Raw genomic sequence first — 119921 nt, forward strand, 5'->3', positions numbered from 1 at the left:
GAAAGAAGACAATAGTGAAGCTCTAATGAAGTATAAAAGAAGTAAGGCAATAACACAAAGAATTATTAAAAAAATCAAAGAGTTGGAGGAAGTACTGTGGGTGGATAAACAAAGATACCAAGACATCATAAATATATGGCCAAATTAGAAGAATGAAGGGAATCCAGACCAAGAACCACATCCCAGGTCTTATTGGGACTGACAACAGAGATAGAAATTCTGATAATGAAAAAGCAGAAGTTTTAGTATAAACTTTCAAGCGGTGAGAGATGAAAACCAAATTGAAGTTTCTATCAAATTAAAAGACAATTCATTGAAGAGAATCATGATCTATTATGTAGTTGGGATAAACACGAAGATACTATAGTGAATGAATGCTTTTGTATGTGAGAACTTGAGAAAGCTATTGATATCAGCAAGAATACATCACCAGGCAAAGATAATATATGTAACATAATGTTTAAATATCTGACTGAAGGTAGTTTGAAGGAATTGTATAACACTATGTGGGGGGAAAGGAGTGATACCGATAGTGTGAAAACATGCAGTAGTAATTACAACACAAAAACCAGACAAACTATCCACAAAAGTGGATACCTGTAGATCAATTGCCCTTACATCCTGTCTGGGTAAAATTATGGACAGAAGGGTGAATGGAAGATTGGTTGCCTCTTTGGAAAACAATGGCATTATAGATAAGGTGCAAAGTGGTTTTAGGAGAGGAAGATGTACCATTGATCACACTGCTAAATTAGAAACTGAAATACAAAAAATTATGAGGTGCAAGAGTTTCATGATAGCGGTCTTTCTAGATACTGAAAACACACATGACATGTTATGAATGGAAGGTTGATTCAAAGTAGGTGCACTGGGATAATGGGAAGAATGTAGGCATAGGTTAGAGACTGTTTAAGTAAAAGGACCATGCCAGGTCAGAGTTGGGAAAGTTATGTTGAATATATACAATACTAAAAATGGTATACCACAGGGAAGTGTTATCAGCCCAACCTTATTTAATATTATGATAAATGATCTCCCAAAACAAATAAGTGCTGGGATAGGCGTCACTCTGTTCACAGATGATTATGCTCTGTGGGTTAGGAGCAGGATTACAGAGGTGACAGAAAAGAGAATCAACCATTACGAGACACCTCTTATTAAGGAGTTCATGGGGTTTCAAGTTCTCCATTCCTAAAACCAAAGGATTGAGCTTTACAAAAAGGAAAGTTACAAAGGAATGTAAACTGTATCTGAGACTGTATGGAAAACAAATAGATATAGTCAAAAAGTTCAAATTCTTCACGGTAATATTTGATACTAAATGACTTTGGAAAGGTCATATAGACTATGTTAAAGATAAATGCACAGGAAGGATTAATCTGCTTAACAGTCTTGCTGGGTCTAATTGGGTGGCGGATAAGAAACAACTGCTAATGGTATACAGAGCCTTAATCAGATGACTTATTGACTATGGTTGCCAAGCTTTTGGGTCAGCATCAAAATCAGAACTTAAAAAATTAGATTTAATACAAGGCCAGGAACTACGAATTGCGTGTGGTGCATTTATTTAAACAGCTATATGCGCTACAGGTAGCTTATAGTGAAATGCCAGTTACACTACGAATGAAACTACTGGACCTAACTTTCTGGGCCAAAGTTAATAGGAACTGCAGTTATGAAAGTACCAAACAAATTTATGGACTGAGTGCACAGTGGAAGAAGCAATTGATCACCTTTTATGGGTATGGAAAGGATTTGATAAAGAAAGAGAAAAGCTTTTTGAGGAATTCAAACATCTTAAGGTAAAAAAAATATATATTAAGTGATTTAGTAAAAACATTGGGGGGAAATGAAGCCTTGTTACAGGGCTGAGTGAGAGGATATAAGGCTAAAGACTATTCAGTCAAGTCTGCTTCACCATAAAAAAGAGAAAAAGAAAATATGGGGGCTGTAGGGAGAGATGTAGGGATTTTGCAAGTCACTCTCTGGGATCAGAGGGAGCCTTAGCCTTACAAGAAGTGTGAACTTAGAGGCTGTAGGAGAATCCTGTTTACAGGCTTGGGGGTAGGATGAAGTCCAGGGAGGTAGGAGAAAAGGTTCAAGCCCTCAAACACCTATCTTAAGGCCCCCTAGATTGGAACCCAATGTAGATAATGGCCCTGGGTTTGCCTACTAGGGACTAGTGAAGTGGTGTTAACCCCTTGAGGAGGGGATGGGTGACTAGAAGCTCTGAGGAAAGGGCATATGAACCACTGGGCCTGGCATCAAGGCTGGTGGAGTGGACAGAGGGATTGGACATTTGTTATGTGTTAGACTCTGTAACCCCAAAAGGGGTGTAACTAAACTGTGACTAGGCCAAAAGGCTGAGTTATAGAAAGAGAAACCACTGGAGCGACTGTTGGCAGGGACTACCAGAATGGGAAAGAGCTGCTATGCCATGCCCAGCCCTGAGGGGCCGTGCCAGTGGTAAGGAAACTCTTTAAAAGTGTCTCATTTACATTTCATACAAGAAGGTACAATATAATTAAATTTACATTAAGCATCTGATTTTCAGAGGTGCTGAGCATGTGCAGTTCCAAATGGAGTCAATGGGAGTTGCAATAGCTCAAATGTCTGAAAATCAAGCCCTAAACAACTTTACTATATGCATTATGGGCTATGCCATAATGTAAACTGCTCCAAGAAGTGGGGGGGAAGGGATAGCTCAGTGGTTTGAGCATTGGCCTGCTAAACCCAGGGTTGTGAGTTCACTCCTTGAGGGGGCCACTTGGGGATCTGGGGCAAAATCAGCACTTGGTCCTACTAGTGAAGGCAGGGGGCTGGACTCAATGACCTTTCAGGTTCCCTTCCAGTTCTAGGAGATGGGATATCTCCATTAATTATATTAAGGGTAGCTGCAATAAAATAAGTGGATTAGATTTATAGGTATCTCACAGGAAGGAGTGCAGGGTAGGAGAGGAGAGGTGAAGGGGCAATGTGACCAATGCTGAGCATGATGTAACCAGGAGTTCCTATATTCTAGCAGCTCCCATTAGTCTTCAAAAAACAAGATGCCTCAAAATATAAAATTACACAATAAAAAGTTATTTTCCCAGCAGCCCAGAGAGATTTTCAGCAGAATCTAGGGAGTTGCATATGTGGGGAAGCTGTAGCAGATGTCTGGAGAATGGGTCTTGCTGCATCTTCCTTTTCCTGCTGCTCACAGTGTTACCACTGACAGGAGCTGCTGTATCAAGGTGACAGATGAAGTGACGTGGGACATATGGGGTGGCACCCACGGTAACCACATTTGGCACACTTCTGATCCCAGTAGTACCCAAATCTCCTTTTCCCTCTGGCTCTTTGATGGCTTCAGTGTAGCCCTCTTCCCTGTTACTTTCAGGGCAGCAACAAAGAAAAAGAGGAGGCAGCTGAAAAGTCAGGCATAAGAGCCTAAGTCTCCATCACTGTGATCAATGGGAATTTTGTCTGACTTCAGTGAAGACAGGATTTCACCCAAAGTGTCTCATGTTGGGTACACAAATGAGTGCACACTTCTGAAAACTCGGCTGCATGCAAAAGACAAAGGACAAAAAGAAGATGCATGGACAAGCTGTTCTACATTTGTGATTTTCCCCCCCACACCCTTTGCTGCATCTTCCAAACAAAAAGGAAAATCACTTCCAAAACAGCTAATTTAACTGTCATTCTGGATACCAACTTGAAAGAGTTGAAGGTAAAACTGAACTTCTTATAGAATATGTTTAAGGGCAATGAGGAGCTCAAATAGAAGATCTGCTAGCTTAAAGATTATGCAAAAACAAACAAGTGATGCACAATATGACAGAAGTTCAATTTAAAGTTATGACATAAAAGCTTGCAGACTGAGAACAGAGGCAAACTAAAAACTAGCTGGGATCCTAGGCCTGCCTGAGGGCACAGAAGGCAAACACCCTGTTCTAATCCTCTGAAGGATAGCCCTAACAGCACTTTCACTTAGAAATTCAATATGATGAAAAGATTCAGTACCTACTCATGAGATTGGTAATCACTCCAAGAACCCCAGGTTATCAACATTTTCTATAATTTACTTTTTTGTGATCTCCAATAAGTTTCCACAAAGCAAAGAGAAACAGAAGCTGTAAGTGCTAAGCACTGTGGGTAATTTCTTAGGGCTAGATTCTGTCACCCTTACCCATGTCAAGGAGTAACGTATTCCTTTGGCAGCCAGTGTGATTATGTGAGAAGCAAGACATGCTTCAGTTTGAGGAACAGTGGTAGAACCTGGCCCCAAGTCAGTAATGACTTGGGATAAACAACTTCAGACATATCTCTGATATCTGCACTTTAGTTCATAGCAAGTTATGGACAAAGAGGAAGATCATGGCCCAACTTGTTCAGCTGTGCAGGGGAGTAAGCGGGCATAAAGTGTGCCCTTGTTCCCTTGCATGGGCCACTTTTATTGTGATCTGCTGATGCAGAGCTGCTATGCTCTCCTGCAATGTATATGGGTGGGAGAGGGCAGAAAACGGGTCTGCCCCTCCAGTGTTCCAATCAGCATTGCTGGGCTGGGGGAGTGTGGAGGGGTGTACTGCCTCTTTAAGGAATAATCTGCAGTTTATGGCCAAGATGGCCTAGGTAAAAACAAGAGCACCCTAGTTCACCTGGAGTCTGGGCTACATAAAAATGAAGCTGAGCAAGAATGAGGGAGCCAGAAGTCATGCTGGTACTTACAAGCCACAGGTAAGTAGCTTGACATTGGTCCTAGAGGGTGTTTTTTATGACTAAAAGTTTGGTTGTTCTTTATAAGAGTCTTGTGAACTGGGTTAACTAGCTCCCTTTCCTGATCTGACAGCTCAGGGAAAGAGAGAAAACTACCCTGCCTCCTTAGAACAATAGGAGAACTAGGAACTCTGCTAGCTGAGGTTGGTTTGGAGGCCTTCTTAAAGGGGACACTTTGTTCAGGTTTACCCGCCCCCCTTCATGGATCCTGTACAGGGATGAATGCTGCACCAGGTACACAGCTAAGGGAATATGCCCCAAACCCTGGAGTAGGAGAAACTGAGAGGTAGAGTCTGACCCTCTGATTTGCATTCTGCTTCCTGGGCTGCTCCTGGGACAATGCAACAACATGCTGCCTCTTGGTTAGGGCTCCTGGAAATCTATGATTTAGTCCTGAAGACCAAATTCATCCCTGGTGTAAGTCAATACAAGTCCATAGACTTTTTAATCATACTGAGATTATTTATACCTTGCTTTAATAAAATCTTCTCAGAGGTATTTACCCATCTTTATAAAGAAATTTGCTTCATTGAATAGCAATGTTCTGCTCTATTAATTTTGTCTTGGAAGTGTGGCTTTTAAAAGTTTTTTTTGGTCTTAAAGCAATATAACAATATAACAAACTATGGACAAGCATTGCGAAACCAGACATGTTCTTCCATAGCAATCTCATGTAACTCCCATTTAACATCTGTCTTCCATTAGATGATACATTCTTCTCTAATGCCAGTTCTTCAGTTTTGTTGTTAATCGTATAAACTAATAGTTCTCGTAAAGCAATTTCTGCTATAAAAGATGAGTGTTAATATAAGAGCTTTTTCACCATCTAATGTTCAGTTTCTGCACAGCCAGGAAGAATTTCATTCCATTTTGTATAAAAACGTGTAGTCTGATACAGTGATTCAGACAGTAACTTACGATTCTATAGTAATTCTAACAGTACTATCCTAATTTTCACAAGGTTGCAGAAGTCCAATAACTCAGATTTTTAACTTGTTGCAATTCTATCTTAGACTAACCAGTAGACTATATTGTAATGTTAATATATTTGAATATTGTCTGATCAACTCATTTAATTCATGCTTCCATACTTCTGAGAGACTGAAATGCACAAATAGGATAATGACAGGCCAAATAACAGCATAAAATTCTGCTACCAGATGATGATGCAGGCTGATTTTATTGTAAGGATTATTAAAAAAATTCAAGTGTAGAGTAGGAATGTAAATAACCTGTAATTACGTGAAAACTTGGTAGCTCCTGTGACAGACTCAGACCAGTGGGGTACCGGAGTCTGGTCCTATTGGGATTCAGGATGTGGGCGGGCAAAGCCGGCCGACTGCTAAAGGATCCCCCCCCCCGCAGCCTAAGGGGGGGTCCACAGGGCCTGGAGACCAAAAAATTACAGGGGACAACTAATAAAAGAACAGGGACAGGAGTGAGGTCAAAGGGTCAAAAGAAGGGGACCAGACGGGGACACTGAGCAGAGAACCCCAGACAATGCCCACTGCTCCTCGAAGGAGTCAAGGGAGCCAGTGGACACCGCCCAGAGGAACTCTGCCCGGATACGTGAATGAACGGAGGACCGGAAATAGGCCCCACAGTCACAGGAGACTCCATCGGCCAACCTCCTCTCCCTGGTTTTATAGATGGCTACAGAAGTCTGGTCGAAGGCAAACACACCGGCCACTGGCTGAACAGTTTTCTGTTCCCTGAGTGACCAGAGCAGGGGCTGCACTAGAGTAATCAGGAACCTGCTAGAACCAGTTAAGGCAGGCAGACTAATTTGGACACCTGGAGCCAATTAAGAAGAAGCTGCTAGAATCAATTACGGCAGGCTAATCAGGGCACCTGGGTTTTAAAAAGAGCTCACTTCAGTTTGTGGTGTGAGTGTGAGGAGCTGGGAGCAAGAGATGTAAGGAGCTGAGGGCTGCTGGAGGACTGAGGAGCACAAGCATTATCAGACACCAGGAGGAAGGTCCTGTGGTGAGAATAAGGAAGGTGTGTGGAGGAGGCCAGGGGGAAGTAGCCCAGGGAGTTGCAGCTGTCATGCAGCTGTTACAGGAGGCACTATAGACAGCTGCAGTCCACAGGGCCCTGGGCTGGAACCTGGAGTAGAGGGCGGGCCTGGGTTTCCCCAAACCTCCCAATTGACTTGGACTGTGGGTTCTTCCAGAGGGGAAGGTCTCTGGGCTGTTCCCCAACCCACATGGTGAATCTCTGAGGCAAGAAAATCCGCCAATAAGCGCAGGACCCACCAAGATGGAGGAGGAACTTTGTCACACTCCCCAAGGTAGACCCATCTTGAAAGGATGCAGATATACCTAGCATGCTCTCCTGATACAAATCTATAGAAGAAACAACACTAACCATTTATCATTCCTCCAGCTAAAGGGCCTTGCTTATTGGCTTTTGTTTTAAATTCTAGCACTGATCCAGATGGTAGTGTCATGATAAATTGTTACACTGTTCCACAATTTGTGCCCTGACCGAATTATAACTGCTAAACTTCAATAATGGGTTAGTCAGTTTTCTCATTTGTGTTTCTAGGAAGAATTGCAAACTTCATTTTTAGCACTTCTAAATGTATTTTCAGTGTATAAGTGATTCAGTAGATCCAAGATAACAAGTCAAGTGTGCAAGACACTTGCATTACAATCACTTGGACTGATTGCTTGGAAAATGATCTGCCCCATATCATAGTATTATCAGAACACCTCACAAACATTAATGAATTCTGACTTGGAAGCGCTAAGGTATCTTGTCTTACGAACTTCTAATCTTCCTTATTTTACTAATAGACTTGTCAGAAACTTGGAATCTCTCTTCTTTTGTCCTAAATCAGAATGAAGAATTGAATATACGGACCAATACCAGAGGGGAGTGAAACACACACATCTTACCAGTGGATTTCACTGACATTTACTACCACCAAATGAATTGTGAGACTCAGGAATCTTGGGTTCACCTCCAGGCTTTTGAAAAATGTGCTCTAGTGAGCACAGACTCCTCTGTTCTTTTTCCCCCCTCTCATGCCCCAAGCTTGACCCCCTTCTGCCCAGTCTCCTCGAACTGGTCCCTATCACCATCCCATCTCTCGCCCTTAGTCTCCCCTGCCCTAGTCTTCCATTATGGGGACCTCCATACTATCTGTCTCTGTCTTCCCTCCCCACCACACTGGGTAACACTTAGTTTTAGTTTTTTTTTTTTTTTTTTTTTTATCTGCCTAATAAAATACTTTACCTTATCCATAACTCAAGAAATGACCATTTTTTTTTACCTGCCTCTTCAGGGAGCTTTACAATCAATATAAACCATTATGATAAAGGGAATTCCTGTCAAGTACTCTTGCCAAATTCAAATGATTGGAGAATTATTCCATTACAGAAGGCTGCTGCATTTGGTCCCAAGTATAGCAATCTATCTGCTTAATGGTTGGTGAGTCTTCTTTCATCTGAACAGTAAACAGTATGAGGAGTATAGGAGAGTATGTTTAAACTTTTAGCTGCTCAAGAATTATTACCTGCAGAGTGACACAATAAAATGTACTGACAGCTAATCCAACAAATATCTAAATAATGGTAAGAAGTTTTATGCATACTTGAGTGTAACCAGCTATTTTAATTGATCACTTTATGGAAAGATTTAAAAGTTAAAAATTAGTACACTGTGCTAGAGATGACATGGAAAGTTGCTCCTCTCACAAAGGAATGAAAGTATCAGTAATTAGAAGTACTTACCCACAGTAGGATAGTTTGATAAATCAACAATTTCAATATTAAGCTGGAAGTTTTAGCAGGTGTGGAAAAAGGATGTGTGTGCAATTCACCTTAATGGAACTACGATTAATCTATTTCATTACTAAATGCAAAGGTAAAGATCTAATCTCATTGCTAGACTATAGATAGAAGCAGCCACAGTTATGTATCCTTGACTGGTGGGATTAATTAGGGTCAGTCCTTGGACCAATCCTATTCAATTTATTCATAAATGATCTGGAGAAAGGGGTAAACAGTGAGGTGGCAAAGTTTGCAGATGATACTAAACTGCTAAAGATAGTTAAGACCAAAGCAGACTGTGAAGAACTTCAAAAAGATCTCACAAAACTAAGTGATTGGGCAACAAAATGGCAAATGAGATTTAATGTAAAGTAATGCACATTGGAAAAAATAACCCCAACTATACATACAATATGATGGGGACTAATTTAGCTACAACACGTCAGGAAAAAGATCTTGGCGTCATTGTGGATAGTTATCTGAAGATGTCCACGCAGTGTGCAGAGGCGGTCAGAAAAGCAAACAGGATGTTAGGAATCATTAAAAAGGGGATAGAGAATAAGACGGAGAATATATTATTGCCCTTATATAAATCGATGGTACGCATACAGATGTGGTCTCCTCATCTCAAAAAAGATATACTGGCACTAGAAGATTTTCAGAAAAGGGCAACTAAAATGATTAGGGGGTTGGAACGGGTCCTATATGAGGAAAGATTAAAGAGGCTAGGACTCTTCAGCTTGGAAAAGAGGAGACTAAAGGAGCATATGATTGAGGTATATAAAATCATGAGTGATGTGGATAAGGAAAAGTTATTTACTTATTCCCATAATACAAGAACTAGGGGCCACCAAATGAAAATAATAGGCAGCAGGTTTAAAACAAATAAAAGGAAGTTCTTCTTCACGCAGCACAGAGTCAACTTGTGGAACTCCTTACCTGAGGAGGTTGTGAAGGCTAGGACTATAACAGTATTTAAAAGAGAACTGGATAAATTCATGGAGGTTAAGTCCATTAATGGCTATTAGCCAGGATGGGTAAGGAATGGTGTCCCTAGCCTCTGTTTGTCAGAGGATGGAGATGGATGGCAGGAGAGAGATCACTTGATCATTGCCTGTTAGCTTCACTCCCTCTGGGGCACCTGGCATTGTCCACTGTCGGTAGACAGGATACTGGGCTAGATGGACCTTTGGTCTGACCCGGTACGGCCGTTCTTATGTTCAGTGAGTCAGCTTTGGGAAGGGGACTCCATACATTTAATGTGTGTGTTCATCATTCACCTCAACTGTGAATGTCAGCGTTTCTCAAGTCAGATCCCAGAGTCTCAAGTATGGCACCCAGAAAATAAGGAACATACAATTAGTAACCATCTGTGAAAATATGGTTGAAGTGACTTGCCTACATCACATAGGAATTTGCAGGGCCGTAGCAACAAAGAACGTGGCCCCCTCCGAACGGTGGCCCCCTCCGAACATATGTCCGGGCGGGGCCACTTACAATGCAGAAACTGGAATGCGGTATTTATTTTGCCACTTTTAGGGGCCCCCTTCCTTGCGGGGCCCACTCTGGTCGGAGGGTACGGAGGGCGCTTGCTACGCCTCTGGGAATTTGTGGCAAAGGCAGGGATAGAATCAGTTCTCCAGGGCAGCACTCAACTGCCTTACCATAAGACTATCCTTTCTCTTCCTCCAATCCCCTGCCTCGCTTGCTACATAATTTCCAATTTCTGCAAAAAATGAAGTAAGGGTCCTACAAACAAGTCTCTTTCGCTACATGCTTCGGATTCATCCCCAGAAAAAGAAAATGAAAGATTTGTTTATTTTATTTATTTTTAATTTTTTTTAACAAAAGTAGAGAATGAGTACAGGAGTCTCAGTTTTGAAAATTACAATACCACTCTTCTATCACTTTTTTTTTTTTAACAAAAATAATTTCTGGAAGTGTTTGGCTTTGAATTTTACAGAACTTTCCATTTGAAAGCTGCTCACCTTTTCCACTGTGGTTAGATTGCTCTTCTTGCATTGGTCTGTAGTAACATTTGTATAAAAATACTAGGCAGAAGCTTGAACATATATCTCTAATTGTTCCTTTTTCCATTAAATTGGAAACATTACATTTGTCCAGATGGGACCATTTTACATTTTTTTACTTTGCTTTGTTTTTAATCAGGAGAATGTTTCCACTCTTTTTAAGTTTCATTCAGCTTTTCTGTCATTTTACAATCCCAACCTCATTACCAGAATTTTTACTTTCCCATTCAAAATTAAATTCCCATTGAAATTAAAGAAATCAAAAAGAAAATACAAAAGTAAAGTCACATGCTAAGCTCTCATTGAGTCTACTCTACAAGCAACTGAGAACAAATTAGCTGCTGAACTCTGCACATAGCAAGAGTACTTAGAAATTTAAAGATGTACTACCACAAACAAAACTAATCCCATTGTTCATAACTGTACACATCGCACTGTATAGTTATTATATTTTTTCCTAATACAAGATATTTCCCCAGATACATCCTGTTCTTCCCAACCTTCCCCTCTTCCAACTTTTTCCATTTTTGACAACATTCTAATAGCCACCATAACCAAGCACACAACCTCTGGTGTGTGTGTGTGTGTGTGTGTGTGTGTACACCCCTCTCTTGCCATCTCAGCCACATGCAGAAAGTGACTAATCCTTTTCCATAACAGTGTTGCCAGCTCGCTCAATTTAATGAGTAATGCAATTTTAGTCCCTACTGGAGCAGTTCTTTCTCTCTCCCCTCCAGACCCAAGAGGTGTTGATAGGTGGGGAAGGGATGGAGAAGAGGGAGCAGCCAACAACATTTTCACAAGAGGATGGAGGATGCAGAAAAAAACCCAGCACCTTGCAACACCAGGCCTTGTAAGGAGAATGGGTGAAGAACCCACAGAGCTGCCCTCCCCCACCCAGCTGTGGTCAAGAAGAGAAAAGGACCGGGCTGCAGCTGCCCCCTCAGGACTGAGAGAGAGAGATTCAGTATCCATGGAGCTGCAAGAGGAGCAGAGGTGCACTGAGAGATAAGACATAGAAGAGCTAGGAGGATGGGTTGATGGACTTACAGAATACTGGGAACATCAGCGTTATCCAGGGCCTGAAGAACATGGCAGAGTCCTGGTTTAAAGCATTACATTTTGGCTTAGTATTGTCCATGGGTTGCCTCTACATCTCCCGGTCTATTTTTCCAATACTCTCTTTGGTCATGGAAATGCTTTCCTTAGAAATTGCCATGCTGTCCTTGGCCACTGCTACAATCTCCTGGGAGAGCTCCCTGACTTCTTCCCTCTCTGCCCACAAATACTGCCTCCGACCTCTTTGCCATTTCGTTTTTTCTTTGGGACACCATCATAAGATTTGAACATTTCATCCTGAGTTTTCTGTTTTTTTTGCCTTCTCATGTTGTCCAGCCGCTTGGCCATTGATACAGGCCCTATTCTTGAGGGTCTGGCTGTTGTAGGTACCCTGACTGTGGGAGTATGAAAAAACACAGTTGGTTGTTCATATTTCAGACTTGGAAATGCTTCTAGCTCACATCCACCTAAAATGGCAGCAGCCATGGGGTACCCATAACAGAAGCTAGCATGCCCATATAGCACGATGCAAATAAATTGTAAAGATCAGTTCTCACATGCTGAAGCTCTCTCCAGATGATTTGCCTCCTGGTATGGATGTTTGGCTGGGACTCGGGCTCTGTTGCTGCAGGGGAGGAATCAGGTTGGCTTTCTATATGGCTGGCATCAGGATCCTGAGTCCCCAAAAGATCCTGGCTGTCAGGGGATAGCTCCTCACTGGCCTCCTCATTCTCATCCTCTGAGTCTTGCTGGGCATCCTCAGAGGCTAGGGGTATTGAGCGAAGAGAGCAGGCAGCAGGTATCACAACCTTTCTGGTTTCCATGGTTGTACAGTTGTGGAAAATCCTGTCCAGTTCTTCAAAAAAGGGACAGGTTCCATGTCCCCTGTTGGATTTTTTTTTCTTGCCATCTGGTTTTAATGTAGATCCCCCTGAGCTACTGGCTCAATACTTGGCACTTGCTGGCATCCCAGTCATGACCCCTCATGGACATCTGCTTTGCAATGTCCAAAATCAGATCTTTATTTCAGTGACTGGCCACAAGCGCTTCCTGCACCAATGCTTCACCCCAGATGGTGACGAGATCTAGGGCCTCAGCATGGCTCTAAGCAGCTGCCTGAGGCGTGACGTGGGGCCTCTGTAGCAGCTTCCTAGCATTGCTGATATACTGGAATCCAGGAGCAAATTATTTAAAACTGGCACAAGGCCAGATTTTGCCTGAGAGGAGACATCCTGGCAACTTAACAACAGAGCAGTGGAAGTCACACAGGTAAACAAACAGGTCAGTAATAGTGGCCTGCAAAGCAGTATTGGATAGTTGTTGGAGGACTGCCAAAGTGACATGAACAGTAGACCAAGCTAATTTGTTTCACAGCAAACATAGTGCACTTGGCAAGAGTACTCCAGAGTTCATGATAAATGCAGGATTAGTGCGCTCAGATGGACTTTTGTGTGTATGCAAGCATTTTCAAACCAGATTAACTCAATTTAATCTGATTTAAACCCCTAGGGTAAATAAGCCCTTAGTTAAGTAACTTATTCTGAATGTAACTTTTTGCAGTTCACTTTCCACAACTTTATAGCAGCATCTTCAATATTTTCTTTTATTTTTATTTTTATTTTTAAAGAGTTAAAAACAATATTATATTTAGCATGGTTTCAGAGTAGCAGCCGTGTTAGTCTGTATTCGCAAAAAGAAGAACAGGAGGACTTGTGGCACCTTAGAGACTAACAAATTTATTAGAGCATAAGCTTTCGTGGACTACAGCCCACTTCATATGCATCCGAAGAAGTGGGCTGTAGTCCACGAAAGCTTATGCTCTAATAAATTTGTTAGTCTCTAAGGTGCCACAAGTCCTCCTGTTCTTCTTATATTTAGCATGGTGTTTTATGAGAAAGAAGCAGATTTACAGTACAGGATGTCTGTTTACATAAGTTAGCTATGCAAATTCTATTCTTTTGTGTCTTTTTTTTTTTTTTTAAAGATTCCTTATATAGAAAATTCCCTAAAGTAAATACAAAAAGCTGTAATGTTGGAAGAAGTCACTTTAACATGGGCTTTTATTTATATTAAGACAGTAGTACATCAATTTACAGTGCAGCTAAAAAAGGTAAATTAAACATCCATGCCCAGTAAGAACCATCTTTGAGAGATGAAGGAATAAACAAGCTACAAAACTTTAACCAACATGAGTACCTCTGTATTAGTGCAAGTGCGTTATATAATAATGGCTTATGTGATCTATAACATTGGTCAGAATTTGTTTCTAAGCTTAGGTAGAAATGGATGTTCAGGTAGCCACAACCATTCAGATCTGATAGGAATTGGGTGCCTAACACTTTATTTGTGTGTTTGAAAATATCCCATTCTTATTCTTTTAGCTAGTAATAAAACAATGCCTATTCTTAATGTATTTTCAGTGCATGTCCTACCATGAGGTGTAATATACACAATTTTGGACAATTCCAGTTTTTGCAACAATGTTTGAATTTTCCTGCCAGTATTCAGATAACTTGGAACACAACCGTGACATGTGAAGAACACATTTTATATTTACATGATAACTTTGACATTTAAATCTGCAATTTGATTGGTAAGTAGCTATTTTCTAGAAGACTATTTGTGTAAGAGGAGATTCATCTGTGTTTAATTTTTAAAAAAATGTAGTCCAGACTGCATTCCAATTCTTCTTCACAATTTATTTCCAAACCTGATACATCATTTAAAAAAAAAAAATCTTTTAAACTCTACTTGTAATGGGCTTTGTAAAATGGCTTCAAATACTGGGGAGTTCTAACTCCCACTAATCTTAATAATCAATAAATAATCCTATCTTATTTTTTCATATCGGTCCCTACCACCAGCTCCTCAAATATTGTCTATGGCAAAGTACTGTGCAACTGTAAATAATTAAAGTAACAGGTAACTGGCAGTTTCCATTCTACTGTGCACTGTTCAAAAGATTTAAGCATTTCATCTAGTATAAATAAACATTCATCTACTATTGTTCTTCTCTTACTTTATTTCTCTCTCTCTCTTCCCCCCCCCCCCCATCCCCCAGAAATTTGGACAAAGCTATGAGGCAACCACTGGATGTAACTGGGTATCCAGCCTAAGAATTCCATATATTTTTTTTTCTTTTTAACATTCTTAAGTTTTGTATCCAGACACTAACTGAATGTTGAAACATGTAGAGTATCTAAATGTATGTAACCATTTGGAGGGGTTGTATGGGATATCTATGTGGTGTATCCATCCAATAGCATATTTTTTTAACAAATAAAAAGCAGGGGTTAATATCCTGGGAGTGAACTAAGGAAGGAGATGGGTCAACTGTGCCATAAAATAATTATATAAATCTGCCTGCATAACATCACCACTGCCTTTAGAAAGCATTCATATTTTTTGGGGAGGTAGGGGTGGGACAGCAGCCGGGGTCATAGGTACGGTCAAAACTAAACAAGTTTGAGCAGCACTGTAATTCTACAATGGTGAAAATTACCAGTGAAAATTAGTCAATTTCTCCCCCCCCCCCGCCATATTGTTGTATTTGGTTACTACAAGTCTGTAGCTGAGATAATAGATCTGATGTGTTTTTGTCCTTCATTATATTAATACCTAAGACACAGATTCTAGCTTACATGAGTTCTCGAGTCCCCTTGCCCTCAGTTTCTGTGGGCACGGAAAGGAACCTCAGCAAGGCTGAGGCTGTGAAAGTGATCCACACCTTTTTTATAGCAGTCAAATTTTCTCCCAATGAATAGTGAACAGTCTTCTCAGCAGAGCTAAGCAAATAACTGATTGTTTAGTTCACTGGCAATTCTGAAAAAATAAAAGTTTTATTTCAATTTTTTTCAAAAATGAATGTTTGAAATTTCTGTGAATTGAAAAGACAAACTGATTTTTAACCAAAAACCAAACGTTTCATTCAAACTGAAACCAAGCATTTCAATTTTGGGCATTCTGTAACAAATTCTGTAATTAAAAATTAATATATTTCATTTTTAAAATGTCATAATGCTTTGATTTAAAAAAAATTATTAGGATTTTTTAACCAAAGTTGATGTGAATTTGTGAAATATTTGTGTTTCTGAATCTGCATTTTTTTTTGCCCCCTCCCCCCAAAAAAGTTGGTGAACTTTTTTTTTTTTTTTTTTTTTTTTTGCCCAGCTCCAATTTTCAGATTTGTGTAATGTGGAACAGCCAGCAAAAACGATTCAGTAATAATTGGGGATGAATTAATCTGGTGGTTATACTTTCACTGTTCTTGGGCAGCTACTTTTTTTAACAGAAAATTTACATCTGTATTTGGAAGGGCTATTAGTCTGTACTATGAGCAATTTACTGAGGTCTTTATTTAAATATTTTTGAGTTTACAGAATACAGATCTGTGCTATGCTTTATAATTGGGGGAAATATTCCTGTTATAATAACACTTAAACATCTCATTAAGGTGTTAGGTGTTTTTATAAGTTAATGGAATGATGAAGCCATTTAGTGCCAGTGAATTTTTACACAAATAATCTTTTTGACATTTTATGAGGGGGGAAAAAAAAGACCCGATATGAAACAACTAACAAAACATGACATTAAAACTGCAATGGGAGTAATATATACCTTGATAGCATTCATCACCATGTGTGTTTTTTTTGTTTGTTTGTTTTTTTTCTTTTACAGGTTTCCACACTCCATTTAGGGCTTATGTCCCGCCCTCCATCCCTGTTTGTGTCGAGGTTTAGCACCGTTGGCCATTTTGGAAATTTTTTTTTTTTTTTTTAAATGTTTGAATGGGGAGTATGTTGCATGCTTGTGCTTTGATGCATTTGGTTGTTTAGAGAAAAAGGTAGAAAGAATAGAGTGAGAGAGCTTAAAGATTAAAAAAATGCTTTGGTAAGGTTTAGAGGAAAAAAGGAAAGGTTGTTTAGTTACGTTTAGTAAGGAGAGGTGATTTTTAAAGGACTGGTTTGGCATGTTGTTAAAGAATAGAAAGACAACAAAGAAAAATGGAGATTTGATTTAAAAGAAGTAGTTTGAAAGAATAGAGGCAAGTTATTAAAGAAAAGAGAGATTTTGGTTAGGTTTATAAGGAGAGGTGTTTCTAAAGGACTAGTTTGGCATGTTATTAAAGAATAAAAAATTGAGAAACTTAAAAGGTGTATTAAATATAAGGGTAGGTTAAGAGCATTTAAAAACCTTAAATAAAAGAGAAAAATATGTTAAAAAAGAACACATACGGCAAAAAAAATAATTTTATAAAGCAGAGACTGTTTAGTAAGCACATGGTAAAATGTATAAAGGGAGGTTATAGAAAAGAGCATTTAAAAAGAGTTAAGTAAAAGAGAAACATATAAAGATAGGTTAAAAGTGAGAAAAGGGAAAAGAAAGCACATGGTTAAGTCAGAGAGAGCTTGTCCTACCAACTGTTCCTGGGGAAAGTGGCAGTTTCCAAGGTTCACAGCCCCTCAGGCTTGTTATCTCCACCTTTGGATCGGACCATTCAGATGCTTTTCTACAGCTGCATCATAGAATATTTTCCTGACCAATCCTATAGTCCCAAGATTTTTAAACAAGAGCCATCTCCCTCCCCCCTCTCTCACCATCCTTTAAGTGCCTTATTCTTATCTGAAAAAACAGACCTCAAGCGTCTTTCCCACCATTTAGCCCTTTTACATAGGTGCTTTAATAAAGGTTAAAACCATAAGTTTTTTTTTTTTTTTTTTTATGCCTGTGTAGACATACCCTGTGAATCCACAAGGTGCAAGGCAAGACAGGCCAATACATATTATTTTACATACTCAAGTCTTAATGTAGCATTTGGATGTGCTAGTTAGGCACAACATTTGAAAATGGGTGTCAATTTTTTCTATATTTGTTAATACAGTTTTCTTATCTAAATCTGTACTAAGATGCAGTTTGTAGGAAAAGTTTTATACATAACTAAGTCATACGTAATTGCTGGAGCAGTCTATTAACTTCCTTCCCTGATGAGAAAGGGAAGAAGAGTAGCTGAATAGGCTGCACACAGGGAGGGAGAGAGACTGGCTGAGGGATAGATAAAAGGGAATTTCTATGTGGATTTCTGAGAGTGAGAATGAGTGCATCAGGGTTGCAGAGATGGAAGGGACAATAGCTGAGTGAGATATAGCAGGCAGGGTGGGAGAGTGAGTGCCTGTATGTATGTGTAAGCAGAGTCAGGATGAGCTCTACCCTGACATCTGGTGGTGAATTATGGCGAGGGTGGAAAAGAACTTCAGGGGCTGATCTTGTTTGCATAGGCACACCCACCTGCCTAGCCTGGGACGACGACAACAACTGAAAGTGGTTACTTTGGCTGGTGTGGGATCCCCAGTTTCTCTGTTATTGGGGCAGGAAGAATAAAGTGTTACCCTGATTCTGTGAATCAAGGCCAGTGGAACTGTTGTATGACAGAGGGACTCACCAGTAACTAAGTAGCACTCGCTAGACGAGGGGAATGGGTTACAAAACCCAGTGAATTGAGAGAGGTTGGGGACAGGTATGTGTACCTGATGGTATGGGCCCCTTTTGAGGGCCTGGAACACCAATTGCACTATCCCCTCTCTCCACTGTTGACTAGCAGAGCTAAGTTTGCTTCTATTAGGAGTCTAAACTAGAAGTTGCTGAACTGAATTCACTTTGGGCCAATAGTGCACCAGCACTGGGCTCCCCTACTACAAGCTGAAATCACTAAGAGCTAAAATTGCTGAGCTGAGATCACTGAGTGCTGTGTTAACCAGTGGGGGAGCCTGAAGAAATATTGCTAAGTAGCTAGCAGAGCCGAGCAGTTTGTGGGGCGGTTGAACAGCGAGCAGAGCGGAGCTGAGCCATTTGCTGGGGCAGCTGGAGTGGTTCATGGGACGGCTGGTGGAGTGGAGTGGCTGGCAGAGCTGAGCAGTTTGTGGGATGGTTGGAGAAGCGGAGCGGCGCGGCTGGTAGAGCAGAGCCATTCGTGGTAAAGGCTACAGCAGAACTCCATGGAGAGGTGGGGCAGTCGGCCTCGGACCATGTAAGATGCCCCTTAACATCCCGTGTGCTCCCCCATATTTCTGCCCAGGCTTGGGGGGGTAAAACTCTGTAGATAAACTTTTGAACTCTGGGGCAGCACTGACCAGGGACAGAGACTTTGGGGTGATTGGACTTAAGACCCTGAGGGGAAAAGGACACTGCCAAACTTACTTTATACATATACACTCAAAGCCTGCACAACCCTATACTTTTTTTTTAATTAAAAAGGGAAACTGGTAGAGCACCTGTGGTTTTGCAAGACAGTGGGCTGCACCCTCCATCTGAGAAGGTGAGGCTCTGGACTGCAGGCTGCGGACAACTCAGGTTCTGGTTGCATTGTGTAAAAGTTATGTAATGTTGAAATAAAAACAAGTATTAAGACATGGAGAGCTTGTATTTAATGAGAAGAGCAGCACACCACAGGGTGGATTGCAGGCAGTGAGAGTAACTGGGATGTAGAGAGGGAGAAAAGAGCAGGAAGGCTGGGAGGAAGGGAGACTGACTGGGAGGAGTGTTGCAGAGAGTGAGACAGGGTGGCTGAATGGACTTGTAGGCAGTGTGGATGGGTTGCTGTTCAGAGAGTGACAGATCATGGCTGTAGTTACACAGTGGGAGAGAAACTGTCTGGTTAAGCATCCGAAGAAGTGGGCTGTAGTCCACGAAAGCTTATGCTCTAATAAATTTGTTAGTCTCTAAGGTGCCACAAGTACTCCTGTTCTTCTTTTTGTCTGGTTAAGATGTTACAGGGGCGGCAGGATGAAGGGATGCTCCTACCCCTCCTCCCTGATTTTGCCCCTCAGCCCCTCTCCTGCCACTACCCACTGATGCTTGACTCTTCCCCCCAGCCCCACCAGTAAATTTCTACCCCCTGCTCAGACCCTGACCACCCCCCTCCAATTTGCCCCCTGTGCCCCCTTTTTAAACCTTTTACAGAGCAGGCAGCAGAGTCTGATTCCGAGTGAGGGCAATGGCATCGGCAGATGTTACTGAGCTTACTCAGTTTGGGTGAGCATGTTCAGTACAACTTAGATAGGAAATTCTGCCAGGGAGCTGTTTGTGTCCTCCCCTTGATGGTCTCCCAAAGAGCAAGGATGAGGTAGCAAGCCAGTGGGCCACCCCCACCAGAAGCCAAGGGAGGGAGGGAAAGGCAACCACTCTGCTTCCCTGAGGAGTCTGAGAATAAATGAGTTTGGTTGAGAGGTGTGCCTCAGAACTGACGAAGGTTGGAGCAATCAGGGGTTAGTGGGAGCCTCTGGGTTGAGAGGAGGCAGGTTACTGTAGTGAGGTGTTTGAAGGAGATGGAGGGGGAGCTGCCATGTTTAAAGGGACTTGGGTGAGGTACAGGGGAGCCACTGGATTTGTTGGGGGTTAGTACTGCCAACCCCAAGTGTTCAAAAATCAGGTGACTGACATCAAGATAATAACATTATTAAATAATACACTTTGGGGGCTCTTTTTATTTACCTTCTGGTTTTCTAAACTTCAGGGTGCACTTGGGTCACATTTTCAAGCTTCTCTCCACAACCAGGAGGACCAGAAACTTGATTGTCACACATTCCATTTCCGTTGGCTCTAAGATCTGTTGTTTTAAGGGCGGGGGGGGGGGGATATTATGTTGTGAGATACACTATAAATCACAAACGGTACTGTGTTGTTGGGAAAGGTATCTGGGGGATCACTGGTTTGGGAGTTAAGATATGTGGAGCTGGGTTCTAGGGTTGTGGGCTTGGGAGAGGAAGGGGACATTGGGCTGAAGCAGATAGAGGGGGGCAGCACTATGACCACATGTCCCAGGAAAGAGCTAAAGCCAGAAGGTTCCTGGTAAAGTGGGACATATGGTAACACTAGTCACGTTTGTCTCAGAGCTGTAGGCAGCCTATCCCCATTGCTCACCCCGTCTGCTCTGCCGGGGTCCAGACTCCCACTTCTACTCACCGGCTCCAGCAATGGCTTTGGCCAGGGCCAAGTAGCGTGCCCGGCTAGCCAGCTAGCTCCTGAGCCGGGGGCGGAAGAGGGCGGCTCCCTTTCCTTTGTTATATACAAAGGCCGTCCCCCAGCGCTGCTCTCAGTGGAGCGGAGGGATGGAGTGAGGCAGCAGAGGCTTTAGCTTTGCCTTATGCAAGGAGCGCAGCAGGAATCGCAGCACCGAGATTCCCCACCCGTCTTCTCCGCAAGTGCCTGTCTGACCTTAGCCCCAGACAAGAGGTCGTGCTAGTCGGTGAGTCCCGGGGGTGTAGGGGAGAAGCTTGTTCCAATCCAGTGGGTCTTGGGGGGGCGCACTTACCTTGCTCTGCCTAGTGAACGCAGGGGACCCTCCCTAGTCCCGCTCCGCTCCCTGGGAGTCCACGGGCCGTGGGCTCACTGCTCGCTGGGTGCCGTAGGCGCGGCGTGGCGCGTTCCCCTCCCTTTGCTGGGAGGACAGGGGGCTCTTGCCACCTCTGCTCGCCGAGGCTCGGAAATGCAACGCGGGAAACTTGCCTGGCTCTGCCTGGAGACTGACAGGGGGTGTTGGCTCACTCCGCTCGGTGGGACCCCGGGGGCAGCAGGAGCTCTTGGCTCGCGCTGGTCAGTGGGGCCTGCTGTGGGGCTGCCCATCTTCCACCTGTTGCCTTGTTCTGAGCTTCTTTGAGGTGCTCGTGCGCGTCTCTTCCCGCCCCGGGTTCCCCCAGCTTGCTCTTTGGGGGACAGCTGCCGGAGTTCCCGGGTTTCCTTTCGGACTCTGACCCGTCTCTCCACACTCAGGGACCCCATTAAGGCACCCTAGTACTGCTGGGTGGGTGAGGCGCTTGCAACAATTGCTGTTGCTTGTTGTCCGCAGGTTGTTTGCTCCGCTTGTTCCGATGTTACCCTTTTGGGTAACGGGCGCCGCAGCTGGGATTGTCTCCCTGCATCTCATCCAGAAACTCCTCTTCCCCTACTTCTGGCACGACCTGAAATACCTGCTTAAAGTGATAAAGTATGGGCTGACCGTGGAGATCTACAGGCTGCGAGGGAAGATTTTCACGGTGCTGGACAGGTTTGTGAAACAAGCTGAAAGGCAGCCCAACAAGCCATTCATCCTCTATGAAGGGGCCGTTCACACTTATCAGGACGTGGATAGGAGGAGTAACAGGGTAGCTCAGGTCTTCCTGCAACAAGGAGCTCTGGAAAAGGGGGATACGGTGGCCCTGCTGATGAGCAATGAACCTGACTTCATCCATGTGTGGTTTGGAGTGGCCAAGCTGGGCTGTGTGGTGGCTTTCCTCAACTTCAACATCCGATCCAGGTCTCTTCTGCATTGTATCAGCAGCTGTGAGTCCAAGATACTTATTGTGGGAGCAGGTACAGTATATACTTACTTATGCTTTTAACCTCATACACTGCATTTCTCCCCACGTCCTTTCTTTGGAGACCTAGTTTAGACAGATGATGTATTAAAGTAGCACCAAGAGGCCCCCAAATCATGAGCAGGTCCCTTTTGTGTGGTAGGTTTATGAGGATATTGTTCCTAACCCAAGCAGCTTACAGTCTAAAAAAAGTTTTGTGTAATTTGTGTGGCATAGAGGAGATGAGACCCCTGCAGACATACAACAGACAACTAGCATTTAGGAGAGGGATGTAATAATCAGGGGTAGCTCACTTTGTGTTAGGCCTTGGCTACACTTACCCGCTAGTTCGACGGCTGGAAATCGAACTTCTGGGTTCGACTTATCGCGTCTAGTCTGGACGCGATAAGTCGAACCCGGAAGTGCTCGCCGTCGACTGCGGTACTCCAGCTCGGCGAGAGGAGTACCGCGGAGTCGACGGGGGAGCCTGCCTGCCGAGTGTGGACCCCAAGGTAAGTTCGAACTAATTCGAACTAAGGTACTTCGAACTTCAGCTACGTTATTCACGTAGCTGAAGTTGCGTACCTTAGTTCGAATTAGGGGGGTAGTGTAGACCAAGCCTTAGTTTCCAAATTATGGGTGGATTTTTGTTGTGTTCAGAGGAGATAGAACTCCTTTTTTGACCTGTGTGTATTGTACAATGTAATTAGTGTTTATGAGAGAGATCCTCAGACCAAAACCACATATCCAAAATCAGCTTGATAGGTAAAGAGCTTCAGCATCCAAATCCAGGTGCTAATTTTGCAAATGGCTCTTCATCTTTATAAAAAAACTAAGCAAAATCTCAGACTGGAACACTCCTGATCTTTGGGGTTGGAGTGTGTGTGTTTCAAAATTTACACTCTAAATATGCAGCTTTGTCCCATCTCTAAAATTATTACATCTACCTGCACTCTGTGCCTTGTTTCTGGTTTTCTACGTATTGCTGTACCTTTATTAGGCTGAGAGAGGGATTTTGCACCCTTTTCACCTGATTGGTGGAATTCCTTCTACATACTGTCTACGGTGGTGATTTTCTATTTTTAAAAGTAATCTTAAAACTTCCCCCTGATTATTTTTAGTTTCATTGGATGTTTTGTACTACAGTTTGTATTACTGTTCGTACAAGTGTCTGAAAAATATGAGTGGAGAAGAGTGTTATTTACGCAAGCTACTGAAATTAGAACCAGAGCTGCAATGCAAATTCAGCAGGATCACAAAACACATAATGACTACAGTGGGTGGGAGATGGTTTTCCTATCCCATTCAAAAAATTTCCTCTTCCTCATCGTGATGAAACTAAATCTTTTCAAAGTTTTAAGAGTGAGACCCCAGAATAGCCAAAAGCTTAGTGATTAAGACGCTCACCTGTGATGAGGGAGACCCTGCAAATGAGGCCAAGTAGGAGCTTGATCTCCCACATCCCAAGTGAGGGCCGTAACCACTTCTTGACTATTCTAAGGTGAGGGCTTTTTCAATCTCTCCTGTTGGGGCTGTTCCACTTTGTATAAATAACTAAGCGAGCCAGACTGGGGGGAGGAGAGACTGACTGCATAGCCTGGTGGAAGAAAATGGGTCAGTTTCAATCAGTTAGTAGTTTCTGGCAAAAAAAAAAAGTTTGGTTGAAAAATTCCCGACCATCTCTAATAATGACCTATTGAGTTTACATTTTTTCTCTTTCACTACCTGTCTTATTCAAAATGTATATAATATCTCAATGTAATAGTTTAAAACAGTTAATCCTGATGGATTGAGGCTCTTTAGTGTTAGAGTGGAAGGAGGAGATTCATGTCTGTGAAACTTCTGCTCACTTACAACCAGATCCTACCACCTTTACTAGTCAGTTAGTCCCTATCGTTTCAATATGGGTAAGATACTACTTAAGATGAGTAAGGGCAGTGAAATCTAATCTTTAAAAGAGCCAAATCATGCAGTCTTACCTAGGCTATGAGCATTTTTGACAAATTGTAACTGCAAATTGTATCCCTTACTGCAGGAAGTTGTATAGAAGCAGTAAGTGTTAACAGCATAGGCATAGTACCAGAGTCACCCCAACTAGCACAGGAAAGTGCTCATTAAACTTTCTGGCACCTGTAATGGCAGCTGAACAGTATTTCCAGCTCTGGCATTGCTTGGGGCTTTCCACTGAGAGAGGGTTGCTTTGTCAGTGGCCCCTGACAACACAGGCTGCTTAGGGGGATATGCAGAATTATATCCCCTAGCTGTTCTGATTATGGCCCCTCTTTGGCCAGTGTTTCCCACTTTTTTCCCCCAGCTTCACTGACTGCCTAGGAGCCTCCTGGCAGAGAGGAAATTGCCGTTGCTTTCTGCCACGGCTGTGTGCCCTTGTGAAAGTCCTGTCGCTATGGCTCCTGAACCCTGGTTTATACTGGCAGAAGTCAAGATAAACTAGGAATGAATTTAGATCATATTCTGTGAATGTCCTGGAGGAGGGGAGTGAGTGAGATATTTTCAGGTGCTTGTGAATTCAGAACAGCTACTGTGACATACAAGCATCAGGATCCTTAATCAGGTTTTGAAAGGGAAATTGTTTTCTTGATAAAATAGATATTTGATAATAATTGACATTTAACTTGATTATTTAAACTAAATTATAAAAATAAGTATTATGAGACATCCAGAGCAGCACAGAGTTAGACATGCAGGGTGGACTCTTATGGACTGTTCCAAGATGGGATTTGGCTCCCCATTTTGCTTGCTTGCTTGCTTCTCCCTTTCCTGGAAACTCACTGGGTCCCCTACCTGGGTCAGTGCTTCCTTCAGATACATCCCAGCGTTTGATCAGTAATAGACATTAAGTATTTGTAGTTCCTAAACACATTCTAGAATCTTTTGCACGGTCTTCAATGGCATTTCAAGGGAGCAATGGCAGGCAACATAGATTCTTAGCTACATCTGATGACACCTGCAAGCTTTTGCCATAGGTTCTAGAACAATTTTTATAGTGGGGGTGCTGAAAGCCATTGAACCAAACTGTAAACCCCGTATATAATGGAAATAACTTCAAACCAGGATGTGCTGCCGTATCTCCAGCACCTCTGGCTTTTGCTGAACACAATTCAGCAGGAACAGAGAGAGCCTTTTTGACAGGGAACTAAGTATATGGAGGGAATGAATCTAAAAATGGGGAGTTTGGGACTGGCCTTTTATTGTTAAAAGGACCATTGGTGGCTACCTGGGTTGTCACAGCTTATTTAGTATATACATCAGTGCCCTTCAAATATTTTGTCAGCAATATTTCATAAAACTTTTTGAATGAACCGAGTAAGATTTTGTTCAGTACAAGTTGATCTCATAATCTGATTTCTATCAGTTATTTCTGTGGGTTCATATCTGCCTGCCAATAAATACTTGCATTATTTCTTTGTTTGGAAAAATAGAGAGAACCTTTTGTATGACTAGCAATGCAGGAGGCAGTTTAAAGCCAAAAGGTATTTTGTCTATTATTCTAAGGTCACAATTAACAATTATTTATGTATTAAGGTTGGTCACATCATGTCACAAACCTGCTCAATTGTTCATAGGGAAGCAGGAGAGGGGAAAAATAGAAAAAAGAGCGTGGGGAGAGCTCCACCTCCATTAACACATGAATTTTCCCAGGAAAGCTAAGTAGTTAATACATTCTGAATAGACAAACATTATGTAAATAACATACAGGACTGCTATTTACTCTATTATAGTTAAAGATTAGCGCTAATAATAACTCACTGCAAAACAAACCCTAAAGTTTAATAGTACGTTACTAAGAAAAAAATAAACAAATAGAGAAAGCTTAAGTTCACAACCTATGGTTTGCTTTACCATCTGCTTATGTACATGTACCAGGCACCACCCAGAAATGCTGTATTGTGTTTCTTCCAAGAGAGCTGTTTATTCTGGAAACATGGGTAATACAAGTGTAAAATGAGCAACAGGCTCTTTAAAAACATCTGGTGGAGAAATTCAGTGTGCATTAAACAATACATCAACATTGGACATAGTCTTGGACCTTTTTACATTTGTATAAGTGCTCTTTGGAAATACAATGGAGAGTTTATCTTCAGCTCACATTGTTCATACATTATCCAGAATTAATCTAAGGTTTCTGGCTCTTTTAATATTAGGAAAATATTTAGCTATTTCCAATTGCCTTTTTTTCCTTCAGGAAATTGCTTATGTTTTTTTGCTGTGCTCTCCTATCTAACCTGGAATCTCTTTCAAGATAACAAATGATTACAAACTGTTCAGATACTGTTCCAAGTTTTTAATACCAGACTGCAACTGAAAAGTCTCTCTTGTAGAACCAACTCACGGTATTAATATTCAATACTAGGTGAATAAACAAACCTGTACACAGAAACGTTAGCTTAATTGAGTAATTTTTAAAAGTGGAAGCAGTAAATCAAGGATATTTTCAGTCTGGGGCATGATCTTAATTAATTGGAATAACATAAGGAAGATGTGTTTTAGTCTAGGAAGTGGGAACTGCTGCCTTTCTGTCATTCCTGAATCCTAAATGATAGTTTAAATTGGACTGTAACTGTGATATTTTTCCCCTTAGAAAGGATTGCCTAATTAGAGGATAGGGTAATCTTATGACCACAGCCCCCTTCTTTCTTGACTTGTCTGCAGTTTAAATATAATTGATATTTTTCAAATACATTAAGAACTCAGTGTACATTTATTTCTAAGACTACTGCACTGAAAAATAAAAGATCAGAATTATACCTGAAATTATGAGCGACCATAAAATCAGTGACTAATTTCTTAGTGTTCTTTATGCTCAGTAGTCCTAAACATGGGAAAAATAGTTTTCTGTAAATAAGCCAATGCTTTTTTGGCACCAATTACATAAAATTGCAAACATTTCTAGGGATGTGAAACACAAGAGACAATAAATCATGATAGCTGCTCATTTTTTACTTGTAGTCTGTGTATGTTTGGAGAATGGTGACATCTGTTACTGTTTTCTGCCATGCCATTTGCAAGGGGATAATTTTGGGTTAAGCAGACCACTAGAAACACCGCAGTTGTGTCACTAGTGTAGACACTTCCTTCAGCGATGGAAGGGGTTCTTCTGTTGCTGTAGTAAATCCACCTTTCCAAGAGGCAGTAGCTAGGTCAATGGAAGATTCTTCCATAGAGCTCACTATGTCTACACCAGAGCTTAGGTCTACCTAAGTACATTGCACAGGGCGTGACATATTTCAGTCTTGAGCAATATAGTTAAGCCAGCCTAGCTTTGCAATGTAGACCAGGCCAAGTATCCATAACTAAACTGCAGTGCATGAAAGCAGATTATCTTGCCAGATGAAATCTGGAGAGAAACATTAACTGCACTTCTCCTCTGAGACGTGACTGTAAACTACCCAAGATTAGGTATGGCCAAGAGATGGTAGTCATTGCTAGTGAGTTTTTTATGGAGTGCTGGCTGAAATTTAAAGCATGGGAGTGACAGCAATTGTATGTACCATTGCTTGTCCTTTTCTACATGAAGTCCACCCCACCCCTGGGGCATCAGCACCTGGTTATATTCCTTTACTTTCACAGAGGTGAATCCGTCTCCTTGTATTTTGCTAACACAACTCTAAAACATTGAAAAACTTGCTTTAAGTTTAGCTTTCTGTAAATACATTATAAAATAGGTAACACAATGTTGTTATTGTTTTTAAGATATGCTTGGGACATTAGAGGAAATTCTTCCTAGCCTCCAAAAAGATATTGGTATTTGGGTAATGACAAAAGACTGCACTCTGCCACGTGTTAATACCCTTTTAGACAAACTGGAAGCTGCATCTGAAGACTGTGTACCAGTTAATCTCCGCTCTGCAAACAACCTGAAGTCTTCCGTACTCTACATTTTTACCTCAGGAACAACAGGTACAGCTCTCTTGTGTTTCCATCATTTCCTGAAACTGTATATGAAACCATCAGTTAATGTGTCTGTATCAGACACTCTAAAAGTCTCACCTCAGTCTATAGGAGAAGGTATCAGGAGCTCAAGAAAGGCATTGGTCATTTCCAAGGCTGTTGGCATAGAGGATCCCTCTGACTCCGCATCCTGCAAAGGTAGCACCTTTTCCCCTGCCCAGCTGAATTTCTTAAATCCTGGGGCAGGGCATTATGCCCTTTTATTAAATAACTACTATTATTGGTGCCTGCTAGTCAATACTGCAAACATAATACTAATATTTTGTGATTCTATAACACAGCCATAGAACTAATGTGTACATCTAGAACTTTACAACATCTTTTCAAAACAAGTTACTATGCACTTATTATGAAGTGGGTCTTCATTAAGTTGCTTTGAATGCAGGTCACCAAAGAGAGAGAAAATAGGATTAAGTTACTAGCCTTTTAGTTTAGAAACAGATGGCTGGGTTCATTATCATTGCTCCAGTGGCTAAGAAGTTAAGACTTTTAAAAAAATTCTGATCACTGACATAAAAAGCAGCATGGTGGTGTTAGGATAAACAGATTGGTGTTTCTTAATCAACTGAAAACTAACTTGTGGTTTCAGTCATGAGATGTTTTAAAAATAACTTGCATCTTACAACTTGTTTCCCCTGCCCAAGCATAATTATTTTATTGATTTTATTTGCCTCCATGGAACCATATATTAGTTTATTTTAGAACTAAATTCTATTTATTTTTAAAGTAATTAAAAAAACAGAACTGTTGCAAACATTATTCAGAGATCAGTTATGTTTCAAATAGTGGTGAAAAAATATAGCAGAGCTTGCTACTGTGTATAGACATTTTGTTCTGAATACTCTTAGCTAAATCATGCTATAGACGTCACTAGGTAGTCTATAACATTGTAGAAACTATGTCATTTAAGGCCTCCATATGAAGCTGAAGTGGAAAGATGCAATGCACAGAATTAATCTAATATATTTTAGTTACTTACGGCGGTAAGAAAATTTAAGTGATTGTATGTAGACCATGCATACTGAAACTTTATCTCTTTTAAGTATAATGTGATTACAAAAAGAGCAGTTATTTAGCATGGAAAAAAGTTTAGAGGGAATTGAATCATTATGTTTAAAATCATGTCTCATGCAATCTGATTCCTCTAGGGCAAACAAATCCATCCATCCTTTTCATGCTTTCCGATAATACAAGAACACATGATTGCTGATATAATTAATAGTCTAGATTTACTGGCTAAGTTAAAAGGAAATAAAATGTTGTGCAGCTTTTAGTCATCTTATGGAATCCAGAGCCAGGGGAAATCAAAAGCAAAAACCGTGGATGGATTTTTCAAAGTGCTAGATTATTTTGATCAATAAAATAATTTTGTGATTATGCATGCTAAAATAAGAGTGAAGGCTGATTCCTAAAGGAAGGAATCTTTCCCTTACATAAAGCACTGCACAACTAGCTATTGGTAGGTACAATATGGTGGGACCTGAGTGCACAGGTTTGTCTTCCTCTGGAATGTCAAGTAGAGGCCACGGACAGAGCCAGACAGGAGGAAATACTCAATGAACCATTGATCTGATCAGTATGGAAAGTCTTTTGTCCTGCAGTGTATAATTTATTTGTCATCCTTGGAAATGATATGCACTTGTGAGTGGCTCTCACCCCAAATACAGCTTTATAAACTTGTTTAGCTTACTTAATATAAACTCCTAATTGGTTTTTAATTTTGTATATTTAAGATTATCAATTTTGCAGTCCTTGCTTGTCTTTTTTGAGTTTAAACAGTGACTGCTGATGGTGCTCCAGTGTGAGAACAGCATTTATCCAGGAGCACAAGAAAGAGAAACAAATTCTTCTGAAAAGGAGTTTTAGAAGACAAATATCTTGCTGCGTCCCACATCTTCTAAGGAGCCAGCATTTGGGATTGGGGGTGGGAAGCAGAGGCAGGGAAGCCCTTGAATCTTACTGGAGAGAGATGCCATGAAATCAATGTCATGTGATGTAGTAAAGAATCACAGAAAGAGCTGATTTCTTCTAACACCGAACAAGGATTAGAAATAAGGAAAATACTGTTTTTAAAGCTTCTGCCTCACTGTAGTGCTTGTGCCTAGAGCCTTCCCCAATCTCCCTCCTACCAGGATCCCTGGTTCAGTTTTAAAGAAACTGTACACATCCACACATGAATTGCTGTGTGTGGAAAAAACAAAATGAAATAGAGCAAAGGCATGACAGCTGTGATTTCATAAATTTCCACTACAACTTCAACAACCATCCATCCATGAAACTCTCTCTAGAGTACTACCATACCAGAAGGAAATTCCTGGACACCATGATCAGCTTCAGCAGTGAAACCCTATAGACAGCTATACATAGGAAACACATGGATCATCACACTTATCTTCACACATCTAGTAACCATCCCCAAACACACCAAGAAATCTGTTTTCTACCAGGCACTCACATATCCTAGAATGTGCTCTGAGGCCAGAATCCAGGTACAAACCTTAACACACTTAAAATCCCCTTCACCACACAAGGAAACTCCACCAGAAATGTAGATCACATCATGGAATGGGCCACCCAAATACCCTGACAGAACCTGCTTTAATACAGGAGGGGAAACAAATTTCCCACTGTATAACCCTAGTTGTCACCTAATATCCCACGCTGAAACCCATACAGGGTATCATTAAACGTGCACCCCATACTTGATGGGAACCATATCCTGAAATAAATATTTCCCAAACTTCTTCTTTTGGCCTTCAAACAGCCCCCTAGCCTCGCCAAGCTCATCATCAGACGCATGCTCCCCATACACCAGGACATACCAACTCAAAGCAGTACCATCTCCCACTATAACACCAGATGCAAAACCTGCAGATATGTCTTCACTGTTATGATGATAAATACCCCCCACAACACACCTTTCAAGATCCATGGGTCCTACACATGCCTATCACACCAATGTGGTGTACCTCATCCAGTGCACTAACTGCCTTAATAACTATGTGGGTGAACCCAGACAATCTACACTCTTGAAAGAACTCTCACAGAAAAATAAGATAAAAACATGGGTGAACACTTTTCACAAAATGATCACTGCATATCTGACCTCTCAGTCCTCGTTCTCTAAGGAAAGGGAACTTAATTTCATAACTCTGCTAGACACCAAAAATCATGGACTTAGTAAAGACACTGGATCTGTTCTACCCTTGTATTTAGCTGTGACACTCTGGGCATGTCTACGCTTAAAACGCTGCATCGATGCAGCTGTGCCACTGTAGTGCTTTAATGAAGATGCTCTTAGTCAATGAAAGAGAGCTCTCCTCTTCAGCTTCGTTAATCCACTTCCCCGAGAGGCAGTAGCTATGTTGACGGGAGAAGTTCTCCCGCCGACCTAGTGCTGTCTACGCAGGGGGTTAGATTGGTGTAACTACATCGCTCAGGGGTGTGGATTTTTCACACCGCTGAGCAATGTAGTTATACCGATATAGGTCTGTAGATAGACAAGAACTCTGGTTACCTTTCCCAGACCTGAAGCAGAGCTCTGCGTAAACCCGAAAACTTGTCTCTTTCACCAACAGAAGTTGGTCCAATAAAAGATATTACCTCACCTACCTTGTCTATTTTGACTATACATCAGGCCTGGAGCTCCTTCATATTTTTTCACATTCTGGACCATCTGTTGTTGAATCAGATGACCCAGTATGCAGTGAGTTTATGCACCTATGATCTGCTGCATATTTCTTACTTCTATAGGACCAACAGATATAGTGCCACATTAAACTTGCAAACAAGTTCTTAGATGTCTGTGTAGTTAAGTGGCTAGCTGAAAAATTGGCCCTAGAATATAGAAAGGTATTAGTATTATTGAAGTTCTTAACAGACTGGATACTCATGTACTCAGCAAAAGTGAATTTTGACCTCTCTGTAATGTATAGTCTTATGTCTTTTTTTCATTTTAGGTCTACCAAAAGCTGCAGTTATCAGTCATCTGCAGATTCTAAAAGGAGCTGCTGGATTATGGGCATTTGGTGCTACTGCAGATGACACTGTTTATATAACTCTCCCTCTTTACCACAGTGCAGCTTCTCTCCTTGGCATTGGTGGATGTATTGAATTGGGTAGGCTCACTTTATTTTATAGCATTGTTGATTTGAAGAGGGGATTAATTTAGAACTGCATTAAAACACAGTGCAGAATCATTGCTATCAGTGGGGTTAATTAAACTTGTCTTCTTATATCTGCCTTTCTAAGCCAAAAAAGAAATGATTCTGGAAATAATTTTAACCGGTTTTGTGATTTAGTTGATTAGTGGGTTGTTTGTTTGTTTTTGTTTCGTTAAGAAACTGTAGAAAGGTCCATATCCGTTTTTCTTTTAGAAAATTGGGTAAAATTCTGTTCATCCACTTTGTTTGTTTGTTTTTGACATTAGGGTAACAGGCCCTTAAATGAAATTGGGCTCAGTGCCCCTGTTGCAGTCCAGGTGTACCTGAGTTTAGTGTAATGAGGAAGGTGGGGCGGCCCCTGGGAGTTATAAATGAGAGTTCAGAGGTTTGAGAAGGGAATTCAGAACTCAGAACGCTGAGAGGAAGCTTAGAAGGAGAGTTCAGAGCCCAGAATTTAAAAGGGGAGAGCGTCTAGAGTCCTGAGAATAAAGAGCTCACAGAGGAAGAACAGAGCTGGGCTGTGAGCTTCAGGGAGGAGATGCCCCTGAAGGATGAAACAGTGTGAGTTCCTGGTTTAAGCAGTGAACCCAGAAGATCAGGCTGGTGAAAGTTTAAGGCAGGAAGGCAGTTGGAGTCACCTACATACTTCTCCAGGCTAGAGAGCCATAACCAGAGAGGGCTGAAGGCTGTGAGCAATAAAGGGAGATGCTGAGCTGGACAGCTGAAGCCAGAGGGCCAGAGAGGGCTGAAGGCTGGGGAATGAGGGAGAGACAATCCTGCTGATATCTCTAGGCAAGAGCTGGCACCCTATCTGGGAAGAAAATAGGGTAGCTAAACGTCCAGGTTGAGGTGAGGTGCGGTGAGAGATGCCAGAGCTGTACCTGGGAGCTGGGCTGAAGCATGATGAGGGATGTCAGAGCTACACTTAGTGTTGGACTGTTGGATCTAATCTACTGTTTGGACTGTACTGAGGGATTCTGGTTTATGGTAGTGGGACTTTTGGTCATAAATTAACATCCTCCCCCACCCCCCCCAGGCTATTTATACATTGCGAAAACTGTATTGAGTTTGAGGAATCAAGAGGGGAAAGTAAGGCAGTGGGCCACTTGCAGGGCTTCCTTGGATCCAAGAGGAGGAGGCCACACATTTACAGGGTAACAACCCCCAAAACAGGCTGTTCTTTTTAAAGTCTTAAACTTGCTATAGGCTTAGAGTTAAGGAGACCCATAACTCTGTAGAATGGTACTATTCTCATGTGTAAAGTTAGGCACCTGTTTAACTGTCTGCAGACTGTGTAAACACACCAGCATGAGTACTGCTGGAGCTCTGTGCCTGGTATAGATTAAAAGTGTGTTTTTTTGTTTGTTTTAGATTTAAAATATTTGAAAATAAATTTACAGCATTGAAAATTGTTGGACTTTATGCACTTAAATTGCATTGTCTCTTAGCATTGACTATAGAATATACATTTTATTGTGACTCTGTTTGTCCTAATACACAGGAAACCCATGGATCACCACACCAAATACCCTGACGGAACTTGCTTTAAATACGGGGAGGGGGGGGAACCTTCCACTGTATAACCCTAATTGTCACCTAATACTCCTCACTGAAACAGGGTATCATTAAATTAATGTGGACAGTCAGGGCAAAGGTTTGCCATAGGGTGAAGTGTAGCTTAGAGGTAGACAGGAGATTATATTCAGTGGACTATGGATCTGATTCAGTATGGGGAATCCTTTGTTCTTTCTGTGTATAATTATTCTACATGTATCTCGGTGATGGGATATCTTTTCCTGTTGTCTACTGATCTTCATGTTAGAAATGTTCTACCCCAAATTTTTGAATTTTGTCTTGCCTTGTGCAAAATACAGCAAAGGTAGTGCATCTATTTTAGAAAACCTACATCTAATTTCATGAAATTGGAATGAATAATATTTAGCATTTGTGTGACTATATAGTAGATATTATAATGCCTTCCTCAACCTTATTCCTCAGTTTTCCCATCTGTTAGTTAAAGTGCACAGAGGGGATCAATGCTGAATCACGATTAAAACTGATGAAGTTGGGTCACTGGTAATACTTGTGCTTTTGTCTTTATATGTTTGGGGAGAGAGTGATAATAACATCTTATGAGTTTGGGAGCAATTTAGGACTTCGGTGCTCGTCCAGGGGCATTACTGCAGTGCGTAGCTAAAAGGCAAAATGTAGTTTTTCCATAAAGCGATCTATGTACACAAAATTATATTCCTTTGCCTCAGAGGAAAAAGAAACATCTTTTGTTCTGGGCTTTTGTGCTCCTTAATTTTGTATTGCACTTAAATGCCACGTATTAGGTACTAGTTTAAAAAAAATAAAATAAAATAAACCCGAATACTGACACATTCCACTGTAATGGACAAGGTCTATGAATTTAGACCCATCAGTAAAACAAACACATGAGATTGATTCAAATACAAATGAGTCAAAGTTCTTACCTTTACATGACTGTATGGTACCTGTAGCAGCATTCTAGTCAAGTTCACATAACCAGTGTTTCCTGTTTTTATTTTCTTAATAAGGTGCAACTTGTGTCTTAAGAAAGAAATTCTCATGTAGTCAGTTCTGGAGTGACTGCAAAAAGTACAATGTGACTGTTATCCAGTATATCGGAGAACTTTGTCGTTATCTTTGCAATCAACCTGTGGTAAGTGGAATTAAAATAATGGTTATCCTAGCATTTGGTTATTTGCTAAACTTTACTTGCATGCTAACTGTTCTAGCTATATTTACATTAAAAGGGAAATGTGAACAGTAATTTTAAAAGAAAAAAAAATGTCCTCTCCACCCCCTCTTTCTGATGCATCCTTGGCTGCCAATAGATTCGTGCTGGGAATACTGAACTGGCACCAAGGAGTTGATATTTTTAAAGATGTAAGGGGGAAAATGTTCAATGAGACAGAAAACTGAATCAGTTTTATTTTATTTGGAAAAGAAAATGTTTGTGCTAAAACTTTAGCAAAGGGTAAGTCTAGAGTACCTACATTAGCATTCATGCATTTTCAGAGTCTTGGTTCTTGTGATCAGCTTAAATAGACACTATCAAGTTTTGTAGACTTACCTACTTTTGGCCCTATTAGCTTTATTTTGGCTTGCGGAACAAGCATGCACATAGGCCATCCCTCTGCTCTGTTCTTGAAGGTTTTATAGGGGTCAATACAGTTCAAAAGCTCAAGAGAAAATTGTTTTAAGTTCCTATTAATTTAGTTTGCCTTTCAGACTTTTCAGCCTTAAGAGTGCAGACCAATGTGTCTACACCTTCTAGAGGTACACATGGAGGGAAGAGGGAGTCTCTCCCTCCTCCTGTCCTTATGCAGCAGTTGGGCAAAATGGGAGTTCTTGATCTCTGTGACTGCAAGGTCCCTACAGGGAGGTGTTACCATCTAACTAACCTCCACAAAGGGGAAGAACCATGAATTGGCTAGCAGAGTGAACACACTACTCCCAGGTCTGGAAGCCATTGTGTCTGAGCTCCAAGTGGGGCAGAGTAGTGACTATCCACAATCCAGCCCCATATCTTTAGCACATTGGTGACTAACCAAAACGTCCAGCTGTGTAGAAACTGAAACACTTAGCATAGTTAAGTCCTCAGCTGTATCTCAGCTATAAGTAATATATAAATATTATGTCCAAAAATTCAAGTACACTTGACATAATATAGGAAACCATTTGTTAGCATCTACTAGCGATATTAGGTTTGCACTCTATTGTGTACATAACTCCTATTAGCTCTCATGAATTACATATGTAGTTAAAAGCTGATATAGCATTTTAGCTGGAAGCTGCATTCAGTGGTTGTATTAAAATCAGGGCATTACATTATGCATGTCTAAAAAGAACTTTCTGATTTGCTTAAACAGAGAGCAAAAGAAGGAAGACCCAAATATTTAAAATAAAAATGCATGTTCAAGTCAGGGATTTTGACTGAGATGTACAAAAAGTGTACATCTGGGTTCATTATTTGATATCTGGATAATAAAGTTGGGGATGGATTCTTTCTTCTTTGTAGCTGTAAAATGCTATCAAAGCATAACAACAGTAGTTTATATCCTCTTTCACAGGTGTAAATGAATATATAAGGTGTCTAGCAATGGGGGTGGAGGGTGAAAGGGCTTGAGGGTACCCCACAGGGAGGAATTCCCAAATGCTCCTTCCTGAGACCAAAGGGGTTTTTTTGCATTTGGATGGTGGCAGCATTTACCAAGCCAAGGTCAGAGAAAAACTGTAACCTTGGGAGTTTAATGCAAGCCTGGAGTGGCAAGTATTAATTTTTAAAATTCTTGCAGGGCCCCCACCTTCTGTACTCAAACTGACAGAGTGGGGATTCAGCCTTGACAGCCTTTTGTGCCCTTGAAAATCTCCTCCTTGTCATGCAAGAATTTATTTTAAATTGTTCTTGGGACTCCAAAAAATATATATACAATTAGTAAATTTCCCTGTCATTTTGTGGATTTTGTTTAGCAACTTAGATTTTAAGAAAATATGGTGAGATATTTATTAATATTAACTCCTCCAAATTAACATGAAAACTCCTTTCTAATCCAGTCATCTGTCAGTGATCTTCCAAAATAATCAGCACTAACTTCAACAGTAGTTTCTGTTAACAGGAGAAGAATGTGAGCCAAGATTATTTTTCAGCACTATTAACAATTTACTTTTAGGGCCCAATCCAGTGCCCACTGAAGTTACTGGAAAGACTCTCTCATTAACTTCAATGGGCATTGGATCAGACACTTTAGTTTTCACTTAACTTTGCTACAATCAGTAGCAAAGGCTATAGTAACTCAAAATAAATAATAATAAGGATATCTCCATATATTATTATCTCCTAGAACTGGAAGGAACCCTAAAGGTCATCGAGTCCAGCCCCCTGCCTTCACTAGCAGGACCAAGAACTGATTTTGCCCCAGATCCCTAAGTGGCCTCCTCAAGGACTGAAGGGAACCTTTGGGGTCTGATGTGTTGGCCTATAAATTGACGCTGTTGTTTCACTTTGGAAAGTCAAAATCTGAAGAAATGTCTACACTGTGTTTTGAAAACCCGTGGTAGCAAGTCTGAGAGCCTGGTTCTACAGATTCAGGCTTGTGCTGTGGTGCTAAAAACTGCTGTGTAGACATTCAGTCTTGGTCTTCAGAGCCCAAGCTCCAGCCTGAGCCATAATGACTACACTAATGTTTTTAGCACCTGTAGATCTGTCTCTGACACTTGCGGCCCCAGGTTTTAAAATGCAATGTGCACATACTATGAGAGCCAGATTTTGGTTCATGCTCTGACTGCACTTCAGCGGTACAAAGCGGCCCTAAAGCTAGTGGAGCCAACCTCCTGAAGGTTTGAGTGGTGTAGATTATATTTGAATTGGAAAAGCTTCAGAAAAGGGCAACAAAAATGTTTAGGGGTATGGAATGGCTGCCATATGAGGAGAGATTAATGAGAGTGGGACTTTTCAGCTTGGAAAAGAGATAACTATGTGGGGATATGATACAGGTCTATAAAATCATGACTGGTGTGGAGAAAGTAAATAAGTGTTATTTACTCCTTCTCATAACACAGGAACTAGGGATCACCTAATGAAATTAATTGTCAGTAGGTTTAAAACAAACAAAAGGAAATATTTTTTTTTTACACAATGCACAGTCAGCCTGTGGAACTCCTTGCCAGAGGATGTTGTGAAGGCCAAGACTATAAAAGGGTTCAAAACAGAACTAGATAAGTTCATGGAGGAATAGGTCCATCAGTGGCTATTAGCCAGGATGGGCAGGGATGGTGTCCCTAGCCTCTGTTGGATCACTTGATGATTATCTGTTCTGTTCATTCCCTTTGGGGCACCTGGCATTGGTCGCTGTTGGAAGACAGGATACTGGGCTAGATGGACCTTTGGTCTGACCCAGTATGGCCATTCTTATGTTAGAACCACTGTTCCAGCTCCTACTCCACTCCTCCCTCCTGTATGCCAGCACAGAGGATGTTCCTGGGGAAAAGGTGGCATGGTCTGGGAGTCCTCTGGCCAGCACTTCCCAGCTGCCAGAATGGTATCAGATGGAAATGGTAGTGTCTTATATCCACTTCACACAAATGCAAATGATTACACAGGATGCAGTACACTGGACAATTGGGCACAAGACTATACTGGAAGTCAAACCTACCAAGAAGGTCACCATGTAAAGCTGGTTCCTCTTTACTGCATGCTCTTCTGTTTCTCACTCACCCCACTCCTTACCTGGTTTACAAGTTCAGCACCTATCCTCTCAGCCAGTTAAGTTCCCCTCTCTCCATCCCTCAGTTGCTTGACTTTGCTGAAGAGTGCTGCTTGATTTTATTTCATTTTACTTTACACCTCCTGTGTCATAAATAGGCAGTGGTAGATTTATTTTCATAGACAAAAATAGGCACAGCCAAGTCTTTTCTTATTCTTTAAATCATCTACGATCATTGCAAGCTCCACGGAGCCTTAGTTTTTTAAAATTAATTTTAGTGATAAAGTCTCCTTCCTCGTATGGAATTTGACACAACAATAATAACTACACTGAGGAGAGACTACACTTTTTAGGACTGCGTTTCCCCTCTCTGTATCGATATGAACTCACACTTCCATTAAATAGCTCCTACCAGCATATGGGCATACATGTCTAATTCCTTGGCCCTGGCACATCCTAAACTCTTCCTACCAATGTACCATTTACTTAATTTGCAGGTCAGATAAAGAAAATCCTAACACTTATCTTCAAAGAGTTAACCTTATAAACTGAATCAGTTCTAAAGTTTTAGATTGTAGTTGGAAGAAAACCTGTAATAATTTACCATGTCAGAACTGGAGGAGAAACATGTTCATACACATAAATAATATGAGTAAAAACCTGTTACTCCATGTAGAGATACATTCATTAATATTTTCCAAGTGAGTGAAATTGTTTACCATGTCATCTCAGTTTCACTAGCAAGTACTATTATTAAAAAAAATAAAATAAAAATCTTAGCACCGGTAGAAATCTGGCTTGCATAAGGAAAAAATTCTGTGTTGGTATCATGTGGGTTAAAGGAACAAGGCTGTCATTGCTGTATGTGAAAGGCCTCCTAATTAACCCCTATTTAACATCTATCACATCTGGTAATACTAAATTAAAAATAACCACAGCTGGGTGAAAATCTTTGAAATGTGCAGTTACAGGAGATGGCCTATAGGCACCAATGGGACCCATAGTAAACTAGGAGCTTTTCCTCTTCACTTGCTCATAGGTATAATCTGGAAGCCCAAGAATCCAATCTTGAGGACTCACTGCCCTGTCTTTTGAGGCTGTTGAAATCATTTTGGTTTGAGTACTAGTAGGGATCCCTGTAACTGAGATGTAAACAGGCAGGACTCATCGATGATCTCCATCCTGTGAAGCTGTTGTTATGCTGTTTTTTTAATATTTGAAGATTTGTTTTTTCTTGATGTCTTTTCTCTAGCATCAACTCTTGTGAACAAACCTTTTCTCAGCTCCAACCTTTTGACTTGCTGCTGCCTTCTCACGCATCTGCAACAACTCTTGCAGTGAGAGCTTTCCTGTGCCCTAGTCTGTATGCAGTGCTTTAGCAACCTGCAGACCTGTGAAAGGCCACCTGTTACCAGAATGCCTCAGTCACCAGCTCTCCCTTCTCCACTCAAGGGAGCTTGAAATGTGCAGCTTTTGCTAGAGTTCCTAATCAGTTATTGTCTATGCAGCTTTGTTGTTCCAAGTTCCCCTTTCAGCCTCTTCATCTCCTTAATAGAAGTGTACTTTAGCAAATGCAGCAGAGAGCGGTATCTGTATTAATGTACTAATATGGATACTTTAATGAAAAAGGTTAGTCATAAAACTAATAAGTGTTCTTCCTGTCAGGCTTCTTTGAAAGCCTCTTTGTTGAAAGGGCTAAGTGCTTTGACAAATCTCAGAATGGAGTATGGTATAGGTCAGCTACCGCCTCCCATTTCCCCTGTAGGTTTTGAGATTACTTTTACAGACCAAGTTGATATTCCTTCCCTAGGAAGTTCTCCCCATGGCCAAGGCTTAGAGTATGCAAAGCCTATATAACGAATTTTCAGTTTTTTTTTCTCAGCCTTGATGTTATGAGTTGTTTAAATGATATTTTGACTTGTGGAGCTCTTGTACTGTTGCTAGGTAAAAGAGGTCATTCCATTATCCACTGGCACTGTCTCCTGGGTTAAATCCCTACCCAGGGCCGGCTCCAGGCACCAGCCGAGCAAGCTCGTGCTTGGGGCGGCAGATTGTACCAGGCGGCATTCGGCACAATCCTAGGGCGGCGGGGCCGCTTCTTTTTTTTTTTTTTTTTTTTTTGTTCCGCTCCGGCTGCCCTGTAGGGGGCGGCGGTGCAGAGGAGGGGAGCGCCCTGCAGCAAGCCCGGCAGGGCAGCCCGCGTCCTTCCTTCCCAGCCGACCGTGACGTGCAGCCGTCCCGGCAGGCGGCTCGGCGGTTGGGGCTGCTGACAGCGCCCCACTGAAGCCCTGGCCGCCCCCTTCTCTCTCTCTTCCCCCGCTAGCCGGGGTACCAGCACAGGGAGTCCTCCTGCACCCTGGCTCCGGCCGCGCCGCTTTTTTTTTTTTTTTTTTTTTGGCTTGGGGCGGCAAAAAAGCCAGAGCCGGCCTTGTCCCTACCTTACTTCAAACCCCCAACATTTATTAATTTAGAATTCTTGTATTTTCAGTACTAAAATGAGACCTGTAGATATTGGCTAAGTTTTCATCTAGATCTCTGCTTCACAACAGTCTAACTAGAAGAAATGTATGGCTAATGACCCTGGACATTGATCGTATGTCTACATGTCTAACAGCAGTGAGTCTGAGCCTGGGTCTACAGTGTTGGGTTTGCACTACGGTGCTAAAAATAGCCGTACAGATGTTCAGTCTCTGGCTGAAACTTGGGCCTGGTCCCCACTAAGCCCCCACTTCGGACTAAGGTACGCAAATTCAGCTATGTTAATAACGTAGCTGAATTCGAAGTACCTTAGTCCGAACTTACCGCGGGTTCAGACGCGGCAGGGAGGCTCCCCCGTCGATGCCGCGTACTCCTCTCGCCGAGCTGGAGTACCGGCGTCGACGGCGAGCACTTCCGGGATCGATCCCAGAACATCGATTGCCTGCCGCTGGACCCTCCGGTAAGTGTAGACGTACCCTTGGGCTCTGAAGCTTGTGGAGTGTTTCAGAGCCTGAGTCTGAGCCGACGCCCAAATGTCTACACAGTGATTTTTAGCATTGTAGTGCAAGTCTGAGCTGTAGACCCAGCCTCTGAGATTCAGTGCTCTAGGTGCTTTTTTTTTTTTTTTTTTCTTTCTGTGTAGACGTATCCGGGCTGGACTTTAAGATCCAGTTTGACCCAGGCTCCTTTCAATGGGATTAAATTCTCTGTAATGTTTTTAGAAAAGATGCTCAAGGATAAATTTCATAAGGATTAAAACTATTCTGCTTCAGAACAATGAGTCAGAAGGGAAAGGCAAGTAAGTTAATGCTGACAGGATCAGCATTCATTTCCCTGCTGAAAATCCAAATGTTGAAGTGGAGAAGAACATACAGTGGACAGACATCTTTGAGATAACACTCCTTGCCACTCAGAAGAAGAAAGAATGAATGGGTGAACAGCGCTTCCTCATTCTGTGCAAATCCACTTGCTATGAAGGTATGACATGTTAGACAAAGTAATAACACAAGAACAGGAATGAATGTCTCACTTTTGTCCAGTAGTGTTGGAACAGTTTTTATAGTGGGGGTGCTGAAGGTGGAAATCATGTATTTGGGTTATTACTTTAAGCTAGGGGGTGCAACAGCACCCTTAGTTCCAGTACCTATGCTTTCATCTGCAAATTTAGTAGAAGTTTGGCCAGTATCTTGCAGTTTAAAGTTTTGAGGGTTGTTGTGTTTTATATATAAAATGTGTGTGATTACAACATAGCATGGCCTTGAGAATAGGTGAGTATCACAGTTACAAGACTTGCTGCACCTCCGTTACCTTTCTGGTCTCTGTGTACACTCCCTCAGATCTTAGGTAAAGGCAGGAGACCTATCTCAGGGGTGTTTTACAATCTGTTTTCAACACTTAAGATGCCTTTCCTTTTTTTATCCCTCTGTGTGTTTCTCTCTAAATACAAAGCCCTTTTCCTAATTGCACCTTTTGGTGCAGTAGGATATAGACAGCCCTTGCAGATTGTCTCCTTGTGGCTCCCTGGCTCTGTTCTCTCCCCACCTGGCACCCAGCAGAAGAACTGGGAATGGGAGTGGTTGGTACTCCATCTATTATTCTTTGCTAATGTAATGGCCCATAGAGGGTTGTTACAGCCCTGAGACTGCTTAGTTGCACCAGAACCAAAATTCACAAGACAGCTTAAAGTCATCTTTGCTTCCCTCCCACTCATCATTTCCTGCACCGAAAGTAGGAAAGGTAGAACAGAGAATCCAGTCTCTTGGGTTTTTAATGCAGATGTTAAGTAAGATTTTATATTACTACAGTCATGTAGTTCCTTCCACACTCATTTAAGCTCCTGTTGATTATAGATGATAGTCTCATAAGAACATAAGAAAGGCCGTACCGGGTCAGAGCAAAGGTCCATCTAGCCCAGTATCCTGTCTACCGACAGTGGCCAATGCCAGGTGCTCCAGAGGGAGTGAACCTAACGGGCAATGATCAAGTGATCTCTCTCCTGCCATCCATCTCCATCCTCTGACAGACAGAGGCTAGGGACACCATTCCTTACCCATCCTGGCTAATAGCCATTAATGGACTTAACCACCATGAATTTATCCAGTTCTCTTTTAAACTCTGTTTATAGTCCTAGCCTTCACAACCTTCTCAGGTAAGGAGTTCCACAAGTTGACTGTGCGCTGCGTGAAGAAGAACTTCCTTTTATTTGTTTTAAACCTGCTGCCTATTAATTTCATTTGATGACCCCTAGTTCTTGTATTATGGGAATAAGTAAATAACTTTTCCTTATCCACTTTCTCGACATCACTCATGATTTTATATACCTCTATCATATCCCCCCTTAGTCTCCTCTTTTCCAAGCTGAAGAGTCCTAGCCTCTTTAATCTCTCTTCATATGGGACCTGTTCCAAACCCTTAATCATTTTAGTTGCCCTTTTCTGAACCTTTTCTAGTGCCAGTATATCTTTTTTGAGATGAGGAGACCACATCTGTACGCAGTATTCGAGATGAGGGTGTACCATCGATTTTATATAAGGGCAATATCAGTCTTATTCTCTATCCCCTTTTTAATGATTCCTAAACATCCTGTTTGCTTTTTTGACCGCCTCTGCACACTGCGTGGACATTTTCAGAGAACTATCCACGATGACTCCAAGATCTTTTTCCTGACTTGTGGCTAAATTAGCCCCCATCATATTGTATGTCTAGTTGGGGTTATTTTTTCCAATGTGCATTACTTTACATTTATCTACATTAAATTTCATTTGCCACTTTGTTGCCCAATCACTTAGTTTTGTGAGATCTTTTTGAAGTTCTTCACAGTCTGCTTTGGACTTAACTATCTTTAGCAGTTTAGTATCATCTGCAAACTTTGACACCTCACTCTTTACCCCTTTCTCTAGATGATTTATGAATAAGTTGAATAGGATCGGTCTGAGGACTGACCCTTGGGGAACACCACTAGTTACCCCTCTCCATTCTGAGAATTTACCATTTATTCCTACCCTTTGTTCCCTGTCTTTTAACCAGTTCTCAATCCATGAAAGGACCTTCCCTTTTATCCCATGGCAGCTTAATTCACATAAGAGCCTTTGGTGAGGGACCTTGTCAAAGGCTTTCTGGAAATCTAAGTACACTATGTCCACTGGATCCCCCTTGTCCACATGTTCGTTGACCCTTTCAAGGAATTCTAATAGATTAGTAAGACTCGATTTCCCTTTACAGAAACCATGTTGACTATTGCTCAACAGTTTGTTTTTCTATGTGTCGGACAATTTTATTCTTAACTATTGTTTCGACTAATTTGCCTGGTACAGATGTTAGACTTACCGGTCTGTAATTGCCGGGATCACCTCTAGAGCCCTTTTTAAATATTGGCATTACCTTAGCTATCTTCCAGTCATTGGGTACAGAAGCCGATTTAAAGGACAGGTTACAAACCTTAGTTAACAGTTCTGCAACTTCACATTTGAGTTCTTTCAGAACTCTTGGGTGAATGCCATCTGGTCCCGGTGACTTGTTAATGTTAAGTTTATCAATTAATTCCAAAACCTCCTCTAGTGACACTTCAATCCATGACAGTTCCTCAGATTTGTCACCTACAAAAGCCAGCTCAGGTTTGGGAATCTCCCTAACATCCTCAGCCGTGAAGACTGAAGCAAAGAATCCATTTAGTTTCTCCGCAATGACTTTATAGTCTTTAAGCGCTCCTTTTGTATCTCGATCATCAAGGGGGCCCCACTGGTTGTTTAGCAGGCTTCCTGCTTCTGATGTACTTAAAAAACATTTTGTTATTACCTTTGGAGTTTTTGGCTAGCCGTTCTTCAAACTCCTCTTTGGCTTTTCTTATTGCATTCTTGCACTTAATTTGGCAGCGTTTATGCTCCTTTCTATTTGCCTCACTAGGATTTGACTTCCACTTTTTAAAGGAAGTCTTTTTATCTCTCACTGCTTCTTTTACATTTATCAGTTACCTATCCGCTTACTTAGAATAAAAAGGACATCATTATAGAAAGAATGTATGAGGAAGATTCCAGCTGTCTGGGTATCTAGCAATAATAAAGCAGATCTGGACTTGTTATCTAATTACTACAAAAATATAACAAACATTCATAAAGGAGAAACATGTTTCCAGAATTTCAGTTACATTAAATACCAGCAAATATCATATGATTAAAGGAACTTTGCCAAAGGCTCTCAAGAGACATCCAGCTATTTGGTATATGTGCATGCTTTCTTGTGTCTTACTACTTTAAAAAAAATAGTAGATTAAGGCCAGAATGGACCATTATGATAATCTAGTCTGCCCTCCTGTATAACACAGGCCATAGAACTCATTTGTTGCATTTTTGCCTTGAATTATATTGTAGGCTTTCTGCCGCAAGGACTTCATCTATTTGTGTCTTTATTAGATCCAGACTGTGGCCTGTAGGTGCTGCCCATAATACCAGTAATTAATAACTTTAGGAATGTTAATCTATTCAGCCTCTTACAATACCCTATGAGATGGAGTAATATTACCACATTTTATAGGTGAAGAAATAGAGGTATGGACTGGTACAAAATACCTTGTCCTATAGTCAAAAGTCAATGGCTGACTCAGAACACTCAACTTCTAGTTCTGTACTTTTACCTCTAGAGTATACTCCCTCTCTAACAATTTAATGTGAACAGAATATCATAAGAACCAGGTACTTATGTACTAATTGTAGTTCTGTATCTTTGATCTATAATCATTTACTCTTCAATATGATACAAAGTCTTTAGAAGGAATACAAATATTCTTAAGAGTAATTTTACAGATTGCTGGGAGATAATTTTCCAAACCATGGGCCCATTTCTACAAGCCTTACTCATCAGAAGAGTCCTATTGAAGCCAGGCTTGGGACTGAGTTTTAAGTTACTATTGAAAAATATCGGATTTAAGAGCACAGTTAGAGAACAAAATCTTTTACGGCAATAGCTCTATACATCAAAAATATACTCAGCAGACAGTAACATCTGGTGGTATAGCATAGAATTTAAAACATTAATGCATATAGTGTGGGTTTGCATGATTTCTGTAAAGCTACCTTGTAAATACAAGAATGTAAATCTCATGTGATCTATCCTTCACATTTTAGGATTCACAGACATCTCTTTTAGCAAGTACAAGGGATGATGATGATGATTATTTCCTGACCCTATTAGTAATGCTAACATTAATAAAATGGTAGTTTACAATGTTTTTGACCTAAATAACTTGTCATGAAAGCAAAAGTGAACAACTTGCATTAACACTCCTTTAGTTCTACTAACAAAAGACTTCTTGATATTATAATTGAAAATATTTGGATGAAATTGAAGAGGCTAGATGCACTGATTTATAGCATTTGAGGATCCGGACTGACTTCAGTCTAGATTTTTGGAAGGATGATGGTTTACACCAGTTTAAGATTAGTCCCAAGATGTTGTATGTCTGTATGTGGTGGAATTCTGGAAACTCCCATAAAATTCTGGAAAACTGTACATGGGTTCAAGGCCAGATTTAGGGTCAGGCAACCCAGGTCACTGCCTGGGGTACCAGGCTCAGAGTGCTGTAAGGTATTCAGAAGTTTAACAAATGGAGGAGGTGCCATTTGGTCTAGGGCTGGGCCTGCATGGGTTGGGGAAAGAGAGGGTGGAAAGAAAAACACACCTGTGCTGGAGCATATTGTGGGATTGTAGCACAAACCATCTGTGTCCAGCTATTTCCTTCTGTGAACTGGAATAACACCTTTTGCCTCTCCATTCTCTCTGATCAGGAGCTCCCACCCATTGGATCTGTGAGTGTGGCTTCAATGGCCTATGCCTACCTCAATCCAGCATTTTCTGCTACACTGGCCCATTCAGAGCTGACATGAAGTCAACTTCATTAGCATGCAGGAATTCTCCAGTTGCTCCACCTGCACTCCATGCCCACAGAATGTCTCCATGAAGCTTTTGTGGCATAGAGGGTCCTCCCTTAATGGGTTATTGTCACCATCATGCACTTGACTAAATTACAAGCCTTGTAACTTCAACAATGAAATCTAATTGAAGTGCGTGGAGCTGGACTGCAGGGATGGTTGAATGGATTGCTTTTAGGACAGCCCCCACTTTTAGGAAAGGTCACTGTCCAGCACTGGGCTTTGGTACCTCCATGTGACTCCTTTATGCCTTTGCAGGAATTTCTAGATACTACAGAAAAACATTTCCTGAAATCTAGCAGCCCTGTCTTGTACTGTTGATGGCATTAAAGTTGATGGCATTAAAGTTGCAGCCACAAAGGGCTGTCTACACTACTGCGGTAAATCGATCTAACTTACGCTACTTCAGTTATGTGAATAATGTAACTGAAGTTGACATCGTTAGATCCACTTACTGTGGTGGCTACGCTGTGCTGTGTCAATGGGAGAGCATCTCCCGTCAACTTCCTTTACGGTTCTCTGGGAGATGGAGTATACAAATTGATGGGAGAGTGCTCTCCCATCGAATTAGCGTGTCAGACCTGCTAAATCGACACTCGCTGCATCAATTGCAGCAGTGCCAATCTACTGGTAAGTGCAGACATGGCCAAAGAGACATTGGACCAGATCCCCAGCAGTATCTGTGTTTCTTCTCCTCCTGAGAATCTGCCTGTGCAGGAGAGATCCTCTGGGGCTTAGATGCACTGAGTTTAGGGCCACTTTATATTGGAGCAGTGCAAAGCAGCCATACTGAGGCTGAGGATCAAGACCACTGATTCCACTATTGAGACTGGATTTGCCTGGTGGAAATAAGAACAGAGCCAGGTCCCTTGTGTGGAATTGTTCTTCAGCATACCATCAACAAATTTGTCTTTGTTCCTGAAAAGTATAAATGGAAACAGTTACCTGTATGTAACTTGATCTCTAAAGAGTGTCAATTTCCCTTGGCTTATGAATGAGCCATTCAATCTATGTATACTTTTTTCTCTGTCTTCTGTTCATTGTTGAACAAATGATCTCAGTGAAAGGAGTTCTTTGTTTTGTTTTCAGTGGGATGTTACCAGAATTCTTTACATTTGAATGACTGAGAAATCAATGACCTCAGCAAGGGGTAACTGTAGTTCAGCAACTGACACATTAATTTCAGTGTAGCAATGAAACCGAAAGAAAAATAACCAATTCTAAAATAGTTGCTACTTTAAATCAAATAGACTTATCTATTTCAATTTTATAGCATTCAGAGTGTGAATAGTTTTCTAGAAGCAAAATGACTCACAAAGCTTTACTGAAATTCAAGATGGCATTTAAACACTTTTTTTCAAAGTATATTGGTAGTCACAAGCTCTTCAGTATTTGGTAAATTTAAAATACATCTAAAACCTCATTGCATCTCTCAAATGTATGAAAGTCTATATTACGGTATGTGATATGATATCCAAATTTCGACAGTCAGGCATTCATTGCATCATTGCTGTATTTAGACACTATTGTTGCTGGTAACACCCTCCATCAGCTCCATCATGCTGAATAATGAATCACATGTTGAAACAAGATCACAGAGCTGCAGGGCTGGGAAAAGAGCAAAGTTGTATGTGACTTTATAGAAATGGTGGTTACATAATTCTTACTGCAATGAGGTCACCGAGCAGTAGGGAAAGGTAAAAACATGGATGTGGTAAAAGCAAACTAGAACAGATTAATGGAACAGGGATTGTAACAGGATGATGGATGCTTTAGATACTTGCATGGTAAGAGATGCCAACATGTATGAAATGTGGATTTATTTCTGATTCATTATTAGTTTTGGGAACCCCACTTCAAAGACGTTGCTCTTCCTTCATAGTGAGTTATCCATTCTTAAAGGGCATTGGGGGGGGGGGGGGAGGGGCGGGGAGAGAAGAGAAGAAAAATGTGCACTTTTGACACACACAGTGGAATATAATTTCCACAGTTCAAAAAGGAAATTCAGAGTTTACTTGAAATGTGTACTGAAATACTCATTTTCTGCACCAAAGTGTTCTGAGGTCTAACAATGGAGCTCCATATAACATGCATGTCAAGAGCTTGAAATTGCCTCCCTGTTTTCTAAAGCAGCCAATGTTAGTAGTGTTGTCTGACCCCAGTTCATCACTTATCGAGAATGCAGCAATGCATTAGATTTTGATTTATTTGTCTATAAAGAGTATTATAGGTGAAGCTGGTATGATTAAGGCGGTCTTACACTTCCCATGATAAGATCTTATTTTCAATTGCTTAAAACATTGCCAAACTTCAACTGTCTGGGCTGAAATTTTACATGCCATATGTCCGCCTCAGTCTGACTTTAATTTCAGCCAAAATACTCCAGCCATTTCCAAGATCAAGCTGGGGAGGGAATACATTGTTTGACCCATGTTAAAAAAAAATTCTGGTGACCTTTTCTTTGAACAGTGGTAGGGCTCCTGTGCTTTGAAGTAGTGAGTTGAAATTTAAGTGGAGTCTGACCGTTTGCTGTGCCCATGAAAATGTGCCTAAATTTGATGAATTTACAAGTCTGGAAAAAAATGCAGTTTGCACATGCTTAGAGACTACTTTGATTTAACAGCTAAAATCTAGAGAAGACTCTGTTCTCACTGAACGTGCTCGAGCCTCTCACAGCTCCTAGTGCTGACCAGACTCCGGAGGCATCATCCCTACAGAGCAACTGAGCATGCTCCAGCTCAGGGCCTGAACTGGATGCTCCAAGCCATGGTCAGGCTTGCACTGAAAATGAGAGCCAGGAGCTTGATCTCTCCTGTGCTCACGACAACTCCCTTGGTGGCACCCAGCAGTGTGGATGAGGGATTTGCTGCTTCCAAAAAACTAGTACACCCCAGTTTACTAGATCCACCTGGGATCACTGCTCCGTGTAACATACAGCACTTAAATATGTTTATAGTGAAATCAAATAAAAGTTTGTTTAATGATAAATAAAGAGGGGAGGGTCCCAGAGCCCAGGCTCCAGTCCAAGCCTGAATGTCTACGCAGCAGGGTTTAGCTCTGTAGCCTGAGCCCCCCAACCCTGAGTCAGCTGAGTCATAGCCATGCCATAGGTCTTTTATTCCAGGGTAGACATATCCCAAGTCTCCAATACATTCTTTGTATGACTATAATTGTTGCAAGTATCAGAGGGGTAGCCGTGTTAGTCTGAATCTGTAAAAAGCAACAGAGGGTCCTGTGGCACCTTTGAGACTAACAGAAGTATTGGGAGCATAAGCTTTCGTGGGTAAGAACCTCACTTCTTCAGATGCAAGTAATGGAAATCTCCAGAGGCAGGTATAAATCAGTGTGGAGATAACGAGGTTAGCTCAATCAGGGAGGGTGAGGTGCTCTGCTAGCAGTTGAGGTGTGAACACCAAGGGAGGAGAAACTGCTTCTGTAGTTGGATAGCCATTCACAGTCTTTGTTTAATCCTAATCTGATGGTGTCAAATTTGCAAATAAACTGGAGCTCAGCAGTTTCTCTTTGGAGTCTGGTCCTGAAGTTTTTTTGCTGTAAGATGGCTATCTTTACATCTGCTATTGTGTGGCCAGGGAGGTTGAAGTGTTTTCCTACAGGTTTTTGTATATTGCCATTCCTGATATCTGACTTGTGTCCATTTATCCTCTTGCGTAGTGACTGTCCAGTTTGGCCAATATACATAGCAGAGGGGCATTGCTGGCATATGATGGCATATATAACATTGGTGGACGTGCAGGTGAATGAGCCGGTGATGTTGTAGCTGATCTGGTTAGGTCTTGTGATGGTGTTGCTGGTGTAGATATGTGGGCAGAGTTAGCATCGAGGTTTGTTGCATGGGTTGGTTGCTGAGTTAGAGTTGTTATGGTGCGGTGCGTGGTTGCTGGTGAGAATATGCTTAAGGTTGGCAGGTTGTCTGTGGGCGAGGACTGGCCTGCCTCCCAAGGTCTGTGAAAGTGAGGGATCATTGTCCAGGATGGGTTGTAGATCACTGATGATGCGTTGGAGAGGTTTAAGCTGAGAACTGTAGGTGATGGCCAGTGGAGTTCTGTTGGTTTCTCTTCTGGGCCTGTCTTGTAGCAGGAGGCTTCTGGGTACACGTCTGGCTCTGTTGATTTTGTTTCTTTATTTTCTTGTGTGGGTATCGTAGTTTTGAGAATGCTTGGTGAAGATCTTGTAGGTGTTGGTCTCTGTCTGAGGGGTTGGAGCAGATGCGATTGTACCTCAGTGCTTGGCTGTAGACGATGGATCGTATGGTGTGACCGGGGTGGAAGCTGGAGGCATGAAGGTAGGCGTAGCGGTTGGTGGGTTTTCGGTATAGGGTGGTGGTATTTGTACGGTGATGTCTAGGAAGTGGACCTCCCGTGTAGATTGGTCCAGGCTGAGGTTGATGGTGGGGTGGAAGCTGTTGAAATAATTGTTGCAGTTTCACTCTAGACTTAGTACTGTCTACCTGCTAATATGTATTTGATAGCGGTCTCTCATAAAATCCTATATTTAATTCATGCTCTCACCTCACTTATGGGGATTCAGTATTGCCAAGCCCAAGCATTCAGAAAATGAGTTCAGCTTTAAAATCATGAGATTTTCAAAAATAAAAAATGTTGGGTTCTTTTTATGTCTTCTATTGTTTGAGCCTTTGGAATACACTTGGATTACATTTCCTAGCTTTTCTCTGCAACCATAATCACTAGAAATGTTTTTCTAAATGAGAGCTGAGATTCTCATGTATTCAGCTGAATCCAGGATCTGGTGCTTTAAGAGAAATGCCTATTATTGTGATTTTCAGGATAAAATCACAAGAGCTAGCAATACTAGAGAGTGCAGTGAACAAGGAGGCTAAAATAATCCAAGTAACATTGAACAAAACTTTGAGATTTAAAAAAAAAAGTTTGCAAGTAGGGCTGTCAAGCGATTAAAAAAATTAACCATGATTGTGTGATTAAACAATAATAGAATACCATTTATTTAAATATTTTTGGATGTCTTCTACACTTTCAAATATATTGATTTCAATTACAACACAATACAAAGTGTACAGAGCTCTATTTATATTTTTTGATTACAAGTACTTGCACTATAAAAAACAAAACAAAAGTCTTTATCAATTCACCTAATACAAGTAATGTAGTGCACCGTCTTTATCATGAGAGTTGAACTTACAAATGTAGAATTATGTACAAAAATCCCTGCATTCAAAAATAAAACTATGTAAAATTTTAGAGCCTGCAAGTCCACTCTGTCCTACTTCTTGTTCAGTGAATCCTTCAGCCAAACAAGTTTGTTTAATTTGCAGGAGATAATGCTGCCCACTTCTTGTTTACAGTGTCACCTGAAAATGAGAACAGGCATTCGTATGGCACTGTTGTAGCCAGAGTCGCAAGATATTTACGTGCCAGATGTGCTAAACATTCATGTGTCCCTTTATGTTTCACCCACTATTCCAGAGGACATGCATCCCTGCTGATGATGGGTTCTGCTCGATAACAATCCAAAGCAGTGCGGACTGATGCATGTTCATTTTCATTATCTGAGTCAGATGCAACCACCAGAAGGTTGATTTTCTCTTTTGGTAGTTCGGGTTCTGTAGTTTCCACTCTGGAGTGTTGCTCTTTAAGACTTCTGAAAGCATGCTCTACACCTCATCCCTCTCAGATTTTGGAAGGCACTTCAGATTCTTAAACCTTGGGTTGAGTGCTGTAGCTATCCTTAGAAATCTCATATTGGTACCTTCTTTTTGTGTTGTGAAAGTGTTCCTAAAATGAACAACGTGCTGGGTTATCATCCGAGACTGCTATGACATGAAATATATGGCAGAATGTGGGTAAAACAGAGCAGGGGACAATTCTCCCCCAAGGAGTTAAGTCACAAATTTAATTAACGCATTCTTCTTTTAATGAGCATCGTCAGCATGGAAGCATGTCTTCTGTTATGGTGGCCGAAGCATGCAGGGGCATATGGATGTTTAGCATTTCTGGCATGTAAATACCTGGCAATGCCAGCTACAAAAGTGGAAAGCAAATGCCTGTTCTCACTTTCTGGTGACGTCGTAAATAAGAAAATTATTTCCTGTAAATGTAAACAAACTTGTTTGTCTTGGTGATTAGCTGAACAAGAAGTAGGACTCAGTGGACTTGAAGAACATAAGAACGGCTATACTGAGTCAGACCCAAAGGTCCATCTGGCTCAGTATCATGTCTTCCAACAGTGGCCAATGCCAGGTGCCCCAGAGGGAATGAACAGAACAGGTAATCATCAAGTGATTCATTCCCTGTCGCCCATTCCCAGCTTCTGGGAAAAAGAGGCTAGGGATACCATCCTTGCCCATCCTGGCTAATAGCCTAGGCTCTGAAGTTTTAAATTATTATGTTTTTGAGTGCAGTTATGTAACAAAATAAAATCTACATGTGTAAGTTGGACCTTCATGACAAAGATTGCACTACAGTACTTGTATGAGGTGAATTGAAAAACACTATTTTTTGTTTATTTTTACAGTGTGAATATTTGTAATCAAATATACACTGATTTCAATTACAACACAGAATACAATATATATGAACGAGTAGAAAAACATTCAAAATATTTTAATACATTTCAATGGGTATTCTATTGTTTAACAGTGCGATTAAACTCTGATTAATCACGATTCATTTTTTTGAGTTAATTGCGTGAGTTAACTGCGAATAATCAACAGCCCTAGTTGCAAGTCTTAATATTGATGGTACTATAGGAGATGGATCAGATGCTCTAATCAGGCTAGGCATGCTCATAATTTGTACAGTAACTCCTCACTTAAAGTCATCCCAGTTAACGTTGTTTCGTTGTTATGTTGCTGATCAATTAGGGAACATGCTTGTTTAAAGTTGTGCAAATCTCCCTTCTAACATCGTTTGGCAGCTGCCTGCTTTGTCCACTGCTTGCAGGAAGAGTAGCCCATTGCAGCTAGCTGGTGGGGGCTTGGAACCAGGATGGACCAGCAGCCCCCCTATCAAGTCCCCCTATCAGCTTTCTGCTCCCCTAAGTTCCCTGTGCAGCAGCTGTCCAGCAGGCTAGCAATTGCAGCTGTCCTTCCCCCACTGCCATGTGCTGCTCCTGCCCTCTGCCTTGGAGCTGCTCCCAGAGACTCCTGCTTACTGTGCTGGGGGGGTGGGGGGAGGATGGGAGGAAGAGGGGGGCTAATGTCAGGGTGTCCCCCTCCCCCCTGCTTACCCCATCTTCCATAGAGCAGGGGGGACGGACACAACAGGGCTTTGCTGGCATCAGCTGCGGTCTCAGCAAGCTGATCTAATTAACAAGGCAGTGTACTTACAGGGGAAACGTGCATCTCTCTCTCTCTCTTCCCCCCCCCCCTCCCTCCATTCCTCCTGCCTTGTAGACTGTGAGAGTTAACCCTTGAGGGCTCAGCCAATTGCTAATTCATTATTTAGCAGTAAGGCATCCTCTGGTAACTATCCCACCCTCTGACTCCACCTCAACCAAGCTTCACAATCATCATCACTGTGTACCAGTATTAAATTTTGTTTAAAACTTATACTGTGTGTGTGTCTATATATAATATAGTTTGGTGAAAAAAATTCCCTGGAACCTAACCCCCTCATTTACATTCTTATGGAGAAATTGGATTCGCTTAACATCGTTTGGCTTAAAGACGCATTTTTCAGGAACATAACTACAGTGTTAAGTGAGGAGTACTGTAATTGCTTGAGAAGCAACCAAGACTTCATGAAAGTTATAATGCATTTGAAAGGACCAGGAGGTAACTGATAACCTCTCCTGAGATAAATCTATTACAGAAACAATTCCTGCTTTTCCCTATTCATTTTACTAACCCCTCCCCAACATCAATTTTTAATTTAGTTATTCTAGAGAGAAGAATGATAGGTTAATTTTTCTAAAACCTGCATATATTCATATTCTCTAACCCAAGCATCCTTTCCTTAATATTAATTTAAGCAACATTTTAACGGTTGCTATCAATTTACATGCATATATTTATAACACTGGTTCAGTGTTTGCTGAACTACAGCTGTATCTTAGATACAGTTCATAACATTAGAAATGCACTGTAATTTACTTGAACTTATTAGTTTCTCTTGTGCTTTCTGCTAGATGCCTATACGTTTGTACATTTTTTTCTGTAGTATCTGCTACAGTCAAACACACCCATTACAATACTTTATTCTTTAACATGTTCTTTAATTTCTCTTTTAATAGAAAGAAAGAGAAAAAGATCACAAAGTTCGGTTGGCAGTTGGAAATGGAGTAAGGAGTGATGTATGGAGAGAATTTTTAGGCCGATTTGGTGACATCAAGATGTGTGAGTTTTATGGGGCTACTGAAGGAAACATTTGTTTCATGAACCACACCGGGAAAATTGGATCTGTGGGACGTACTAATTTCTTTTATAAGGTAACTATTTAATATTTTATTTGGGAAGGAGGCTTGGGCATAAATGTGATTCTTAATTCAGTAACTAGATCAGAAGAAGTGAGGCCTAAAATCAGTGGGAATTGAGGATGCAGAATCAAGTCCTAAGTCTTTTGATCTAGTTACTGCAGGTTTAACTGATAGTGTTCAATGCTGCCAAAATCATGTGTATATAGTTCTCCCATCTGTGCTAATGGCAGCACCAGTGGGATTTTTTCCCCTTAAAATTTCCTAGCATAGACAAGGTCTAAATGAGTGAAACTCCACCATCCTGAAAGTTTCAAGAAAATTCTGTTCAGTTCTGCATTCTAAATCTTTGTTACTAGGCAAGAGACTAGATTAGAATTATTTAATGCATTTATAACCAGAAATATATGTACAAGACTGAAGACTGGGGGGGTATACCTGATTTAATGATAAATATATATATTACAGGCTTCTTGCCTTATTATTATTATTTTTTTTTTAGGATTTGGTTTTAAAAAAATAGACTCTAGGAAATGAACAGGGGACCAAATCAGAGCAGATGACCTCAAAACTGAGAAATAGGGAACCACTGGCTCTCCTGCATGTTCTCTCTGCTCATCAGGAGTCTGTAGATGCTTGTATGCCTCAAGTCCATCTACTTCCCAGTCTTCAAACTTTTATTTTCTGGGGCAGAGCCTGGTGTGGAATTGGAGATCAAGTACTCTCCACTCCATGTTATCCTCTCTAGACCCCGGGATATTCTGCCAGGAACTCCTTTCTGCTGTATCCCACGGTATGGTTTCAACTACTCAACTGCAGAAGAACAATATCTATGGGCTGCATGGCTTCCTGGGGGTGCCTGCAGTACTGCCAACCCCAAGCTTTCAAAAATCATGAGATTATTTTTTAAAACAATACATTTCTATTTTCTGAGACTTTAAGGTGCACTTGCTTCATGTTTTGAAGCTTTCCACAACCATGAGGACTCAAATTTTTTTGTAATGAAAGCTGGAATTTTCATGCAATCTGATTCCAACACCTGGGGCACTACGAAAAACACTGAAGATCATCAGACTTGATAAAATCATGAGAGATGGCAACACTGGAGTAGTCCATAGGAAGAAGCCCTTGGTTTAGAGACTGCACAATTAAGAGTACAGTCCTTCATGGAGTTAGTAGGATAGTAATGTTCAGGGCTAGGGTTTCACAGAATACACTAATGTGCAAATATTCAGCTTAAAATAATAAATCCGAGTAATAATAATAATAAAGATAAACTACTATATCATCTAAAATATCTTGATTATGGGTAACATGACTAGTGCAATGAAATTTACAGTAATGCATGACTAAATCAGTGTGGCCATTTTACGTCAAGTTTGTTTTCCATACTTCTAAATTTAAAAGATAAAAAGGACACTAATATACTAGCTTGACTGGAACAAGGGTATGATATACAGCAGGGGTAGGCAAACTATGGCCTGCATGCCGAAGGCGGCATGTGAGCTGATTTTCAGTGGCTCTCACGCTGCCCGGGTCCTGGCTAGCGGTCTGGGGGGCTCTGCATTTTAATTTAATTTTAAATAAAGCTTCTTAAACATTTTAAAAATCTTATTTAATTTACATACAATAATAGTTTAGTTTATGTATTATAGACTTATAGAACAAGACCTTCTAAAAATGTTAAAATGTATTACTGGCATGCAAAACCTTTAAATTAGAGTGAATAAATGAAGACTCGGCACACCACTTCTGAAAGGTTGCCCATCCCGATATACAGGAATGCTAAGAAATATTTTCTGCCCCCAGTCACTTGACCAAGTCAAAGTTACAAAAAGTTCATACCCCGTCATGTGGCAAAAGTCAAAATCCACTGAGTCTGTAACATTTATTTTGTTACTTTAGGTTAAAACTGGAAAGATAAATCTAATTGACTTTTCACCATTTACTGCATGTGTTGGCATTTCATTCAGCTTAGACAGTAAAATGTGTGGTTGGGATGAGGGGGGGTCTCTCATGTCATCTGTATCATCCCTTCCCTGCAAAATAGGAGGTGAGAAGGAGTTATGGAAGTAGGTGGAGAGTGCCTTTACAGTAGTATGCTGAGGTCAGTGTAGAACTTGATCATCCAAGCCCACACACGGGGCTTCCCAACCCCATTTTAAAAGGACCCTGAAAACTTCAATTTGGGTGGATCTCTTGAACTCAATACTATGCTCACAGGCCTAGTGGCACACAGCCATTCTGTACTAAGCTTAACATTGTTAAAACCAGTGGAGCTTAACCAGGCTTGGTGATGGTGGGATATTTTGATAAATATATTTCTAGTATAGGCAGGCCTGGAAGGTGAACTCCTGGGTGACTTTTATAGAAGAACCTAAAACTGCTTCTACAGAAGGATATTGCAACAAAGATGGGATGCTGGAATTCATTAGGCTTTAAATGTCTGTTCCATTATGGCCCATGGATTTTAATGGCCCAGTGCAACAAATTTTCTACACACTGTATGTAATCAGTAGCTATAGTATATGGAGAGAAACTGCAAAAAACAGTTATCCAGTAAATAGTTCAGATATATATATCTATTTTTTAAAAGAGTTCATCTAAGCGAATGGGTGAAACTATTATGAATTGGTTTGGAACCTAAGTGTAGCTCCTGAGACAGGCTGCTGCTGCTGATCATGTTGGTAGCACATTTAACGTTTTGGCTGCCCTGGGTTCCTGGAGTACTATCAGCGTGATTCTTACACATCTTACTTTCATGTTGGGTCTGTTCCCATTTATTGGATGTTTTTGTGTGGTGACAAGCAGTGAAATTATAAAAGAGTGTAATCATCTCATAGTTTGAAAGTTGTGAGCAAACAGCTTAACAAGTGTCTTTTGTGAGGCTAAGTGACACTTGAGAGAGCTTCTGAATTTGGACAGACCTGTTTAGTGCTATCACTACCTCTTTAAAGTCTGAATAAATTCATTTGAAGCTAAGGTCGACTGAGTGAAGTTGTATCAATTACACCACAGATGACTGTAATTTAATATTTAACTTTTTGATTGTTAAAGTCAATACATTGTAAAGCAGACTTGAGTAATGAAAACAAGTAAAAACTGCAAGATGTGTACGGAAGGTTTAGTCTTTCTGTTTCCCTTTATTAACTGTTAGGACTTTTGTATAGAGATGAAACCCATAGGATTTTATACAATTTACTCTAAACCCTTACAGATTTTAATAGAAAATGAGATCATTTGTATCTAGTTTTTTGAACCATCCTGGATAGATATTCTATAGAAGGGATAAAATGTTCTATTAAATTCCATCGCTAAATAACTCTACAGAAAGATTGTCCTTTTTATAATAAATTCTGTTAGACTTTCCCATACGGCTCAGTAGGGGAAAAGGTGGAGCGGTTCTTTCTTTATATTGCATGAGGGATTCTTCCACTGTCATTGGGTTCTTGTTTTTAGTTTTAGTTTTTTTGTAAACCCCTTCCTTCGCCCTCCCTCAAGACCTAGTGTCACAACAATCATCTCCGAGTTAGAAAACTGCAGTAGATGGATCTTCCTGTGGATCCTATTAACACCATTCCTTTAAATGGCTGGAGAGGTTCGTCTCTAAGAAACTTGCATCCAAGGGTTTAGATAATTAAGTGATAGGTGTCTCCTTCAGAATTTCTACTCACTAGACAGCCAATTTTAACCTTGTACTATTATTGAGGCCCAGTCCTGCTCTTCTTGAAATCAAGAGCAGCACACCCATAGTGTGGAATTTTAAAAAGCAACTAAATATTTAGCAGCATAAATTCCATTGATTTAGAATAAGATTTATGTTCCTAAGTCACTTTGGTGCATTTGAAAATTCCATCTATAATCTTTGGTAGGTTCAGGATCAGGCCCAGAGTTGTTATATCTCCCTCTGTGCCCTTCCACTCCCTTCTCCCCCTATGTCTTTAAACCATGGAAGGTGTGGAATGTTGTTTTATATTTGTTTCATACATTGATAAAAATGGTACTGTTTATATACCCAGAAAGGAAGATTGATACTTTTTCATGAATATAAAATAAAGGTGCTATTTGTTCCTCTCTGAGGTTTAGTCATATGACTTGAGTTAGTGACAGTAGACTAGAAGTTTTAAAAATTCTGTTAATTTGATTTATTTATTTTTGTAACTGGATAGTGAATGTCTACAGACATTTCTGCTGTAAATGCTAACCAGTTAGATATTTTGATAGGGCACAGTAATGCTATCTAATTTGATAATGTAACTGTGAAATCCTTTTCCCCTTACCCTTTCCCAAAAATGAAAATGTAAAGAATGTAAGACCTCTCATGAACAGGAAATGGCCACTTTGGAATTAGTCTAAATTAGTTTATATTGTCTTTTTAAAATACTGCTCAAACTCTTTCTTCTCCAGAAAATAAACCTGCATTAAGGGCTAGATTCACAAAGAAATTTAGGTATGGTGATACTGAATGTCGATGGATAAATAATTAAAAAAATTCAAAGTACAACAGCTTCAACAGGAGAAACCGAGGGAGCCCCACATCAGAATATCCCATAGCCCGGTGGCTTGGGCATTCACCTGAAAGGTGGCAGACCCCTGTTTTTCAACCTCAGATGGAGGGGGGATGTGAACCGGAGATGTCCCAGATGAATACTCTAACCACTGGGCTAAAAGTTGTGAGGGATTTTCTCTCCCCCATCTCCCTCAGTTTGTAGAGATTGTCTATTAGGGATCTGATACAGTAGGTGAGGTCAGAGCTTGCTTTCTAGATCAGGCCCCGCTGGTGAATTAGGTGGAGGAACACCCATCTACCTACTCCTGGTTTGTGAATTATGGGGACTTAGGCATTTGGATGCCTGCCGTGCAGTTGTAGTGCTTATGTTCAGGGGTGGAAACGTCATTGCCCAGGAAACTTTACTGCAAAAATGTAGGTACTGAGCAATTTTAGGTGCCTACAGGGTTCAGGGGCAGCTGAGCGGGGATTTTGTGAATACCTGTGGGACCTGATTCTGGGATTTAGGTTCCTACAGTGGCAGGTGCCTAAGTCCTTTTGTGAAACTAGTCACTAGTTTAGAGGCACAGGACCTTTGATTTAACTATACTGGCTGCACTTGAATCCTTAAGTATTTTCCAGGTGTTTTGTTGGGTCCCATATGGAAGACAAACCTATCTGACACCTCAAGAGATTGACTGGGGATGAATTCTGCAGGGATATTGCACATGCTTCCTCTTCCAGAACTCTCTCCCCTGGATTTTTCTACAGTGGGAGGATCCAGTCCAAAATATGTACACTTGTCTCCACTCCCTCACCTCTCAAGCCTCTCTAAAATGATGCTCCCTTTCTCTTTGAAGGGAATATTTCTTGTGTTAGTATTTTATACATCACTATAGTTGTACATGAAAAATCAAAGACAAAGCAAGAACCTACAAACTAAGGTCCTGACCCTACATCCCTTATCCACATAAGCAGGCCTACTGAAGTCATCTTAAAATGGTCATTCCCTCGCTTCTCTTTCTGCCACATTCCTGTTCATAACAGCAGGTAGGTTCCCCCCCCCTCCCCGCTCGCTTATGGCATTGGTACTATTCACCTGAGTAAGAGTCTTTGGTTAGACTTATCTCAGCAATGGATGAGAAAAAGCAAGAGGGAATGAATGTTACAAAAGTAAAAGGTCACTAGATGTGGTTTTTGTTACTTTCCACTCCTTCCTCTGGATTTTTTTAAAAAAGTATGGGGGCAGTATATGAAATGCAGGGGAATGAACATTCACACTGTTCCTTTGCTTTTTTGTTTCTGATTGCACTGCAGTTGAATACTGATTGATACAAATAGTTTCTGAATCCTAATACCCTGGGCCAGTTTCCTTGAATACTGAGGGGTTTCCTAAAATACAAACAAACAAAACCCTTACAAATCACCGACTGGCAAACACTATATTTCAGAAGTGTAGATGATGCAGTTGTTTTATTCCACTTTGAGTGTCACCGGTCACAATGAGAGTTGCTATGACTTTGAAAAGTGTGTCGGACGTGACAAATTGGAAGCTAGCTGAAAATGGTTTGAGGAAAGACGTGTTTGTGATGTATACAAGAGGCCTCATTGAGTCCTAATGGTTATTATACACATTTCTGCTAATACGGTTGTGCTGGTGGGAGCAGACAGACATAACTTTAAGTGATACATAAAATCCAAGTAGGGTACCTGAATACACACATGCTACTTCTCCCCCATTCAGGTGAGGGAGAAGAGAGCTCCTCAGATACTCTCTGAGATCTCATTCCCTAAATTGGAATTAGAATGAGGAGAGAGAAGTTGAGGATGGGAAAAGAAAACCATGTGTGAGCACACATTTGCTATGGGCCTCCTGTCTTACCCCCACCACACCCAGGAATTTCTCTTTCTGACTTCTACCTATTGTCTGACTTCCACCTATTGGAGGCTCTAGTGTCTTTTCTCACTCCGTTGCCTTTCCATTCACACTGAATCTGGTGCAAAACAATATTCAAAGAGAACAGGTAGAGATTTTTAGGAAACCCCTCCGTATTCATGACTTTTCCCTTTTAAGGCTCTTCCTCCCAGATTGGTATGCCTTGCAGGTGTGGTGGGGTGAGACTGCCTGAGCTCAAGTCAGCTCTTTAACCCCTTCTTGCCTTGTGTGGGGTTTGCTCACCTGATCACAACAGGATACAAAGCCTCATGGTTGCAAGCATATACCAGCCACTTCGTGGGGATAGAGGGAGAAATAGGAAAACACATCCCCTATGCACATGTGATCTCATAGTTGTCCACTGTAGGTTTTCTTGCATCTTTTTCTGATGCAGTTGGTACTGGCCAACGTCAGGCAGTATACAGAACTACTGTATATGGTTCACCAGTCTGATTCAGTATGACAGTTCCTATATTTGTACATTGAGGTGATGAGTGTGGAAAAGAATCTAAAGATTAAATACAGACAGATGAGATAGCAGATGCTAAAGCTGACAAGACTGGTTCAGGCTCCCAAGATAATGAAAGTGAATTTTCTGTCACTAACTGTCTTCTCCTAAAGCAAGGAGGCAAAGACTAATAATGTGTGATTGATGTTCCATTTGCCAAATTATAGGTAATGTGAAAGATACAATGCCAGGAACCAGAAAATGATCTTCTGTCAGCCAGATCCTACTTTATTATATTTTCAGTTGTGTGAAGAAAAAGGGTGAATGCTGTAGTAGTGTGGCATGCATCCAAAGAGCCACTGAATGTGAGATGCTAACTGGAAATTGGTGCTCTTGTCTAGGAATAATTTAGTTTATTTGCACTGTGTAATCTCTAGGTACAATGGATCCTGTTGATATGTTTGAAGGTACAGTTACTCAGTCCATCTGTATGAATAGCTTTTTCAAAAAACAAGGATGTCTATAAGCCTCGTGAATAGAATTAATGCAATAGAAAATGGGAGCCTGTATCTGCTAAGGAAACAAAATTTGCAGAGGCCTCTGAACAGGAATGCACAGACCTTTTATGCATATATTATTTGTGTGATGCAAGGAGTTAGGCATGAGACTCCCATTGATACTGATCAAAGATGCATGGAAAAGACACTCCATATTGCCCTTAAAATGTACCCCATGCTACAAGAGAGAAAATGCAACAGGAGTGTGGGGAAAGGGAACTCGTATGTCATAAAAAGTGATAGGGAGAGGGAGTACAAATACTATTTACCTAAAAATCAACTTCTAAAAACTTGTATTCAGAACTTTGCAGGTAACTTTTTTTTTTTTTTTTTTTTTGCAAGTGTTTTAGTTAAAAAAAAAAAAAAAGTGTAAAGGCCTTAATCTTTCTCCAGGACTCATGCTGTGTAATACCTTGTTCTGTTGTTCTGTAGAAATCAGTGGGACTGCTTGCATGATAAGGTACTACTCTACATGAGAATGGATGACAGAATCAGGTGCTAATTTAACCTTTTTATCTGATGGAAAGCTTGACTGTGGCAATCAATCAAAAAACAGGAGTACTTGTGGCACCTTAGAGACTAACACATTTATTAGAGCATAAGCTTTCATGGACTACAGCCCAGTTCTTTGGATGCATACCGAAGAAGTGGGCTGTAGTCCATGAAAGCTTATGCTCTAATAAATTTGTTAGTCCTAAGGTGCCACAAGTACTCCTGTTCTTTTTGCAGATACAGACTAACACGGCTGCTGCTCTGAAACCAATCAAAAAACATTTTAGCATTTTGTTGAGGCTTATTACCTTTCTTTCACAGAACAAAGAATTTCAGAACTGACCCAATTCTGGTGGAGTTTTTTTTTTTTGTTCGTAATCTTAAATTTTAAAATAACAGAACAGGTACTTTTTAACATGAAAACAAAACTTTATGTAAAGTTTTAGCTAAAGCAGATATAAGTCTCTGGAAATTAATATTAACAGCACAAATTCTTAATGTGTTTATCAATAGTGTTACTAGAAACTCCTATGATCTTTGCTGTTCAGCAAAGATTAAAACATGTCTGAAAATTAATAACACTGCTGCTCTTTTGTTAGTGAGGTTATTCACATAGCTTTTGACAAGCATGCTCTAATACTGCCACTATATTCCAAGATATCTTACTGTACCAGTATTTTCTGGGTTAGTACCTGATGTTCTTTGCAAGGCTTTTTTTTAATAGTTGGTCCTGTTACTGGCTAGCCAAATTACGAAGGGAAACAATTTAGCCAAAACAGGGTTAAATAGTGTCCAAACTCTGTTTTCATACATGGTTCAGAGTTCATCATAGGTAAGACCTTGTAGTTATGAAACATAGTTAATGTATGAAGCTATTGTGCTAGGGAAGGAAATTATTTAAGTCTTTGAATTTGTTTGGATGGTGGATCCTGAATCTTAGGGCTTGTATACAAAGGAAAGCTATTGCAAAATAAAATTAGGGTGTGAACTAAAAATACAATATCTATTCTGCACTAGTTCCTCATATGGACACATTTACTCCACACAAAGAGGGCCTTTCTGTGGATTAGCTCAATACTTCCAAAGTGGATTAACCTAAACCACATGAAAGCACAATTTAGGCTATATCTACACTGTGAGATAGAAGTGTGATTCTCAACTCGTACACACATTCATCAAGCTAGCATGAATATAAAAGTGTAGCCATGGTAGCACAGGCAGCGATGGCACAGTTTCAGGTGAGATTGTACTTGGCATGGCTAAACTGTGCCTCCGCTGATGCTCCCTGTGCTATCGTGGCTACAAGTACTATTTATACTCCCACTAACTCTCATCAACCTAGCATGAGTATGTGTAAGTGAGCTGGGAATCACACCCCTAGCTCATAGTGGAGATGCAGCTTCAGGGAGGAACAAGTGTTCACACTGGGAACTCGTGTGGAATAGCTATTATTGGCTATTTTCCTGTGTAGACAAGTGTACAAATGTAGCAGTTGGTTTTATAAACATCTACCATTCAACAGTAGATTACCTGTAAAATTTCCGGCTGACAAACCAAACCAAAGGCAAAAGCTGATACATATTTTTACTGGTCCATTGTGAGTTTAAAATGCAATAATTTTAAAACAATTTTTAAAACATATTTGAATTTAAATATTGTATTTGAAAAAGCAACGGTGTGACATTATGATACTGTTAGCTAGAAAAAAAGATGGTCCTGTAGTTAGGGTATTAGCATAGCACCTAGAAGACCCAGGTTAAATTTCTTGCTCTGCCCCAGACTTTGTGTGACTGTGGGCAAGTCACTTGGCCTCTCTGAGCCTCAGATCACCATTTTATAGATGGGGATAATAGCACTTCCCTACCTCACAGGAGTATTGTGAAGATAAATGCATTAAAGATTGTGAGGTGCTCAGATACTATGGTAATTTGGCCATATAAGTACTTTATGTTGCTCTAATGTTATTTATCTATTTAATCACAGGGCAATGGTGATACAAAGTATGGTCAGATTGCAATTTAGCTAGTTGAAAGGTTCATGTGTTTGTATAATTATTTATTTATCCAGTAAAACAGTTAAAATTAGATGAATGATCCACTGCATTACACTGTATAGAATAGTACAGTAATGTTTGTCTACACCCCTTCTTTCCCCATAATTTGGAATAGCCAAGCTGAAACAGATTTAGGTCTGTAACTGCAGCAGTATGATGCAGCACCTCCTGCTTTGCCAAGGTGACTCCAATTCACAAACTTTAATGCAAACGGAAAGCAGCTTGCACGTAGACAGATTTACAGTATTACAGATGCTGATGAGTAGGTTCAGTAAATCTCAGTTCACGTGTCCAGTCTTTAGATCATTGGGCTGATACACAGTAGTGTACTGTTAGAGGTACTCTTCTTTAGACCAGACGTTTAAACAAAGGTTCTTTGGCTTCATGCTCTGGGTCGCAGTGAGTCAGGGAAATCAGGTAATCTCAACATTTCCTCTGTCAATGAAACAGATTGCGCAAATAAGATTGTACTTGAGTGCCTAATGACAGTTGAATTATCATATGCAGTCAGTTGTTTTGCTACCAAAATCTAGTCTTTACATTATAAAGCATTTTCAATATATCTAGTACAAAAAGTACTGTTTATAACTAAGTTACAGTATCAATCAATTTCATATTACAAAAGGTGTGCACAGTGTGCAGCTGCATTCACTAATCCAGCATCCAACCACCACAGACTTGATTCTTTCTAAATTGTCCTCTGTGCTAACACTGGTCTACAATTTTTGAGAAGTCGTCTGCTTCAGAGATAAAATGTGCTATTTATTATGTATTTTGATGTGCTGAATTCAAATATGACAATTAAAATAACTGGCTACTGTTTCTAAGATATTTAAGTTTTTACATTTTATGTCTATGTATATTGTGTAGATAGTAGAGTTTTAATCATAAATTGTAAACCTAGGTCTTTTCATGTGTTTATGGTTGCTTTACATGATAATATTTCACCTGTTCTGTTTATGTAACACTTTAAAAATCAGCAAAAGGGTTATATAAATAAAATTTATTATGAAACAAAAGGCAAAAAAACTATTATGTACATAGTTTTGTCCTATTCAGTGTCTACTCGGCGCTTCTTGGCTTGTCTCTTGTATTCATTAAATGCAGCATCTCTTCTCACTGTCCAGCAATAGTCTGCAAGCATTGATGGGCTCCATTTGCCTGATAGCATTTCTCCATTGTTGCAATGTCCTGGTGAAATCGCTCGCCATGCTCATCGCTCACTGCTCCGCAGTTCGGTGGAAAAAAATCTAGATGAGAGTGCAAAAAATGTATCTTTAGTGACATGTTGCAACCAAGGCTTTTGTATTCCTTGAGGAGGTTTTCCACCAACAACCTGTACTTGTCTGCCTTGTTGTTTCCGAGAAAATTTATTGCCACTAACTGGAAGGCTTTCCATGCCGTCTTTTCCTTGCCACGCAGTGCATGGTCAAATGCATCATCTCGAAGAAGTTCACGATCTGAGGACCAACAAAGACACCTTCCTTTATCTTAGCTTCACTTAACCTTGGAAATTTTCCACGGAGGTACTTGAAAGCTGCTTGAGTTTTGTCAATAGCCTTGACAAAGTTCTTCATCAGACCCAGCTTGATGTGTAAGGGTGGTAACAAAATCTTCCTTGATTCAACAAGTGGTGGATGCTGAACACTTTTCCTCCCAGGCTCCAATGACTGTCGGAGTGGCCAATCTTTCTTGATGTAGTGGGAATCTCTTGCACGACTATCCCATTCGCAGAGAAAACAGCAATACTTTGTGTATCCAGTCTGCAGACCAAGCAAGAGAGCAACAACCTTCAAATCGCCACAAAGCTGCCACTGATTTTGGTCATAGTTTATGCACCTCAAAAGTTGTTTCATGTTGTCATAGGTTTCCTTCATATGGACTGCATGACCAACTGGAATTGATGGCAAAACATTGCCATTATGCAGTAAAACAGCTTTAAGACTCGTCTTCGATGAATCAATGAACAGTCTCCACTCATCTGGATCGTGAACAATGTTGAGGGCTGCCATCACACCATCGATGTTGCAGGCTACAAGATCACCTTCCATGAAGAAGAATGGGACAAGATCCTCTTGACGGTCACGGAACATGGAAACCCTAACATCACCTGCCAGGAGATTCCACTGCTGTAGTCTGGAGCCCAACAGCTCTGCCTTACTCTTGGGTAGTTCCAAATCCCTGACAAGGTCATTTAATTCACCTTGTGTTATGAGGTGTGGTTCAGAGGAGGAGGATGGGAGAAAACGTGGGTCCTGTGACATTGATGGTTCAGGACCAGAAGTTTCATCCTCTTCCTCGTCTGACTCAAGTGAGAATGATTCTGGTGCATCAGGAACCGGCAGCCCTTCTCTGTGGGGTACTGGGCGTACAGCTGATGGAATGTTTGGATAATGCACAGTCCACTTTTTCTTCTTTGACACACCTTTCCCAACTGGAGGCACCATGCAGAAGTAACAATTGCTGGTATGATCTGTTGGCTCTCTCTCCAAAGCATTGGGACTGCAAAAGGCATAGATTTCCTTTTCCTGTTCAACCACTGGCGAAGATTTGTTGCACAAGTGTTGCAGCATATGTGTGGGGCCCACCTCTTGTCCTGATCTCCAATTTTGCAGCCAAAATAAAAGTGATAGGCTTTCTTAACCATAGTGGTTATACTGCGCTTTTGTGATGCAAACGTCACTTCACCTCAAACATAGCAGAAGTTATCTGCACTGTTCACACAAGTACGAGGCATCTCTGCTCACTTTGGCTAAACAGAAATGTGTCCCTTTGCAAAATCAAAATCTGACAAATAAGAGAGCACGACACTGTATGATTTCTAGAGTTGATATAGGGCAATTTGTTCAGCAGAGTGATGTAAGCTTCGTTATGATTGCATCATCCATGACTTCTAGGAATAACATGATGCAATTCTTATAATGTATGATGCAATACAAGCTTCAGATTGCATCATTCATTGTTTTGCCTAAAAAGCAAGTACTGTCCAAACCCAGTCATAGATTTATTCATAGATCCAGTCAAAGATGTATTTTAGTCATTTCTGGTTTAAATTGAGATCCCTTCCCTTTATAACTCACTTCTCCTCCGCCATTCCCAAGTCAAGGGTCGTATATACTGACCCAATAGCATATCTTGAAAACTAGAGCCAATCAACAATTTTAAGCATCATTTTCATTCTCAGTGATGCAGAATTAGTAAAGTTTTTGACTACATTTATTTCAGAAGCATTTTGGCTGTAGAGCAGTGTAATTAGTGGTTGCTATAAATATTCAGGCTTCAGTGACAACATAATGAATAGTGGTGTGATCAGGTTAATAGATGATAAAATCATTATACTATTCAGCCAAATTAATTGAAGGTAAATGAGCATTTTATGTTTTAGCATCTTATCCATTACATGAGACATCTTCCTAATCCGATTCCCTAATTACGTTGTATTTCTTGCTGGCGAAAAAAAGTGCAGTGTGATTAAAATATATATTTACAATTGTTTTCTCCCTCACTGGTCCTGTCAATACTTCTCCTGCAAAGATTTCCAGAAATCCTTTGTTAGTCCTACTTTTACAAGATGCACTTCTTTAGGAGAAAGAAGATGAGAAGAGTCAGGAAGCAGGCTAGCTGAATGCCCAGAAATATAAGTGAATATCTGATAAGAAGTGCACCCTGCCCATATGGTGACAAAGACTCTGGTTCTAGTTATCATTTTACATGAACACCGCTTTATACCACTTGCAAAGGTATAACAGATCTATATGAAAAATCTACACAACAGATCTATATGAAAAATCCACACCCCTGAGCGACATAGCTATACCAATCTAACTCCCCGTGTAGACAGTGCTGTATTGATGAGAGAGCTTCTCCTGCTGACATAGCTACAGCCTTTGGGAAGGTGAATTAATCATCGGCAAAGGAGCATCTTTACTAAAGTGCTACAGTGGTGCAGTTGCACTGGTGCAGCTGTAGAATATGTGAAAACAAGCCCTTAGTGTAAATGAGAATCAGGTCCTGAGTCCTTAGTGGGGAAAAAAGGTACCTGGGTTTTTAATGTTGGGAAGAATATGGGGCCCAGTCCTGCAGCCAGGGCCAGATTCTGTCTAGTCCTATGCAAAAGGGTCCAAGAAGCCTTTCATCCTAGCTTCAACTCTGGTGTGAAGCCCATATAAGGGTCAGTCAGAATAGCAATGTCTGTGATCAGGGGAGTATAGAAAATTCTGTCCCTATGCTCTCAGGAGTGCATAGTATCCAAAAGGAGGACGTGAAGCCCACTGAGCAGGACTGGTGCCCAGCAGGGAGAAGGCTGCAGTCCATAAAGAAGTATAGTAGTGGGAATGCTCCCCTGCTTGTTGACGTTTAGGGAAGTAGAATGCTCCCAGTCTTCTTGTTCAGGTAATGCAGCTGTACAGCTTTACCAAAATGAGGCTTTTCCTAAGAGCCATAATGTAGTGCTGAGTGAGTGTGAAAGTTGTTAGGGTCCCAAGGAGTGCTGCTTTTTGGTTCATCTGCAGTCCTTTTTTGACATTTTAATCTGCTCTTGACGATACTTCCACAATCTACAACTTCAAGCATTCTCACTAGCAAGCAATGCTAAAAACTGTGGGCCAGATCCTCATCTGGAATAAATTGGCTTAACTCCAGTGAAATAAATGGAGCTACACTGATTTACACCAGCTAAGGATCTGGTCCCAGGAGTAGCTTTTGTTAGTGGTGCCTACTACAAATACTATAGCTAACGTTGCAGATCTGATTCTATTATTATGACATCCTGGTGCTGATTCTGGTACACTGCTCCAATGGTATATAGGGACCACAGTTTTGCCACAAGATGCTGTATGAAAATAAGTGATATTTGTGTTCTAGAGAGCTTTTTATTGTTACAGGGTTATTAAACTCAGATGTTGCTTTTCTTCAGTGAATAGTATAAGTTTATCTTGTGCATTTTGTATTTACATAAAACTGGATTCTACATTTAGGTAAAAAAGATTTGAATGCTGTACATAAAATTGTTTTATTGCTTACTTTTGCTGCCACCAGATGTCGCTGTGTTTATAAATAACTGATGGTCCATCTGTTCTCTTCTCTTTTCAGCTTTTTTTCCCTTTTGACTTAATCAAGTATGATTTTAAAAAAGATGAACCGATTAGAAATAGGCATGGTTGGTGTGAGAAGGTTAAGAAAGGTAAGCATTCATTATAACAGGATACATCCAGCCTATGCAAAACTTACAGGGCTTTTTAAAAAAATGAACTGTTATTGTGTTACAAGTGATGAAGCGCCAACATCCGCTAATAATAACCTATAACAATATGCCTACAAAATCAGTAGGTTTAATGACCTGAGGGGGCGCATTTTTAAGCATGTGAGGCTTTAGAAGCACAATCTGTTTAATGGTAGACTAACTAAGGACAAAAGCACAAATAGGGAAAAGATGGACTTTCGTTTCTGCTTGAAATTTCAAAATTTATCAGAATGAAAACCTTTTAAAGTGTCATAATTTTCCAGACAATGAAATTCTGAGTTTTGACACGTTCTAACTGTATCCTGGAAAGTAGTGGCTCTGAAAAGATTTTAGGATTCACAGTGGACAAGCAACTCCATGTGATCTCTCAGTGCAATGCTGTGGCAAAAACGGCTAATGCAATCCTTGGCTATATAAGTAGGGGAGCGGTGAGTAGGATTAGGGAGATGATTTTACCTCTGTATAAGTGATTGATGAGACAGATACTGTATACAGTTCAGGTTTCCGTATTTTAAAAAGCATATTGTAAAATTGGAGAGGGTACAAAAATAATTAGAGGGCTGGAAAAAATGCCTTACTATGAAAGACTAAAAGAGCTCATTCTGTTTAGCTTATCAGAAAGATTGAGAGACTAGTTGATACATGTATAAGGAGAATGCCTTTCTGGAAGTTATGTATTAATCAAACAAAAGTTATAGGACTCAAGATGGCGGTAACTGGGTAAAATTAATGGTCTATGATATAAAAGAGATTAGACTAGATGCTTTAGTAGTCCCTTCTGGCCTTAAACTTTATGAATCTAAGAAAAGCAGGGCAAAACCCTGTTATATAGTCTTTTTTATGCTTTCTCCAGGATTTGGCCCTAAACTCCTTGTAATGCTTGCCATCCCTTTTGTGTATATTTTTTATTGGAGTAATTTTCTTTGCTAGAACAATGTAACCCTCTGGTTTTACTGTTCAGAAAATGCTTTAATAAATGTGAGACCCTACAATTAAAACTTGTGTAGGGGGGTAGCCCCAGAATGCTCAGGGACACAAGCAACCATTCCAGGAATGCGCTGTATACTTTGTTTCAAACTAGTAGTCCATACAAGTATTCCACCCATGCATTCTATGTGCAACAAGCAGACTTATTTCCTCCTCTCCTAACTTGTCTGGTATTTTCTGAAAATAGATTAGGTTAACTTTCAGAAGTTAACCAGCAAAGAAAGAAAACTGATTCTGTATAAATATAATCCACTTTACTTTTTTGGCTTCAGTGAAAACTGCTGGGGAGCTCAGTACTCTTCAAAATCAGGCTATATAAATATGGATTTAATACCTAGCTTTAGACATACATTTTTTCAAATCTTGGGTACTTTATTTTGAGTATTAAAAGGAAACTAATGCTGACAATTACAATTACAATACATCCGAAGAAGAGGGCAGTAGCCCACGAAAGCTTATGCTCAAATAAATTTGTTAGTCTCTAAGGTGCCACAAGTACTCCTGGTCTTTTCGCGGATACAGACTAACATGGCTGCTACTCTGAAACAATTCACTAAGATATGTGAGGTCTAATCTTTCTTGGTGGGTGCACTTTGGTAAGTGATGTCTCTAAAAAAGAGCAGAGCCGGATCCTCCACTGCCTTGGACCTTGTGTAGTGGTATTCATCCTGTAAACAGTTACTTGGGATAAGAGGGAAGGTCCTCTCCTGGATCAGTAACTGGTTAAAATATACAAAACAAAGGGTAGGAATAAATGGTCCGTTTTCAGAATGGACAGAGGTAAATAGTGGTGTCCCCTAGGAAGCTGTACTGGTGCCAGTGCTCTTCAACATATTCATAAATGATCTGGAAAAAGGGGTAAACAGGTGGCAAAATTTGGAGATGATAGAAAACTACTCAAAATAGTTAAGTCCAAAGCAGACTGTGAAGAGTTACAAATGGATCTCACAAATGGATCTACAAATGGGCAACAAAATGGCAAATTAAATTAAATGTTGATAAGTGCAAAGTAATGCACATTAGAAAACATAATCCCAACTATAGATCTAAAATGTTGGGGTCTAAATTAAGTGTTATCACTCAAGAAAGAGTTCTTGGAGTCATTGTGGATAGTTCTCTGAAAACATCCACTCAGTGTCCAGCAGCAGTCAAAAAAGCAAATAGAACATTGGGAATCATTAGGAAAGGGGTTGATGATAACACAGAAAATATGATATTGCCTCTATATAAATCCATGATATGCCCACATCTTGAATACTGTGTGCAGATCTGGTCACCCCATCTCAAAAAAGATATATTAGAATTGGAAAAGGTACAGAGAAATAAAAATGATTAGGGATGTGGAAAAGCTTCCGTATGTGGCGAGATAAAGAAGACTGGGACTTTTCAGCTTGGAAAAGAGATGACTAAGGGGGATGTGACAGAAGTCTATAAAATCATGACTGGTGTGGAGAAAGTAAATAAGGAAGTGTTATTTACTTCTCCTCATAACACAAGAACTAGGGGGTCACCAAATGAAATTAACAGGCAGGAGGTTAAAACAAACAAAAGGAAGTATTTCTTCCACAGGTTGACTGCGTTGTGTGAACTCTTCGCCAGAGGATGTTGTGAAGGCCAAAACTATAACCGGGTTCAAAAAAAGAACTAGATAAGTCCATGGAGGATAGGTCTATCAATGGCTATTAGCCAGGATGGACAGGAGTGCAAAATCATGCTTGGAAGTGTCCCTAGCCTCTGTTTGCCAGAGCTGGGAATGGGCAACGGGATGGATCACCTGATTGTCTGTTCATTCCCTCTGAAGCACCTGGCATTGGCCACTGTTGGAAGGATACTGGGCTAGATGGACCATTGTTCTGATCTAGTATGGCCATTCTTATAATCTTATGTAATGTAAAACACTATCTTTCCTATTTGGCAGCAGTTTATACATACTTTGGACAACTGCAAAGGACTACACAAGGTGCAAGGCAGTAAAGCATAAGACACACTATTGTTTGTTGGTCTCGTAGACCAATTCCACCATGTTGAATTGGGTATATAGTATCTTAATATTGTAAGTGTAGGATATGTAGTCAATTAACATTAATGTAAACTTTAACATTAACTATCCTGTGATATCTTATATCACTGTTCACCTTAACTTTTCTCTGTAGGTGAGGTTGGTCTTCTGATTTCCAAAGTGAATGCAAAGAATCCCTTCTTTGGTTATGCTGGGAGTAAGAAACATACAGAAAAGAAATTACTCTCTGAGGTGTTTAAGAAGGGAGACATTTATTTCAATACAGGGGATCTGATGGTTCAAGACCAAGAGAATTTTCTTTACTTTTGGGACAGGATCGGGGATACCTACAGGTACTATCACTATGTCCTTGTTAAAAAGCATTGGTGCATGTGATAGGATAATATTGCTTGACCTATTCTCCTCCTCTCCTCTCTCCCAAGAGTCTCTGGTTCATATCCATTCTTGAAGTATATAGCAGTGCTAGTGTTTAATTTTGTGAGCAGCATGCAACCATACCTAACTTCATTTTGTGGCAGGTTTTCATTCAAAGTCCCTCGTGATCCTTCTCATGAGCATTCTAGCAAATGGTGTCTTTGTTGCAGGGCAAGGAGACTTGGCACACTGAAGTGGAGAAATGTATCAAACACAGTAGATGTCTACATTTGGTAGATTTAGCTGAATATAAATTTTGAAAATAATTTATTTCAGATTAGGATAGGATTTACTTGTTTTCATTTATTTATTTATTTTTAAATGCAGCTGTTTTAACAAAGCTTACTGTTATGGTGATCAGAGCATCACACTAACTGGACATGCTAGAACAAATGTAGGGTATATTTAGTCCAATGTACTCGTCATTCCTATTAAAGGTAATATTACTATTATTAATTTGTATTATTATTATAGTGTCTAGGAGTCCCAGTCTTGGATCATGACCCCATTGTGCTAGGTCCTCTACAAACACAATGAAGTCAAGGCCCATGACTGGGGCTCCTAGGCACAATATTAAGACTAATTATTAATTATTATTATTATTTATGAATAATGTTACCTTCCCCCAAAGAGCTTACAACATCCATCAGGAGTACAATATGCCCATATGTTTTCATGCGGGTACATGTTTTGTTCTCCACTCCCCACTCCATTTAGATGGAAAGGAGAGAATGTTGCAACCACTGAAGTTTCTGATGTCATTGGTATGTTGGACTTCATACAGGAAGCCAATGTATATGGTGTTTCTGTGCCAGGTAAGAACCTTTTATCTCTAGAGGATTTTCCTTAAAGTCATGCTGCTGTTCCTCATAACTCTTATGTTCTTCTTCGAGTGATTGCTCCTGCATATTCCACAGTAGGTGTGCGTGCTCACCATGTGCACCGGTGCCGGAAGTTTTTTCCCTTAGCAGCATCCATAGTGGCGGAGCACCGCTGCGACCCCTGGAGTGGCACTAACATATCACACCATAAATGGGGCTGCGTGCTCCCCCCACCCTCAGTTCCTTCTTGCCGCCAGCGAAGGTAGTCGGAACTTGTGCTCCAGCTTTGCTGCAGCATTTCTAGCCTTAGTGGTATCCAGCTTTCCCTGAAGTTACTTGTTGAACTTTTCTCTGTTCGTGCTGGGCTCAGGACATGCCCCGTGGCTCAGGTTTCAAGTTGTGCAACTCTTGTCGCAATTCTATGCCCAGAAGCGATCCACATACTCCGTGTCTTCACTGTCTGGGCGAGGCTCACATTAGTGAGAAGTGTAAAATTTGCCGCTCCTTCAAGCCCCGAACAAAGAGGGAGCGTGAGATCTGACTCCGAGCTCTCCTAATGGAGTCGGCGTTGATCCCGGCACCGGCGGGTCAAGCCGACCCCGCGCTGGGCACGTCGTCCTCGGTGCGCAGCGAAGCGCCCCCGGTGCGCAGTGAAGTGCCCCAGGTGTGCCGTCCTGATTCCACGCCCGGTATTACGTCGTCGGTGCGCAGCGAGGGCCCCGTTGACGAGGCGGCACCGCTCCCCTTCTAAGAAGCAAGGGAAGACTCAGCGGCACCGGGAGAAAGAACGGGGTGAGGCTAGACCCGCGTTGGGCAGTCCACGATCCCCATTGGGACCAAGACCTCCGACTCGGGTAGAGCGGAGTAGTCCGGTGCTGTCCACGCATGCCTCGCCAGAGGTGAGAATGCCTTTGCCGCCGGAGGCAGCTCAGGCCGCGCGCGACATCATGACGCTTCCGGTACCGGGAGCGCCTCTCCAGTTGGGCCCACGATCCTGTGGGAAGCCATCACTCAGTGCCCATCGACCATCTCTGGACGTCTCCGAGGTCGAGATGCCATCCCGAGTTGAAGGGCTGAGCTGCGGACCTCGGTGTGCCTCCATGCTGCGAGCAGGATTGTCTGCGAGCGAGCTTTCCACCTCCACTCCAGGAGACCGTAGGGGAGGCACTAAGAGATGGCGCCACTCCTCTTCGAGTCTTGACCGCAGGGACAGGTCTCGTCGTCGTCAGCACCGCCATTCCCGCTCTGGCACCCACCGTGGAAGGCGCTACGCCCGGAGCTCTTCACAGGAATCCCAGGCACCGAGACGTCGTTGTCTTGGGCACCGGAGGCACTACGGGGACAGCACCCCCAACTCCTACCTGTCCTCCTCCAGGGGCTGGAGACGTCATGTACGGGACCGCTCCAGCCGTTCGTACAGCACCGTCTGCTCATCCTGGACTTTGGCTTCGGCATGCAGCCGCCCCTCGTTGAGCTGCTTGGTGCCGTAGGACCAGCTGGCCCTTCTGGGCCACCTCGTGTCCCAGGGCCAGGCCGTTCCCTGGCAGGGACAGTGGTGCCAGTGGGAACCGTGGCCCCCGGCACAGGCACCACCGGGACCCCGCTCTGTGGCGGGAGCGTCCCAGGCCCAGCAGACGTCACCACCTTGGCACTGCGATGAGGCAATGGGCACTGACCCTCTGGCACCGACTCAGGCGCCGGGTCAGGACGTCGAGCTTGCGGTACAGCCAGGTGCAGACGACACCGCGGCACTGACCTCCTCGGCGCCGGATGACTCCGTGGCACCACCACCTTCGATCTCTCAGGAGGATTTCAAGGCCCACCAGTGTGGGGATGTATCATCCCTACACCAACCTAATGAAAAGTTCCATGAGGAGGTAAGGGTCACGATGGGACACTTGCCAGGTAAACAAATCATGGCCTTATGTAAGGCCCCCTGGTGGTCTAGGATTATATAAGATGATCATGGCCTTATGTAAGACCCCCTGGTGGTCTAGGATTATATAAGATGATCATGGCCTTATGTAAGGCCCCCTGGTGGTCTAGGATTATATAAGATGAGGTAAACAACTCATGGCCTTATGTAAGGAACGGTTGAACCAATCGGTGTGGGGCTATACATGTGATAAACACATGATTCTCCTTCTTGTCCAATCCGTAGATGTGTTATTATAGCCTAATTGTGTTATGTAACGTAGAGAAAAAACTAATAAAAGAAAGCTTGCAATAAACAGAATTCGGATTCAGCCTGCAACCACAGTGGTCGTGTGCTTTATCTGCTCCGCATGGGACCCCACACACCAGGAGCTACTCAGGAGGGTGGCATCAAACCTCCAGCTCCAGGCTGAGGAGATGGAGGAGCCATCGGACACATTGTTTAATGTCCTGACCTCCTCGAGGCCGGGGCGTGTGGCCCTCCCGCTCCATCAGGGGGTGCCCAATATTACTACTGGCCTCTGGCAAACCCCGGCATCTCTCTGTCCGATCTCCAAAAAGGCTGAACGGAAGTATTTTGTGCCCACAAAGGGGCACGAGTACTTATACTCTCACCCAACTCCGAACTCTCTAGTGGTGGAGTCAGTGAACCACCGAGAGAGGCATGGCCAACCCGCTCCTACCCCTAAGGACAAAGACGCTCGCAGGCTGGATTCCTTTGGGAGAAAAGTTTATTCGTCTGCAAGCTTTCAGCTCAGAGTGGCCAACCACCAGGCACTCTTGAGCAGAAATGATTTTAACCTGTGGGGGTCCCTTGCCAAGTTTGAGCCCTCCCTCCTCGAGAAGGACAGGAAGGAGTTCCGGGCCCTTGTGGATGAGGGTGCGGCGGCGGCTAAAGCAGTGCTCCAGGCGGCCTCCGATGCGGCGGACACGGCCGCTCGTTTGATGGCCACGGCGATCTCCATGAGAAGGGCGTCCTGGCTTTTGCTCTCTGGCCTATCGTCTGAGTCCCAGTCGATCATGCAGGACCTGCCGTTCAATGGTCGGGCCCCGTTTGCAGATCAAACAGATACGTGTCTGCATGGGATGAAAGACTCCCGTACTACCCTGCAGATGCTGGGCCTGTATGTCCCGCCGGCCAAGGACAAGCCCAAGCCTCACACCTCCGCTCCACAGGCTCGGGGTAGATATGAGCCCCCGCCTAAGAAGCAGTGGGAGCAGAGGCGCCAGTCACAACGCCAATCCCACTCGGCCCCTCGTCTGGGGCCCTCTAAGGCCAGGAAGCTAGGGAAGCAGCGTTCTTGACTGCTTGCGGGGGGTCACCAGGCCTGTTGCCAGGTTAACCCTCCCCTCCCCCAGTTAATAAAGTTCAGGGTTGCAAATCGTTTACCTGCCTTCCGTTTGCAATGGTCCTGTATTACTACGGACCACTGGGTCCTCAACACTGTATCCCTGGGATACAGGTTGCAGTTTGTTTCGCCCCCTCCCAATTGCCCTCCGGCCAGGGAGTCGGCGGAGAACCCGGAACATGCGCTACTCCTGGGTCAGGAGGTACAGTGCCTACTCTCCCTGGGAGCCATAGAGAGGGTACCTTGGGAATTCCGGGGCAAGGGATTCTATTCCAGGTATTCCTCAGCCCGAAAGGCGAAGGGCGGGCTTCGGCCCATCCTCGATCTGTGGAAGCTCAACCAGTTCTTGGTATGCTGCAAATTCCGCATGGTGTCCCTAGCCTCTATCATTCCCCCCCTAGACCCAGGGGATTGGTTTGCAGCACTGGACCTTCAGGATGCCTACTTCCACGTCCTCATTTTCGAAGGTCACAGGTGCTTCCTCCATTTCCTAGTGGGTCAGGACCACTACCAATTTACGGTCCTCCCCTTTGGCCTCTTGACGGCCCCCAGGGTTTTCACCAAATGTATGGCAGTGGTAGCGGCCCACCTCAGGAGGAGAGGGCTGCAGGTCTTTCCCTACCTGGATGATTGGCTGCTCAAGGGCAAGTCCTGGTCCCAGGTTCAGCAGCAAGTATCCCTCTTGCTATGCACCTCCTCCGCTCTGGGCCTAGTGGTAAACGAGGAGAAATCCACGTTAGTTCCAGTCCAGTGCATAGAATTCATAGGAGCACTGCTGGACTCCCAGGCGGCCACGGCCTCCCTTCCAAGGGACAGGTTCGAGGCACTCAGAGGCCTCGTCGCCTCGGTCACGGCCTTCCCGGTAACCACGGCTCGGATATGCCTTTGAATCCTCGGCCACATGGCAGCATGCACCACAGTGGTGCGACATGCCAGACTCTGGATGAGGCCCCTCCAGCTCTGGTTGGCCTCCCGCTATTCCCAAGCCAGGGACGGCCTGGACAAGGTTGCCACGGTACCACTGACGGTGGTTGCAGACCTCCAAAGGCGGTCCCTCCCGAGCAACATGCTCTGGGGTATCCCCTTCTGAGACCCCTCTCCCTCAATAGATCTAGTGTCGGATGCCTCGGACCTGAGCTGGGGAGCCCACGTGGGGAATGACAGAACCCAGGGTATGTGGTCACCCAAGGAACTGACCCTGCACATAAATGTCAGGGAACTCAGGGCTGTGCACCTGGCGTGCCTGGCCTTTCGCCAGCACTTGCAAGGGAAGGTGGTCAGAGTCCTCATGGACAACACCACTGCAATATATTACATCAACAGGCAAGGGGGCACGCACTCCAGGGCCTTATGCCAGGAAGCCCAACTCCTGTGGGAGTTCTGTATAGCCCACAACATCCTCCTCCGAGCATTCCACCTACCCAGCGAGAGCAACACGCTCGCAGATCACCTGAGCAGGGTGTTCTCACATCAACACGAATGGTCCCTGCACAGGGAGGTGGCAGAATGGATTTTCCTTCAGTGGGGCACTCCCCAGGTGGACCTATTTGCCACTGCCCAGAACCGCCTGTGTCCCAGGTTCTGCTCCAGGGTGATAGAAGGCGATGGGGCCATGACGGACGCGTTCCTGCTCGATTGGTCGGGGCCCCTGATGTACGCCTTCCCACCTTTCCCCCTCATAGGCAGGGTCCTACAGAAGGTGAAGTCAGACAGGGTGAGAATTATCCTGATAGCCCCGGATTGGGCCCGTCAACATTGGTCCCGGACCCTACTACAACTCTTGGCGGCCTCCCCTCGCAGGCTGCCACTCTGCCCGGACCGCCTCTCCCAGGAGGGAGGTCGTCTCCTCCATCCCAACCTGGCCCCGCTCCACCTGACGGCATGGCTGCTCCGTGGCTAGATATGGAGGAGGGGAGGTGTACCGAGGCTGTTAGATGGGTCCTGCTTGAAAGCAGGAAGCCGTCCACACGGAGGACCTACCTGGCTAAGTGGTATTGGTTGTCCTCATGGGTGAGGGAAAGAGGTTCCTCCCGCGCGTCCGCTCCGCTCCAGCTGGTCCTGGACTACCTCCTGTCCCTTAGGACCCAAGGGCTAGCCCCCTTCTCGATCAGTGTGCACCTGGTGGCCATTTCGGCCTTCCACCCTCCGGTGGCGGGACAGTCAGTGTTCTCCCACCACATGACTTCCAGGTTTTTAAAGGGTTTGGACAGAGCGTTCCCTTATGCTAGACTTCCGGTTCCCCCTTGGGACTTGAACCTGGTTCTGTCACGCCTCACGGGACCTCCCTTTGAGCCCTTGGCCACTTGTTCCTGGTCCCACTTATCTGAGAAAGTGGCGTTTTTGGTGGCTATCACCTCAGCCCGCAGGGTTTCGGAGCTTAGGGCGCTGACCTTGGAACCCCCGTACACTGTCTTCCATGAGGGGAAGGTACAGCTTTGTCCACACCCGGCCTTCCTGCCGAAGGTGGTCTCGGCTTTTCATATGGACCAGGACATTTTCCTGCCAGTCCTGTGTCCTAAGCCCCATTCCTCCAATGAGGAATGTCGCCTACACATGCTAGATGTACGTAGGGCGCTGGCCTTTTACTTAGATCGAACAAGACCATTTCGGGCATCCCCTCAGCTTTTCATTGCTACAGCAAGCGCATGAGAGGGCAACCGGTTTCCACCCAGTGGATTTCCCGCTGGATCACCTTGTGCGTACGCACATGTTATGACCTGGCTGGGCTTCCCCCACCTCCTGTTGTTAAGGCACATTCGACGAGAGCCCAGGCCTCGTCTGTGGCCTATGTGGCTCATGTCCCTATTCAGGACATATGTAGGGCTGCTACATGGTCCTCTGTCCGTACTTTGGCATCGCACTATGCGATCGTCTCCCAAGCAAGGGATGACGCCGGGTTTGGTAAGTCGGTGCTCCGCCCGGGTAACCCGTAACCTTTATCATTAGAACTCCTACCCACCTCCGTCAGGTATAGCTTGGAGTCCCCTACTGTGGAATACACAGGAGCAATCACTCGAAGAAGAAAGGACAGTTACTTGTTCCGTAACTGGCGTTCTTCAAGATGTGTTGCTCCTGTCTATTCGACATCCCACCCTCCTTCCCCTCTGTCGGAGTTGTCTGGCAAGAAGGACCTGAGGGTGGGGGGAGCACGCAGCCCCCTTTATGGTGCGATATGTCGGCACCACTCCAGGGGTCGCAGTGGTGCTCCCTCACTACGGATGCTGCTAAGGGAAAAAACTTCCTGCACCGGTGCACATGGTGAGCATGCACACTTACTGTGGAATAGACAGGAGCAACACATCTCAAAGAACGCCATTTACGGAACAGGTAACTGTCCTTTTTGCTTTAAAAGTTATACAATCACTTTTAATTAACTTGGCTATTTAATATTCAGCTCTCTAAAAAGCTCTTAAGAATAGCTCAGATAAAAGATTGTGGATCAGCCATTTAATCCTTTACTTTGATGTATGTGGAATGTGAGAGAGACAACACGATGTATTGTTATAAAGGTTATTTTGTCATGAATTTGGGACTACTGCATAACTTGAATTAATCCTCTGAGCATCATTAATATGGCATCTGGGAAACTCAAACATTTGTATGGAAAAATAGAAACATTTCAAAAGAGTAAGGAAGCAAAAAACTTTTAACCACTTACATTAAAAAATATATATATTCACATTGAACTAAGCATTTGAGCTAGTTTGATTTAATCTTTTAACGCAGTCCAGTAAACTAGCTCTGAGGGAGAATTTCCCTGGGAACCTAAAAAGAAATGAATGAAATATGTAAAACAGTACGATAATAAGAAACAAAAATAAAAGTTTGCCGAAAATAGTCTGGGCCTGATTTCCATTCATGCTAAAGCCTCTTTACACCCCACTGGGAGGATAAAGAGGTTTGAAAGTAGGTGCAAGTTTAATTTACTTGCACTTTAAAGCCTCTTCACCCTGAAAGGTAAAGGAGCCTTACTATAACTGAGAATCAGGACTACTGTGTCCACAGTGGTCTCCATTGTATAGTCAACATTGCCAAAAGTTGCCCCACCGTGGCATGTGAGATATTGCAATTATTCCTTTTTTAAATTTAGGTAAAAATTGTGCTATTTGTTGGCCAAATACTGACTTTTTAATGGAAGCCACCCTCTGTGTATTAAAAGTAAGAAACTACATAATTGCAGGGTGATATAAAAGGGTTTATTGTTATGACTTTAGGATGGCTGCTTCACTCCAGAGTGGCAGAGGCACTCATCTGGAATAGCTTGCATAACCTGTGAGTAAGGCTAAGATTTTGTCACAGATATTTTTAGTAAGTCACGGACAGGTCACGGGCAAAAAAGAAAAATTCACGGAAGCCATGACCTATCCCTGACTTTTACTACAAATATCTGGGACAAAATGGGGATGTCCGGGTCCCAGCACTGCCTGAAGCAGGGCAGCTGTGCAGGGGCTAAGAGCCGCTTGCAGCGGGTGGGGTACCCCTGCTGCCTGCAGCTCTGGGGGTCTCCCCACTGCCTGTGGTGGCTGGGAGCTGTGGGGCGCCCCTGCCTCCCATGGCAGCAGGGAACTGCAGGGTACCCTTGCTGCCCACAGCTCCAGGGGCTGTGGCAGCCAGGAGCTGGGGGTTCCCCCACCACTGGCAGCAGCCAGGAGCTCGGGGGCCCGCCAGAGGCAGCGGAGGTACCCTGCAGCTCCATGTCTCTCACAGGCGGCGGACTGAAATCACGGAAGTCACTGGAAGTCATGGATTCCATGACTAAATCGTAGCCCTACTAATAAGTAATGCAGTCATCCTAAATAGAAAACTATTCCAAAAAGTTCTAGAAACCTAAACTGTCTAGTTATAACTTTTCTTTTCCACCAGACTTGACAGTTATTCTTAGACATTCTTATAATAATTTTCCCCATAAAATTTGTGACAGAATATATGATATGGTGATGAAGTATAAGGAATTAATTTGAGACTGCCTACATAACTCACTTACGGTTTTGGTACATAAGACTAATGTAGTCATTCCACATTTATTCCAGTAAAGTATTGTCAGGGACAATACTTGCTCCTGCTGTGAAGACAGGGGACTGGACTCAATGACATTTCAATGTCCCCTCCAGTTCTATGAGATAGGTATATCTCCATATTAAAAAATGAACATATGTTTTTTAAAGTCAGGTTACACTAAAACTGAAAATTTCCAAATTATGTAGCATGTTCCTAATTTTAAACTTTTTTTCACAGATCATGAAGGAAAAGTGGGAATGGTCTCTGTTATTTTGAAGCCCAATAAATCATTAGATTTGGAACAAATGTATGAACAAGTTGTGACATATCTACCAGGTTATGCTTGTCCACTATTTTTAAGACTCCAGGTAATTTACATTTATTGTGCAGTACACTTAAATATCCATGTGTGAACAGAACACTGACAAAGATCATAAAAGGCAATATGGTGGGTTGAAGGGAAGGTATCTGATGGTGTATTGCACAGATTGATGATATGACCAGTCCTGTTTACCATCTTCATTTATGATCTAAAAGGGGGAATTACACAGCATAGTAATGGAATTTGCACATTATGCTAAACTGGGAGGAGTCATGTACAGCTGTGAGGACAGAGATAATACAAAGAGATTTAGAGAGATTAGAAACATGGACAGAGAATAACAAATTATATTCAGATTAGTAAATGGTACCTAATTAATCTGAGGAAAATAACCTGAAATCTATATAGTTAATGGGAGGGAGAGAGCTGGGAAGAAGTAATGCTGAAAGAGAAGGGGTGATAGTGGACAGCGAACTAGACATGCATTTGCAGTGTGACATAGCCACAAAAATGCCAAGTATCATGTATTGGAGCAGAGTTAATGGACCTTCTCTATGTGGCTCTGATGCTCCTGTACCTGGAATAGTGTATTTAATTCTGAGCACATATTACCAGAGAGATTTTGACAAATTGAAGGGAGTTGAGAGGAACATAATAAACATTATCAGGAGGCTGGAGGAAAGGTTAAGAGCAAACTGTGTATTGTTTGTGTAAGCAATGGTAGAGGTGCAAGAGGTAATGCTACAAATTTCTGAAGGGTGTTAATAGCAAGGGGAGAGAGGAATTATGTATTGTTCTAAATGGGGAGTTATCAATGGGAGTAGCGGGATGAAACTGAGAAAAGCAAATTAGGCTAAATAGGGAGGAAAAAATTTCCTGACAGACAGATTTGACTAGCCTACCATCCCCCTTTCCCTCCCCCTTCTTCCTCCCCCACACCAGGAAGGAATGATTTTAAAAATTAGACTAGGCAGAACATTACAAAGTATTTAGTAGAGAGCAATCCTGCATAGCAAGTGGATGGACTGGATGATCCAATATGGCTCTTCCATCTTCAGTTTCTGGGTACTTGTAACACACCTAAGGGAACTTATTTGGGGAATTCAGAGATGCGCATATACATTATAAATAGAGGCTCTTGATTGTGACAGTCTGTACTTTGTGAACATCTTCCTAAATTTTGTCTTTATAAATGTTCACAAACGCAGAGTAGTTAAGAAGCTATTTCAGTCAAATGTGGGCCCTCCTATAAAGCCTTTGATTTGATACTACAGTTGCGAGGTCCAAAATGCAGTTTGCAACATTCTTCCACCTTGTTTCAAACTCTTGTTCCATGCCAGCATGGGGGTACTGTGGCTCAGTCTCTGAAGAAGGAGGGAGTAAGAGAATGTCTCTCTAATTTATATATGTTTGTGTGTAGAAGAATATTTAATAGAGGGACAAAGAAACTTGAAATGTGGCCCAGCCTGGGCAACAATAAAAGGGCTAAGACCCAGATTGAATAGGAGGGAGGGTTAATTGTTGTCACCATGGAGTTCTCAGTCAGCAAGAAACACTTCTGCTCTCCTCCCTGTGGTTTTGGAACATAAGCAGGAAATTTCACGCTAATCTTGATTGGGCCTCAGTTACTTAAGGGATGGGCTGCAAATTTGGCATCACTGGGTGAGCCAAACTTACACTTGTCAAGTAGGTAGGTGTCCAGGTAGACAAGAGAAAAAGCATTAAATATTTCCACTTAACCTTAAATAACTTTCTTTCTCCCCTAGGAAACAATGGAAATGACAGGAACTTTCAAACAACAAAAATTTCGGTTGGTGAGGGAAGGGTTTAATCCATCTGCAATCACTGATCCTCTTTATTTTTTATACAGTTCTAAAAAATCTTATGTTCCATTAACCAAAGAACTTCATGACAAGATCTTATCTGGGCAACTGAAACTTTAATTAGTGTTAAATTATTAACAGATTTGTTAAATACTTTGTAAGAAGCAACAAAGGCACTAAGTAATATTTCTATGTAGTTTGTATTCTTGATATTTTGCAGCCATACCTTTTTGGATTCAGAAGTTTTACTACACTTTTCATTTTTCACTGTCTCTGAACACTAATCATTTTCTACCTCCTGAAACATCAAATAGTTATATTACTTATAAAACATGTTTAAAATACGTCTTCTTTGTGATTTGGGGTATAGAATCATAGAATATCAGGGTTGGAAGGGACCTCAGGAGGTCATCTAGTCCAACCCCCTGCTCAAAGCAGGACCAATCCCCAGACAGATTTTTGCCCCAGATCCCTAAATGGCCCCCTCAAGGATTGAGCTCATAACCCTGAGTTTAGCAGGCCAATGCTCAAACCACTGAGCTATCCCTCCCCTATGTCTTGAATCTATTTTCTATATTAGACATGAATGAGTGATATTTACAGAAAAATAATAATATACACAGAAATAAATTATATTGGAAAAATATAATACTGTTAGTACTGTTGCTTGAGACGAACATCTATTTTACTGTAGTTAATAGTTTCCCTGTAAATTTCATAAAGCCTAATGATTATTTATAAAATGTTAAAATTAAAAAGGAACTGAAGAAAGGTAGGGAGAGAAACACAATGAACAAGAATATTAGCTCTTCAAAAGATTCGTTTTAATTAACCAGCAGGTGCCTTGTTTTCTTAATGATTGATTGGGATTATTATTTATAGGTATTTTAAAATTCTAAACATACATGCTAAAACACTGTTCTTAAGAGTTGTAAAATAAAATGTAAAAGTTAAAATAAGCTGTATTTGTGTCAGTCAGATTTGGGATTAATGACAAAGTTTTGTTTTGGGATTGGTTACATTATGCTCCTCATAGAGGACAGATGGCTGGTTTAAAAAATATATTAGGTTAGATTGCCTCCTCTCCTGAACCATCCTCTTATGCCAAATTTCTCCAATTAGTCTGTCAATCAGATGTGATATTTACAGACTTTTATAGAAATTAAGTATTCTACTCTCATTGTTCAAAATATAGTGATGCTGTTGCTGCTATTCAGCACTGGACACATCATCTCTTTATCCAGTATGATGACGGCACAAAGACCTCCTGAAAGTAGTAGTCTAAAATGTATTACTTACAATTTACATCTTTTACTTTTATTTTTAAAAATTGACTTTAGAAGTCTCGTGTTATTAATGTTTATACTAGAATATACAGTACAAATACTGTTTGAGATCAGGATGTTCACTGCTATTGGCCTTTAACTAAATATTAGTTTAATCTTTGCCCTTTTGCAGTCCTTTTTCAGATTGCAAATTTGATTTGGACCTTAAAAAAAAAAAAAAAAAAGAAAGAAAGTCCTACCATTGAGCTATTTGAATGTACACTACCTTGCATGCTCCAGCAACTGATCAAATCAGCTCCAGGGCTGATTTATTCTTGACATAAAGAAGGCTGCTTTAACTTAGGCTGGCTAGCAACAGCCTTCAAGGGGCTGTCTGTTAGCTGTGATCACCAGAGAACAACAGAATTTCAGCAAAAGTCATGCATTACATGAACCAATTTGCCATGTAGAAGATCTTATTGGGTCAACAAAGGTTTAGATTGTGGTTCTGGCTACTCAGTCAGGCAGAGGAGTGACTGAATTAACACTGCCTGGAGAGTGACTCCAGGCAGACATGAGAGGGCATGTTCTGGGTACGGTATATTACCTTTTGCCCCCAACAAAACAAATGGGCAGGAATTGTGCATAGCTATGGTACAGCAGGTTTGGTACAAGAAAAGAGGGCTACCGCAAAGTACTTCTGACCCTACCCTACAGCAAGAGGCCTCTCTGAGATGCTATATCACCCTGAGTTGCTCCTAGGATGGTGCAATTTATGTACTCCCCCTTACTCTGGCCAGGTTTACACAAGAAACTTTTACCAGGATAATAAGATTGGTTAGAGGCATGATTCTTTACAACATTTTTATAACTGCAAGAGCTTTAGTGTAAATGCTTTTATACTGTCAAAAATATCCTTCTGCCAGTTTATTTTGTTTGAGGAACTGTGTTATTTTGCCACAATGAACTATGTCTCCACTGAGGAGTGGGGGTGCTGATATAGCTGTCTCAGTATAGCTATAGTGGGAAAGCCGTTCTAGTGTAAACCTGCTGTCTAGGCTCAGCCTAGTGACTCTATCTAAGCCAAAAGGAAAAAAAAATTTTAATTCAGTGTTGAGTTCAGACAATATTTTAAGCACATTTTGCAAATAGGTGATTGAATGCCTTGATGCATATTATCTGAATTCTAATATTGAAAGAGTTCTGATTAATTATGCTCGTTAAGTCAAAATGACTTGTTGTGTGCAGATACCCACAGTTTTCTAAAAGGTCAGTGATCCTTCAAACACAACTCTAAGTGTTTACTGTATTCAAGGAAACAAGTTTGTTTTTAAAGTGTTAAAAAAATGGCTTAGCTAAGCTTTCCATTTGATATATGGCCAGATAATACATTTTTCGTATACAGCTGTATTTCATAATGGAACTTATGCATTTGTGACAGAGGCTAATGAGATTACTGTGTGTATAATAGAAGAGTAAGATGCCAAACTATTTGTATTGGTTTCCAGATCAGACACCCTTTGATTAATTTCACTGATGCAGGAGATGTTTATAATCAGTTGCAAACTCTGACTATGCTGACATTTTTTATGTTTACATCAGTTAAGTCAATAGTTTACATGAAGCATACATTCAGAACACATCTGAGTTTTGAAAGTGGAGCATTTCATGTCCTATTAAATGAACAGATGACAGATGTTACGAAAAATACATTTTTCTGAGTGCAGGTACTCAACCTAAGTAAACATATTTGTTAGTGATGAGGATGTTTTTGTATAGTTTTAGGTTTGCATTCCAACTGGTGGGTGATGGATACGTGAGGCTACAACTGGCCATTTTTTGAGTTGGGTACAAGATTCTACTTTTGCATTAAAGGGCCTTTTACTCACAGTGGTGAGCATTTATTCAGGTGAGTAGTCCCACTGAAACCAATGGGACTACTTGTGTGAATAACTGCTCACCAGTGTGAATAAATGGGTCATAATTTTACCTTTAAGCAAGAGGTAGTACCCAGTTGGACCTATGCACAAGACAAATTCTAGCTAAATAAACAGGCCTTGAACTGATCCTTGAAGATTTAAAAAATTCATAACAGGGTCACAAGAGCTGCAAAACTTCAAAATTGAGGACCTTCTACCAAAATTGCTGTTCCACAAGGTTTCCAATCATCATGAAGATATAGGGGAGGAGAGGTTGTCTATAAAGTACTCTGGACTGAGGCCAGATAGAGATTTATACAATATATTAAAAACAGGTATATGCAACAATCAAGAAACTAGTATAGTGTAATATGTTTGGGGTATCTAGCGCTACTGAGCATTGTACTGAAGTGGTCAAGAAAAGTCACCATGTGGAACACGTTACGATAATCCAACCTTGAAGATACAAAGCCATGCACCATCACTGTGAGGTCCACATCTGAAATAAAAGGTCATACACAGTATATAACAGAGTAGGAAATGGTTTTCCTAACCTGCACAAATTTGAGATTTTGAAAAGTTTTCCCATCCCAACATAGGAAGAAAAAACAAAATTTCAAAAATTTTAATGAACTGAACATGAGGGGAATAAAAAAATATGAATTTTTAACTATACATTAAATTAAATTTCTAAATAAAAAGTCATTTTGGCCCAGAAGATAAAACTTTTTGGTTTTGTAAGTGTAAAAAGTCTCATTATGACAATTTACAAAAAAAACGTGAACAGGAAATTAATCGAAACCACCCCTTTTCCCACGAATGGCTACCTTTCTCTCTCTCTCTTTCTCACTCACACACACACACACACACACACACACACACACACAATCCCCCAACAAAACCAAAAACAAACCCCTCTTCCTCACCCCCCAAAATTCCACAATTTATAATAGAATCATAGAAATATAGAGCTGGAAGCGACCTTGAAGTGTTGTGAAGTCCAGCCTCCTATGTTGAGGATGGAACAAGTAAATCTAGACCATCTCTGACAAGTGATTTTACAACCTGTGCTGGAAAAGCCTTCAGTGCTGGGGATTCCACTGCCTCTCAGGGTAACTATTGCACTGCTTAACTACCCTTAGAGTAGAAAGTTTTTCCTAATATCTAACCTAAATCTCCCTTACAGCAGATTAAGCCCATTACGTCTTAGTCTACTTTCAGTGGGCCTGGAGAACAATTGATCACCATCTTCTTTATAAAAGTCCTTAACATACTTGAAGACTTATTATCAGGTCCCCCCTCTGTTTTCTTTTTCTCAAGATGAACATGCCCTTTAACCTTTCCTCCTAGGTTAGATTGTCTAAACTTATCATTTTTGGTGCTTTCGTCCAGACTCTTTCCAATTTGTTCACATCTTTCCTAAAGTGCCCAGAATTGGACACAATACTTCAGCTGAGGCCTCACCACTGCCAAAAGAGAGAGAGACAATTACCTCCTGTGTCTGACATACAACACTTCTCTGAATACACCCATAATGATATTAGTCAATTTTGCAACTGTATCGCATTGATGACTCATATTCAATTTGTGATCTATTATAGTCCCCAGATTCTTTTCAGCAGTGCTACCACTTAGTCCCCATTTTTGTAGTTGTGCATTTAATTTTTCCTTCTTAGGTGCAGTATTTCATACATACATTACTAAATTTCATCTTGTTGATTTCAGACTAATTCACCGATTGGTCAAGGCCATTTGGAATTCTAATCCAGTCCTCCAAAGTGCTTGCCACCCCTCCCAGCTTGGTGTCATCCACAGTTTTTATAAGCATACTTTCCACTCAGTTTTCCATGTCATTAATGAAAATATTGACTAGTACCAGTCACAGAACAGGTCCCCTGTAGAACCTCACTAAATACATCATCTCCATTTAACAGCAAACCCTTGATAACCACTTTCTGAGAATGGTCTTTTAACCAGTTATGTACCCATTTCATAGTAATTTCATCTAGATCACATTTTTGTTTGCTTATGATGGTAGATTGTGCATGACCTCTCTAATCTGAAGATAAACAGAAAGAGAGTATTGTTTTATAAAAATATTTGTAATCCTACATTTTGCCAGCAAGAAGGCCAGTGGCATAAATTTAGCTGATTCTTTTTCCATTAGCGTAATAATCAAGGCTAGGAGATAATCTGATAGATGTCCTGTTAGTACACGAAAGCACTGTAATAACGTTTTGTTTCTGGGATCATGTACATCGAGAAAGTCATATTTCATCATAAAATGAAAAAAAAACCTCACCCTTTTAAAATGTGGCGCCTATGTCCCTATTTCCATTGTGCAGGGCATATCCAATTTGTCTGAAGAGAAGGTTTCACATGTCATATGAAAATATCTGTAATCTGTCATTAATGGAATGTTTTTGTTGGGATATTCATGTTCAGGATAATAGGACTGACTCACCACTGCTTCACTGCCGTTTTACCCCCAGCACAACTGCATTAGAGTGGAGAATCAGGCCCTGTTATGCTATTCAGGTACAAACTTGAAAGAGTCGGAGTCTGGGGATTGTAGCCATTCTAGTTCTTGTCTATTTGTTATTTCAAAAACCTGCTTCTTGTATGATATTTAAAAATGAAACTTAATTAGCAGAATTTTCATCTTTTTGGTTTTATCATTTGTATGTAAGTCAAAGTATTACAGAAATAAGCATGGAACAGTATGGGGCTCATTAGGATATACCATAACATTAAATGAAAGCTCTGTTTTAAGTCACTGATCAGAAGATTTAATTTTCCTGATTGTTTTAGAGCAATCAGAAAAGCATTAATCATAAGGAACATAGTAAAACACCCAATTTATTCACGTTGTGGGGTGCTTCAGAGTGCTTCTCTAAATTCCAAATAATGTATTTTACTATTCCGCTTGAACTAATTTCTGAGGATTATTGGACAGGAGAAGGATTTTAGCCAGTCATCACCCAGAAAAGTCAAATGGACAGTATTGAAGTTTTTATTGACACCGCTGTTCTCTCTCAGTTGAATTCAATGGAAATCAGATGAACAAGTGCAGTTCTGCTGTGGAAAAAGAAGGCCCTGACTGGGAATTACACCAGGAGTGGTTTTGGACCTACATATCCAGTCACATCTCTCCATATTCACAAAAATTCAATTCAATTATTTACTTTTTAGACCTGGCCTCATTTTACAACCTATCCTTGAACAATTAGTCATGCAACCCTTGCCCCCCAATAGTGGCATCACTGAAAAGGCCAAGAAAGCCGCAGCACAAAACTTTCAAAAAGGCAAGAAACAATTTTATTTTTATTTCTTGAGGTGTGTTGATTCTTCTTTTGCCCTGAAATTAAGAAACAGTGTTCATTGCACTGGAGCATATTCACAATAAATAACTTTTGTAGTTTATCAAATGCTTCAGTTGCACTTGGGCACATAATTGCAAAAGGAGATGGCTGCCACTCAGACCTCGCTACCATGAACATAATCCGTTACTTACACAGGTGTTCCAGACCTGGATGGAATATAAGGCCACACATTCTGTTCTCTCAGGGTGACCAACTCCTACAATTTCTAATTTTCTCTGTGCTAGGCATCTTAACTCCTCTGCATTCTGTTTCTCCATTAAAAATAAAAGTAAATTCTATGGACGAATCAAGCATGGAGTAAATCTTAATTTATCGCACACTCACTCGTGAACCAAGGATTTCAGGAATTAAATCTTTCAGTCTCTGGAGTAATGGAAACTTCAATCTTTTAATAGCTGCTAATGCAGATATTTGTCAGGCAGATGTTCCAAGTAAGAGAAATAAAGTTTAAAAAATCTTTAAAGGAGCATTTGAATTTGTAAATTACATCTGTAGGATAAAATATTAAGAACTGGCAAATTAAGAAATATAGAGTAATTGTCTTTCATTTGTATCTATTTTTAAAATTAGACTGGTCCCTGAGAGTGGAGGAGCAGAAAGGAGAAATCTCTTCTTCTGAGCTCCATTTTTAATTTCTATAGTTTCTACAATGTTAATATTTGTTGATATTCGTTATTCTCCATGACATATCAATTACAGCTGGAACCATTCTTTTTTATTGAATTACTGTATGCCAAAAGGAAAAACAAAGGGACAAATTCTGATACTACTCTGATGGTCATTGTATACAAACAACAGAATAGAGCAAAATTCCCTTTCACAACAATGGGAATTTTGGTTAATTGAGGGCTACAAAATGTGGTTCAAAGTGACTTTTTATTATCAAAGTCCAAAAGCCAACTTGTTGGGCCTTATCAATCTGCCATGCTAGGCTTCACATGTCATTTTCCCCTTGTAGTTCCAGACAAGTCTGCTTTTTTGAAGTCCCTTATTCTGCTGCTCTCACGCCTACCTTTCCTTAGAATCATGAAGTCTATCACCTCATGATCACTTTCACCCAAATTGCCTTCCACCTTCAGATTGGCTAGAATCAAATCTAAAATAGCTGTTCCCCCAGGTTACTTCCTCCACTTTCTGAAACAGAAAGTTGTCTCCAGTACATTCCAAGAATTTGTTGGAAATGTTATGTTTTGCTGTATTACTTTTTCAACAGATGTCTGTGTAGCTAAAGTTCCCAATTGCTACCGGGTGTTGTGTTTTGAATATTTCTGTTATTTGTTCTAGAAATGCCACCTCTTCCTCTTCCTGATTTGATGGCCTATAGTAGACCCCTATCCTGATGTCAGCCATATTTTCCAACTTTTATCTTTCCCCAGAGACTTTCAACTGGTCTTTCTCTCACCTTCTTCTGGACCTGAGAACAAGTTCTATATTCTTGATGTATAATGCAACAGCTCCTCCCTTTCTTCCATGCCTATTCTTCCTCAACAAGCTATACCTCTCTATACCAGTATTCCAGTCATGAGATTTGTCCCAACAAGTCTCTGTAATCCCAATTAAAATCATAATTCAGTTTATGTACTAATACGTCCAGTTCATTTCCCATATTCCTTGCATTTGTATGTAGACATCTAAGATGTTGAACAGATTCCCCCACTGATTTTCCTACTGTTGTTCCTAGGACCTTACCGTAATTTTCCATGCTTCCCCCCTGCCACCCCACAACATCTAACCCTCTGTTAAGGTTGCCTTTTTTATGTTTACCTGGTGGCATTTGTCGCTGCCACTTTTAAACTTTGTTTAAATCTCTATTCACCAGGTTGGCAGGTCGATGCACAAATATGTTCTTCCTCTTGGTCAGATGGATCCTATCTCTTTCCAGCAGTCCTCAGAACAATGTGTTCAGTTCCTAGGGTGATCAGGGATAATCTAAAGGTACAGACTGGAGACTGAGGACACTGTTCTTTCTTCCTACACTGGGACAGGAATGGAAGAAGATTGGGTGGAAGTGGTGTTCTTAGCCACTACTTCCTACATTCTGGCACAGGCTGGAGCCTGCCCGGCCCATGATGTAAGTAGCTCTCAGTCTCAGTACAGCGTTTCTGGCTAAGCCCAGACCCTTCCCCTGGCCTGCCCCTTTCCTCCCAATATGGAGGGACTTGGAGCATGGTTAGCCTTAGAGGCCTTTTGCCAGCTCTACATCAATGGGCAAGGCCTCATGCTCAGAGGATATTCTCAAGGAGCCACTCCTGCCCCCTTTAACACCCATTTGTACTGCGCGAGTGACACAAAGGGGCTTTAGTGTAACTGTAAATTGGGCCCCAAGCATGAATAAAATAGGCCTATGACACAAGTTAGGGTCTAATTTGGGCATAATTCTCTCTTCCTCTGCATGGTAGAGGCAGTGAAAGTGATCACATTGGCAATCAACAATCATACACATTTCAGATAGACAAACCTTCCACTAGAAAATCACATTGATATATATCAGATTTACTCATTTCCTCCCCATCCTTTAACTGGCCTCAAACATGGTATCTGTAAGCTCATCATATGCTAAATGCTTTAAAAAGACAATGCTCTCCAAGTACTTTCTGTCAGTATATTGTATATAATCACAGCAATATGCATTTCATGATGGTACAGATATTACATGCATATCTAGAAATTCATTAAAATTGGGTCAGAATACCCAAGTATTTTTCTGGGGCCAAATCACTATTCTCCCAAGTCTGACTCTGAACAAAGGTTTCAGATGGCCCCATTAACAAGGAGGCAATTCACTGGGGGTTCTGCACAGGGATCTTCCACATGGGGTCCATAGAAGGTTCAGGACCTTCTTTTTCCGCAGCAGAACTGCACTTGTTCATCTGATTTACAGCCCACAGGAGAAAGCAACATTTGGTTCTCACGCCTTAAAGAACTATAATGTAAATGTAAGCACTACAACAAAACAAATAATAATGTAGGTATTCTGTTGAGTTCTTTTACTTATTTCTTAGAGCTTATTCAACAACAGCCAGTCCCCTCCTATGGTACCGAGAATCCATTCAGCAAGTTGATGGTTCTCAAATACACAATATGAAAATTCAATTCCCACAGAAAATTAGAAGCTTCTAAGGTAACTAGGGGTAGACACAGCTCTCAATTTTATATATAAATCTGGGAGTGACTGATAAGTAAAGATGTTGACTTTAGATAGTGAATACTGGAACTGGAAACAAAGTGCGGAGGACTGGCTGCTATAATTTTTAAAAATTGCACATCACAGATTAAGATCAACTATAAACTGATTAATTCAAACAGGATAAATAGAATTCACACAGATTACTGAACTTGTCACCTTTTTCATTTGGAGAACTGGAATTGATTCAAGTTAACTGACTGACCCATAAAATTGTTCAGTTCAAATGCTTCTGCTTAATAGTATTAAGTGACTGGCTGTAGTCATTAACTGTATCAGCAGAACAGTAAGCCTGGATGAGCAATTACAAAATACCAATAAGTCCTGAACAACTGGCTAGTTGGCAGGCATGACTATATGTTCTTCACTAACTTTGAAACTCATCCTAAAATGTGTATTTCTAATGCAACAAAAATAATAATTTGTAATTAAATTCAAAACATCCTAGTAAGGAACATACTATTATGTTTACTGTACCGCTAGGTAACCTGAGAATGGAGTGGTTAAGTCACTTGGCAAATGTCAGACAGCAGATCAGTGGCAGAACCAGAAATCAAAATCAAGGGTATCTGCTTCCAAGTCCCTTGCTCTAAGAAAATATTTGCAGATGACATTAGTTCGAAAGGGTTGATCCTAAGTATGCTAGGCTTTATGTTCTCTTAACATAGCAGAATTGTGTTCATACTTTTGCATTGAGCCTTAAACGTATGCTAGGAGAAAATCCTTATCTAAATTAAGCCATGTGGATCAGAGAGGCAGCTGCAGCTTCCACAAAACTAGACCATTCTTTCTTTCCCTACTAATCCATGTGATTCATTGCTTTAATCATTATGGGCCTGATTCTTCCACTCATTACCACAGGGAGTGGTACCTACTCATGTGAGCAGTCCTACTGATTCCAGTAGAACTACTTGTGTAAGTACTAACTCAACAAGAGTAAGGATGGCAGAAATGGGCCCTGTCATTAGTCATACTGTGGTCTAAGTTCTGACCTCATTAGCGTCTGTGCAAACTTGCTGAATTTAGTGGGAGAAAATGAGGGCAGAGTCAATGTATGTTTTGGGCCTGTATCTTGATACAATTTTAAGACTCATTTGGTATAACTTCTGCTTACAGACAATAAGATCCTCAGTTTGAATGTCTGCTCCTGTAACATGTAGAATTTTCACTAAAAACAGCTACTGAACAGGGTCTTCATTAATTAGTTAAGGCTGTTTTGGTGTCTGCCAAATGTGGCAATTTAGCATCAGCAGGGAAAAATACAAAATTGAAGGACTACATTTGCTAGCAACTGTATTTTTTTTAATCAAGCACCAGGTTTATTCTGTGCTAAGGTTGCATTCAAGTTGGTTCTTGAGCATTATGATAACTGTTGTGTATCACCCAGTCACAGATTTCCAACACATGTATTTTAGATAGGTAGACATTCAGTAAAATGTGTGAACCATTTTGAACTGGATGACCATGGGAAACAGCCACCAGAAATCAAGATGTCAGTGCTGTTGGTATTTCATTCCTACAATTCAGACCATTTCCCAAATAATCTGGAGTATAACAGAACTGCCTAGAAACATAAGCCAAGAACTAGGTTATATTCCTAGTTCTGCTGTTCATTCACTGGATGATCTTGGGCAAGTTACTTCTGGCAAAAGTCTGTCAATTTCACATAATCCACTAGAAGTTCAGAGAATGAGAGAACATGTGGGCACAAAGTTCTCCCCCTTTGGATCCAATTGCAGGCTCAAGGCCTTGCTTTATAATTCCGATATATATATATATATATATTGCATTTACATTTATTAACCTATCATATATGTCCATAATGACAGGATGAAAAACTGTCCTGAATCTAAATCAAAGTCAAAGCTCAGGCTGCAATGCTTTCAAAGGAAATGAATTAAAACACAAGCAGTCTTCAGGCCATATCAATGGCATATTTACTATATATGCATATACACTATTACAGTCTCCATACGGTTAAGGCCTTAAACATGCAGCAAATCCTCTCTGAGGCACACACTGAAGATAAACATAAAGGACAATGTTTGTTTAAGTATCACTACGTAATGATAAATCTTATCTTTACTGGCTGGTAATCAGATCTAATGCCTACAGCACTCCATAGGATGTGTTCACTCAATGAAATACCTTCATCCATTTGAAGTAATTACCAAATAGGAATAGTCTCAAAGAAGGCCTAAATTGACTTTTAGGCACTACCAATAGGTGCTAGATATAGGCCACCACCAGTATGCAGACATGCCAAACCCACAGGAAAAAAAACAAACAAACCAGAAATTGGGTTTGTTTTTGGCTTAATTGACTTGTGAGTTGCTAGTTTTGGCTTGTAGCTTCTTTTCTTTCATCTGCTCCTGGCAAGCAGGGGAAAGGGGGGTAAAGAGTCAGGGATGCACAATGGGCCCACCACAGTCCCAGACTGCAGACCCCGGGGATCTAGTCACTTAGGGCTTGTCTATACTTACGCGCTGGTTCGGCGGCAGGCAATCGAACTTCTGGGTTCGATTTATCGCGTCTTGTCTGGACGCGATAAATCGAACTCAGAAGTGCTCCCCGTCGACTCCGGTAATCCTGCTCGCGCAAGGAGTACGTGGAGTCGACGGGGGAGCCTGCCTGCCGGGTCTGGACCGCGATAAGTTCGAACTAAGGTACGTCGACTTCAGCTACGTTATTCACGTAGCTGAAGTTGCGTACCTTAGTTCGATTTGGGGGTTTAGTGTAGACCAAGCCTTAGTGTTGGGGTTCTTAGAGATTGGCTTGTTTTGGCCTTGTTTTTTTGGCTTATTGTAAAAGTTGCTGTGCTTATTTACTGTGTGAAAGTTGGCAACTCTACAAGCACAGGGCAGTCAGTGCTGGCAGCAATTCCAGATTAGTCTTTTAACAGCGCCTATGGCTAACTGGTAAGGGGCATCCATCCTTCTCAGCGGCAGCCCGAGAGCCACGAACATCCGCTCTGGTTACTGGGTCTTTAACAGCCACGACTGTAGTGTGCCTGGCTAAGGCGCCCCACGGGAAGGGTGACAGGAACCGCTGTGCTGCGGCTGTCTCACAGAGCCCGGCCCTCTCCGTGCTAATGGTGGGGCCCGGTACTGCACTCGGGTCCGGGACCGCGGCTTGGATGCCGGGGCAGCCCAGCTGAGGCGAGTGCGGCGTCGCTGCAGCCTCTGCCCCAGGGGAGCCTCTTGCAGGCTCGGGGGCCGTGCAGCGGTAGGGCAGCCTCAGCAGCTGGGCGTCGCGGCCAAGCCAGACAGGGGCCTCGGCTCCTCCTAGCAGGCTGGGAGCGAGCGGGCTGAGGGTGAAGGGCCCTAGGGCCGGGGTAGACGCAGCTGGGCTGGGAGCGGGGCACCAGGGCCGGGCCTCATGGTGAGGAGGCGGAGCAGGAGCCGGGATTGGGGGCCGCCCGTCTGCCCGGGGGGCGGGAGTGGCTGGCGGAGCAGCAGTAGCGGCGGCTTGGGCCGCAGGGAGGCGCCTGAGCGCCTGCCCCTGAACATGGCGGCGGCGGCGGCGGCTGCTTCTCCCGCGGGTGGCGGGGGCTGCTGCCCGGCCGGGCCCGGCGGCGGCTCGGTGCCCGTGCTCTTCTGCTTCTCGGTCTTCGCCCGGCCCTCGACCGTGCCGCACGGCGCCGGCTACGAGCTGCTGATCCAGAAGTTCCTGAGCCTCTACGGGGACCAGCTCGACATGCACCGCAAGTTCGTGGTGCAGCTCTTCGCCGAGGAGTGGAGCCAGTACATCGACCTGCCCAAGGGCTTCGTGGTCAGCGAGCGCTGCAAAGTGCGCCTGGTGCCGTTGCAGATACAGGTGAGACCCACCCCCGCTAGGGCCAGCTCCCGTCCCACAGCTTCCCGCCTTCTCTGTGCCTGTCTAGCTCGGAGTTACGGGCTCCCTGGAGCACGCGGGGGTGACTCTCACTCTCTGAGGTGCACGCCTCCCACCCTGTCTGCATGAATACACTCCCTGCATCTCTCAGCTTGCAGGGGCCCGCTTTGGGTTCCCCCTCACCGCCCATTCCTTTAAAGACTTTCCCGCTTCAGGTCTCCTTAAAACCCCACCCCCCTGGTGCTGGAACTAGGGGTGCTGGGGGTGTGGCAGCATCCCCTGGCTTGAAGTGGTTTCCATTATATACACGCTTCACAGTTTTGTTCAATGGCTTTTAGCACCCCCACTATAAAAATTGTTCCAATGCCCTTCCTGCCAGCCACCTTTCTCTCAGGCGCACACCCCTTTTCACACCCACTGTCTGCTTCTCTCTGAAGTCCACATACGCTGTTGAAACCCCCTCCTGTAGCCACCTTCTCTTATGTAACCTGCTCTAAAATTTCTTTTGGAAAATTAACGTTGAAGGAATATAATCCCAATTTCTCTTAACATGCATACATAGAATTCTATGTCCATAGTTGTGACCAGAGTTTAGGAATACGACTTATTAGCTCTTATCACTTTTATTGTTGCCCAAACAATTAAATGACAAATATAGTTATCCTCAAGAAATCTGAGCTTCCACATGTTGCAATAAATGTCTTTGTTTTAAAAATGACATAATATAGAATACAGGTTATAAAAATGATTGCATAGCAGTATCTGAGAGTGCCATATTTCCTGACAGTCTTTTAAATTGTAATAATGATTTGCAATGTCTGAGGGAAACTTCAGTGCAGAGTAAAAAAAGGGATTAGGCAAAATCTAAATCCATGAGGAAGCAATACAACAAACCTACATTTTATATTATACTGATGCATTTATATTATTAAGCCCGTAACCTAATGCACTTCACAGAAACACATGTATCTTACAGCCACCCTTGAATCTTGGTTTTATATTTAATGAATCAGACCATATTTTCCCCAAAGGTGGTACAATACATAAAACAGTAAACATTTGTCATTTGAAATAGACAACCTGGGCAATCTTTCTTTCAACTAAATTTGTGCTAAGGTGGAATTGAGGTTGGGGTCAGAGTTCAACATTGAAAACAAAGATTAATTTTTAATTACAAATTTTATTGTGCCAGAACTTTGTACCATTCACTACATGTCCCCAGTTTTATATTCAGTCCTGCTTCTGATAACACTGCTCTACAGCCAAAATGCTTCTGAAATAAATGTAGTCAAACTTTACTAATTCTGGGTCACTGAGAACGAAAATGATGCTTAAAATTGTTGATTGGCTCTAGTTTTCAAGATATGCTATTGGGTCAGTATATACGACCCTTGACTTGGGAATGGCGCAGGATAAGTGTGTTATAAAGGGAAGGGATCTCAATTTAAACCAGAAATAACTAAAATAAATCTTTGACTGGATCTATGACTAAATCTATGACTGGGTTTGGACCATACTTGCTTTTTAGGCAAAACAATGAACGATGCAATCTGAAGCTGGTTTTGCGTCATACATGATATGAATTGCATCATGTTATTCCTAGAAGTCATGGATGATGCAATCATAACGAAGCTTACATCACTCTGCTGAACAAATTGCCCTATATCAACTGTAGAAATCATACAGTGTCGTGCTCTCTTATTTGTCAGTGTTTGATTTTGCAAAGGGACACATTTCTGTTTAGCCAAAGTGAGCAGAGATGCCTCGTACTTGTGTGTACAGTGCAGATAACTTCTGCTATGTTTGTGGTGAAGTGACTTTTGCATCACAAAAGCGCAGTATAACCACTATGGTTAAGAAAGCCTATCACCTTTATTTTGGCTGCAAAATTGGAGATCAGGACAAGAGGTGGGCCCCACACATGCTTGTGCAACAAATCTTCGCCAGTGGTTGAACACAAAAGGAAATCTATGCCTTTTGCAGTGCTAATGATTTGGAGAGAGCCAACAGATCATACCAGCAATTGTTACTTCTGCATGGTGCCTCCAGTTGGGAAAGGTGTGTCAAAGAAGAAAAAGTGGACTGTGCATTATCCAAACATTCCATCAGCTATACGCCCAGTACCCCACGGAGAAGGACTGCCGGTTCCTGATGCACCAGAATCATTCTCACTTGAGTCAGACGAGGAAGAGGATGAAACTTCTGGTCCTGAACCATCAATGTCACAGGACCCACATTTTCTCCCATCCTCCTCTGAACCACTCCTCACAACACAAGGTGAACTGAATGACCTTGTCAGGGATTTGGAACTACCCAAGAGTAAGGCAGAGCTGTTGGGCTCCAGACTACAGCGGTGGAATCTCCTGGCAGGTGATGTTAGGGTTTCCATGTTCCGTGACCGTCAAAAGGATCTTGTCCCATTCTTCTTCATGGAAGGTGATCTTGTAGCCTGCAACAACATCGATGGTGTGACGGCAGCCCTCACGATCCAGATGAGTGGAGACTGTTCATTGATTCATCGAAGACGAGTCTTAAAGCTGTTTTACTGCATAATGGCAACGTTATGCCATCAGTTCCAGTTGGTCATGCAGTCCATATAAAGGAAACCTATGACAACATGAAACAATTTTTGAGGTGCATAAACTATGACCAACATCAGTGGCAGCTTTGTGGCGATTTGAAGGTTGTTGCTCTCTTGCTTGGTCTGCAGACTGGATACACAAAGTACTGCTGTTTTCTCTGTGAGTGGGATAGTCGTGCAAGAGATTCCCACTACAACAAGAAAGATTGGCCACTCCAACAGTCATTGGAGCCTGGGAGGAAAAGTGTTCAGCATCCACCATTTGTTGAATCAAGGAAGATTTTGTTACCACCCTTACACATCAAGATGGGTCTGATGAAGAACTTTGTCAAGGCCATCATTGACAAAACACAAGCAGCTTTCAAGGATCTCCGTGGAAAATTTCCAAGGTTAAGTGAAGCTAAGATAAAGGAAGGTGTCTTTGTTGGTCCTCAGATTCGTGAACTTCTTTGAGATGATGCATTTGACCATGCACTGCGTGGCAAGGAAAAGACGGCATGGAAAGCCTTCCAGTTAGTGGCAATAAATTTTCTCAGAAACAACAAGGCAGACAACTACAGGTTGTTGGTGGAAAACCTCCTCAAGGCATACAAAAGCCTTGGTTGCAACATGTCACTAAAGAGACATTTTTTTACACTCTCATCTAGATTTTTTTCCACTGAACTGTGGAGCAGTGAGCGATGAGCACGGCGAGCGATTTTACCTGGACATTGCAACAATGGAGAAACGCTATCAGGGCAAATGGAGCCCATCAATGCTTGCAGACTATTGCTGGACAGTGAGAAGAGATGCTGCATTTAATGAATACAAGAGACAAGCCAAGAAGCGCCGAGTAGACACTGAATAGGACTAAACTATGTACATAATAGTTTTTGCCTTTTGTTTCATAATAAATTTTATTTATATAACCCTTTTGCTGATTTTTAAAGTGTTACATAAACAGGACAGGTGAAATATTATCATGTAAAGCAACCATAAACACATGAAAAGACCTAGGTTTACAATTTATGATTAAAACTCTACTATCTACACAATGTACATAGACATAAAATGTAAAAACTTAAATATCTTAGAAACAGTAGCCAATCAGTTGTTTTAATTGTCATATTTGAATTCAGCACATCAAAATACATAATAAATAGCACATTTTATCTCTGAAGCAGACGACTTCTCAAAAATTGTAGACCAGTGTAAGTTATAGGATAGTAACTCACTGGTTTCATGGCAGACTGCTAGACAGATATAGTACATGTTTTTCATAGTAAGATATCTTCATGCATACCAGAGATTTATGCCAGTCGTGCTGTAATGACTGCATTCAGAACAGAATTGCCTTACTTTTCCCTTTTTCCAGTTTAGGGGGTTTTAAAACGTCAACTATTTTTTCAATAATGAAAATGTGAATTTTATATGGAGAGGAATGTTCAGGTTTTAGCTGTAGTCAATTAATTTTCCTCTGTCAGGCAGAAATTCTGGATGAGTTGGAAATACAATGTAAAAAATGAATAATTTTTATTATTCAGAATACAGCTATTCTTTGTATCACCAGACAATACTTATTGGAATGTTATTCATAAATTAGCCTTAATAATAGAGTCCTGTGCCCTAGCAGGTTATCAGGTCAGACTCCTTCTACCGCAGTGGCTCTCAAACTTTCCAGATTACTGTACCCCTATCAGGAGTCTGATTTGTCTTGCATACCCCCAAATTTCACCTCACTTGAAGACGACTTGCTTACAAAGTCAGACATAAAAATACAAATAGTGTCACGGTACACTATTACTGAAAAATGGCTTACTTATTTTTACCATATAATTATAAAATAAATGAATTGGAATATAAATATTGTACTTACATTTCAGTGTATAGTATAAAGAGCAATATAAACAAGTCATTGTCTGTATGAAATTTTAGTTTGTACTGACTTTGCTAATGCTTTTTTATGTAGCCTGCTGTAAAACTATGCAAATATCTAGATGAGTTGATGTATCCCCAGGGGTACACATACCCCTGGTTGAGAACCACTGCTTTACCTAGTAAATACCGTTCCCTACACCCAGAATGTTATGCATTTTTGGTATTTCCTTTAGTCATGTGTCAGAGACCCCTCTTAGTATCTGTTCTTTGTCTAATTAGATTTACCAAGTCTCCCAAGGAAGTGATGGAAACCTCATCATTTGATATAGTCCAACCTAGGCAAGAAAACATACTATGTGGAACAAACATTAACAGAAGGAGTGTCTAGAGTTCTAAATTATTTTCCATCCCCAAATTTACTGTATGTTTGGGGATAGAAAAAGACTTCAGTCATAACAGCCATACTGGGTCAGACCAAAGGTCCATTCAGCCTAGTATCTTGTCTACCGACAGTGGCCAATTCCGGGTACCCCAGAGGGAGTGAACCTAACAGGTAATGATCAAGTGATCTCTCTCCTGCCATCCATCTCCACCCTCTGACAAACAGAGGCTGGGGACACCATTCTTTACCCATCCTGGCTAATAGCCATTAATGGACTCAACCTCCATGAATTTATCTGTTATAACCCTGTGATAGTCCTAGCCTTCACAACCTCCTCAGGCAAGGAGTTCCACCGTTGACTGTGTGCTGTATGAAGAAGAACATCCTTTTATTTGTTTTAAACCTGCTGCCCATTAATTTTATTTGGTGGCCCCTAGTTCTTATATTATGGGAACAAGTAAATAACTTTTCCTTATTCACTTTCTCCACATCGCTCATGATTTTATATCTCTATCATATCCCCCCTTAGTCTCCTCTTTTCCAAGCTGAAAAGTCCTAGCCTCTTTAATCTCTCCTCATATGGGACCATTCCAAACCCCTAATCATTTTAGTTGCCCTTTTCTGGACTTTTTCTAATGCCAGTGTATCTTTTTTAAGATGAGGAGACCACATCTGTATGCAGTATTCAAGATGTGGGTGTACCATCGATTTATATAAGGGCAATAATATATTCTCCGTCTTATTCTCTATCCCTTTTTTAATGATTCCTAATATCCTGTTTGCTTTTTTGACTGCTACTGCACACTGTGTAGAGTCTTCAGAGAACTATCCACGATGACTCCAAGATCTCTTTCCTGTTTAGTTGTAGCTAAATTAGCTCCCATGTATGTATAGTTGGGGTTATTTTTTCCAATGTGCATTACTTTACATTTATCCACATTAAATTTCATTTGCCATTTTGTTGCCCAGTCACTTAGTTTTGTGAGATCTTTTTGAAGTTCTTCACAGTCTACTTTGGTCTTAACTATCTTGAGCAGTCATCTAGCCATTGTTAATTTAAAGTGACATTATACTGCTGAGTTGAAAAGATGAGGTCCTTTCCATGAAACTGACCAATGAGGTCTTTCTGTTTAAATTGAGTTAGACAAAATAGGCAGCTATATAGTGACAAGAAAAATACAGGATTTTAAGATTTGTTTAAATAATTTAAGGTGGCATTAATGACAAAGATAAGACTCCCTCCCCCACAAGTACAGGCCTCACTTCTGCAAAGACTTCTGCTGGTTGCGCCTTGTGTTGAAACCATTGACTGCAGTGGGATCCCCCACACCCACTTCTTAGCGGGGCCAGGCCATATCTTTTATCTTGAACTTGACATCCCTGCACACATCTCTTTGAAGAACTGGGCCATAATTTTTATCTTGACCTTGAAGAGTCAGTATTGTGATATCTGGTAATACATTCTTGTTAAACCTCATATACATCTTACTCAATTTTAGTCTAATGCAAACTTTCCAAATGCTGTCATTATGTGGATCACATTTTAGTACAGTAGCAGTCTCCTGGGCAGCCTGCCCTCTTATAGACTCATAGACTCTTATTGGTGATGCCATTACATCTCTGAGGTTTTTCATGTAATTGTTTAGATGAAAAGGTAAAATTAGAGCAGTATTTAATGTATCTTAGCTGTTTCTGAAAGTAATTTAGCAACTGGTAATGAAACATCACCACGTGACCAGCCAGCTCTGCTTGAACCACCAGCCAGTGCTCCCAGATCACACAGGTTGGGAACCTCTGGTCTAATACAATCACAATTACATGTTTTAGATTAACTAGGAAACACAAGACAAAGAAAAAAGTCCCTCATCAGCATGAGTGCGATAGGTGTCTAGTGCAGTGGTTCCCAAACTTTAACAACCTGTGAACCCCTTTCACTAAAATGTCAAGTATCGCGAACCCCCTCCTAAAAATAAATATTTCCAGGGATTTTCTCCTTTACCTGAGTATAAATTATAAAAGCAGTGATCTCAGAAATATAAAACTTGTTTTTGTGACGTGCTTATTACACACTATTTCTTATTAATTATTATTTATCATGTTAGTATTTTTATTACATTATGAAAACAGCAATACTCATCCAAGATCTCACTTTTGTAGCTTGTATTGCTTTGAATAAGCCTGTTATAAGACAAGGCTCCTATGTTTCATCAAGGAGTATCAGATGTGAAAAGCATGAAGGGATTTAAGAAGCCAACTCAAAGAGTTCCTCCCACACAAACATTTAGGTCTTGAGCAGTCCAGGCAAACAACGCACGTTACAACAAAGCTTAAACTTGTTCTTCATAATAATTTTAAAAACAATACTAGCTGCCTATTCATTTTAAAAACAGCCAAAAATATCCACCTCCCTTTCCATTTCTTATAAGGAGTCTTGAAGTTACAATCTCCTCAGTGTGATAGATATGCTTGCTTTGATCTGCTTAGCTCTTGGAAGTTCAGGGGCTCTAGGCTGCTGGCCCCATGCTTCCCGGGGTACCTAGGGACCGCTCTGGCTGCCATTAGGGATTTTTTTTCCTGAGAATCCCCTGTAACATTTTACGAACCCCAGTTTGGGAACCACTGGTCTAGTGCAACCACCCTCCCTAATATTTTATTTTAATAAAACAACTTTAGAAAAACCCCAATAACAACAAATGGCTGACTCCTTAACTTGTATAGTTTTATCATATGCATAGCCTAATCATCAGCCAATCAGATACCTCTTTCCATAAACTCATTGTAATTGTGATAGACATTTAGACATGGGGAGTGGAAGAGAAATTTGATTACTATACCAATTAATGCTCAAAAAGGGACAACACTGTATTGTTTCTTTTACTGAAATATTCAATTCCTTCCCACATCTCTCCGAAGTTCAGAAGGTTGTAAACTCACTCTGCATTAATTTTGTCTCTGCATGTTCTGTTCTGAAAGCTACTTTACACACTTCAGATTAGGATATGTCTATCAGGGAAACTTGCACTGGTGTACTTACACTGGTATACATACACTGATGTAAATTCCTAATGTAGACATGCTGCATTGATGCAAAATGGGGCGTCAGCCAGTCAAATTCTTAATTGTCTGCCAGTGGTTATACATAAGGCTGCAAGTATGTCACGGAAGTTGTGGATTCTGTGACCTCCGTGACTTCTGCAGCGGGCTACCGAGTCGGGCAGCCCCTGGGTCAGCAACAGCAGTTTGGGTGTGTGGGCTCAGGGCTAGGGACAGGGGGTTGGGAGTGTGGGGGGACATTTACCTCAGGGTGGGGGGCTCTCACTGTCATGGCCCAGCAGCTCCTAGGTGGTAGAGGGGCTGGAGGGGGGACCTCCATGCTGCCTGTACCCGCAGGCCCCACCCCGCAACTCACATTGGCTGCGGTTCCCAGGCAGTGGTAGCTGCGGCAGCTGGCGCTTGTTCCCCTCCACCACCTAGGAGCTGCAGGGATGTGGAGCTGGGTAGGGAGCCCCTGCCTGCTCTGCCAACCCTCCCCCTGCCAGCTTCAATTTTTATGCTTCAATTTCCTGTCTGTAAAATGGAGCTTCTACTTCCTATTTCACAGGGAAGTTGTCAAGGTAAATTCAATAATGTTTCTATATAGTGAATATAATAGAAAAGCCGGTGAGGAAATTAATAATTCTGTATTCAGTGAAGAATTTGCATGGTGTACAGTAAACAAAGCTTGGGACCACACATTGTATGAGGAGGAGAAAATGAAATCTTGAACAATTGCCTCATTCCCTGAGCACTGTCCATTATATGCACTGATGGATGTGGGCGTCCTGGAAGATGAAATAGTGTGACTATGCATCATACTGCCTATGCACAAGCATCCTTCATTCTGCATTTCCTGGCTTTTGGATGTTTGACTTTCCAGTTTTATAAATGGTAATAACAGAAACAAAGTATTTATAACAGAATATTGTCACAAGAGTAATGTCTTCTGCTGGCAAAAATGTTTTGGTTTTTGCCTTGACATTTATGTAGAAACCATTATTTTGTAACATTATTCTCTTCCATCACCCAGTCAAGAACTCTGCACATCACAGTGCTTTACAATACCTCAAAAATAGTCTTAAAAACTCATCATTATAGTAACCTATGTGAAATTAGCCTTCGTGCAGCCCTTAGTGTCCATTACACTACTGGTGCTATTTGCAGAGGACAAAGAGTAAATTGACATGTAAAACAAGCGATCATCTTGCTCCTACGGGTGGTCCTTCCAACTCTGCATTCCAATACAATGTGGCCAAACTTACACTGCTGCTAATCATGAAATATATGTTCAGTTGTTTGAAGGCTCCAGCCTCCATACTGTTGTATTTTAGTGCTGATAAAACATACTATTTTAAAAGCTGAACTGTAAGGAAAAAAACGCCAAACAAAATAAACCAATGAACCTTTTTAATTCTTCATTCCATCTCCTTCCCCTAATCCCCTTTAGGAATATCAGGCTCTTGCTGTTCTCTTGGTGGAGGTGGTCCCCAGCAAGATCTTGAAAAGACCTGATGTCACATGATACTGTAACCTGATGCAGCTCTCTTGGCCCATCTAGAATAGCCACTTCTAGATCCCTGCCTAGAATATGGTTTAAAATGGCTAGGTTATCAAGTTACACACACCTTTAAATCCTAGTCTAGACAAGACCTAAGTATTAGAGAGTAGTTGGTTTTTCAGATTCATTCAAGCTTTGGCCTCCGAGGGTATGTCTCCACGGCAGTAAAACAGCCCTACCTGGCCTGGATCAGCTATCTCAGGCCAACCATGGGAATTTTATTGCAGCATAGACATACCGTAAGACTACTATTTGTATAAAGTGTTACGTCACTGTGGACTGCACTAACACCACACATTAATTTCACAAAGGTCACCATATATTCTGTTTCTAAATCAACTTTGGGGAATCATTATACATTTAGAATATTACCATTAAGAATCAGTATATCTACCCCTGTTATGGAGAAAATTGGGGAGGGTGAGGGTCTGATGAGCTTGGCAGCGGAGGTGCTGCCCAAGTAACGTCACCATTCCTCTTACAAACATCTGGCCAAGATTCTCCAGCAAAGAGAAGGAATTGAGGACCAAACAGTCTTGATATTTCATATTTGAAAGATGAAATACAAAAATATTTAGAAAAAGCTTGAAGCAATTTTTAGAATCATAAAGAAGCAGAAAAGGATGCATACACATTTTGGTTTTCCTTTGCTGTTCATCTTTACAAAAGTAAACTATATGAAAGGTTGCCCAACTATGTTTCACTATTCACAGAACAATTACTTACGCAACTATAAACTACTTTAAAATAAACCTAAATTAGTTCTATTGCACAGGGTCAAAGTGTAGACTTTTATGTGTAATTCAAAATTAAAGTTACAGATTTACCTAAATGAGTGTAGCATGTTCATGGAACTAAAACAATATGGAATTCTGCATGAAATATCAAACATGAACAAGGTGTTTCCTACAGATTAGTGATACACCATTATGTAGTCTGGGACCCAAACACAGGTCACCTTTGAATTTTTATTATCTGGCATTTCCCCCTCTTCCAGATTTAAGAACGCTGCTTCTATGTTTTTACCTCATGATCTTTATATTGAGCTTGCATTACAATTTAAACAAAATTTTTAAAAACACACATTTTTAAAAAAATATTGGAAGTAACAAAACAAATAACTTTTCCAAACATTTTACTTTCACGTGGCATTTTTTTTTCCTCATCCTTTATCTGTACTTTTGTCAATCCCAGATCTTCTGAACAGGAACCTTTTTCTTCTCCATTTGTATTATCATTTACTCTTTACTGCACTAGCACCTCAATAAAGAAATATATTTTTATGTAACTTTTTAGCTTTTTAAAAAAGAAAAGGCAAAACCAAATTATGGGCAATTGCACATGAGATGAATGAGTTTGTTTAAAAAGCTTTTGAATCTTTTTAACTCCTGTGTTCAGCCATGCAATAACGAACCAATTCCTGCTACAATATATGCAGTCACAATTGAAGTAAACCTTTAAAAATGATCTTACTAGAAAGGTACAAGGTATAAAAGTAGCCAAAATAAACAATGAAAGAGAAAAATAGATACGGAAAACTGCAATATCTAAGTATACTGCATTTTTTGATTAATTGGGTTTCTTACCTAAGTCTTGAAAATATTAAAATCAACCTTTTGTATATGAGGAACTATCAAACAATCCGACTAGTATAGTTTCCAGGTAATATTTAAATAGTTGATGACTTGCGCATTAGAAGACTTCACTGCAAGATTCTTTTAAATTTGCATTAAAAATAAATACAAAATCTATGTGAACATTAATAGTCTAGTCTTTTTCACATACATGAAAAACCTCAGTTAATTTATTTTCAGTCTAAAATCCACACAAGGGAAACTTGGGAAATTATTTTTATTTTTATTCAGCTCCACTGATGGCAGCTATGCTGGGGAGTCCCGCTATACATCTATCGCGGTGAAAGGCCCACACAAACAGGAGATATTCACTATACTGTGGAACCAAAGAAAATGAATACATACAAAGTATATAGAAAGAGAATTTTATTTTAAACTTTCAGTTATATTACTTTTAAGTTTTAAATTTTAACATTAGTAGGTAAAACAGTTTTGTGAGAAGTTTAATGAAGTAATGTCCCTTTAGTTGTGGTTGCAGAATTGTATATATTTTTGTCAAAAGATCAAGATCCTGTGACTAGCAGTTATATTTTAAAGTATACAAGTCTCATTGTGTATTTAAACTGTCCTGAGTGCATCTCTCACTTGATAAAACTGTGGATTCCTGTTGGTTACTGCAACACTGCTGTATGTCTGGGTCAATATTTAATTGATTGCCACATGTTAGTTTTAAAAACAAATGAACAAAATAAAAAAATCCTTAAACATCCTTTCCCCTCTAATTTTGTTGTTCTTCAGTATGCATTCAACCCACACCTTGGCAGAGTTTTTAAAAACTATTTTCCATTCCAGAAATCTCCTTATTTTTTAATAATCAGTTAAAAATGTAATTGAATTAAAACTGTGATGTTAAATCTGTATTTTTGTTTTCAGATAACTACATTAGGCAACCTGACACCTTCAAGCACTGTATTCTTCTGTTGCGATATGCAAGAAAGATTCAGACCTGCTATCAAATATTTTGGTGATATCATCAGTGTAGGACAACGATTGGTAGGTTTACTAATTTTTCTCCCCCTCCCCTCCCCTCCCCCCCACTGCAGTAACGACAAAAATCTTTGCTAATTGTCATCAATGCACAGATACTACTGGTGTCTTATAGAGGCCAGATGTAAATACTATACGTTCACTCCTCTCATGCTTAAATAACTATTTTATTCTCGTGGATTTGTTTTTCCTTGCAGGTCCAGGGTGCACGGATTTTAGGAATTCCAGTCATTGTGACAGAACAGTATCCCAAAGGCCTTGGAAGCACCGTGCAAGAAATTGATTTAACAGGAGTTAAACTTGTGCTTCCAAAAACAAAATTTTCTATGGTATTGCCAGAAGTAGAAGCTGCCTTAGCGGATATTCCTGGAGTCCGCAGTGTTGTCTTGTTTGGAGTAGAAGTATGTACTTGTTTGTTATAGTACTGTATTATTACTGTAGTATGGTTGAAAATGTGTCTATATATTGATGTCTACGGAAAGCTGTGTAATAGTCCAGATACCACTTAAAGGTTAAATTGTTTGTGATCATTTCAGTTGTTCAGAGCGGATAATCTCGTAAGATACTTAGATACTTATAAATTGAGTTTACAAGGTCAGATCTTGCAATTATGCAGTTTGCATTCAAAACTCCCATTGAATTAATTAGTAATTTAATGTTTAGGAAAATTATAGGATTGATCCCTAATTTAATCTTGTACTGTAGTTCCAGGTAATCCTGTAAATACTTTTATAATGCTGGTATTTTTCTGACAGACTCATGTGTGCATCCAGCAAACAGCGTTGGAATTGGTTGGCAGAGGTGTGGAAGTTCACATTGTAGCAGATGCCACCTCATCAAGAAGTATGATGGACAGGATGTTTGCTCTTGAGGTAACATGCATAGATAGACTTTCTTCTACACCTTGGTTCTATATTTGGTTCTCTTATTGTTACAAACCATTGAGAAAGTCACAAGCATTACAGCAAGTGAATAACTCAGTGAGAGGTGTTAGTTATGTAGTCATCCACAGAATAGGTCACCAAGCAACAGGAGGGCCAGGATTTTTTAAAAAACTTAAATATTTTGGTGACGTGTCTACATGCAGAGCACTGGGTTGGGGACATCACATCAGAATTTGGGAGCTTCTCATGAAATGATAGACATTCTACAAACTACTGACTTTTCGTGGCCCCTTGGGTAACCTTGTAAGACCGAATTCTCTATGAAACTCTATAAAAATACTATACAACTTTTTATAGTTCAGAATGGTATTTTGCTCGGCATGCTACTGTTGTTGCCCCTTTATACTTTGAAGTGTGTTTCAGTTCTGAAGCGCCTTCTAATGTGCCAAAAAAAAAAAAAAAAGGCAGCAGCAAATTCAGTAAAACTCCTATTTGCCTCTAAGGAGCCTAAAAAGCTTTAAATTCCATATTTTTAAAAAGTTTCATTATCACAATTAGAAAAATTCTGGTAGTCCAACTGAATATGTTACAAATGTTGCAGAAGTGACAATACATAAAGCTAGAAAATTTTAAAAGTGCAGCTGCATTTCATACACAACTTCATGGTGGTTTTATGGAAAACAAGTACTCTAACTAGCTTGCAAGCTTAATTGTTGTGTTAAAAATCCAAGATGGAAAAGAGAACTGTATCTGCACTAAACATGGGAATTTTTGCTCTGGATTTTAGCAGAATAGTTGAAAATTAAACTGTTAAAATGAACAATAATTCCATAACTTTGTGCCGGTCACATAGAAGCAAAAAAGGAGTTGCACCCCTTCTATGTCTAATAAAACTTTAGAGCTTAAGGAAAGTCAACAGTATTGAGCATTTGCTAAAAATGCAGTAACTCTGATTAAGTGTGAGCTTAATGAAATCTGCCACATAATGCATATGACGCACAAGGACTACTGTCAGCAAAATAAGTCACAGTCTCCTCTGGAAACTAATGCATTACTATTGCTTAATATGTTTAGCAAGAAAAGAACCACAATTTTGGTGGTTTTGCTGTTGCTGTACATTTGCTTAGAACAAACAGCACATCTTTCATGTGTGCATGCGCGCACACACAAATCACAGTTCTGTGTATTGTAATAGATTTTGAATTACCCTGGACAAGTCTTGGATTTTGTCCAGTCAAAATGGATCCATTATAATTATAAAAAAAAGTAGATAGCTGCACTCACTCAAAACTCCTAGAAGGGCACTTGAGATAAATTAATTGGTTCTAGATAACATTTTTTTTTTTTTTAGGCGTTTGGGGTAAATGTCTGCAGTTCTCAAAATGTAGTTCAGAAAGCACTTGCTGGTTCTTTGTGGAGAGCTGACAGTTTACATGTTACTGGCTCCTCTTCACTCCAGCCACCTCTACAAGCTTTTAGTTGCTATGAAGAGCCTATATTAGGGCAGCTGCTTAATATTATAGGGGAGAGGAATTAAATGCTGCCCCCCAGGGACCATGGCTGGGGAAATGGGGACCAGAAAACAGGAAGGCATGTACAGGAATGTTGTATGATCATGGAACTGATTGTCTTAAGATGTGCTCCATGATTTCAAAAAAATTGATAACCCCTGGTTTAGACTAAATACACCATAGGAAGAAATATTTAAAGCCTTCAATTTTTTCCCTCTTTCACTGGATTTATAGGTTAAAGTTACCTATCCCATAGGAGAGGTGGTAGACTTAATTCATTAATATGTGTTGCTTCAGATATGCTTGCAAGTCTTTGAGATCCTCTAGTAGAGGGTACTATAGAACTACAAGCTATTATGTAGATACTTTAATACAATTTGATTCTAAATTATTGGTGTACAGTGCATTTAAAATTTTCAAATTAGACCCATATACACATCAGAATGATTGTACTCTGTATAATGAGACACATTCTGGCATGAAACAGGAATAGTTCTTCACTCTATCCAATGTTAGTGTCAACCTTTTTTTCTGCTGCCCTCAGCCCTGTTTACATTCCTCCACTCTGTGCAGATTACTCCTTCCTCATGATGGGGTATATATGGTGACTGCCCTGTAATGTTTATATTCTGACCAAGGAGAATCCTGCATGAAACCTGAGTGTAGCCAGAACTGAGGAAGACCACTTTTATCCCATGGTCTCCTCTTTTGTTGTTACTTCTCATATATATATATATATATATACAAATACATGTAGCCCCATTTAGAATTCAATCCTGCATGTTGAGATATTTTTGTCATCATGAAGAAAGCTCTAAAAGAAAATTGTTTTACAATAAGTTAGGTTTTTGTTATGCTTGAACAAATATAAGTACTCAGTTAAGTTGCCGACATAAGTGGTAGTGTGTACAAGCCCTAAGGCTATGTCTACACTACAGCTTATGTCAGCAGCATGTATGTTGTTCGGGGTGTGAATAAACCACCACCTGAGTAACATAAGTTACACCAACATAAGCGACACTGTGGACAGCGCTATGTCAGTGGGAGAGCTCGTGGATGTGGTTTTATCGTGCCAATGGGAGAGCTCTCTCCTGTTGGCATACAGCGTCTTCACCAGACACGCTGCAGCAGCGAAACTGCAGCTCTGTACATGTAGACATGTCCTAAGTCTTTTCCCAAAACATTTAATAGCCCATTCTATGGAAAAAACAGTTCCTCCTCTTGGGCTAAAGAGGTTAATGGTTTCCTAAAAGCGATCTGCAAAGCTAATGGTTAGGTCATTTACACTTTTACTAGCCATTATAGAGAAGAGGCATATACCTTTGCATATGCTACTTTCAGAACCCTTTAAGCCCACAAGATAGTGACCATTATGCCTCAACTCTTCACAAGGTGAATTTTACCCTCAGCATTTTCTTCTCTTACAGAAATACATTTAACAGCCCACTCTCAGTTGCTGTTCTGTTTTAATGACACATGCGTTACTGACATGAACACAGATTTCAGCTATACTTCTGAAATGTAGTTCTGGTAGTGTTTTATCATTTGCATTTTTTGGATAAGGATTTTTGTTTTCTTTTAAGTGTGAGTGAGTCTTCTCTTTTTCCCTAGCCAGTTTTCATTCCATTCCAGCTTCCATTTGTAACTTTTTCCTACTAGTTAGTGCTCTGATAATCATTTTGGGATTTTAACAGGAGCCTCAAGTCCACCGGTTTGGCGCTTAAATTCTGCTATTTCATTTGCTGCTTGTATCTGTTTAAGTATATGACCCAGAGAAAATGTATCTGTTGTTGTTAGATACTGAACATTTCCACTGAGAAATACTCTACCAAACATTACCAGTAATGTATTTTAAAATCTTTAACTGTGCTATGCATATTCTGTTTAATTTAAAATATGTGTGACCGTCATGTGGATTAAAGTTGTTATATATGCGGACAATGCACTGCTTTTTTGCAATTTAAGATTAAAACTTGCAGCCGTGTTCTCATGCAGAAAGTATTAACTTGAAGGAAACAATCTGCATTTGTCCATTGTTTTACAAACTACATGCTTACTGCATAAGGTATGACGCTTAACTAAAAATAGTGATTTCCCTCATACAAAGATTACTACAATAATGTGGGGGATATGAATATAGGGATGCTTATCCCACAACTGCCTAATCTAGCTACCAAGGGGTAAAGATCCCAACCCCTCATAATAGGTTAGGGTACTTTTTTCCTCCACTGCTCACAATACAGGCTAAATATAAGCTTTGCATTGTTAATGAAAATTATTGCTGTCTGACTAATGTGAGTGAATTACAGTCAACAGCTAAGGCTTGTAAAAGAGTCTTCCTCTTTTACTTTCACGAGACTATACTGTGCCCTGGAACCAGCAATCTCATGAACAGGGTATTGGATAGTATCTAACAACCTCTGAAAAAGGAAATTCATCTTCAGTAGCAGCTAACTTATTTTCTTTATAATAATGCGTCTTACCTACATAGCATCTTTTATCTGAGGATCTCAAATTTTTAAAAACTGGATGAGATAAGCTTTTCAAAACCACTGTGTTGTCGGAAGGCATGTAATCCTCACTTTATGTATGGGAAAACATTCACGTAGAGGGAAGTAACATGCTTAAATTCACATAGAAGATCTGAACTGGAGAAAGAAACCCTTCTGAATACAATGCTTTAATCCAAGACTGTCCTTCCCCCTAATATTCCATAATAAAATGGAATTGACTTTCTCCTTCCCCCACCCCTCTTAATTCTCACCGGCCTCCTGGTTTTATCCTTCCCATTCATAAATACTGGGGGCAAAACAGCACAGGTTTTATTGTTTAGTGAATATTTTAAAAGTATTCTCCATTTGGTATATTGTATGTGCTTATCCACACTTGCAAGGATCTCACCTTTTTCTGTCTCTGTTCTTTTCTCTTTTAGCGTCTCGCTCGCACTGGAATAATAGTTACCACTAGTGAGGCCATCTTGCTGCAGCTGGTAGCTGATAAAGATCATCCAAAATTCAAAGAAATTCAAAACATCATTAAGGCAAGTGCTCCAGAGTCAGGGCTCCTTTCCAAAGTATAAAAAGGGCTTTTTGAAAGAGCAGCACATTGTCATCTTTAAGGAAGAACTAAAGTTGTAAACAGACACGCGTGCACACTCTCATACCAGCTTCAGTAGAAATATAAAACTAAAAATTGGCGTATTTGTGCTTGCCTTAGAAATATTTGTCTGGGTGCCAGTGTGTTCTGTTTAATCACAGCTGTCAAAGACATTGAGTACCATGAGATGCTTTTATTGTCAGATTTATTTATTTAAAAAAAACTTAACAGAGGTGCCTGTTAGTCTGTACTGTATCCACTGATTGTTACACTTCTCCAAAAAGTGCACATTTCTGTGAAATCTCTCTTGATTGTTCACTTTGTAAAAGTGTACTGTGATATTCTGCTTCAGTTTTGTATTGATCGAGGTAAATGTGATGTGATAATATGCTTTAACTTTGTGCATAAATTAAACTATTTTAATAGAGAATTTCAATAGTATAAAATAGATGGTCTACATGTTTACATTGTTTGTCTGTCTGTCTTTTAGAATAAAAGCTAAATGCTTTGCTTATTCAGTAGACAAGCCAAGTAGCTCAAGCAACAATCTAGGCTTAATTATTTTGGGTGGCTGAAGTGGACTATGTTGATTATTCCAGATTTTTGACTCCCTAATCCTGTTTTAATGTTCTGTACTTCAACTACAGGTTCCAGGAAGCAATCATTGGGTCACTGCCCCTTTCAAAATTATAAAGAAATCTGTCAATTTGTTAATGAGATGATCTGAAAGATTGGTTTATAGTAATTCACAGCTAGTGGGAGACTACTAGCATTTAAAATTGAAAAAAAAATCTTAAACTCTTTCAGTTTCAATTACTAAAGGCTAATTATTTCTAGAAATGTCCTTGGATTTTTTTTAATCCTTGTATGAGTAGATTTAATAAACTCCATCTGGTTTTTGCATTAAGCCAAGCAAGCCCTGAAAAAAATAATCAACTTTTCTAGTCTGTTGTAGACTTCTGCAGCACTGATGTTGGAATTTGATTGGAATCTAGCCTAAAAGCGTAATTTAAAAAGGGACATCTGTAACTTGTTGCTATATATTTTGTAGCTGGAACTTTAACACGATTGTTCCTCTTGAAGGCACCTTCTTCATGTTCAAATGGGTTAAAAAATGTTACATAATGATCACAACAAGTATGTAACTTTAGAACCTTTAAGGTGGTTTTTTGTTTGTTTTTTAAGTAGATGGAAACAAAATATTGAACACTGCTCTTTTGGGTATAAAACTAATTACAGTAAATGTATTGTTTGAAATGATTTATTTTCCCCACAAGATGGCTCTAAAATAATTGTATAACCTTTATATGTTTAAAGCAAATAAAATGTTAACATTTACTGTCTCTCTTACTCTTGTGGTATTTGTGGAATGGAGAATCCTAAAAGCTATTATTTACCATAGCTCTTATTCTAGATTGTGCTGCCTGTAAAATTTCCATAGATGTCATGGAAATTTGGTGCAAAGATTAAGAGCAGAGTGTGGCCTAATAGCTTTGCTTATGTTATTGAGATAACTTATTTTGTGCTCTAAAATTTGAAGAATGATCACCACTCTTGTGGCTCGAGGCAGGAAAGGGAGAAGAAAGGAAGAGTTGAAGAAGCCATTGTTCCATATCACTGACCTACTTTTACCTTATTTGGGGGGGGGGGAGGGCTGCTTTATTAATCATGCTGTATAGCAGAGTAAAGTCCACTTATATAAATCAACAGCTGTGCACAAAAGTACTATAAATATCTCATGAAATATTATTCTGTTTCTTCAGTATTTGTACATTTATATTACCTGTGGTAGTGAGGAGGGGGAAATTTCCAACAATATCTTTTATGCATATAAATTTTTGGAGAGATGTTGCCACCTTCCAGAGCACCATATTTTATGTTGGAAACACAAGCAGGTATTTGTAGTTGATTGTTAGTAAAACCAAACCATTGGAGCCACACTGCCAGGATGAGCCACAGGGACCCTAGAACCTGAGCAGTATCTCCTCAATCTCCAGCAGAACTCAGAGATCCATAAGTTTTGTGGACTGGATCCATTGTCTGTGTGCCAGGGTTTGGGGGAAACTAAACCCTCTCCCCTTCCCACAGATATATTGGAGGAAAAACTTTTTCCCTATGAGAACTCCACAGAGATTTCCTTTCAATGGATCCCATCCCAATGATTTTACCACAAGAGAGGTCAATCAGGAATAATAAAAGAAAACACTAAAGAGGATCCTTATAAACTAATTCATATTACCAACTATGCCTATTTGTACCTAGTATATACTTGCTGAATTTATAGATTTCGCCTTTTAAAATGTTAATTTTTAAAAGCCCCCACTTATGTTTTTTCCTAAGTTTAAAAAAACCCATGCAAAAGCATACTGAGTGATAGCGTCATATAAATGAGTACTTGCGTGTGAAGTGAGGCACAAGGTGAATCAAATTGCTGTCTTTCACTTGAGACTTGTTAATCAGCACAATTGGATTGTCTGGCATGTCTTAGTGAGATTCTAAAACTGATTAAAAAATTCATTGTCCAATTTTGTGCCTAGGGGAACAAAAATGAGAAGAAAATTTTGCCCTAATTTCTTCATGCAGTTACTCAGCTGCACTATTCTGTTCTCCATGCATCTGTGGATTGTTGGTTGACATTAATAGACATATTTGCAGAGTAAAATATCAAAGATGAAGGAGTAGGAAAGGAGGTCTAAGGACTTCGTTATTTTCAGAGGTGCTGAGCTTCCGCAGTTCCCTCTGAAAATCAGGCTCTACACCTCTGGCAGGGATGCACAACAAAAATGTCACCTTTGATTTTAGTTTTAAAAGCTTGATGAACTATATGGTTTTTAAATGTTACTTCCTCCCTTCTTTCAAACGCAACATTGTATTGCCATTCATTTATCTTCTCCCCCCCACAAATGATTTGTCAAATTATTTTTGTAACTGAAATCTTTCAGCCCAAGCTGTTTGTTGCTGTTCACAAAATGATACTTGCCCAGCTATTTAATCTAAGATATTTTTAGCATAGCTATTAGTGTGAAATGGAAGAGTCAAGCCATGAGATAAAACACCTACTTGAAAAAACTGAACTGTGTCATAAGGCTAAAGCATAGTCATGGAACAATAAAAGCTAATCACAGTCCAGGCTTTTTAAAGCCCACTTCATAATTTTCTAATGGTCCTTGTATTCGATGTAAAAATACATATGATCCTTTAGCCTAATTTTTTATTAAAACAAGTCTATACTGACCTAATACTATCTTCTGTAATAAAAAGATCCCACAATCTAATTAGTCAGAAAGTTATAGTTTTACCTAAATGAATGACCATGAACCAATTGGAGTGTGAGGCTACACAAAACTACCTTCTTAACTGTTCCTTTATCTGGCTGGATAATACCATTATTCTAAGCATTACATAAACTGTACATCTGAGCCAATGTATAGGACAGATCTGGCAATCTGAATAATATATATATGAAAACATTTCATAGTGATTTACCTGCCCTGATGAGCTTACACACTAATACATATTCAATAAATCTGCTACCTTAATGATTTTCAAGGCTTGATTTGATCCCTTGGGCAAAGTGTGTAGCGTGTACCCCCTATGTCTGAGGGCAAATTCACCACTAGGTGCATACACCACAGACTGGGTGAGCAGCTTTAAACTCCAGTTAACTGGCTTCATGCAGACAGCAGAGGTTGCAGGTGGGCTTTCTGCTACAAAATTCCCATAGCTTGTGTTTTGCTGGCAGAAGAGAATGTGATCCAAAAAACCCAAATTAGAATTAGTGATTTCAATG

The 119921-nt window shown here is 41.0% G+C and overlaps 2 protein-coding genes across 3 annotated transcripts; both read left to right on the forward strand.

The window, feature by feature from the left end:
• The first annotated feature begins 20597 nt into the window (after positions 1–20597).
• On the forward strand, positions 20598–85976 carry SLC27A6 (solute carrier family 27 member 6). 2 transcript variants are annotated; one of them, XM_005303064.5, is made up of 11 exons: positions 20598–20870; positions 21471–21973; positions 27670–27876; positions 31887–32045; positions 34652–34776; positions 54955–55149; positions 70201–70291; positions 73492–73690; positions 74490–74587; positions 83113–83243; positions 84964–85976. In XM_005303064.5, the coding sequence occupies exons 2-11, from the start codon at positions 21493–21495 to the stop codon at positions 85138–85140; spliced, it is 1863 nt and encodes a 620-aa protein (XP_005303121.2). In that variant the 5' UTR covers positions 20598–20870; positions 21471–21492; the 3' UTR covers positions 85141–85976. The 2 variants fall into 2 exon arrangements, with proteins under 2 accessions (XP_005303121.2, XP_023963716.2); XM_024107948.3 differs by having other exon boundaries at positions 20720–20870; positions 27775–27876.
• A 12053-nt stretch (positions 85977–98029) lies between these two features.
• ISOC1 (isochorismatase domain containing 1) lies at positions 98030–117474 on the forward strand. Its single transcript, XM_005303065.5, has 5 exons — positions 98030–98587; positions 110527–110646; positions 110838–111041; positions 111396–111512; positions 115968–117474. The coding sequence occupies exons 1-5, from the start codon at positions 98150–98152 to the stop codon at positions 116112–116114; spliced, it is 1026 nt and encodes a 341-aa protein (XP_005303122.3). The 5' UTR covers positions 98030–98149; the 3' UTR covers positions 116115–117474.
• Positions 117475–119921: the final 2447 nt, after the last annotated feature.

This window comes from Chrysemys picta, chromosome 6, assembly GCF_011386835.1.
Source record: "Chrysemys picta bellii isolate R12L10 chromosome 6, ASM1138683v2, whole genome shotgun sequence".
Classification (NCBI taxonomy): domain Eukaryota; kingdom Metazoa; phylum Chordata; order Testudines; family Emydidae; genus Chrysemys; species Chrysemys picta.

Bases quoted from the DNA above. Each gene is read 5' to 3' on its own strand.
- SLC27A6 (XM_005303064.5), top strand. From the start codon at position 21,493: ATGTTACCCTTTTGGGTAACGGGCGCCGCAGCTGGGATTGTCTCCCTG. The intron at 21,974-27,669 runs GTACAGTATATA...ATTGTTTTTAAG, and splicing joins GATACTTATTGTGGGAGCAG to ATATGCTTGGGACATTAGAG. The intron at 34,777-54,954 runs GTAAGTGGAATT...CTCTTTTAATAG, and splicing joins ATCTTTGCAATCAACCTGTG to AAAGAAAGAGAAAAAGATCA.
- ISOC1 (XM_005303065.5), top strand. From the start codon at position 98,150: ATGGTGAGGAGGCGGAGCAGGAGCCGGGATTGGGGGCCGCCCGTCTGC. The intron at 98,588-110,526 runs GTGAGACCCACC...TTTTGTTTTCAG, and splicing joins TGGTGCCGTTGCAGATACAG to ATAACTACATTAGGCAACCT. The intron at 111,042-111,395 runs GTATGTACTTGT...TTTTTCTGACAG, and splicing joins TTGTCTTGTTTGGAGTAGAA to ACTCATGTGTGCATCCAGCA.